The sequence below is a fragment of the Alligator mississippiensis genome, chromosome 1, assembly GCF_030867095.1.
Source record: "Alligator mississippiensis isolate rAllMis1 chromosome 1, rAllMis1, whole genome shotgun sequence".
NCBI lineage: Eukaryota > Metazoa > Chordata > Crocodylia > Alligatoridae > Alligator > Alligator mississippiensis.
In genome coordinates, this window is record NC_081824.1 from 188689186 (window position 1) to 188833364 (window position 144179).

At 42.2% G+C, this 144179-nt stretch overlaps 3 long non-coding RNA genes across 3 annotated transcripts; 1 reads left to right on the forward strand and 2 right to left on the reverse strand.

The window, feature by feature from the left end:
* Positions 1-4848: 4848 nt before the first annotated feature.
* On the forward strand, positions 4849-60019 carry LOC109282155 (uncharacterized). The gene is made up of 3 exons (XR_002089042.2): positions 4849-5226; positions 5314-5384; positions 56642-60019. It is a non-coding gene; the product is annotated as an uncharacterized LOC109282155 (long non-coding RNA).
* Positions 60020-100859: 40840 nt separating this feature from the next.
* On the reverse strand, positions 100860-114049 carry LOC109282156 (uncharacterized). Its single transcript, XR_002089045.2, has 2 exons — positions 105728-114049; positions 100860-101956 (listed from the first exon to the last, which is right to left on the reverse strand). It is a non-coding gene; the product is annotated as an uncharacterized LOC109282156 (long non-coding RNA).
* Positions 114050-117865: 3816 nt separating this feature from the next.
* LOC132245493 (uncharacterized) lies at positions 117866-120109 on the reverse strand. The gene is made up of 2 exons (XR_009457220.1): positions 119935-120109; positions 117866-118003 (listed from the first exon to the last, which is right to left on the reverse strand). It is a non-coding gene; the product is annotated as an uncharacterized LOC132245493 (long non-coding RNA).
* Between the last annotated feature and the right edge of the window lie 24070 nt (positions 120110-144179).

Below are 144179 nucleotides of genomic sequence, written 5' to 3' on the forward strand. Positions count from 1 at the left end.
GCCCAAGTAGATGTATATCAGCATTTTCAGGCACATAAATAAATTTTAAAATCCTTAAACACCTTGTTTTGGTAGTGTGGATGTTGCTGTAATGCTCCAGAAAAGCCAAGAATCCTTGTGGGTGCTATCTCTTATTGAACCAACTACATGGTGGGGCTAAGAGGAGACAAGCTTTCAGGTATCACAGAAAGAAAGTGATACCCAAAAGTTTGTCTTTGTCCATCCCAACCATGCAGCTGGCCCAATAAAAGATATCACCTACAAGAATTCTTGTCCTAAACACCTGAGTTCTTCCTGTCTTTAATAGGTACCTGTTAGGCCTGTGCAAAGCGGCTAGTATTTGCTTCGGATTCAGCCAATACAGGGGACAGAAATTCAATTTGGTGATTTGAATCACTGTCCCGAATTGATTTGACCAAATCTGATTCGAAGATTCAGCTGCCACTGAATTGGCGAAATCTCCAAATCAGACAGGTCCCATCCCCCGCCCGCTCTCCCAGCCCTGTCATGGCTGCCCTGCTTGCCCCAGCTCCCGGTTCTTTGAAAAAAAAAGCCCGGCACTCACAGGGTGCTGCCGGGGAGGGGGGAATCCCCATTGCCCTCCACTGTCCCACACTGCATGGAAGGCTCTGTCATGAGCCCCCATTCCCTGCCCGTTCTCTTGGCCTCAGCTCCCAAATCTTTAAAAAAAAAAAAAAGACTTTGCTAACTGGCTGCTGACAGGCAGAGGGATGATCCCTGCTACCCCCAACTACCCCACACCATATGGGGGGCTCTGCCATGAGCCCCCCAACCCCTGCCCATTCTTCCAGTGCCCCCATGGCTGCCCTGCCTAGCCCCAGCTCTCAGCTCTTAAAAAAAAAAAAAGCCCACACTCACTGGCTCCTGCCAGGCAGGGAGGGGTTGATTCCTGCTGCCCCCCAGTGCACCATGCTGCATGGGGGGCTCTGTTACGAGTCCCCAGAAGCCCCGAGGTCACTGCAGCAGTCAGTGAGTGGGGGTTTTTTTGTTGTTTTTTTTTTAAAGCCGGGAGCTGGGCCAGGCAGCCATGGGGGGGGGGGGAGGTGGTGCTGAGACAGTGGGTGAGGGTCAGGTGGCACTTAGAGGGGCTAAGGGAGCAGGCAGGGGATGGGGCCTGGCAGGGGTCCCCCCCATGGTCCCCTCCCCCCTCCCCCACCCCCTACTTACCAGCAGGGTCCAGCTCCCTGCTGCAGCGGGCGGGGACTGCCCAAATCGCCGAAGCTCTCCAAATCTTTTCCGAATTGATTCGGAGAGCTTCAAAGCGATTCTGAACTTTTAATTGGTCTCCTGATTTGATTAGGATTTGGAGATTTGGCCACCAAATTGGGCTGAATCTCCTCTGAATCAAATCAGCACCTGAAGCTTCGCACAGCCCTAGTGCCTGTACTGAAGATGAATCTTATCTCTTTAGTGCAGGGTTGTTCCCTCTGTCCTTCAACAGGACAAACTACTTGGTCTATGCAATTGTAGATCATATAGCTTCTTGCTTGGATACCAGTCAGGCTATTTTGCTGCTTAAAAGCACTTTTATAACAATACTGTTGGCCTCCACAGTACCTATACACACCACCTCTTCAGCAGGTTTCTCTGTAGTCCTGGCATTTTTACCAGGGTCTCCTCAGAATCTGATCACATTCATGAAAGAATTTAAAACTCCATCCACTCAGCTTTTTTTGTTTATGATGCTACCTTAACTTCAGGCTGGTGGGTAGAACCATGGTTAACTAGACATTGGCTCATGGACATGCAGAACCTGATTCCTGTCTCTCTCATACTGGTTCTGGGTTTGTGTAATTCTACTGAAGTCCAAATTTCCAGAAAAGCATTATGTTGGAAAATGTTGACCACCTCTCTAAAAATCTTTGAGGAAAATATGTATTTTGTTCACTTTTTTATGTACTCAGTATTTTGTTTAGCCAGACTATAGGGAACACTTGGTTCACAAATACTTGTTAAAAAAGGAGAGGTTAGTTCCCCCCATTAAATCCATTGGCACCTTTTATTTCCTGAGCATCTTGGAGAATGTATCACTCAGTTACTTCACAGACAGCCTTATTGTAACCTCTGAAAAGTGATCTGTAAATGGTGAATTAAAATGTATTTCTTTGATTAATGTATTTTACCCACTGAAAAGTGGAGACAGTCTGCACTTATTTTGGAGCACCACTCAGTTTCATAGTTCACCTTTAAATGGATGCAAGGTTTTAGGGGGAAACTTGGATGAGGTGGTTAGACACCTATGGCAGCTGAGTCCATTATCTCTTTCTTCTATGTTTCAAGGAACCTGAGCCTTTGACTCTCTGTCTCTCTCTCCCCCCACCCCCATTTAAATTTAGGAGTCTGGGGAAAGATGCAGAAAGGATGAAGAGGGATGTCTCTCACCTACCAGAGAGCTGAGAGTATTATACTTTATATAGAGAAGTCATGCTGGTGCTGTTTGACCAGTATGGGAACCTACAATAGCTTTGGTATCCTAGGAAGGTAGATGAACAGTGAAACCCACTCTTACAGTAGTAGGCATTTTATTATAGTCTTAATATCATGAACCATAACTGCAGTGCTTGGAAGAATCATGGAATTTAAAAGTCTAAGCACAGGAGAGAAATAATGATCTCCTGTACAATTATCATGTATTTGATTTTAGTTATACCACTGTCAAGTACTAGTTAAGTTAATGGAATCACGCTAGTGCAAAACTAATATTAGGACAACCAGATACAAAAGTCATGGCAGTTAAAATTCCTAGACTTCTGCTTTCCTTTGGAGAACAGATCATATGAATTTCCCCAATTTTGTTTGCTACAACTGGCCTGAGCTAGGATTTAGGAAGTGGGAGTTAGGGCTAAAATTATGTGGTGGATTAGTTTTAAAAAGTTTTGCAGATGTGTCAAAAAGGATTTTGAATTAGGAAGCCACATAAGATTGTAACCCAGGCGGTACTCCAAGAGGTACCGCCTCTCCAATTGAAGGGATCAAAGCAGGTGCACAAGCGCTGTGGGGACTCTCCTCCACCTATAGAGCAGAGCCAGACCACCAATGGGGACTTAACTATATACCTTTTAATGAGGGAACAATACTGGGAACATAACCAGTGTAAACCAGTGGGGTATAGGGGACACTACAATGCCCCGAAGGGGCAGGATTCAACAAAGGTTAGACACTTACAATCATAGACATATTCATCCAGTTGACAAAAGACAGGGTTAACCAAAATGTAAAACACAAACAGCAGAACAAACAATACTGGTTGGTATTACTGGAAATACAAAAGGTGCAAAATACAAAATGTCAAATTACAAGGAATATAGGGCCTAGGTACCTGGAGGGGGAGAAAAGGGGGAAAACACAGTGGCCCCTTTCCACTGCAAGAGGAATTTCTCCTTGTTAACTCACTCACCCCAAGTCACCAAAACTGGGATTTGAACTCAGATCTCCCACAGGGTAGGCAGAAACTCTTCCATAGCCACCAGTGCTGGCACTACTCCAAGCTGCTAGGGGTCTTGACATTCCTGCATCCCCAGCCTCACATTGAGCTGCCTGGCCTCTGATTGGAGGAGCTGGAAGCAGAGCTGGGAACCTCTCAGGTCGTTGCTCAGATCTTGCAGGAGCTGGGGATCCTCTTCTGCCAGCAGCATGCCGTGCTGCTGAGGACCCCAGTGCTGCCTGCAGGTCCCACTCCTTCAGGCTCTTCTTGGGCAACTGCTCCCACCCCGCTGGCCCAGCTCTTGCAAGCTCCTTCCTTGTGGTCCCTTACTGGTCTCCTCCCTGAGTCAGCCAAGCTGCCCCTTTTGTCCCCCTCCAGGTGACCCACAGGGCCAATCAGGGGACATGGAGGTTGAGTCCCTGGGGCCTGATTGGTGAGGAAAGGGAATCCCAAGTCCTCCAATTATCTTTTACCCCTTCAAAACCCCTGGGCAAAATCATTACCAGATTGGTGAGGAAAGGGAATCCCAAGTCCTCCAATCATCTTTTGCCCTTTCAAAACCCCTGGGCTAAGTTACTACCAGCCAGCCTGTCACAGGATTATTCCACTGAAGGCGAAGACTATGAAAGAAACCATAGTCAAAAACAGGAGCTAGGGAGCAAAAGTCATGCCAAGTCAAGACAAAAAGAGGGTCTATAGACAGAGATTTGGATGGAGATAGAGGCAGGATTGACACTATGGAGAGCCCTGGAAACTGAGGACTGGCAGCTTGGCCTTGATACAGAAAGCAAGTAAACTTAGAGGCTAGGGACAGAAGCTACACATAAACCAGTATAAGTGATCAGAAACCAGTTCAGATCTGTAACAGAATAGAAGTTCACTGCACATAAACCATTTTTAACATGGATGAAACCAGTTTGAGATAAACCTGAATGGATATAGTATCAGACTTAACTGATTTAGTTTAAATTGGGTTATTAAACTTTTGTCCCAGATCACCTCCATATTCAAGTTAACTTACAGTCCCCCAGCATCCCAGGATGCTTTGTACCTTCCCAGCAACCCCCCACCTCCCAAGGTGGGTGGGCTAACCTGGGCTCAAGCTGTCTCTTTCAGCTGATCAGGGAGGCTTGCTCTAGTACCACCCCCCTTGCACTCTGGTTTCCAGTTTGAGTCACAGCAGGCATGTGGCTGCATTTCTCAAATCAAAAATGAATGTCTATTCAGTTGCTTATTGGTTCAATCTGTGCAATTTAGACTAATCTGTGAAGATTGAATCAATTCATCCCTGGGCTTTTTGACTTTCTGTATTTAGCCAGTGACATGGGCCAGATGGGAGATGAAGATGATTTTGGCACAGGCTTCTTAGCTTTCTTTTTGTATTGCTTTTCACTCACCTGCTGTGGTAGTAACAAATATCCTTGATGAGACGAGAGGGCAAGTGGATATTCAGGTAGTATGTTGCAGAGTCTTGATTTTAGGTGCATGTTTACATAGAATTCAAGCTAGCAGTTCTTGGTGGCAGTGTGTAATAAGTTGGATGTTTCAGTCCAATCCCCAGAGGGCAGACGTCCACATCACATGAGGAAATCACTACCCTGTCAGGTGTGCTCCTAGACTGCTTTAGCAGGGAAGCCAAGGGCTGAACAAGGGTATCCAAAGAAAGAACAATCCTAAGTATCTGTCTCTCACTGGAAAGCTGCCCCCTCTTCTAAGGCTGAGTACAGGATTCTTGTTTTCAGAGCTGCTAGTTCTGCACTCTTCAGAAGCTCAGCATTTACGTAAGCCCTGCATCTAGTTTGAGCAGGAGGCATGCTATTTGCTTCCTTGTTAACCATTTCTGACAGCTGTTTTTGTATCCTTGGTAGGTGGGGACAAACTTGTCTCAAGCCTCACTGTTGGCAGGGGAAGAGAAATGCTCTACTAAACAAAATCTCAAGTAAGTAATTATTACTTTTGCTGGCTTGCTGTCTCGTATATACAGTATGGCTCTTATCTTTCTATTCTCTTTACTCCGCATGTATAAATGCTTGATATTGTTTATTGATCTATGATTCATCTTTTGAAAACTCTTCCTTAAAACACAGGTTGGTATAGGCTATGTATAGCATACATTGGCTAACCAGGTTGTCTGAATCACCGGTTTTATTAAGGGCTGCCATGAACATTTTAATCACAATCCTGCAATGGATGCATGGTCATTGGCTTGTACTTCTCCAAGTAGAGTTCTATTGGCTTCAGTGGTGTTGAACTGCTTTTTCCAATACCTCTGCTACTTCTCATAAGCTGAAGCAGTAAATTGCTTTCATCTACCTCTCTGGTAATAAATATTTTGGAGGCCAATATCAACAATGATTTTTGTAGTTTATTAGTGAGAAATCTGTAATTCAATAGTAGTCATGGACTCCGGGTACCTAAACAGAGTGTATCTAAAATGAATATATTATAATAATGGTCGTAATATTGCCAAATAAACCACAAAGCAGAAGCAAGAAAAATACCAACCTTCAAATAACATGACTTAAATGCCTGTTTCAGCAGATGCCTTCATACTGATTTGTTTGCTGAAAACATGTGAATTATTTATTTTTCATTCATATTATCTCATTATTGCAGATTTCCTTTACAACATGGCTCGTTTGAAATGTATAAAAAAAAAAAGCCCAATGATTTTTATCTAGAGTTTGAGATTTTCCAGTAGCAACCGGTCACACACATACAGTGTTGGTGATAACCAATATAACATTGTTTTCATTGTATCTTTCACCAGGCTGGATGTCCAGCAGGTGAAATGTATTATGAGAACTTTTTTCTGTACTGTGAAGATAAATATTACTCACAGAGACAAACATCTAAACAAAACTACAGTGATTTGTTACAACTTAGTAGACGGCCACTATGTGTCAGATTGTGAACTCCCTTACTCTAGCTGGAAGAACTGTGAGTAATTGCTTGCTTACTGGGGCTAAGTACAGGCAGTGAAAAAACCTGAGGCTGAATCGATTCAATCTTTGCAGGTTAATCTAAACTGTTTAGGTTGAACTGATAAGCAAATGAACAGACATTCACTTTTGATTCCGGGAATGCAGCCACATGCTTGCATTGGCTCAGGCTAGAAGCCAGGGGTCTCTAAAGCATGTCTCCCAGCCTGCTGGCCACTGCCAAAGGGAAGGGAGGGAAGCTGGGAGGGAAGCTCTCAGAGGGTTTTCCCTCCCACCCTGCTCAAGAGAAGTGAGGGGCCCACTGAATATGATGGGGGCGGGTTAAACCCCCACCCTGGCCTGCACCGACCACAGCTGGGGTCTGCCTGGCCAGGGCAGGGAGGGTGAGAGGGAAGCCTTTAGAGGCTTCCCCCATTCCTCTGCTTGAGCGGGGGGGGGGGGGGGGGGAGGGTGTGGCCCATCCATCTGAGTATGATGGGGGGGCAGGTTTTAAACCCCCCACCCTGGTCCACACTGACCCCAGCCAGTGTCTGCCTAGCAGAGGTGGTGGGGAAGCCCTCCGAGGCTTTTCTCCCCACTTCCTGCTTGAGCAGAGATGGGGAGGCGTGACCAGGCCAACCAGGCTGGGGCCTGGCTACATCCCCTCCTCCGCTCAGGCAGGAAGGGGGGAGAAAAGCCTCTGAGAGCTTCCCTTCTCCCCTCCCCCAGCAGACCCTGGCTAGTGCCCTGTGCTAGGGTTTCTTCCCCCACCACCCTCTTCTCTCCCACCGAGAACAGTGATATTGCTACAGCTAGGGAGCAGAGGGGTGGGGCAGACACTGCTCTGCTGGAGCAGATAGCACAGCACAGCCCAGGGCTGCAAAGCTTCCTGGGATGCTGGGGGACTGTGAGTCAACTTGAACCAGGAGGGGATCTGGGACAGAAGTTCCATAAACTGGTTTGACCTAAATCAGTTAAGTCTGATACTACATACAACCAGGTTTATCTTAAACTGGTTTTGGCCATTTTGAAAGAAGTTTATATGCACTAGACTTCTGTTACAGGTTTAAACTGGTTTCTGATCACATAATCTGGTTTATGTGTAATTTCTGTCCCTAGCCTGGGAGTCAATTGATCAGAATTTGACCCTAAATAACTACTTACTAAGGCCCTAATTCTGCTAGTGCAATCCTACCTGCATAATTTTCCAGCTGGGACTGGTCCCACTGAACTCAGAGAGATTATTCACAAGTGCAAAGCTACTTTTAGCTGGGCTTGGGGAATTAAAAATCAATGGGTTTTGCGCTCTGAAGTTATTTAGGCACTTCCAAAGTCTCCACCTCCTAAAACAATATAAGAAATGTCCAAAACATTCCTTTCAAATCCCTGCCCATTTTTCCATTTAGCTATTTGCCATTCAGGCTGTGTCCACACAAGCAGGGACCTGTGTTTGCAGCAGCACAAATAGTAGCAGCACAAATTTCGGTTGTTACTTCGTGCTGCAGTGTATGCTCCTGCTTGGTTGCTTTGAGCGGGACCCATTGTCCTGCTGCTCCATGTGCTGCAGGGGTGGCTGGCTTGGGCATAGGGTGCCCCAATGTGGGGCTAGCTGGCAGGCTGCTGCTCCCTGTCTCGAGTCACACACTGCCCCAGCCAGCTGGGGAGTGGCTGGCTAGGGCTCAGGTTCCCAACTGTGTTTGAATCTATTCCTGGAGGTTTCTGGAACACCAATGTGCTCGCGAAGCACAAGAACATGCCCGCGTGCTTGTATATATATCAGTTACAGATTATGATGAGTAGACTTTACATGAGGATGGAAAATTCACATTACTATTACATTTTAAAAACCCACTGGACTACTGTATAAATTGGATTCAACATTTAATATTCATTTTAATGAATGCCCTATTATTTATCTCCTGGGTGACTCTCAGCAGGCTCTTGGGGATTTGTATATAAATCCTGGAGGCTCCAGGGAAACTCTGAAGGGTTAGCAGCCCTAGGCTTAGGATGGCTTGAGATGGAGCCCCCGCGCTGAGGCATGTGGAGACAGGCAAGCAACCAACCCCAGGAGCTGCCTGCTCCCCTGTTTTGAGGCACAGTGTACCCCAGCCATTTGGGGAGCAGCAGGTGCCCTCTGAAGGCAGAAATGGCGACGGGCCTAATTTTATTTTTTCCCCAGAGCTTGCCCACCTTTCCCGCAGCCCAGGTACGAGCTGATTAATAGCTACAACTCGTTATTCCAAACTAAACTACATCAGGGTGTAGTTTAGTTTGCAATGATGCAAACTCATTTAAAACTCCCCAAACTCCTGCATGCATACAGCATGATGCCATTGAGCCACACAAAGTGACATTTTCATCACGTATACATGGCAATGGCATCACATGTATAAGTGCCTTTAGATTCTTATTCTAGGAAGTGAGTGTTGCATCCCTGGTACATAGCACCTGCATAAAGTCTGCTAGTAGGTCTTAGCCTAGCCACCCATAGTAGCTAGACAGAGCATTGAACATTGTGCTAGCCTGGTTTTGGGGGCCTTTAGAAATGAGTCTGGTACGCTTCTCTTTTGTTGCCCATTTGTGCATGTCACAAAACCAGTGGTTTGTTGGTAGTCTCTGAATAGGAACAGGAATAACAGGGATGTTACAGGCACAGAGAAGGGGCACCATTCAGTGTCTTGGGGGAAAGGGGGGGCACAGGACTTGTGGCTTAAACAGATGGCTGCACGAAAGGCCAGATGATGGAGTTGGTAGAAGAGATGTGCTGGTGATGAGGGGTTGTTTCCTTACTTGCAGCCCTGAGAGCAGCCAGTGCACCTGCAATGCTCATAGGCTTTTGTTGTAACATAGTAAGTCAGCTATGCCAGAACAAATAGCAGTATCTGCTGCTGTGTAAATTGTGGGTGCTTGGCTACTGCACATCACATCATGAATCAAACATCTGGAGCCCAGAGGTCCATTATTATTGCTGAGCAACCTTATTTCAATTATATGACAAGATATATGTGAAGTGGTATCTTCCACTGAGGCTGGCACTGTTAGAGACTTTGTGAAAAGGTTGATTGTGGCCCCCTCTCTCCATCTAAGAGTGAAGTGCATGGAGAGGGAACTCTCTTTTTACCGCTAAAGTTGGTTCATACTGTATAACGTTGAGACACAATGGTATCAGGAATGAAGGAAGCTTGCGCTGCTCTATGTCATGCATAAATTGAAGTATTCCTTTTCTCAGACTGTTCATTCATGTTTCACAAGCAACAAATTCACTTAGAAATAAATTAACTGAAACGTTTTGAATCTGGGGGTTTATAAAGTTCAGGCTTAAGTAGTAATGTTTCCTAAAAGCGGTTTTCTGGTGTTAGGCATGTAAGAGTATGGCCTGATTTTCACAATTGTTGTGTATCTATAGGTCACATTGGCTTCAGATTTCCTTTCCCTGTTTCTCAGAGCCAGAAAGTAGATCAGCAAAAACAAGACCAATGAAACATTTGCAAAGAACAAGGATGCTGAGTTGGTCAAATTCCAAATAACCTTTGCTTATAGTTGCAGTTGGATAGGATTATCTTCACTTCCTGCCCTGACCTCCAATATTATGCTGCTGACTTCCTCTAAGACAGTTGAATTTCAGCATGATGGCTGAAATGTCTCCTCTGTATTCTTTATTTACTTTGCAGAAATGTGAAGTATAATAAGTTAATGTACGTAATGTATTTATAGTGCCTCAGATGCAATCTAAGTATCTTGATGTTATTGTTTTTGCAATTATGGGACAAAATAATATCTTAATAAGTCTACATTTGTTTTTGTTTATCTGTCATCCTTTTCCATGGATATGTGAGCAGTAACAAGTAACCAGAAGTTGTCAGTTCTAGCAGCTTGCTGGTTGCCCAGTGAGCAATGAAAAGCTTTAGTCCTATACATTTAAAATAACCAAATATTTTGCACTTCTCTTGTACCTTTCAGCCAAGAATCCCAAGGTGTTTAAGAACATTCCCATATGAACAAGCACTTAATTCATTAAGCCTCCACAAAAACTCAGGGAAGTACATAAGGCCAGTCATCCTCATTTTCTGGATGAGCAAATTGTGGCAGGTTGTGCTCAGCATCACATGGTATAAATAGCCATTTCCAAATAAAGCAGATCAGCTGTGCTGGGATGTCTCTCCACTTCACTGGGTGAAACATGTCACCCATTGTCCCACCAATTAATCCTTTGGAACAATGGGTGACATGTTGTCCGCTTGCAGAGACACACCCTGGGGGATCTCCAGGGTGTATTTCTGTAAACTCTGGTGTGGTCCAGAGGCTGAGACTGCCAATCAGCTGATTGTCAGTCTCAGCCCTGGAACCACACTGGAGTGAGTTCACCACTTGCCTGGGGACTACACCAGTGTGTGGATATGTGCATGGGGAATCCCAAATAGAAAACCTGGGCAGATGCTTCCAGGGTGTCTGAAGAACATGTGCACCTCTGGGCTGTTCGCACTCTCTGGCTTTAAAATAAATAGATATTAGCTGCAAAACAGGGGCACAACATTATAACACCTGTGTTGTAGCTACAAATCTGGAGCATTTGTGGCATGACAAGGGGCATGGACATGTGTTTGTTTGGACTTTGCTCTGCCATAAAAAAAAATTATGGTAGCATAAAGGTGATGTCTGTCTGTATACACAGGGTGAATCAGCAGTAGACACTGAAGTGATATAGACTCAAAGAGCAGTGTGTCCTGGTCCTCCACTGCACCTTGCATAAAGTATTTTCTAGATAAAATGAATGGAGAGCAGTAGAGAAGTTCATCTGACAGAGGCAAAAGTCCAACCTAGAACTCAGGGCCCCCTCTCTGCCAAAACAGCAGGCATCTCACTGAGCCACGTACCTTCTGGCTCAGTCTTTTCTTCGTGGGCCTACATATGTCCTTCTTTTGGCTGCCCAGGGGAGACCAACCTGTCACCAGCTACAAATTTGTGACTTTGGCTCAATCAGAGTGGGTGCATATGGAGCTCTCTGTCTGGATGGCCAGGGTACAGCCTACTGTACTTGCTCGGTAGCCATGTGAATGCTCACACATCCACCCTGAATATGGAATAGCCTTGCAAACTATATGTAAGTGCCCCAAAATGGCATTTATGCAGCTGTATAAAGCAAAAGAGGATTCTGTCCCAGTGTGTCTCAAGGTGACACCTATCTACCACCATATACCACGATGCAGCTGTTACAGGGTCTGCTGTGGGCATGGGGAGGGGAGTGCTTCCTGCCAATATGTAAGAAAGCTAATGACCAGAATCAGGTAATATGACCAAGTGCAGATCTAGTGGAAAACAGAGGTGGTGAGCCAATGCCTCTAACCTTTCCTGTGGTTCTAAGTAGTATGTGCTACTCGTCGAATGGCTACTTTAGTGCAGCACAGTGGGCAAGTTAATTAGCCTCACCAAGAGATAGAGCTAATTAGCTTGGGAACTGTGCTGCCCTAATGCAGTGGTAGCCCTTCCTGTTTAGCATGTGGCATGCACAGAGCTAGCTCAAGTAACACTGGTAGGCATTGTCTTATGATGACATCTGCTTCCTAGTAGAGCTAATTAGCTAGCCTGTAGCACAGCACCAAGGCAGGCAGCTGTGACATGACTCCTGGTTTGGTTAGACAGTGGTGCTCAATCTTTTGGTCCTGTAGGTAGGGCCATTCTATGGACTGGTTCAGGCTATGTGTGACAGGATTGGACCCTGCACTGTCTCTGCCTGGCTTCTCACTCCTGGATTGAGTCCCACATGCCAAGATCAGGTCCTAGCACCCTGTGCTGCCCCCACTCAGCTCCACAGGCCAGGATTGGGCCCTACATGCCTGGATCAGGCTAAATGCTACCCCTGTCTGGGCCTGTGTGCTGGGATCAGGCCCTGCACCACACTGCAGGGCTGATATAGCTCACAGAGCTGTGCTGTCTGGTCTGCAGGGCTCCCCATGGGTCCAGAAATTTGGCAGTAAGGGAGTAGCCACTGTTACCCCACTGCCAATTTTTTGGACCTGTGGGGACCTGATGACATAGTTTGTTGGGCTGGATCTGACCTATGGACTGGAAGTTGAGCACCCCTGGGATAGACGTATTTCATGTCCAAAAGGCTGAATGCTGCACACAAACCTCCAGAAATATTTGGATCCAGCTCTGAATCCAAGTAACCTCATTTAAGATTTCCTAACTGCTAGCTAGTGACAAACTTAGCCAGCCCATTAAAAAATGTAGCCACATCCTTTGATTTGGTTATAGGGCTGTGCGAAGTTTCAGCCCCTGATTTGATTTGATGGAGATTCGGCCCTATTTGGTGGCCGAATCTCTGAATCCAAATTGATTCAGAGGACCCTCTAATCTCTCCAAATCGAATTGGAACCTTTCGAACTGATTTGGAGAGATTTGGAAAGATTCGGGGATTTGGCCATAAACACAGTTTTAAATGTTTTTTCTACATACCTCAAGGTACCAGGCAGTTAATGAATGCTGCGATGGTGGGGTGGATGGAGCATCCCACAGGAGTGGGGGGGGGGTGAGGAGGGGGGTCCCCAGCATGCTCAGCAGCAGACCCAGAAGTGGACCAGAAGCACTTCCAGTCCATTTCCAAGTCTGCCAGGGAGCACGCAGGGGGGCCTCCCTGTGCTGGTGACTGGTGCCTCCTGGGTCTGGGGGGGCACCCAGGGTGCCCTTCTGGCCAACCACCAAGTGGATAGGGTGCAGGGGGGCCCCCCGGCGTGCTCCCCGGCAGACGCAGAAGTGGACCAGAAGTACTGCCAGTCTACTTCCAGGTTCACCACTGAGTATGTGGGGGGGGCCCTACACTCCTGTGGGACACTCCATCCACCCCACCATTGCAGCGTTCATGAGCCCCACCTGGTACCTCGAGGTATGTAGAAAAAACATTTAAAGCTGCATCTATGGCTGAATCTCTGATTCTCCAAATCAGCATCAAATCTTCAGATTTAGATTTGGCCTAACTGAATCGGGGACAGCGTTCCAAATCAATGAATTGAATCACTGTTCCCAATTGGGGCTGAATCCAAATTGAATATGGCCCATTTCACACACCCCATTTGGTTATTTCCTGCTGCAGTAAACACCACAGACTGCCTAACTGCAGCCTGTATGTTGTTCCCCAATCAATATATACTGGCTATTAATTGAATACTTCAGTCAAGTTCCCTCTGACTCATCTTGCTTGTAATATAAATGATCTTCATTTTAATAGTCTACACTCATATCTCATGTGAGTTACATGTGAGAATTAAAGGGCTACATGCAAAAGTGGTTTGAAGTTGGCTCCATGCACTGGGAAGTGGAAGTGGGGCAAGAAAGAATTCCTCAAAAGTGAATACCTCTGGGCAGAGTACACCCATTGCAGAGTACACCCTTGCAGAGTTCCCTTGCAAGCCAGTCACATGGGCAGAATGCAGGTTATAATGCAAAGAGGAGCTGCTCAGCAGCTGCTTTGTTTCAGTTGTCAAAAAAAAATCAAGCTGCAACAAGACACTTAATCATTATTTGGATAAGTAAGGGGAGAAGCTGAGGGTTGAGATAATGAAAGGAGGCAAAGTTAGTCTGAAGTCAAATAGAAAGCAGGAAAGATTTGCACCTGACAGACTAACCAAAGTGGGTATGTGTATGAAGTGAGCTTTATTAGAAGTTGTGAAATGAAATGCACAAAGCATGAAGGGGACAGTCAGCTTTTGGTGGGTCTGAATGAATTCCAGTCATCGAGGCCTGATGAACTTCACCCCAAAGAACTGGCTGAAGAGATCTTGGAGCCCTTGGCTATAATATTTACAAAGTTTTGAGAGACAGACAAAGTGCCAGAGGAAAAGGGCCAACACAATGCCACTCTTCAAAAAAGGCAGAAAGGAGGACCCAAGGAGGACCCGTGGAATTAGACTGGTTAGCCTGACCTCTACACCTGGGAAGTTACTGAAGCATATCATAAGGAAGCTCATTTGCAAGCATCCAGAGGATGAAAGACTGATCATAAGTAGCCATCATGCATTTGCTAAAAACAAACCATGACAAACAAACTTGATCTCCTTCTTTCACAAAATAACTAGCTGAGTGGATGAAAGGAATACAGTGGATATAGTGTAGCCTGACTTAAGCAAGGTGTTGACAAAATCCCACCTGACCTTCTCATAACTAAATTGGAGAAAGGTTGGCTAAATAAAACTACTAATGGTAGATAGATGACTGACTCAATAGCCACAAGCAAAGGGTAATTATAAATGGATCCATGTCCGAATGGCAGGAGGTTTTGAGTGGAGCGCCACAGGGGTCTGTACTGGATCAAATGCTGTTCAAAAAGAGCTTCTTGAGCAAATGAGCTGATAGCATGAAACTGGAAAGGACTGTGAACATGCTGGAGGACAGGAGCACAATTCAGAAAGACCTTGATAGACTGGAAAGCTGGGCTAGAGTCCACAGGATGAAGTTTAATACTGACGAATGCGAGGTGCTACACCTTAGGAAGATTAAAGAAAAAAACCCACAAATACAAAATGGGTGATGGCTGGATGGATGACACCACTGTGGAGAAGGATCTAAGAGTTTTGTTGAATAACAGACTCAGTATGAGTCTACAGCATGATGCATCAACAAAAAGACAAGTACGGTTTTGTACTGCATTAATACCAGCACTAGTTGGTCCCATCTAAAGTACTGTGTGAAGTTCAGGATTCCACATTTTAAAAAGGACATGGAAAAGTTACCATCCAGAGGTGGGTGACAAAAATGATAAAGTGCTTGGAAGACAAGCCATATAAAGAGAGGTTGAAAGAAATAGAAATGTTCAGCTTATGGAAAAGGCAATTAAGAAGGGATATGATAGTACCCCTCAAATATCTAGGACACAGACCAGTGGCTTGAAGTTGCAGTGAAGTAGGTTTAGACCCAGCATCAGGAAACAAAACTTGGGAGGAAGGACAGGGGATGGGGGACATGACCCTCTTTCTTGGATCTCTCCAGCTCATTTTAACAACCCTTGCAGTGATGGGACATTGACAGCCTTTGTCCCCCTGCCTTACCTGTGGCAGGCTAGGGTGCTTTTGGTGTCCTTGGGCATAATGCCTTGTAGTTGTGTAATAGGGTTTACTGCTGTTTTAGAAATAGGTTAGACAAGGACGTAATATGGGATCATTTGGATAGGGACGGTTCTGCCTGAAGCTGGGGCTTGGATTAGTGATCTGTGGAAGTCACTTACAGTCCTACTTTTCTATGAGTCTAGGATTGTATTATAGTACAAGCCAGTTATCATACTTCACCTAGGGTCCTTGATGCATTATATCATATTCAGTCATGAAGTCCTATACAGACAAGTGACTCCTTAGCACCTCAGTGGTTAGCATGGCCATTGTTTTTCCCATAAAGCCTTGCGGTGGTGGAAAGGGCCTCTTAGATCATCACATTCTTTTCTGTCTAGGATTGTTCCCTATTGCACATTTACTAGCTGTCTTCTGTAGTCTAGCTTTAAACATAGCAATGATGAGGCTTTTGTCACTTTTGAGAGAAATTAATCCACTCTAAAAGATCATGCACATCACACGTTCTCTGAACAGCTGTGTTACTTCTGTGAACATACCAGTTCAAGCCTCCTCTTAATTCTGGTTAAGGGACTAAAGCTGGAGAGAATACAATAGGAAGGATCTGTTTGAGGCAATGCCATTTTAACATTCTCCATCATCATATATCCTCTTTATTAATATAACCAAACATCCTATTTTCCACTTTTGCATACCAGACAGACAAATTTGTTCTTCTAACACTACTGTGTCATCCTTTTGAACCAAGTTAGATTTTCTGCACAGTAAATCACTGCTTAGTGGGTGCATCTACACATGGCCGGATGGTGCTTCTGTTACTACTCCATCATTTCGTACTTGCTTTTGGATGTACTAAAAGATGGCACAGTAATAGCCCATCCTGCACTGTGAGGGCCAAGCATGGTTATTTTTGGCTGCTATGTCATTGTAGCAATGTTATGACAAGGGAGCATGTTGCTATGGCGATGTAGTGGCAGCATCATGGTTTTTGCCAATCAATGCTATGGTGCCGTAGCATCTTGTGTAGTCATGCCCAGTGTGAATCGTGGTGGTGATTTTGAGCCCAGCATGATGTATCTGCAAAGCCTCCTGGGACTTTTTCTTGAAAGAGCCTATTGGTGTAAAAGATAGGCTGCCTTGATTATATGAATTGCCTTACACTTCCTCCAAATCGATTGAGTCTGCCATCATGTTGCCAGTTTATTACTGCATTTAAGTTCATCTAGAGCCCTTTCACAAGCTTGCAATTATTTTTAAGTAAAGGCCAACTTTTGCAAACAAGGTTAGTCACTTTTGCACACAGTCCACTTTGGCTCAGGAGGTTCTAAATACATGAATGACTGTTGCTAACATAAAGAAATCTGGTAGGATTGGGTCCACATACATGCAAAGTCATCACCCAGCATCCCTAACTCTGGGCACTTCCTCCTCTAATTCTTTCACAGTTATATTCAATGACATTGGTTCAGATACAGGCTCCAGGGGTCCCCTACTATTAACCTCTGTCCACTCTGACAAGCAGCTGTTCATTATGACCCTTTGTTTCCTATTGCTTAACCAGTTTTTAATCCTTAACAAAGACTTTGTCCCTAACCCCACTATTATTTATTTTCCTTAATAGTCTTTTATGAGAGGCCTTAACAAAAGCATTTTGAAAATTCAAGTAAATTAATGTCTCATGGGTCACCTTTTATCTACTATTTTATTAACTTTTTCAAAAACAATATGTTGTACTTTTCAGCATTATTAAATGGCCTGGAAAAAAAACCCTTCAGCCACATTCTGACAGCTACTGTAGTGGCTTAGCACAGCTGTGCTTGGATTAGCGCAGTTATTCTGCCTGTACTTAAGGACTCTATTTCATTTCCTGGCATCTCTCTGCTCAGGTCAACCACCAGTTCAAGGTGGAAGTGACAATTTTGCAGCATCTCAAGAGCACCGGTGTTTGCTGCTGGGAGGTTGAGAGGAAGGAAATAGCAGACCATAAAGTTTTGATTGTTTGGACGTTTGTTGAAAGTATAAGCAGGACCAGCTGCAGACAGAGTTCAGAAGTGAGGAGAGCTAGTCATGCACTGGCTGCATGCTTACATTAGCTATTTCTTGGTGGGCATTTCTGTTTGGCTATTAGGCAGAAGGATGCTTCATTGGTCTAATATGGAGCCATCGTGTACAACCGGTTATGAAGTTAACAGGGAGGTCTCTTTAAAAATGGATGGAACGGTATGATTCAGAATGGTGAGTGAGAGCAGGAAAGGTTTTGGCAAAAAGAGTGGCACTGAAGAAGTAAAGCAAACGTGCCATGCTCTTTTCCTCCCCCAATTTAAAATATCAGCATTTTGCAAGCAATGGGCCATATGCTCCCCAGGCTTGCACGCCAAAAAGTGTAGCAACTTACTACAAAGCCTCTCTCCAAATGTTACACGCAAGCCAAAACCTCCTACTTGGTATGCTGCCTTCATGCCAACTTACAGCACAGAGATGGGCCTGTGCAAGGAGCCCTGCAAAAGGATGGCAGACTCAGTACACAAAGGATGTGCAGTTAGAGTCAGGGTGGGTTAGGTTAGGGGAATGTCCTGCAAACCCTACCGTGGGAGGAAGTTGCTACCCTAACATGAGGAAGTGAAAGCAAACACGTTTTCAAGCTAAATTGTTACCTCCTGTGAAAAAAACCCACACAAGAGGCCCAGGGGGCCAGAAAGCCCACCTTGAGCTGCCCTTGTAAGGTTTTCTGTTCTCTCCATCTAGAAGTAGGAGAACCGAGTGTTGTAGAATTGTGGTGCTGTGTCCAGGCCCATCCCAAATAGCTGCAAGGAAAGAACATCACATCTTCTATGGAGACAAAGCAATGGCTGCTGCTTTTCTGGACTCCCTCTTCCTGATATCATGCCCCTGCAGTAAATGCTTAGGCGTTTGTAAGGTGTCAATCAGGAAAGGCACTCAGCAGGAAGAACATCATCACATTACGCTGGTACTTCTTCACCCCTAGCCTGGATTTACAAATGGAAGTTCAGGCCTAAAATAAGGAGCAGTGCTGCACAGATGAGTTGCTCCACACAGACCTTTCCATTGATGCTAAAAAAGTTTTTCTTCTACCTGGGGTGATAGGGAGGGGTTGCATGCCACTGGGCCAATGCTATGGCAAAACAGGGCTTGATCTGTGCACAGAACAATGACAGGTGGCCCAAGTAGTGTCAGTTTGCCACCTTACAAATGGCTAAGTATCTCCAATTCACAACTTGCTGTGGCAAAGCAGATATTTTGGTAGATATCCAAGTCTATATAGGCCATTTCCAAATGATGGATATATTGACTTAAGGAGTTGCACATGTCCATACACTGTGACCCACTGATACAGATTCTGCCATGTATTTTGTTCTCTGCAACTTCTACTACACATGCTCCTCAGGCTTTCTTGCATTTCCTCAGGCAGTCTTCCCCCTATGCATATGACTAGAATCATAGGATCATAGAATAGAAGTGCTGGAAGAGACCTGAGGAGGTCATCTAGTCCAACCCCCCTGCAAAGCAGAATCATCCCTGAGTAAACTATTCTAGTGAAGTGCTTAGTGTCTGTTATTGCAAAGCTAGTTTCTCTTTGCAGTCGGGTATGAGACACACTTTCCCCTGGAACTTAATTTCAGGGTAAGGATTTTGCTGATTCCAGTTCTTGCTGCAGTTTTATTGGTTCAATGTGATTAAACAGAATTAAATTTATACTGAGTTGGGGTCACATGCTTCACTATATAGAGTAGATATGTTAGAATGTATGGAAGTAAGTGAGCTGTAGCTCTACTACCTTCCTCTTCCTTTATCAATGATCAAAGACCAGAACTGGGGCCTGGTGAAGATGATACAGCAGGTTGCTTCTAGGCCACATGGATTTTCATGCATATATTACTGCTAATTTAATCAACAGTAATTTCCCTCCATGTTTTATTCTCATCCTTGGAGAATGTAAGGTCTAGGCACAAAGGGATACAACCATGGTTGCTAAGGGAATTGCACTGCCAATTGAGAGGGGAGTTTTGATAAATGAGTTGAGAAAGATGTGTCCTCTGGTCTGAAATATGGCACTATTTTATGCTGTCATCCTTTCAGACCTTATGAGCTAAGACATGTCAGGCCAGGAGAGGAAGAGAAGAAGCTTTTGATGAGAAGCTCACTAGAGTTACTTCAAGGTATAGTCTCATGCTTCAATAGGTATAAAATACCCCCTACTAATACAATTATCCCAAGTGCTAGTGTTTAGATGATGCTGAGGTGCCTTGAGAAGAGATATAAACTCTGTTAGTTTTAATGGGAATTACACTTGGGCTTCTAAAGAATATTGTGCAATAGCATGCATAGGTACTTTGCCACTGTGCATTCATTTCTTATGAAAGCAACCAGTTTAATGCTGCTATAATTGTACAGCAAACTGGGAATCTCTATCATTTTAAGTTCTAGTTGCACTCATGTGATCAGATCTAAAAGCAAATGACAAATTGTGTTAGTCTAAGTGTACAGTTGTAGCAATACCATCTTGCTGAAACAGCGTAGCTTCCCCTTCCCTTCTGCCTTTTGTTTCCCCTTCCTTTCTACCATTTCGCTCTCCTGCTTATCAACTGCTTTGTGCACATCCTTTTGCAGCATCTGATGAAGTGAGCTTCAGCCCACAAAACTTGTGATTGATACACACACACACATACTTTGGTTAGTCTACAAGGTACAAATCTACCCTGCCTTTAAAAGGGAACAGTCATCCCTGTTGAGAGAGCCCAGCTGCAGGGCATTTAGACAGGCAGGGAGTGTCCTTCTTTTAGAAGATCCCAGACAAGTAAGCAAGAGAGGAAGAAGCAACCTGGGAATGCAACTACTTGCTATAAGAATGGGGCCAGGCAGCTGAGTGCCCTGGACAAGGCAAAAGGGTTTATGCTTGCTTATTTAGTTGGCTTGTTTGTAACCTAAAGAGTAGACTGGCTGAGGGGCTCTGCAGTGAGCAAAAGGCAACCTGCATAAGCCAGCAGGCTCTTACACTTGCCAACTAGAACATGATCTTTTAAATCTGGGGTGAAATAAGCTTTAAAAACCGCCCCAGAGAGTATTTAGGACATTTTCTCACTCTTCAAGCTTAGGTCATACTATTTTCTGCAAATGGCGAGCAAAACTCTCACTGTAGAATTGCATGGCAACATTGTGGACTGTCTGATTTCCATCCACTTGTTACTGAGTCAGCCTGGACTACTGAGACCTCAAGTTAGGTGCTGAAGTAAAAGTATGTGAATGCTAATCACCCAAGACCCTGGAGCCAAGCAGCAGGAGAACAAGGCAGAAAACTGTTTCAGCTGAGTACTTTTTGGGGTGCTGCAACTTGTGAACCACTATTTGCTTAGGGTTTTGCCTACTGTCTCAGACGGCCGGAGCCGACTTGAGGAGGCTCGCTGATTACTCAGCCGTCAGGCGGGCTGGTGGATGGAGAGGTGGGACACAGCGTATTGGTTGCAAAATAACTTTTACTTTAACTTTACTCACACCGCCAATGGTCACGACGCAGGTGGTAAGGTTGCTTACGTAGTTACAGGTAACAAGTTGCTTGCGTGGTTACAGGTAACTGGCAACCAACACAAGCCAGCGAGTTTGTAGACAGTAACGAGCATGCAGGATGAAGGATACGTTGGGAATAGGCGGTGACGGGGAGATGTTGGAGGATGGCCAGTCCGCCAGCTTTTCTCTACCGCGTAGCAAAGTTCTTACTCTACCACATGCTCAGAGCTCTCCGACTTGGGCGGAAGCTGCATGGATTTTTATACATCTAGAGTAGCCAATAACAGACTGCCAGGTGGGAATAGCTAATGAGGCAGAACGTACCAAATTTGCAGTTATTCAGGGCAGTTCTGTTGTGACAGGGGCACTCAACTCATTTGGTTATGACATGCCCCCTTAACCATGTCACAATAGACAAGGGAATTAGGTTACAAGTAATTTTCGTCTAGAAACTCATCGTCTTTACAAGGTTCAAGTGGTAAACGGGTATATACATAAGCAGATAACTTAACAAATCGCTTTTTAACAAACTGTAAAATACAACAATCCATACATACAACAATGGCTATTACTATTAATGGTAAACACAAGGTAATGAGGGAAGTCAACAATTGAATTAATTAAGACGAAGCACCCCATCCTATTCAACCCCTGGGACTTTCTTCATTCCTTTCAAACACCCTTCTATTTCTTCTACTGTCACCTCTCTTCCCAGATCGTCCCTTTTCTTTTTCCTTTACTACTTGCCCCCTTCCATCATCATCTCCCTCATCTCTTTCCTCACGTTCCAAACCCTCCTTGTAAAATATCCACTCTACTCCTCTCCTTCCTCTACCCATGGTGTTCGTGCCAGAAATAGTCTGTGAAGTTACGGACTGAGTCATTACCTCTCGCCTCAAACCATGCGCTTACATTGAAGGGGTAGACCAAGGGTGTGAACACGGGGTTATTAACAAAAGGGGGAGCCGTAAGCACGTGGTGGGGTCATCTGCCTATGAGCCTTTAGTTATAGCTTTGGCTCGGAACAATAGAAAGTTCAGAACCGAGTTGGAGGTTTTGAAGTCAGCTCCGTTCGCCGAGGAACCTGTCTGTAACAGCAGGAATAGAGCGACGACTCTGCTTGCGACATATGAGTAGGCGGCCATTGTGGCGTCGACCCGAATGTGTTGCAGGTTGATGCTCAGTGATTCTCGTGATCAGGCAGTCACAGATTGCCACTTCATCACCAACGGGCCTGTAAGGGGACAAAACAAACGAACAGACAAACAAACAAAGAAAAGGGGGGCCATAATCGGTGAACAGCAGGGCGGCGAGTTAGCCAGTTGTGATGAGCTATGATGAGCAACCGGGTTTGATCGCCTTCTAGGAGCACAGAGTAGGTGCCAGGATACTGCTCGGGTTTGCAGATGACTTTCTTGTGCACTCGCGGATGTGGTTGACAAGGGTGTGGAATGGTGACCCAGACTAATTCGTCTAGGGGTGAGCTTCAGCTTCCATGTTTGGGGCTTTTGAAGCTCTGGTTCATCCCAGGGGGGCTTGTCTTTATATGAGGCGTTGTGTTGGTGACAGCATTGACTTGGGTACGCCATAGGACGTGGTTCCATCCCACCGGAGACTTTTAGTGTGGGATCCATCAGGGCCTGTAGCCGTGGCATCTGGCTTAGCAAGCTTTCAGCCAGCTGACTGGCCAGTGGCCCGAGGAGAAGCCTGAAAGTCACGGCCTCTCTTCCCCCGTAAACCTCTACACATGCCTCAATACTGTCCAGGGTGGTTGGAACATCCCCGGGGTGACCGAGATGACAATGGGGCCACGGCGCATTGCTCTGCGCCTGTGTCAGTCCCAACGGGTGTACCCTCGGGTTCCAGGATGTGTAGGATACTCCAATGATGGCCAGCAGCAGCTGCTCTGTGGACGGGTTCAGCGGTTGTCCATTATGCCACGCATGAGATTTGTGGCACACTTGACCTGCAACGAGAGCTGGGAGCGGGATGGGCCAGTAGGCATTGCCCGTTACCACGTTTAAGTCAGTGGCGTGCCCCCCACTCCATGAGGCTTGGCAGGTTAGGAAGCTAGCCTCTTCCAAGTCCAGCAGGTCTGACCCAAATTCTACTACTAGGCACCCCAGCCACATAGCTAGGGTTTCACCAGGTTTCACTTTTGATCCTCTGCACAACTCCTGCAATTTGGCCCGGGGTGCGGTATGTGGTGGTAGTACGAGTTGCGCCCTGTGCATCAGTAACTTGCTTGACCAAAGCTATCGGGTGAACCGTGGCCAGGAGAGGGTTAAACATGTCGGGCAGGAGCACTGGATACATCTTTCCTCCCTCATGGGGGGGCGGGTTTTCTTTCTCCGTCACTTCGAAGGGCGGGCTGTCTTTTGGCGTCACTCCAAGGGGCGGGGCCATGGGCGGTGACGCGGCCGGCCCATCTCCTGAGGGAACTTTCGCGCCCTTTTCACTTTCCTCGGCGCCATTTTCTGGCAGCGGCGCCACGCGGCTGGCGCCATTTTCGAACGTTGGCTCGGAGCCCCCCGCTGCCTGCTCCAGTGACTCCATGCTCGCTGTTCGCAATTGCATTTCTAGGTTGGCGTTTTCTCTCAATAACCCTGCTACCGTTCGAAATAATATGTTTATTATTTTTTCCTTGTTCCATTTTGGGCCTCCCCATTTTGCCGCGTGGCGGCCCTCGGTCTCTGGGTCTTCCCGGAGCTGGCCGAGGAGTTCGTAACCATGTGATGCAGACACTAAAGCTGGACAGTTAAACCAGTCCGGTGGGGTGGGTTCCCCTCCTTCCCTCAGGTACCGGGTGCACTGGGCAAACTCCTGAGCGGGGGTTGGATTTTCCGCCTTCTTCGCCTTCACCCCTGCTAGGGATACGGTCAGTGTTTCATCCAGGGGCCGATAGCAAACCCGGTCACTGCCCATTACACACCCGAACGCCCCAGGAAACAGCTTTGCTCTCCATTCCTTCATGACTGCTCCTTCCCCTTTCACCGAGAAGTAGCCATCAACATTCCTTCCATCCCCTCCTACCACCTGGTGGTAGGCGATATGCGCCCAGAGTTCGTCTGCGTTTTCCACACAGCGGGTCCCGGTGCGCCAGGGGCAGCACTCAATTAAATTCATCTCCACCACCGTGCCCTTAGATCCTGTTTGCGATGCCATGTCTCAGACGGCCGGAGCCGACTTGAGGAGGATCGCTGATTACTCGGCCATCAGGCGGGCTGGTGGATGGAGAGGTGGGACACAGCGTATTGGTTGCAAAATAACTTTTACTTTAACTTTACTTACGCAGCTGATGGTCGCGACACAGGTGGTAAGGTTGCTTACGTAGTTACAGGTAACAAGTTGCTTGCGTGGTTACAGGTAACTGGCGACCAACACGAGCCGGCGAGTTTGTAGACAGTAATGAGCATGCAGGATGAAGGATATGTCGGGAACAGGCGGTGACGGGGAGATGTTGGAGGATGGCCAGTCCGCCAACTTTTCTCTACCGCGTGGCAAAGTTCTTACTCTACCACATGCTCAGAGCTCTCCGACTTGGGCGGAAGCTGCACGGATTTTTATACATCTAGAGTAGCCAATAACAGACTGCCAGGTGGGAATAGCTAATGAGGCAGAACATACCAAATTTGCAGTTATTCAGGGCAGTTCTATTGTGACAGGGGCACTCAACTCATTTGGTTATGACACCTACAAGCACCAGCTGGCCTTTAAAGTAATAGTCAAAAACTGGACTTAGGGTTTCTTCAAGAATTTGCTGTTGTACTTCCTCACCACTGCAGCCCTCTTTGCAGACTTGGAGGGATGATGGAAGGGTGCTGTTGCAAAAGTTTGGTACAGTGGAAAGGTATGCAGGAGAAGGACCAATTTTGACCTTGTATATTTCCTGCCGTGTGCTGTTCACTTGTCGAGCCAGTCAGTACACCAGGTGGCACTGACACTAGAAAGCATCCAGTGCCAAAGAAGAGGGCTTACTGACGAATTCATTTTGAAATCACTGTTGTGCAGCAGCTTAGCAATTAATCAAGGAGAAAGATGGATTGAAAATACAGTGCAGTGGTTTGTAAGGTCCCGAAACTCAGGTCTGTGACTCACAGATATTAAAGACAGAAAATAATAATGATTGTTCTTTATTTTCTTGACAGCTTAAAGATAGTGGGTGCATATACACAAGACATTTACTGTGGAGCTACCTAATTAGCTCCGCAGTAAAACACTGTGTACACATGCAGTCCTATTAGGTTGCAGTAGACTAATAAATGCTGCCATAGGGTAGTCCAGCTAAACACAAGTAGTACCCTTCAGTGGCATTGTTTCATATACTGCAGCACAGTAGATGGTGACAGAGCTGGCTAGGGCATGAGGGTGCTTTAGTGCACGGGCTGCCTGCTGGCTAGCCCTGCACTGAAGCACACTCGTGTGCCAGCCAGCCCCTCTGCATCATGTAGAGCCCTGTCAGAGCAGCCCAGGCTGGCAAGAGACCCGGGGGATCAGCCTGCCAACCCTGGGCTGGCTGCTCTGTTGGGGCTCAATGTGCTGTGCAGCAGCTCGCTGGGGTATAGGGTGCTTCAGTATGGGGGGCTGCCTACCAGCTAGCCCCATGCTGAAGCACCCTCATGCTTCAGCCAGTACCTCTGCAGCATGTGGAGCCCGATAGGAGCAGCTTTGGGCTGGCAGGCTGACCCCCCAAGTCCTCTGCCAGCCAGGGCTGCTCTGACCAGGCTTCACATACTGCGCATGAATAAACTGTGGAGCAATGTGCTCTGGCATGTATTTGTGCACATGAATTGCATGTGTAGACCTGCCCAGTTACAAGAAAATCCTAGTTGTATGAAATAGGCAAGTAAGTTGAAATGATGCCTTTGCTGCAGTGTTTACTACATGCTGTTTAAGATTTCTTCTATGGCTGAGAACAGGTAAAAAGTATTTGTGCTAAAAATATTTAGGCATATGGGTTTGCCCAGTCCTCAGAGTTGGTCCTATGTACTGGATTCATGGAGCATTACAGCCACATTATAACACTGTATTTATAATACAGGTGCCTTGTTAGAAACCTACATAACCATTAAAAATGCACATATCTTACTAAAGAAATTGAATACTAAAGATAGGTTTAGATCGTTTTGAAAGACATAATGATGTGTATAGGGAACAAGTGGCCTAATGGGACTATAATGGCAAGTGGCCTAATGGGAATAATGCCATGGGATTATCCCTGGGTAATAGGGGAATAATAGGAATGAGAGGGTATTAAGGACAAGAGGTTCAAACCTGCAAGATGCTGAGCAGCCCCTGAGAAGTACTGAACATTATTTACGATAGATGGGAGCTGAGGGTATTGAGTATCTTGCAGGATCAGGCCCCAAGCAGGGTGTTCCAACATAAGGCAGACATTCTCAGCCTGGATTTTTATGAGATGCCAATTTAGACATCTTAGCAGGACTCTAGCTCGCTGAAAGCATTTTCAAGACTGTGACTAAATTTTCAGTATGGGCCCAATCCAACTGCCATTGAAATTGATGGTTAGGCTCCCGTTGACTTCATGGAAGTTGGATTGGTCCCCATAGCAGAAGACACTTTAAGTGTGCTGTGAATTGGCTTAGGAAGCTATGTAACTAGCACATCTATAAAATTCTGTGCTGCTGGCATTCAAGTTAGATGGCTCCAGCTTAAGTCAATTTTCAATTGTTTGACATCCAAGTCATACATACCCTTCTGCCCATTTAATTTCTTAGCATGTTAAAAGCCCCAGTTACGTGCCTAACACAGACGAGGTTAGAGAGCTACAGTAGATTGTCCTTCATGATAAACACATATTTTGATTTCAGGCAAACATTTTCCTGAAGTAGAAAAGCATCATTTCGACTTTTTAAGATTAACAAGCCTGCCGCTGCTAGCCCCTCATTCAGGGTTCAAGCGGGATTGTTTTAATAGCCATATTAATGAGATCTATGTGAAAACCCAGTGACTACGGCCTTGATCCTGCAAACATTTATGCATGTGCTTTAAGAGTCCCACTACACTTAATAGGACTATTTATGTGTATATAGTGAAGCATGTGTGAAGTGTCTGTTTTCAGGACTGGAGTTTAAAGCCTTGATCCTGCCCCCATTGAAATCAACTGGAGTTTTGCCATTGACAGGATTGGGAGCAGGATCACATCTGTAATCGGCAGCATCCTTTAAACATCAAATCACATTTTGCAGATGTTGAAAATTGTGCTTGTCTGTTTTAGGGGTCATGGGCTGCCCAGGAGTTTTGACTTTGGGATTTCAATTTAAATCTCTCTTATGTGCTTCCTGTTGCAAATCAGACTTTGACATTAGCAGAGCAGAAGGATTTGTGTTGACACCTATGTACCAGTTTGATGTGTCTGACTGGAATCTGAGAATTTTACCTCTGTACTGCACTGGTGAGGCTTTTCTATTTCCATAGGAAAAATTAAGAATGTGAGGGTCCACCTCTTTCTGAGTTTAATGCTGTTTGGTGTTCCAGTTTAGCATTCTCACCTTATTCAGCTGTATTTCCTGCCTATTTATTCACCTGTTTTGACTTCTTCAACAACAGCCCATAATGGGGAAGATACTCTGCCCAAAACCATTTTCATTGTTTCAAGCCAAATGTTTTCAGGGATACTGGGAGCTGCACTGCACAGTGCACTCCTATGAGAGGAGGCACCAAACCCTGTACCTCTGTTCTTCTGGCTGGAATAAGGACCTGGCCCTCTCCTTTTTGAGACAGTAACAGCTACTATTAGACCCAGTTGTAGCTGCTGGTGAGGAAATCTTGGGGGTGGGGGGAGCTCCTTGTTTCTACATTGCACATCAGCTGAGGGTCCAAAGGAATCCAACTCTCTACAATTATTGGATGAGTCCATCACTGTAGAGGTGTAAGTTACTTTTAGAAGACTTGTCATTTGGGTGTGATGTAACCTAAAGTTAGATATGCCCATAGAGGGGGGTCAGCGGAAGTAAGAACCCCCATTATGCCTATGCATGGGACATTCAGTCTTGAGCACAGACAGCCTACCCCACAACAGCACCAGCCAATGCAACTCAGCCAGTGTGTAGGAGTTAGAATTTGGTGTAGGCCATGTAAATTGTTATGCTAAGCTGGGGCAAGGATGAATGAAGATGGAAACTGTGGCTCAGACCAGTGTCTTTGGAGTTACTTCTATGTTGCAATCATAGCTGTGACTGTAAGGTAGTGTAGATGCCCCTGAGCTAGCTTTAAACTAGCTAGCTTGGGTATTGTAAGCAGTCTAGCTGTGGAAGCATAGAACTTGGCAAAGGCTGCAAAAGCTGCCCAAGATGGGTACATAAGTTGTTTTAGCCCTTGCTGAGCTCCATGCTGCTGCAATTGTACTGTTAGCAGTACTCAAGTGAGCTAGTTAAAATTACATGCCCCCAATCAAAGAGGCTTCTGGATCTAGCTCTAAGGGGATGGTGCTTACTCACTTATCTAGTTTGTGTTTAAAGACAAGATCTAGGCCCTCGATTCTTAACTACACCTTTAGCACTTTGACAACAGTCATAAACATCCTTGTTAAAACATCCACTTCATCATAATCACCAAAAGCAGAGCTGCTAAGTCCAGCCTTATAGGGAGGATGCAGCAGACTTCCTTAAACATATAATGCAGAGCATCCACATTCATATTTTTAGCAGCCTATACCAGTGGTCCAACCTTTAGTGTACTGTATGTACTTTTAATAATCTCCATAAAAGCCTGATTTTCAATCCCCAGGCTCAAGCTGACAGTGTAAATAAAATCACCCAAATCCACAGGGTAAGAGAAATGAAAATGACAAGGATTAAAATTTTGTCAAACCTCTTTCTTTTTAAAATTCTGCTTCCCTTCCAATTGGATCACGACCCTCTGTGTGCACAGCTTAAGACCAGACGGTATGCTTTCACTTTTATTCCGCTCTGCAGCAGGCTTACAGTATTTAGTGAAAGTCTGTAAAGAATGTGTGCTGTGTAGAGAGTTAATACCATAATCCCCTATCGTTGGGGTCAAATGCTGAATAGAGCAGAAGAATTAGAAAATATGTTACATACAATGGCAGAAAAAATGCATCAGCATGCTGTTCTGTTAACATAAGCATTCATTACCAACAAGTAAATGGCAATGAGGTAATAGAGTGTATAAAGAGATGTGTACTTCAAGTCTAGTGTGCACGTTGTTATGAGAACATAAGAGTTTGAGTGAAAATCTAAATACTTTATATATACACATCATAGCATTTTTTCATTGCATATAATTGCATTTTTCTGAGAAGCAGCTTAGATTATTTTTGAAATAACAAAATTCAGCCTTTTAAATTGTTTCATGGAGATGAAGTAGATACTCCTTTTATATTTTTCCCCCCTTAATTTTTTGTGAAGTGTGATATCTATATTTTGTAATCCAAGTGCTGAAGTAGTGGAGATTCCTGAGCACAAGCTGCCGTTACCTTAGCTAAGGCTATAATGAGAGGAGAATCTTAATATTGAAAATTCAGCCTGGTTTGGGTATATTACTAGCATGGGATCCTGATAAAACTACCTGTCATAAAAAAGAGGGGGGAAAACCAGGCACAGAATGTGTGTGTGTGTACAGATTACACGTGTTATTTGACACCAGGTAACATCTCATGATGTAAAAAAAAATCACAGTGTGTGATCAGTTGATGTTCAAATAAAGCAAAGATTTTTTAGCTAAGTGATAGTATAGAATAAGAAGGGGAATAAAAGCCCCCGCCCCTCTTTACACTAAGCCAGTGATTCTCACCAGGGTGCCAAGGAAAGCTGTGGTGCTGCCAGATGCTTTGAAAGGTGCCTTGATGTGTGTGCAGATAAGATAAACGAGTAAATCCAGGCTCATACTTGTCCCTGCCTGGCCCTGGCCCCAACACAACTGCCCAGTCATTCTGCAAAGAGGTAAGCACTAGGGCTGTGTGATGCTTCGGTCCCTGATTTGATTTGGCAGACATTCGGCTCAACTATTTAACATCTTCATCAGCGACTTGGACAAGGGGGTGGAAAGCACGCTGTCCAAGTTTGCTGATGACACTAAGATGTGGGGCGAGGTGGGCACACTTGAAGGGAGAGAGAGGCTGCAACTAGATTTAGACAGACTGCAAAAGTGGGCAGATGAGAATAGGATGGGGTTCAACGTAGACAAATGCAGGGTGCTGCACCTTGGGAGAAGGAATCCACAGCATACATACAGGCTGGGAAGTTCCCTTCTTGAAAGCACAGAGACGGAAAGGGATCTCGGAGTCATTATTGACACCAAGATGAACATGAGCCGCCAATGCCAGACCGCAGCCAGCAAGGCCAGCCATACCTTGTCATGCATCCAAAGATGCATCTCAAGCCAGTCCAGAGAAGTGATACTCCCCCTCCAAAAGACTTTGGTCAGGTTGCAGTTGGAGTACTGCATCCACTACTGGGCGCCGCACTTCAAAAGGGATGTGGCCAGCCTGGAGAGGGTTCAGAGGAGGGCCACTCGCTTGGTGAGAGGGCAGAAGGACAGGCCCTACGGGGAGAGACTGAAGGACCTGAACCTGTTCAGCCTCAGCAAGAGGAGGCTGAGGGAGGACCTGGTGGCTGCCTACAAGCTCATCAGGGGGGATCAACAGCAAATAGGTAGAGCCCTTTTCTCCCCAGCACCACCTGGGGTGACAAGGAACAATGGTAATAAACTGATGGAGAATAGGTTCAGGTTAGAGATCAGAAGGCAATATTTTACAGTTAGGGTGGCCAAAATCTGGAACCAACTTCCCAGGGAAGTGGTCCTCGCCCCTACCTTGGGCAAATTCAAGAGGAGGTTTGATGATCATCTGTCTGGGGTCTTGTGAACCCAGCATTCATTCCTGCCTGTGGCAGGGAGTCAGGCTAGATGATCTGTTCAGGTCCCTCCTGACCCTAGCTACTATGGAACTATGAAACTATGATTCAGTGGCCAAATCTCTGAATCAGAGTCCAATCAAAGGACCCTTTTATATCTCTGAATTGAATTGGAACCCTCCAAATTGATTCGGAGATTCGGACATAGACACAGCTTTCAATGTTTTCTCTACATACCTCTAGGTTGCAGGTGGCTCATGAATGCTGTGATGCTGGGGCGCATGGAGTGTCCCATAGAAGTGCGGGGAGCTCCCCAGCGCATGTGGCAGCAGACCCGGAAGTAGACCAGAAGCACATCTGGTCCACTTCCAGGTCTGCTGGGGAGCGTGTCAGGGGCCCCCCATGCCCACCCACCCCGGCTCAGCAACTCATGCCTCCTGGATATGGGGAGGGGGCACCTGGGGTCCCCCTATAGCCGATCTCTGAGCTGGGGGGGATGCGGGGGGCCCCTCCCCACACAATCCCTGGCAGACCCAGAAATGGACCAGAAGTACTTCCGGTCGACTTCACGGTTTGCCACCGAACATGCAGGGGTCCGGCCCGCACTCCTGTGGGACACTCCATCTGCCCCAGCATCACAGCATTCACAAGCTGTGCTGGTACCTCAAGGTATGTAGAAAAAACTTTTAAAGCTGTGTCCATGTCTGAGTCACTGATTCTCTGAATCAGCATTGAATCTTCAGATTCGGATTCGGTCGAATCAAATCAGGGACAGTGATGTAAGCACCATAATATATGAATTAGTTTTTACAATTAGGTGCCACTCAATTTACAAAAGTTATGAAGGGTGTCTCAAGTCCAGTGAGGGATGCCTTGAGACCAAAAAGATTGAGAATCACTGCACTAAGCAATATTTGATTCTATCTGTACTCCACTCAGTTCAACCTCAGTTTTAAGAAAGGCAGAATCAGGCCCATACAGTGTTGAACTAGAGTCAAGCTGGGGTACTTAAAAAGTCATGCAATAACAAGTTAATGATTAATGGTAGAATACATTACAATAACATGTTACCACAACATTTTGTCCGTTGTCACCCTTCTATTTTATTGCATTCAGGGACAATGGAAGGTACTAAAAGGGATTTTACCAAACTGGCTATATAAGTGTTGTATGCATTTATTACTAGATTGTTACTGTACACAGTCGCCTGCATGACAAATATGTTTATAAAAATTAATGATGTAAATGGAGCTTTTATAGTCTAGTTCTGGTCTGAAAAGTGACTGTGGTAATAGTACAATTGGGTCCCATTCCTGTTAGTGATTCAGTGACTGCCTTAGATGGTCTCAGTGGCTGCAGTTACACATGTACTTTACTCTTGAGTTGACTAATTAGCTCCACAGTAAAGCATCACTGTCTACATGTGCAACGCTATTAGGCTGCAGTAAACTAATTAACTCTGCTGTAGGATACTACTGCCTGACACAAGTACTATCCTACGGAGAAGTTTATTTACTCTTCTACAGCACACGTGTAAATGGTGACTGAGGCTGGCTGGGGCTGGAGGGTGCTATAGTATGGGGGCCGCCTGCCAGCTAGCCCTGCACTGGAGGACCCTTGTGCCTCAACTACCCCCTTGGCAGCACGTTGAGCCACATCAGAGCAGCGCCGGACTAGCAGGCTGGCCCTCTAACCCCCCTGCCAGCTGGGGTTGCATTGTCCCAGCTCAACGTGCTGTGGTCCCAGGCACATGTATAAAGACTGCACCCGTTAGCAATAAACTCTGGTACAAACCACACAGGAGTCTATTCAGGTGCATTAATATCATGTGTAGATGCATCCAGTTATAAATAAAAAGATTTTTTTCCTGACTAGCCTTGCAAACTCAGACTAAAGATTTAATGGGAGCTCAGCATTTAGTTTTTACTTATCTTCACTGCTAGGAGAATTTCTTGAAGCTAAATCGTGTCCAAAGAAGCACTTGTGAAACTTACTCCCTCATCCTCAGAAAGGCCCTATGAAAAAAGTTAGACTTGGTCAGGTAATTATATTTTCCTGTGAAAAAGATTACCTGTAGTTAAAAATAGATTTGCGTTGCTAAAAATTGCTAAGAAATGTAATCTTCACTTTTCAATTAAAAATGGAATTGTTTTTAAAAATATGTTTTCCACACAATTCATATTTTGTCAAAAATACCCATATGTTCTTCAAAAATGCTTTAGCAATTTTTTTTTAGTTCATTTGTATAAAGGTGAAGAGATTTCTGTTTTCAAGTTCTAGTTGTCTGAGGAAAAAATTACATTGACAGCTACAATTTCTCACGCTTTGAGCTTCAAAGTAGCTATATTTTAATTTGAACATATTTGTTGAAACGTTATTTGTACATTTTGGAGTTTTCTGCCTGTAAAAAAAGTGTACATCTGTGTTTTGTGTGTGCTAAGAAGGTGCTGAGTGTCTTTTACAAGCAGTTGTGACAAATACTCATCAGTTTGCAGAACCAAGCTCAAAGGTGTTGGCATCTTGTAGTATCTTGTGGCTATGTTTGTGTCTCATATTACTGTTATAATAAATAAAAATAATAATATAATAGTAATAATAATAAAAATATTATTCTTTTAATATTTTTTCAGAAGTTGCTTAATGCTTTGTTCATTTGAATTCTCATCCTGCAGTTTGTTGTTTGTCAAAATCATTGTGAAGAACTCAGACTTAAAGCAGAATATTTCTGAGTTCTTCCATCAAACTTAACAACACTAGTGAGAAGGGAAATTTAGCTAAAGGGATAAAAAATAGGTGTCACTGTTGAAACAATATTAGTATAGGGCCCTGCTCCATACATGAACATACTTTCCATTAATAGTTTCTACCAGCTGCTTGCCTCTGAAATACTTGTTTAACCTTATTGGGCACACCTACATGAGACATTTACTGCAAAGTTGAAAAATTAACTGAGCAGAAAATGTCTCAGAGTCTACACGTGTGCCACTATTAGGGCACATGAAACTAATAAACTCTGCAGCAGGGTAGTACTTGTGTAAAATACAAGTATTGTACTACCTTGCTGCAGAGTTTTTTCACGTGCAGCAGAGCACATGTAGACACTGCCCTGGCTGGCTGGGGCACAGGATGCTTCAGTGGAGGACTAGCCAACAGGCAACCCTCCACGCTGAAGCACCCATGTGCCTCAGTCAGCCCCTCTGCAGCACGTAGAGCTCAGTTGGAGCAGCCCTGGACAGGCAGGATAATCCCCAGATGCCCTGCCAGCCCAGGCTGGTCCGATCAGGCTGCACACAAATAAACTCTAGAGCAATATGCTCCAGAGTTTATTCATGAGGAGGGGAAACACATAGGGGGTGCATGCAGGTGCATGTGCACCCCCTGAGCGTGGCAATGTCGGCGGTGCCTGCAGGCGGTCACTGATCGCCACCCTGCAGCCGACATGTCCGGCAGTGTCTGCAGGCAGCCCACAATTGCTGCTGGCTGCTGCTGGCTGCTGCCACCACTACTGGTGGCGAGTGCAGGTGGTCATTGACCCCTGGTTGGTGCTCACCATCACCCCCGCCACCGACAGTGCCAGCAGCGCCTCCCCAGCCACCTGGGGCACGCGCCATTCATGTTCGTGAGCATTCATCGCACACGTAGACATGCCCATTAATGCTTTTCTTTTTCCCCCCCTAATGTGGCATGTCAGTGCCACTAGATAAATTCTGTGTGTTTGGTTCATGCACATAGTATAAAGGCATAATTGACCATCCCCATCAGGTTATTACATATATGTGAAAAATCAAACTGGTTTTGCTATATTACCAGCAAATTGAAGACTAGATGCAAATGATACCTGCAATTCCTGCTTCCCATTGACTTCAGTGGGAGTCTTGCATGTTCATTACAAGGAAACCACCTCTTACATTAGTGAGGAGGAGGTGTGAAAAACCAATAGCTTATACAATTTGGCTTTGGTAGTATTCAGTATTGAGGGGAGTTAGTAGGCTGGAATAATTAGAAATAGTAAATCTATCAAACATAATTTGATTAACTGATTTGAGAGGGGAAAGATTTCTGCAGTCACAGAAGATGCTTTTTCTATTATCATAAACAGAAAAAAGCATTACAGGCAGAGTTAAATTAGAATCAACAAAGCCTTCGCCATGATGTTGAATTTCCTTTTTAAATAGATGAGTTAAAATAGGTGAGATTATGCAACTAAAGATAAGTATAATTTAATGCTCATTGTTCAACCATCCAGCTAGAGAACTGAGTGAACTAACCAAAAATTAGATAGTCTAGTCATCAATAGGCTCAGAGCAAATGTTGAAGCTTAAAGGAAAGGAAGGAAGCCAGAGCTTTAATAATGACCTCGTTTGGAGATTAGGAATGAACAAAGGTGATATGTTGCAATAAGGTCCACATGGGAGCATGGACCTTATTGCAACATAAGGGATTTATGCACATTAAGGGACATTGCAACCTGAAGGGATACTCCACATAACAGATCTCTGAAAGAACACTTCCCTCCTGTATCCTAGTGTTCCTTCCATCCTCACTAGTGGTACTAGAACTCAGTGAGTGGGCTACTGTAGGAATCTGAAATAATGAGCATGGCAGGTTAAAAAAAAAATACAGTGGTTTTCTGCTTAAAACATGCAGACTTATTGAACTCAAAATACGTCACAGGACAAAAAGGAATTTGACAAAGCCTTGGAGAAAAGGTGCATCAGTAACTATTGAGCATGAGAGTTAGGGGCACAGTCTCTGAATCAGAGCTTCCTAAGCCTTAAATACTGAAGGCTGCAAGAGAGAGGAACAGTGGAAGAAACCCTGGTTATACCCTGTTCACTCTTCACCGCTTTGTAATACAGCATATTGGGCAAGGTGGACCTATGGTCTGACCTAGTTTCGTAGTTTCATAGCTGGTAGGGTTGGAAGGGACCTGAGCAGATCATCAAGTCCGGCCCCATGCCATGGCAGGAAAAAGTACTGGGGTCAAACGACCCCAGCAAGGTGTTCATCCAGCCTCCTCTTAAAGACTCCCAGGGTAGGAGCCAGCACCACTTCTCTTGGACGTTTATTCCAGATCCTAGCCATCCTGACAGTGAAGTAGTGCCTTCTGATAGTAAATAACAGTTATGTTCAAATGTCAGTGATGTTCTTATGTTCATTTCTTCAGTATTTTCACTGGAAAAAATCAAAGCAAATAACTTATTTTTCTTGTCGTGATTTGAAAATATAAAGTTTGTTAATATAAAGTTTTCTGTTTCAATGCAATTTGTTTGACTTTTTAATTGTATCAAAATATAACTTTTTATCTTATAGATATTATATTTAATCTTATAGATATGCAATGTTTTTATGATGTTTAATATTTTATTTCTTATCACAATCTTTTGATTCTACCTAAACAAAGCACTTCAATAATTCTGAATAAATTGTTTTGAATTTTTGTTTCAGGAAGATTTTTTTAAATTTTGACTTTTTTATTTGGGATAAAAACTAATTTTGCAACCTCAGAATCTCCTATATGATAGAAATTCCAGTTTTTGCTCCAGCTCTGGTCTAGATTCTCAGCTGCACTTTGTTTTCTGTGGGTGGATGTTAGGCCTGGCATTCTTTATATCAGTTTTGGGAACTACTTTCAAAGTACCATCCACCCATGGGAATTTGTTGGAGCTCAGAGCTTAGCCTCATATGTAACTTCTGATTTGACCTAGTAAAAATATTTGTAGTGATAATTTTTTATAGATACAAGAATATGAGTTGAATAATTCAGTGCTCAGCCATTATTAGTACCATATTAACTTGATTAAAAGATAAAATTTCCCCCCATGTGTAACATGGGGACAAAAGCCCCTCATCTTACATTTGAGTATGGGGAGGCATGGGCAGGAAGCTGCTGCAGCTCTGACCCCAGCCAGAGGTCAGGGCCAGAGCTGCAGCTGGTGCCTGCCCTACCTGTCACCTCTGTACCCTCCAATGCAGCCTTGGGCTCCTGCTTCCCTGTCTTCCCACCACACCACTTTTCCACCACACCCCTGCCTTACCGTTGCTGTAGTCTCTGTCTCCCCTGCAGCCTGGAACATGGAACATAGCCCAGCCCTGTAGCAGCAGTGCTGGTTTCACACTGCTGCTATGGGGCCAGGCCGGAGCCATGGTCCATGCCCCAAGCTGCAGCAGGGATGGAGCCTGCCAGTGCCAGTGCAAAGGTAAGGGGGAGGAGCAGGCAGGGAATGGATGGGACGAAGGAGGATCCAAGGGGCAGAAGTGGCACAGAGGGAGGAAAGAGGGGAGGGAGTCTGAGGCTGCAGGGGGCAGGCACAAGGGCTCTGTTGGAGGGGACACATGGCAGGGGGAAAGCTGCACGTCTTCCCCACCACCTGCCCCTGTATTGCCTCCCCGACTGCTCCCCACAACACTGCCTGCCCTATTACTTGTCCATCATTGCCTGTCCCTCCTACTGCCTGCAGTGATGGGGAGAGGTGGAGGACAAACTTAAGATGATCCCCCCAATAATTGGAATCCATACAGGAAAAATTTTAACAAATGTATACACTTTCCATTAATAGAATCTAATTACTGGGGGGTCATCTTAAATTCAGAGTCATCTTATATTTGGGTAAATATGGTATTTGTAATTGGAATAATACTTGGCGGGCTGTTGAGATAAAAAATACTAAACAAACTGTGAAGGTACCAACAGTGGCAGCTAACAACGGGTTAACTTCAGAAGAAAAACAGAGATCACTTGATCATAAGCACAATCTTTCTCTGTTTTACTTGGCTATGCAGATGAACTATGGTGGTTCTATTGTTCTCCAGACTTGGTATGACCGCAGAAGGCAAAATTTCCCTATAATGTATCTGCTTTATTTATATTTAAAGAAAAATATTTGTAGACAATGATATTAAGCCAATTGGACTCACAAAGTTACCTTCTTAATTGCAATTAGCTAGAAAACTTCTGATGTCCCAAGTCCCATCAGCTTACAATAGGATTCTGTTTTTCATAGGGCCACAGAGAAGGGGATAAAAAAGAAAGGAAAAACCAAAGAATATGGTCAGTGATGAATTACCTCTGATGTTACTGTGTCCTACTGCAACAACAAGCTAGAGCAGCGGCAGAAGAAGAAGAGTGGAAAGCAGCTGAAGAAGAGGGGAAAAGTAAAATAGCAAAGAAAGATAATCAAGCAGTTGAGAAAGGGTGGGCAGAAGAGAAATTATGGAATTCCTTCCCTTGTCTTCTCTTTGTGACATGGGCACATTCTTGACTGCAGTATTTCTGTTTGGGATAAAGTCTTTTGGATAAGATTAAACCAAAGCTCTTTCTGCCTATTTCTGATCCCTACCCTGGTTGAGAATCACTGGCTTAGCAGATCATCATAATGTTCATGCTTCCAAGAGTACAAAGGGATATTGTGATGGAGTGCAAAGCACCTTACAAGGGAGCAAACATGACACTTCCCCTAGTTTATCCTCATTCTACCTGTGGGTAAACCTATATACAGGGTGCGGTTTTACTTGTGCTCTGGAGGTGGTTGGGGTGCCTTAATTAGACTGGCTCTAAGATCCTCTGTAATTAAAGTGCCTGGAGCATCTCAGATATCAGCGTCCCTGTACTTCAAAATGGCAGTGGGGGCACTTTATTTAAAGCTCGTCAAATGAGCTTTAGTTAAAGTGCCTCTGACACCATTTTGAAGCACATGGACCTGATACACAAGATGTGGAAGCTGGCTGGAGTGTGCTAATTAACACATTCCAGCAGACTCAATTAATCAATTAATCAAGTCTTCTCTGATGCACTGTAATTACGAAGCATCAGAGCAGCCTCCCGGCACATGTACATGTACCCAGGAAGAATAAGTGCCTTGTTCCAGGTTGCATAAGTAGCAAAGGTTCTCAGACAAACATCTACATTGCTTGTCTTTCAAGTTCACCATGAACAAGGATCTAAAAGTGCATGTTTCAGTTTAATATGGAGAAATGCCATTCTTCAGAAAAAATCAAACTACAACATGTTTTTACAACAGTATTTATTCAGTTATATAGTAATATGGAATGCATATTTACTTCTTTCAGTACTTATAATAGTCTTTCTCACCACAGTATGAATCTCTCACAAATATTAAAAATAGGAATAACAACAGAGTGTCTTTATTTCTTTTTTAGCTTGTGGGAGAAACAGCTTGATTAGCAAGGCTTTTTGCTTATGTTTATGCAGGCAAGTGGATGTGCCTGTCACTGTGTGAAAAAACAAAGAGGGAAAAGCTAAGAGATGAGTTTTGCAATTAGTTCTGAATTAGAAATGTGGCAAGGCCTACCATTTTCTTTCCTCTTCCAAAAGTGAGTTGAGTAGTCCTGTGAAAGCTCTATCCCATTCATTCAAAGGCTTCCTGATATTTGTTGACAGTTCCATTGTTGTGATGGAAAATAGCTTCCACAGAAGGTTATATTTAACATATGTCATGCAAAAAGTGTCAATGAATGTGGAGTCTATGGCTGTGTGTAGACGAAACAAGGGGCATGTGTGCACAACACTTTAAAGTGGGTTAAGTGCTTTTGTACTGCTTTAATGGTGTTGGTGTTTGCATGTGTCAGCAGCATATTGTACAGTAATTCCAGCCTCTGTAGCAAATTTGGCAACGTAATGCACCTTAAATGACTTGGGGCACAGCAAACTAAAACTCCTCCGAGTTTTAGTTTGCTGCCCTACAGCTGAAGAGTGAAGCACCAGGCTCCATGCAGCTCAGGAGCTCTACTTGAAGCCTGTGCAGGCAGCCTGGCAGCAGCCCAGGAAGGCAGACTCCGCCCAAGAAAAAAAAGTCGCAATCTTTTTTTTTTTTCTTCCTGGAGCCTGCCTGAGCTATACAGGGTGCTGCCAGTGCTTCCCTCCATGGCTGTGGTGCCCCCTGGAACTGCCTGAGCCAGGTCGTGTGGGTGGGTGGGTGCCACCTAGGGGGGGCTGCCACTGCCGGGGAGGGAAGCACCGGCCCCGCTAAAGCCCAGGAACTGCTCTGCCTGCTGGCAGCTCAACTTCCCCTCCCCACTGCTGGAGAGGCAGGTAAGTAGGTGTGTGCATGACACAGAGGTTTAAAGGGCTCTAAATTGAAGCAGTTTTTTAAAAAACCCACTGCTTTAATTTAGGGCCCCTGTTTCATCTACAGACAGAGACAGCGGGTACATCTACACATGCAGTTAATTCAAAGCAATAAACTCGAGAGCTGTTTGAACTGGAAAAACTACTCCCAGTTGCAGCATCGACATGTGCACCCAGGAGAGCAGGGGTGGAGCAGTTTATGCCAGAGCCGTTCCTGCCCTGCTTTGCCCCAAGATCTGGGTGGCAGCATTGAATGGTGAAACGTCTGGCTGCGGCACGAGGATGCTGAAACTGTGGAGCCATGTGGCTAGGTGGCAGTCAGGATTCTGGCCTCCTGCTGGCTGGGCACAATTTATGCCTGCAGTCAGCATCTATAGGCATGTGTAATCACAGAAATTACCCCAGCCTATGATAGTACTGTCAGGGACAGTACTACCTTTCTACAGCATAAATTAGTTTACTATGGTCTAATACCATGGCATGAGTAGATGGCAATGCTTTACTCCACAGCTAATTGATCTACTCTGCAATAAAGTGCATGAGTAAACACGGCCAGCGTGAATGACTAAACATCCAGCTACTCCTCTTCCAGGAGAGCAGCTACAGACTAGCCACAAGTGGAAGAGGAGATGTGTCACTGTTTGTTACTATAAAGGGAATGATTTTTTATTCATTTTAAAAATAAAAAAGAGGAGAAACCACAATGTGTCACAACCCCTTGGTCATGCATAAATACAACACACAAACAGAGCAGTTATATCATAGAATTTCTGAGTGCCAATGTCACTAAAGACTAGGTTTTCAAAAGGGTGGATCTGTTGTACATGGGTGAAATTTACCCTGTGCAAAAGAAACGCATCAAGCACACACAGCAGCTAAGCCCAACTCTGCCCTTGGATGGTATGCTACCTACATATTTGTGATTATTGATAAATGACACAAAAATAGAAAATGGTGTCAGCACACCATATAGAAAGGTAGCATGCAAAAGCTGTTTATTTTTATTCCATTGGTGCCCACATTTTAACCTCTCTCAGATTTGCAGCTGGATTGTAACTGTATGCTAGAAAGATTTTTTTCTGTCCTGCTTTCTTGGAATTTGTGTTAAAAAGGTGGTGATGCTAAGTTTGCCTCTAAGTTTGTAGGAATCAATGCTGGAACTAGGTAAATAACAAATTCACCATAAAACTACAATTCAGGAAACCTCAAACCATTATTCAATTTGTGGTTGAATTTGGTTTCGTCCAACAATGGGAAGGAACATTAGAAAAAATAAAAACATTTTGTTTCAACCTTTTTTAAATAAAACATTTAACTTTTCATTTCAAAATGGTTTCAGTTTGTGATTTCCTTGAATTGTATATGAAAGCAAGTAAAAAAGTGAAAGAAGCCACAACAAAATGAAAGTGTTTTTGTTGTTCTTGAATTTAACTTCTTGGGTTATGTTGAATTTTTTCCCCCTGTTTGATCCTCAAGTACTAGTGCAGTACTTACTTGAATCGTATCAAGAATCAAAAGGCAAATTATGAATGTAAAAGTCCTTTTCCATGTAGTTGGGCTGATTCCAGGCTCCCCTACAATCACTTGACATCTTCAAGAGCTATCTTGATTTACACCAGAAAAGCAAAGAATCAGACCCTTTTTCTGTAGCCGCATTTACATGAGACACTGACTTCTCAGTCATTACTGTGCAGTCATTTAGTACTTATATAAACTAGTACTAACTGACTGCACAGTAACCAGAGTTACTGCACAGTAGCATCTCCAAATAGCTTTTTCGTGATGCTGACTGTGTAGTCAGCGTCCCTGAGACTACTGTGCAATAGCGTTTTCATGCTTCTTGCCACGCAACGCAACTGCGTAGTAATCATGGGCTACTGCACAGTAGGCATCTCATGTAGATTCAGCCAGTAAGTATAAATAATAACAGAGAGAATAGAGGATGGAAGTGTGTAAGTATTTGGGACCTGATTCTGCATATGCTTAACTGTAAGTACTTAAATCCAAGTGAAATCAATAGGACTTATGTACAAGCTTAAAGTTCAGCAAATCTTAAGAGTCTTAGCTGAATCACAGCCTGAAAAATTACAAGTGGATTCATAGGGAGCAAGTTTTTCCTCACAGTATATAACTCCCCTTGGGTGGTGTTCACCTAAGAACAAATGTTGACCCACAGACTCCAGGTTTATAATGTATTTAGAGTGAAAATATAATGTTGAAGTGCATTATAGTTCTTCCATTAACTCCTGAACTGAGTCAAAGAGATCCCAAACCACCTTGTTTTTTTTCAATGCCACCTGAGGAAAACTTTGAAAGATAATATTCATGGCAGCACTGTCTTTTGGAATATGTCCCTCATGAATCAGCATCTTCCAGAGTATTTTATGCTAGGCTTCATTTTTGTAAATGAAATCAATGTAAACTTAGATCCATCTTCTGGCAGTTCACATCAGGGTTACTTATTGCAAGCCAAACAAGTTGCTTACAAAATATCACCACATTCTTAGGTAATACATCCAGCCTGGTAGGAAATATCATTTTATCTTAACAATTTAGGAGATGAAGGGGAGAAACTTTAATGCTTTGCATATATTTACTTTTACAACATGCCATAAAGATTAAAAATACATTGTACACAAGTGCAGTATTTAATGTAGCACTTTAATTACATTCAAGTGTGTTACTAAATAGTCTTGAGAAAACCTTAATGACCAGCTGTTCTACCCTCTTCCCATATGTCAGAAATGGTTTCAGAAATCACATTCTGGGACAGTAAGGTTGTATAATTAGACAGCGTATAGTTAACACTTCTAGATTTTCCTCTTAAACTGTGGACCCTTTTCACTAACATATTGTGATTTGGTGCCAGCTTGGCACAATACAATTATGCCATGTGCCAAACTGCAACTGAGATGTACAAACTCTCTGAGACATGTTATGATTGCACCATTATCTTTTTATATCTTTTTCATCATTGGGACTGGATGCTTTTTATGTTATATAAGATTTGGCCTTTTATGGCTGACAAATAAACTTAGTAAATAGGACTATAAATTTTTAATACTCCTTTCATAATGCAATTTGTCTAATCAGAATTAGATGTTTCTGTAACCTTGCATCACTTTTTACCAAAAAAAGGGCATCTTTCCAACAACATCAAGTACAGACAAAAGGAGATACTTCTTGTTCCTAATTCAGGACTATGCTTAAATGCATGCCTAAGTTGAAGCATATGAAGAATCAGCAAAGCTGTTCCCATGCTTAAGTTTAGACACATGTTGAATTAATCACTTAAAATGCTGATGCAAAGCAAATACAAGAAATTTCGGCATAAGCAAGTGCGTGGACACTTTGTTCCTTCAAACAGTTATCATTCTCTTCCACCTAATACTGAGAAAAGAATGTTTGTCCTTCTAGGATGTTCATAATTTCACTAGACAAAACACAGTTTCCAAAGGGGATGAGCTTGTGTGAATATATTAAGATCAAACTACAACCAGAGCTGTTAGTATACATGGGCAGCATATTCATTTTTAGAAAAGTGGGGGGAGGGTGAAGCTCCACTCTTCTGATATGAGAGATTTACGACAGTTTTTCTCCTAAGCTTGAATTTCCAACGACTTATTTAGATGTAAGCAATGACAGCTGTAATCATGTTTTAAATCTTGCTTTGTATCCTTAGTTATAATGTTGTTCAATTAATATTCAGAATAATGGAAGTGATGTGCCCCTTTGAAAAAGACTTGAATGCAGGCCAAAGCTTTGGGAAACTGATTCTCAAGAGGATTAATCAGCATTTAAAACTTGCATTAATAAAAATCTGATCTTCTACTGTGTGGCATGCATAATACTTTTCATTTTTAAGCATTTTATTTTAATAGTGTGGTATCCTTTGTCCTGATTTTTAAAGGGATTTAAAAATCTAACTCCTTAAAATCAATCCTGCTTTGACCCCTGTACATTCTTTTGCTGAATATGAAAATGTTAAAGAAAACCTTACTTCTCTATAAAATAGTACCATTACTACAGATAAAGAAAGTACACTGTAGATGTACACTTGGCAATAGACATGATCTATTTGTGTTATGGTTTGACTTTACATGAAGTATTATTTAAAAAAAAACAAATCTAGACCACTTGTTTTTAAAAATGAGGTTAAAACATATCATGAAAATACATGAAACCATAACTGGAACATTTTTGCCAAGACCTTTTGCTATATTATAAGGAATATTATTGAATTCTCTACCCAGCAGGATTGATTCAATTACTGAAAGACAAACCTAATCTATGCTTTGTTTTGTTTTTCTGATCTTATTAATGGGCTAGAGAAACTAAAGGGTTCTGTATGCAGTTTTGCATATAAATTCAATTCCAGTACACCAGCTAATTTATCAAATTTATCATGCTAAAGAGTCAGTTATTAGTCAAATAGTTTTGTTTCATGTCAAATGCAGAAACTAAATGCATTTTTAAACTCTTGAATTTTTTTTTCTTGTAAAGAGTTTTTTTTGGGGGGGGGGGGATAGAAAAAGGCTCACTCAAGTCCTCCTATGAATGGAATAAATTTATTGGAGAAATTCTTGTAGCCTTACTTATTTTATAAAAAAGCAACAGCTTGCGCTTGGTGTATGCATCACCTGCTTTTACTTTATTCCAGACCCAATCTGATGCTTCACTTCATCGTAACAGTGACAAGTTCCCAAAGTGGTGCCAAAAGTTTTTGTAAGACATTTTTAAATCCTCACTGCCTTTTACTAAAATAAATACTTGGATTGTAGTAAACAATGACAGTGAAATACATATTATCAACTCGAATGTTGGGAATTTTAACTTTTTATACACAAAAAATCCTGAGTTGGAGATATCAGAAAGAAAAATGAATCACAAAAATATGTATCCTTCACATACATTGAACATGTACCCAAAATGAGGTCTGAAGCATAACTAATTAGGACCCTCTCATGTGTGTGTGTATGTTTGCACCAGAGTTTAGACCAGATCTCAGCTGTACTGGTTTAAATTGGGAATGGTTTCATTTAACTCAATATATAGTTTATATCAATGTGATTGTTCACTTGAGTAATGCTGACAGGATGCAGCACCAATTTTCAATGCTCATTAAATGAATGGGAGTAATAATCCTTACATCACTATACATGAAGCTGAAAAGTGCTTTTGTTGTAAAACCATTTTTCTGTGGAGACTTATTCTACCATACTTACATAAGGGCAAATTCTCAGCTGGTGTAAATTGTCAGAGGTTCACTGAAGTCAACAAAGTCCACTTATACCTCACCTGAGGAGTTGCTAAGTATTAACACACAGTGAATTGTTACAGGGAAATCAGTTGGACTGCTCCTTACAGTGTCAAGTGTTACTGCATGAGAGAAATCATGGTTTCATTGCCATCAACAGTGAAAAATGCATTGGCTTCAGTCAAGTGAAGATTTCACCCTTTGTGACCAAAGCTATGGCAAAATAAAGCCTGGAGTTTGTGGAACTCTGCTTTGAAAGCTAAGTCTGGAATGAACCTTAGCAATCAGTTAGTAAGCTGGAAGCAATTTTCTTTTATCAAACTATGGAAAAAAGATTAAGCTCCGTTGAGAGAGAGCTGTTTTCAAGCAACTGAAGCACGTGTTTTTTAGACTTTCAGGTTTATAAATATCCCTATAACTCAAAAACTTTTGGCCTTCTAAGATACTTTTTTTGGCACTGTAGTTTCTGAGCACTTCACAGTCCTCATTGTCTTTAATGCCCTCACACCAGGCCTCTGAGGCCAAAATTTGTCGGGAAGTTTGTGGCACAGCAGGAAATGGAACCCACTTCTCTCAAGTCCTAGGCAAGCTCTAGTGTCATGGGTTCACCCTCCCCTTCCTTAAGGACCCATGACCCTTATCATTTTGACAAGGTCTGTTGTCCAGCCTCAATAAATTTTAAACACAGGCGTTTTAACAAACCTGGTCTGGGCCCAGGGACAGAACTGATTCAGTCCCTCCTCCAGTTATTGAAAGCACCTGAGTGAATTGTTGCATTAGTGAGGTTCCATACAGACAAAGCTCTCCTTCTGGGTGCTTGCAGGATCCATAGCCTCAGACCCAAACCTTAGAGGTATTTATGTACCTAACTCCCACCTGTTTCAATTGCTTATTGACTCTCTCGAAACCAGAGAGATTGAGTCCATAGCACAGTGCTTCTTTATACAATGTATATGTCATTTATTGTATACGAAGTGGAGCATCTCCCACATGAGAGACTGAGAACCCAACAGCTGAAATCACTCAATAGCCTAGTGGTTAGTGTGCTGCTCTGGAATGAGTATCATCTTCCTGCTGAAGCTAGGCCACTGGGTAGGCAAAAGGCAAAGTTTAATGGTGCCAGAGGGATAACAGGCAAGGAGAAGCTTAACTCTATAGCCCAAGGAGGTGGTTGATACCCTGCCAGGAAAGGAACAATCCTTTGTTTCCAATGTTGGTTGTGCATTTTGTATTGCTTAGGCCCCAGGCAGATGTTACATTTGTTGTGTGATTCATTAACATTACACAGTAAATGGCAACATGTCACACATGCAAGATACTTAAGATACAATAACATGCCAGACCAGCCACAAAGCTGTTCCACATTCGGTGTGGAACAATTTTGTGGCTGATTTGTACCATGCTTAATTAAGACATGTGGCAAGTAGGCTTCCAGGAGTGGCACATGCAGACCAGATGCATGTGTACCTCTTGACCATGCCAGCCTATGGACAACCAGCATGTTCAAAGGGCAGTGGTGCCACTGGGCTGCACCAAGCCCTTTAAAAATCTCAGGCCTAGAGAGCTTGAGACTGGGGAACCTCTCCTTAATGTCTGGATCCCAGTGCCCCAGGACTCTAAAAGCAGATATGCAGCAGGATGTCAGGTTCAAGATGGAAGCTGTGGCTCACACTTCCCCAGGACCTTAAAAAAGCAAGTGTGCAGTGGAGTGGCACAAACCTGAGATCAGGGAAAGATTTCCCAATGTCAGACTCATGGCATCCCAGGACATTAACTGTCCAGGCTTCACCACTCTCCTTTCAAGTTGCCAGCAGGTGCAAAGCCTGGCACTGAGGACTGGGTCCTGATACTAGGCTCTCTGTGCCAGCAGTCATGCAATTGGGATAAGAAAAAATGTATCCCTGATCCTCAAAATTTCATGTCCTGCTGTGCGTGACTTTTGGGATTGGGCATACAGTTCCTCTGACCCCACTGCATGATAATATTAATGTCTGCCAGGGGGAAAGACTGCATAACAGCACAGAAAGTAGGAAGCAGGGTGCTCTACCAGTTTGAAACTAATCTCAGTGGAACTGGAAAGACCTTCTAGTGGGGAACTGCATTGCAAGCAGGAAAAACCTATTAGAAGACATTACCAAGAATCTTTAGTGGGAAAGGATCCTGATCCACACCTGCTTTGTAAAAGTCCTGGGGTACCAGGAGCCAGACATCAAGGAGAGGCTCCCCAAATTCATGATCTCCAGGCTTTAGACTTTTAAAAGGCTCTGTGCAGTCCAGTGGCATCACTGCCCTTTGCACATGCTGACAGGAGGAAGCCTAAATCCTATTCCAATGTGACTTAGGGTATGTCTACATTTCAATGAATACAGGTCAAGTAGACACACCCAAGCTAACTTTAAAGTAGGCAGCTCATGTCCTGCTAGCAATATAGTTACAGCAATATAGAGTTCAGTGTGAGCTGAAAAAACCCACCCAAGCAGCTAATTAAAAATTTGGGTAGTTAACCTGTGCTGAACCCTGGTTGCTGTGCCAAGCTAACTAGTTTAAATATAGATCATATATATCCTACATTACTAATGGCTGGAGTATAGACTAGTGGTCCCCATGCTATGGCTGATGGGCTATATAGTGCCTGTGATAGTTCTATGGTTATAGGAAATTTTGCTTTCCACAGACATATGTTCCTTCAGTGTGACAAGGAAAGTAGGATGTGAGGTTTACTGCAGCATGTTACTTCCTCAGAATTGTTGCCCAGGGACCACCAAAGGTTGGAGACTATTGGTACAGGTATACTGTTAGTCATGCAGCTAAGTTTTAGTGTCACTTAGGTGTTCCCCCTTAAATGATTTTGAAAATTTGCTTTATTTAAAAAAAAACATGCACATCTAATTATACATTATTATTACATATGATTTTAGAAGGCTTTTAGAGACTACTACATACTCAAGATTAGGCTTGGGAAAAGAAAAATAAATGAAACTATTTATTTGAATCCTTCAGCTGTTGAACATAAATAAAATGAAACCTAATCTGACCCTCTCCTGCCTTTGGTCTTGCAAAAAAACACAAGCAAAGGGATACAAAACCTAGATCACCTCAGCTTTTACTGGTGTCACTCAGGTGCTTTGGAAAAATGTAGCCCATATAATTCTTAGGTAATGTCCATATTTTTATTAGCAGCAAGCATGATACATCCAACTATTCATGTTTCACAAACGCATTTCAAACCACTACTCAGGCATTACTGATAAAAATGACAAAGTACAACTACACAATATATCTCCTCTTAAGCCTAAAGAGAATGTAGTTTTGACAGACAGACTATACAGTCACTACTCATATTTCCACAGTAAAAGCAGCTAATCATCACCTATTGAGTAAAAGATACTCATTATGATTCATTATGCAATGTTAACAATTAAACTGTATGTACGTCTATTCTGTTCTGTTCCAGGTAGGTCTTTATCCATCCACCCACCCACCTATCTATCCAATTTATTTTTGTGGATCTATATTCAACTTTTCCAAAGCTAGATTTCATACAAATGACTTCCATCTATTTATGTGGAAGACAGTGACTGTGAAAGAGAGTTTTAATAGTTCTGTCAAGGTGTCTTGCTACCAGCTTCAGACATACAAAGTCAGTGCTGAAGGCTGTTCCCAGTAAATGGGTATCTGGTCATTTGAATTAGGGGGCTGAGAGTAGACAGATGTAATGCCAGTCACAATCATACCCTTTTGTGCTATTAGCACAGAATCTGGTGTGCCTGAATTATGCTTGTCTGTTGGGCCAGTAGGCTTGGGTGGACCTCTGGTTAACCCTAGAGGCTGTTGGCAGTCAAAAAAGATTAGGAGCAAGTGCCCACAGGTGTGAAAGAGCACTTGACTACTGAAATTTTTAAGCTTAAAAAAAAACTTTTGGATCTTTAATCCTTCCCAAAGTTTCTTGTGCTTGTGATGCAGATATGGCACAGCCTTAATGAACAAGCTGTTCTGTTATTTGCTCTGAGTTACTAGGAGCACTGTTACCCTCTTGGTTGCTAGATTCTGCTCTTCCCTGGATTCTATTTTAACCAGACCAAGTCTAGCTCGGCTAGAGCTCATTGAAAGGTTATGATGTTCTTTATCATATTCTGTAGTGAGACTGTATTTTAAAGAAAGGAGATTTGCGAGTAGAGCAGCAACCAATGAAATTAAAAGTTATCTAGAAAGCGGGAATATCTAATCTGGTATTCACAGAGGCGGAGCACCTGTAGCTGCCATTAAAGTCTATGCTGATCAGTGTTTATTAATATTATTTATTTTTTGTATTATAGTAGCACTTAAAGACCCCACTGGAGATGAGGGCTTCATTGTGCTAGGCACTGTACAAACAGAGATAGCTCCTGCTCCAAAGAGCATTTGATTTAGATAGAGAAGAAAAATAAAGCATGAAAGAAAGGAAATGTTATTATCCCCATTTCACAAATTAGAAATGGATTATAGTCCTGATTCTACAAGGTACAGCAGCAGAACTGCTCACATGCTTACAATTAGGCATATGTTTTCACTATGCTTTCTCATCTAGTATGTCCATCCATCCAGTGAAGGTGTGACTTGTAAAGATCCAGTGACAGAAACTTCGTCGCAGGCCAGCAACCCAAGTACATATCCAAATTTCCTATTGGATTGTACAACCCATGACATACAGCACATTTTCTTTGCATTATTATTGTTGCTATGTATGTTAGCTAGATTTAAAATCGTTTGGGCATACCTACCTGCACTACAGTCACACCTTCGTGAGCTACATAGGCATACCTTAAGAGGATACCTGGCAATTTGTCAGGATTAATAAAAATTGAAAATGTTGGTGGTACCAGGTATTTTCAGTGAGTGAAATTCTGTTTGCTAAATTGAATTCTAAGGCTCCTAATGAACAATATAAAATGGAGATTGTAATAGGTATTAAAAATACTATAAATATTTATTCTTCTGGTTGTTTGGGAACACAGATGACTTTCTTCATAAAGCAGATTGTTAGAATTCAAACCCCACAATACATTTATTGTTAATTCTCTAATTAGTTGGGAACTGATCCTTTTGGGGATGACACGGTACTTTTATGCTGTACAGCTCTTCATTGTTCCTGGCTGGTTGGCTTCTCTTTAGGTTAACACTTTTGACTATATGGTGCTTATATGTGACAAGAAAGAGACTCTATAAATGCATTAACTAAATCAATAAATAAATCTGACTCAAAACCCCCACGGTGCCAGTAATATATACTTCACTTATACTCTGTGACTTACTGTATCTCTTAAGAACATCTGTATAGGTTAGATTTGTTGTAGTTACTTTGTCTCTCCCAAGTAACAGACTTTTAACATGTTACAATAATACCTTGAGGTATAGTTTGACATAAACTAGGTAAAATTGATGTCCTCTATTTTGGAAACACATTTATTTCATTATTTTCTTCCCCTTAGCATTTTTCTTTTGCTATTTTCAATTATCTTTATGTACGCATTCTAGAAAGAACACATCCACATTGAAATGATTAATCAAAGGAAACTAACAAAAATAATCACTTTCAAGTACTTCAAAATATTCTAATTTTTTAATGGAGAATATGCATTCTTAAATTAAATATGCATAATAAGTAACATCAATAATAAGAATAAAGTGGGATATGTGAGAATGAATGTACTGTTTTAAGCAAAATGCATTTGATTTGCAGGGTATAAAGGCTGGTTTGAATCCGTAAGAATCAGTGCGAAAAAAAAAGGAGAGAGAGAAAGCCTCATAATGCTTATAAATTGTCCATAATTGTATGGATTTTAAATATAAAAGTTGGCAGTGGCAAAAGCTAAAAGCCATTAGGAGAGATATTATTGTGCAATGCATCAGTAACAGTAACTCATAATCTTAGAGAAAAAAAACCTAACTAGAGTTTTCTAAAATTTTGATAACTATACTTGAGTCTTGTCTTCATGTTTACTACAATGATGGCATTGTTCAAAATGACATGGCCTAATGCATATATGAATCCTGTTTGAAAAGAGCTACTAATTAACATGAATAGTCTTCTTCTCTGAAGGTCGTTTATTACAAAGTTCATTTTTCAGCTGAGCATTGCTAAAGTAGTCACTCTTGGTAACAGCCATTAGATTAAGAGACTTAGGCCCATTCTTTTCCTGACATCAGGCCAGGGTTTTCACAGAAAGAGTCACTTCTATGCCAAGAAGCCCTTAAAAATACTATTTGAAGAGAAAAAGAACTGATGTAATTACATTGTAAATATTTCTGGAATTATTTATTTAATGAAGATAATTCTATTCATTTTAAAAGTAAGTTTTCCTTATCTGATGTTGTAGCTCAACTCATCCCTGTGGGATCTTGGATTTCTTCAGTAATAATGGTTAATTAAAATAGAGAGATACTGAATATTTAGCTTTAGACATGCTAGTAGGCCAACCTACTGCAAAGTATTAGATATGAAAGGCCATGGCAACACTACTTCCTCCTTCAGTGGCCCCAGGATCACCTTCATCATTTCAAGATCACACACATTTCAGAGAGCTGTGAAGAAATCTTTCTTAGGGAATAATCCTGCAAGATTCAACAAATCATGTCTGAGTATCAGTACTCATTTGCTCATATGTTTAAATGCTTTGCCAGAGCAAGCTCTGAGTGCATAGGCCTTGCAAAATTAATCCCATTTACTGACTACATAATTACCTCCCTTTTTGTCGCATTGGAATAATAAATCCAATGGTTGCCTGTCCAGTAAGAGCCAAAATAAGGAGAAGCTGTGCCTCTGTAGAAGGTTCACATCTGAGCAGGGGATGAGCTCATTTCCTGTCTTGTTGGACACCAACTCAGCTGTGTAGTACTACAGTTTTTGGACTTGGAAGGCGACCTTTCCAGAGCCACCTAGAATATGCTGCTAGCATCCACGCTATGCAGAATTCACTTAACGAATCTATTTACATTTATACATATTAGCAGATGAAAAAAATAAGTTAAGACACTTCAAGACAGGACAGGGTCATGTCTCCCTCTCTATGGACATGTCTACATAATGATGCTACATCGCCGTAACAATGTGATATAGCGATGTATTGTCCATGGGCATCTACGCGTGACCAGCAGCTATTTCGCCATAGCAACGCACTCCCCCAGTACAGTGCACCACTACGGCAAAGTAGCTGCTAAAAATACCAGTGTGCCATGTGTTCAGTGCAGTATGGACTGTTACTGCGCCATGATTTCGTACTTCCAAAAGGAAGTACGAAATCATGGCACAGTAACAACGTCGTCATAGCGACACATGTAGACTTACCCTATATGCATAGAAAATGGAGACTTAGTCTTATTAGGACCTCTATGTACCATGCTGAAGATAACAACAATAACAAGAATTAGTAGAAGAAGAGTATTCTTTCCTGGAAATGTATTGAATGTGTACAGCTCAATAACAGCGTTTTGGGGAGCAAAATCTGGAACCAATAAATGAATGTGGCTTCTACACTAAGAATATATGTTCACCCTTCACAATAGTAAGTTCCTGTGTAAGTGATACTTTAGATTATACCATTTCGTCTGTTTATATTAATCTTTATGGCCAGGTACAGACATTACACTTTTGCCAATACAAGTGATCGGAAACTGGTCTATACCCATAACAGAAGTTCAGTACACAAAACTGGTGTATACCTATACAGAACAGAAGTTCAGCACACACAGACTGGTTTAAAAATGGCAGATCACAGTCTAAGATTCTCCCCCACCCCCACCTCTCTTTAAAGGGCAAATTTATATTCTGTTCACTACCAATCTAACTTACAACACTTACAGAAAACAGTGTAACTTAGATCAATTCCACCTCAGATTACTTGAATGTTTCTAACTAGCCTATAATTGTCATTACTCTGGCAGTTACTTGATTCCAGGTGTAGCAGGATCAGTAACAAACATTTTCTTTTATAGTTATGATACCTTTTGCTATATATTTGTTCCACTTTTATTATTTCTGCCTAATGTTCAAGCATCCTAAGGATGCTAGGTAAATAGAATCAAAGAAGTTCCAAAATATTTTCTTCTTTGAAGCCTAATAAATGAAAAAAAATTCTCAAAAGGAGTTATGAAACTGAATCAATAGAGTTCCATTCAATTCATTCTCTTTGGAGGCAAAGATTTCCCCTTCTCTGCTGCTCAGTAAGCTTATAGAGAAACACAAGGAGATCAACCAAAACTCTTGATGTTCTACAAATCTAATCTCATAGATCTTGGGGCACCCACAAAGAACAGATGTATTTGTAAAGAGGCCCCACCCCTCTGGCAGGGTAGCTCCATCAGAGTCCTGTCCCCATGGGTTTTTTGCCCACCGCTGCCTGGATTTGGGTATATTTAAAAATGCTGAAGGGTTAGGGTTATCTCCTATAAACAAATCCTCCAGATCTGAAGAGAAGCTGGGCCCCTAAAAGTAGTAATTTTCCTATTTTCTCTTTCCTTCTCCCTTTCCCTTTATATCTGCACAGTCCAGTCCTAACACACTTGGACAAGAAGGTTTTCCACCAGGTTATGAAGAATGAGAGCATGTGCGGTGGAGCTGCCCCCTCCCTTTGCTGAGTTCCATTGGGTTTTTGCTCCTCTCCTCTTGCATTAGCAGAGGGGAGCATATGGGCCTTGGAGATTTAACGTTTCATGGCTTGCTTGGCTGTCAAAATGGTTTACATTTTTGTTCGCTGTAACATACATAGTGATCATCTTTAAGAAAAAAAATTGTACGGCAGGTCCCTAGATGCCTTTGCTGGGAGCAGATGTCTGAACAAGAGCATTGTTAAACCCCTCTTGGATTTTCATTTCCCACCCTTTGGTAAATTCTAAATTGTACAACTTCGCACACACTGAACCTTTCTCACTTCCCAGCAGAACTTATTAAGACAGTTTAGGGTGGTGAAAGGTTGAGACAGGGAAACTTAGAGATTTATAGGACACTGAGACGGATTCATAATCTGTATTGATGCCATCATCCCTGACCATGTGACAACCAAAGCAGATAAGCCTATGACTGAACTGAAAAGATTTCTTAAAGCTGGTAATCGATATTGAGCAGCTCAGTCTGTTGAGCTATCAAGTTCAGAGATATCCATGTGATGGTGCCGGGGGAGGGGAGATTCAGAAGGGAACCTAGAAAAGCTGACAGAAAGACTTGTAAAACTGGAGACACAAAATCATAAGTCAAGGCTTCAGCTTGCTTATGGCAGCCTTGTGTAGAATGGAGCAGTAGATGACACAGTGCAAGGGTAGCCAGCCTGAAGCACTTGTGCCACAAGAAGCATGGATAGCTTTTGCATGTGGTATGCAGCAAGTCAGTGAGGGGGCAGGCAGCACAGCAGCACATAGGGCAGGAAGAAGAAGGCAGAGCGGCACCAGCCAGGGAGCACAGAGGAGGAGGCAGAGCAGCAGACTGGGCAGAGGAAAGGGATCAGAGCGGCACTTGGGAAGGATGCAGGGCTAATTTGTGATATGCCTGCTAAAAAGTTTGGCCCCCACTGATGTAGTGGGTGGATGGACTCAGCTGAGGAAAGAACAGGCAAACCAAAAGTCATGAATTGATTTGGAAAGTATTAGAAGTAAAATGTGATGGTCCTTATCCTGAAAAGGATGAGTTAGTTTTTGAGCTTGAAGGGCTTGATTTTCAGCAAGGTGCTGAGCACTGACCTGTCCTCTGAAAATGAGGTCTGTTTCAGCTGTCTCACAGGGCATCCAAAATCAGTCCTCAGTATTGCAAATTTACATATTGAGCTTCTTGTCCAATCCCTCTTTTTTCAGTTAGGGTCAAATTCTAAAGTTCTTACTCAATCCCACCTTATCTTCTCTCTCTCTTTTCCCCCAGAGGCAGCCACCTTCTCACCTCTGCAGGGCTGAGGATCCCGGTGCAGGGAAAATACAGATCCTGGCTGGGGTTGGAGAGAATATTTTTCATTCTCCACCAACCTCATAGGTGCTCCATAGCAAAGTTAGTACTGAAAGAGTAAATGGTCGCTTTTTTTGCAGAACCTGTGTGTAACCCCTCCCCCATCTATTGTTTATGAATGTCTAAAAATCCATGGATTTCATAAGGGAGAGTTCCCCTATTTGTCCCAATCCTTGGTATAATAATGCAGCAGAAACTCTGTCAAATGGACTTTCTGAGTCTACCTGCTCTTGTGGGCTTCATCCATTAGTTTCTCCATTGATTTCTTTGGAAGTGGGGAGCGGGTATTTAAAATAAATAATACTGTCAAGCTTTTAGTAAAGGCTTAATGAGCCAAAGAGCTCTATGTAAGGACTTAGAAATATAGGACTGGAATAGGACTCTTTGGCTATTAAGTCCAATCCTCTGCATTCACAGGCAATCATTTACTCACGGGGTCCCCAAAATTGCCACTTGACACCTTCACATACAACTAGAAGGTACAAAACCAGAAACTTTAAGAACACACTAAGAACAGCATGCCATAGGTAAAAGCAGAAGGAAAAGGCCATTGGCAATGCCCTGCTGGTGCAACAACAGAGAAATAATAGTTAATGTGTGTTCAGAAGACCTTAGGCAGATGGCAATTCCCCGTGCTACAGGAGAAGGCAAAAACCCACCACAGTCCTTGCTAATCTGACCTAGGAAAAAAAATTCCTTCTTGACCCCAAATTTAATGATCATTATGAGCCCCAGTTAGAGAACATACTATATAAGTTACTATATTCTGTAGTTCAAAATAGAGCAGGTGAGGATAAATTTTCAGTCTGCCAAAGGACATGCAGCACAATCCTATGCCCAACCACATTTTTTTCTGATGATTTTAGTGTAGAAAGATTGAAAACTTTTGCTAGTCAAAATAAAGGTTGAAGTGTAATGACAATATTTCTTAAATAGCTGCATTGCTCAGAAAATGAAGAAACCACTTCCAGGAATAATCAACCAGTATGTTTGTTTCCACATGAGGACTGTGTTCAATGGAACTAACACTGCTCAGATGAAAACCTAATAATAAAGGTGAAAGTTAGGTTATATTTTTTGTCTTAGAGTGTTATGGTTCAAAAAAATTCTGCACTATGAATCTTCTGTTAAAATAGCCTTCCTGCTAAAGAATAGACTGTTTTTTTCTTTTTTTAAATGTTTAATTAATGGGTTGGGTGTTGTGTCTTCACTTCAATAAATTGTGAAAGATTTCTGGGCCACATGTGAATGAATACTTATCTTGAAAGACAGAGCAAAAAGATATTAATAATCATGTTTCCCTTGTCATATTTACTGTTTTGCTTCTGAAGGGAATATTAGTCCACTAAGAGGTTCATAATTAGGAGTATGCCAGATGGGTTATCAATGTGGTTTTAAATTTTTATACGTAGAGTGCTTGTTTTGCAAGAGATGCGTTGGTTCCATGTACAGTAGTTAAATATAAATATCTTTTAGGACAGGGTTACTAACTGCTCTATGATTTTGAATCTGCTGTTTGTTTATTCCTTTTCCTTTTTTTTTAAACAGGTCTGCAGGGATAGATGAACTGAATGGACATACCAGATGGAAGAATAAAACTTGAAAGCAGAATAGAGATCCAGAACTCTAAGCCTGGAAAGCTGAGAGCTTTAGCTAGTAATAGGAAAGGGAGGCAAATTAATTATTTTGGGATTTTAGACACCTTTCCTATAATGTTATGGAAGATGTGCTCTTATGCGGAGAAATGATTTTAAAAAGGAAACGTGTGTGTTCTCTAGTCACGTTATAGACAAACAGTGAAGTTGCCATGTCTTGGATCTCTCTGTAGTACAGATGCAATATGTGAAATTGCTAGAATGAAAGCAGAAATGTTAAAAAAAATACTTAGAGCTTTAAAGAGATTGTGGTATAATGCCTTTGCAAAGGAGAACAGAAAACTTCCATCCCTGAATTTTTAAGAGTGCAATTGATTTAAGAGGACAAAGCTCATTGGAGGTCATGTCACTTGTGCTCCTAAGTCACTAAGCACTCCTGCCTGGTCATCAATCTATATATGTGTGTGGTCCCCATTATTATATCTTCATGCCTCACACTCTTTTAATGTATTTATCTATACACTGTCCTGTGTGGCAGGGAAATATTGTCTTCATTTTGCACCTGAAACAGATATCTTCCAGGCCAGATGTGTAAAGGCATTTAGGTACCTGATTTTAGCGAGCAATACAATCCTAAACACCTTTAAAATATTGGACAAACTGACTTGGACAAGGCAACAGTGGAAGTGTGTGGCAGACTACAGACTTGAGTCTCCAGTGACTATACTGATCAGTTAATCGCAGGATCATCATTCTTTTCTGTCTGATGAGCACCAGGCAATATTTAAATGATAATAAGTAGTACAGTATCTAAAGAGCAACTTATGAGACTTCATTTAAATAGACTGGAAAAAGGTCATTTAAGGAAATAGGATAACATTGTTCAAATATTTGAGAGGTACTGGCTTGAAGAAGGGCAAGGGACTAGTTTTTGTAAATGTGTGTACTAATGGTGTAAAATTAAGCATGAAAATATTCATGTTAGCTATAAGAAAACAATGCTCAATGATAAGGGCAATTAGCCAGTGGAATAAACTGCTTACAGTGCTTACTGAGGTAGTTGAGTCATGATAATTAGTGGTGTTTAAAAATAGTTTTGATAAAAATGCAAGTGACTATGAAGTTCTTGCATGATAGAGAGGTTAGTCCAATTTCAGATTTTCTGTGGACAAAGGCAGAATTTAATGTGAGATATTAATTAGGGATTTATTTAGCTGAAATTCAAGATCCACAGCTGCTGGTCATGTAGCGCCCTACGACTTGCAACCAACAGAACCTGGACTCATATTTTCAAATTTCTCAACAGTGACCTCACAGAATTAGAGTAAGGGCTAATCCTTTGTATCTCTTCTTGGGAGAGATAAGAAGATTTTATTTATATCTGTAAAGGTTCTTTTTTTCATCATCATAGATAGAATGTCTGCTTTTGAAGATGTTTGCATTACAAGAGGGGTTGACCATTTTTTTAAGCCAACTAAGATGTCACGAGAACAAGCACTGGAGGGTTGCTCTAAAAACTCACATTTTTTATCATTTCAGGGGCAGTGTTCAAACTGCAGGTGAGGTAAGGTGAGATTGGTATATCCAGGAAAAAAAAGGTAGAAACATTAAGTGTAACATCCCCTTTTCATATTCTGAATGCTGCTTCAGGATGTTTTTCAGTGGTTTAATCAGAGATAATACAAATAAATAATACCCACCATACTTCTTATATAGCTCTTTACATCTGTAGATTTCAAAGTGATGGAGATGTGCCCAGCAGTGCAAGTCAATGATGAGTTTTCACCAGACATTTTTCATGAAATAATTCACCCCTCAACTTCTTTTCTAAGTATTCCCCCTCAGATCTTCTGGGAGAGTACCCTCCTAGGGAGAGCCCCATGACAAAGTTCAGTATGATCTTGACCTACAATGGCACCAGAACCATGAGGCTTTCAATAATGATGTTGGCAACCTTTGTAAAGAAACGAAGGTTTGTACAATAGAGTCTCATTTAACCTGGTAGAATGTAGCATATTGCATTAAGAAACATGAATGGTTTAATGCTACAGAATGGGAGATACAACCAAATGTCAGATAAAGTGAATGCCTGGTTGCTCTAGTTTGTTTTAAGGGCCATGCATCTTAAGCAAGCTTAGGCAGGACCCATCTGCCTTTACACCAGAGAAAAAGGAAACAGTTCATAGTCACATTTGCCTTTCTGTCCCCTCTGGTAGAAGTACCAGAGGACAGGCATATCACACTAGGCAAATCATATGGCTGAGCCTATTGAACAGTCTCATGCATTACAATAATGGACCTATGGCCTTAGTTTTCCTAAGGACTGATTAAAATCATTTTTAGCTTCAGGGTGTGGAAGAGAAGGGAGTATTGGGGGATATTTATAACCAAATAGGTATCTTACTGTACTAACATTGTCTAATGTGGTTCTATACTTAACAATGTCAGTCACCTTTGTTTAACCTGCGCGGTGAAAAAGTTTTCTGATGCCCCCAGAAGTGAAATACTGTTTCTGTCTTTGTATTCCTACTTGTGCTAATAACATCAGTTACAGTACTGATAAAAATATTCAGGGTACCGTGTTAAGTCTGTTTCTTAAACTGTGATCATTATGTGACTAATCATAATAATAATATGATATTAGGGGAAAAAATGTTGGATGATATTCCCTGGAGGGAAATGAATTTCTTTTTATCATCTACAGTAGTTTATTTCACATATTCATGACCCTCCTGGTATTTTTTTTATGATGAGCCATAAAAATGACAAAATACATTAGCAAAGTTCTCGGTTTATGCTAAAATGACCATATTCAAAAATAATAACAGAGACTTGTATCAGCAATGCAAAAGATGCATGAAGTAATTGGTGCTTAATTTGTACACAAACTGTCAAGGCAGTTTTCCTCACGGCCTGCATCTTCTGAATTCATTAGTCTCTAATTAAGGCCAGTTGGGACCAGCAGTTAGAAGGTTAAAGAGGTTCTGACAGCCCTAATCATTGCTCAGGAAGCTGAAAATGTATGCAAAGTCTCGGCAGATGGGGTGAGATCTGCCTCTGCCAAGTGATAACTGTTATTCCTTTGCACCTCCAAAGCTGTCATCCTAATAGGCACATTTTAAATTTATTAATGCTCTAGTTACAATGCATACACAGTCTCTAATGGTATGTCATTCAGAGTATATAAACTGAGCAATTAACACATATTACCTGGTAATGGTAAAATTATTTGTTGCCTGTTTGATTTTTTTTTGTTTCCTAATCCAGCAAGAATACTTATAAGCAAAGACTTTTTAATTTGTTCCAAAATAATAAAAAGGAAAAAAAAGGATTCTGAGCCACATGTTTATTTGACTGGCATTCATTCTTTGTTTTTACACATATAAAGCTTGAACTAACTTTACTTTGATTTCTTCCCAGAGTCTTAGAACCCAGTGACTTTATTTTTTTCTAATACAGTTTCTAAAAATGGATATTTTCAAGCATTCCTATAACACGTTGACATGCAAATGTTCCACATTGACATTATTTTTGGTGTATGAATTGATCTGAATTCCTCAGAAAAAAATATCCCTCTTTTTTCTTTCCCAGTCACTTCAATGGGATACCCATGTCTTGTTCCTCAGTGTGATGGTATCACCCTCTTTAATCCTATTTTGTTTAAAGCTCCCTAACCAACAGAAAGGCATTTTCTCAGGTCTCTCTTGTCTATGCTAAGGCTTCAGCCACAAGAGGTCTTTAATTAAATGTAGCATTTGTGCAACAATTGTTTGTGATACAGGAGCCCACAGAAATAGAATAATATACAATGAATGGTTTCTAAACTGCAGGCTTCATCAGGACTGCAGAATTCAAAACAGTCCTAATAATGTGATATGGTGTTAATCTAAGCAACAGAGCAATTATGTATTCAATGACTTATAGTCAGGCCAGGAACCTATTCCTCTGTTAGAACTAATTGATTTACACTCTGCAAAGCTAACATAAAAAAATATGAAAGAGAATTTAGGATAATTAAGCTATGGGCCTGATTCTTTTCTCACTGGTGTAAAACTTACAAGCACATCCATTTAAATTAATGGAATGACACGGGTGCAAAATCAGAGAAGGAAAAGACCTTTTGATTACTTTCCTCTGCTAAGATCTCAGTTGGAAACATTTCTTATCTTAGTGTTTCATAACAAGTAATTTAAGGTCAGAACCAAAACACCCCAGTTGCCTGGTAACCCAAAACTGCTGTCAAAATGTCCCAGGTGAGGGCACAATTTCTTCACCTACAATCTTGTGAATAGTTGCATTGAAGGTTAGGGAGCAGCTTGTCCAAGCAAAAAATTGTATGAATGGGCCCCACATTAGGTACTATGATTTGAAGAAGAGCTAAATACATATAATCTGAGGGTTTGCCAACAAAAGAAGCAGTGCACCCAAAAGAATTGCCTGAAGGACTTCACTATTGTTATGGCCATGTTACAGATGGGGAAACTGAAGGGCAGAGAATAAAAGTCACTTGCTCAAGGTCAACCGGCAGACCAAAAATGGGGGTGGGGGGATCCTATAATAGAGAACGGAGATTAAAGCAACGTACAGCATCAAGAAATTCAATGGGCTGAGGAACAGGGGTAGAAAGATGAGCACAATAGCTGACTCAAAATTTTTGTGTAAGAAAACATTATTTCAATGACCTTTACTGGCATTGCATGGATGTACAGTACCACTCCTCAGATAGCTCTACTATAGTGTCATTGACTCAGTAATTGTCATGCAATGGACAAATATAAGCAGTGAATAAAGCCTCAGGTACAGTGTGGGCCAGATGCTTGAATGGGGTAGGTTGTTGTCATTTCACTGAAGCTGTGCCAACCTACACCAGCTCAGGATTCTGCCATATCTACTACTACTACTGTTATCTACTACTCCTTTTTTGTACCAGCCTCCCTACTCCCTACATTAGTATGCTCCATCATCAATGTCTCTCACTCATTCAGAAGTCTGAGGCCTGTTCTTTCCAAGCTCTTTTTCAGAACTTTATTTTATTTGTTTCAGTGAATAAAAATGTACTTTTCCGGTTCTCCAAACACATGTACATATTAATTTCTTTTTCAAAATACCTATACATTTAAACTGAACCAACCACACACCAACACCATGATTCTTCCCATTTCCCTCTCACCCAGCTCTACTGAGAAAAAAGGAGTTCTGCAACATGGATGTAAGATCAAACTATATTTGGGCTCTGTCACACCAAGGAGGGTGCACATTCTACAGGTCTGGTGATTTAGAAAGTCCTACCCACAGCCCTCCTTCTATATCTTGAGGTTGTTCACTAGAGTGCCTCAGCTGATCTTAGTTGCTATATTATCACACATAGAAAGAGATTCTTTCACTCAGGAAGACTGGTATCTGAAACCTGCTTGCAGTTTACTACTTCAGTGCAAGATAATGATATTTAATTTATAGTTTGCTTATATAATCAATTGGAGAGAGAGAGAGAGAGAGAGAAATTAGTATATATACAACATGGCTGCTATATGCTTCTTATAAAAAGTTATAAGCAAAGCTTCATGGTTTGGCATTAAGTTATCTTTCCATATATTCAAGTAAGAGTATTAAATGCAGGACTTCGGGTAATGCTAAGCTGTGATGAAGCTAAGGCTCTGAAAAGGAGCTCCGGAAGAACAGGCCCTACTGACCTTTGAATGGCTTGATTTTTCTTGACTCCCATTACTCCTTTTTCATACCAGTCTCCTGATTCAGTGGCTGTGTCTACATGAGACACTGACTGTGCAGTAGTCAGAAACTACTGACCAGTAGCGTTGTGTGGCAGAATCAGTGATGTAACACTACTGCACAGTAATCTTGGGCTACTGCGCAGTCACTATCACAAAAAAGCTATTCATCGGCACTTGTCATTTAGTACTTGCCATTTAGTACTTGCTTATACAAGTACTAAATGACTATGCAGTAACAACTGTGCAGTCAGCATCTAATGTGGACGCAGCCAGTATGTTCCATTTTTCTATGTGTCTCAGTCATTCAGAGATCAGTGAGGCCTGTTTTTTCCAAGCTCCTCTTCAGATCCTCAGCATAACCACAAGTCCTACAACATCATGCAATGGGAAATACAGGTCTATGGTCTCAAAGGTAGACAGGATGCAAATCAGTTAGAAATGGAGTTAGAAAACCAAAAACCATTTAGTTGTGTTTGTGCTTCCCTTTCCTTTAATGTATTTTCTTCCTAACCAGTCTGGATGGAAGAAACCGGTATCATGTTCTACAGACAGACCAGTGATGGAAAACGTATAAGTTAGCCACATTTCTTATGGTATGACTTTTCTGGTAGTCCTGGCTATCCACCCAGTCAGCAGATAGACATTTGTGGAGTGAATCATTTCCATGTGCTTTGCAAAAAGATTAGTCCAACACTGCAAATTATAATTGTATGATAAAATATAATATATTTATTAACAAGTATGTTCAGAGTTTGAATCAGGGATACTGGTCGCAGTATAGAACTGTCTGCTATTCCCACCCATGATTCTGAATCCCTTTCACAGAAAATTCACTGTTGGAAAAATAGGTGCAGACTGTTTGCTTATTTTTATCTGCAGCTACTCTTGAGGCACAACTCAGCAGGTATGCAAAAGGCTATGGGAGTTACAGGTCAGGGGCAAAGCTTGGTTTAGGAACCTAGCTAGGAGCTAGAAAGTTTTGGAGCCAGAACTCTAGTCATCACATTTAAAGACCCTCTGATGACAGAATTACTCTTCTGCCAAGTGAAGTAAAGCTCCTACCAGGCCTGGCATCCAGGTCAAAGCACGTGAAGATACTTCTGCACCGTCAAATGGTGCCTTCCCAGAATGACTTCATGTTCTGGTGGCACAGCTTCAGAGTGGAGCTGCGGGGAGCTGCCACAAGTTTGAGGGTGTGCACACACACCCACACCCACACCCACACTGCTAGATAGTGGTGGCTGTTGTCTCTCACCAAAACTTCTGGTGACTGAAGCAACTGAATGTAGACATTGCCAAGTTAGTCAGAAAATGAATATAAATGACAAAGTAAGGTGACTTGTATGTACAGATGACTTGCAACACTAATAAGGTACCTCTCCATTTGTACAGGGCTGAATTAGAGAGCTAGGAATGATTCAGGGGAAAGTAAAAACAGTAGGAAAGACTGCTTCCCCTGGTATTCTGCCAGTAGAGTTAGGGACAGAAATTACACACCAACTGGTTTAAGTAATCAGAAACTGGCTTAAACCTGTAACAGAACAGAAGTTCAGTGCACACAAATCAGTTTCAAAATGGCTAAAACTGGTTTAAGATAAACCTGGTTGAATGTAGTATCAGACTTAAATGATTTGGGTCAAACCAGTTTATGAAACTTCTGTCCCAGACCCCTTCCTGGTTCAAGTTAAATCACAGTCCCCCAGCATCCCAGCATGCTTTCAAGCCATGGGTTGGGCTGTGCCATCTGCTCCAGCAGAGAAGGGGGGGAGAGGGGGGAGAGGCAGAAACTGCCTTCCCCCCTGGGCAAACCTCAGCTGGGGTCTGGGGCTGGAGAGGAGGGTTAAACTCCCCCTTTCCCCAGATAAATCCCTTTCCCCTAAGTACAGAGCTGCCCTGCTCTGCTAAACTTACTGAAAGTTACTGCTACTTCAACTATGAACTACAAATCCCAGATGCACCTGGAAGCAGGAAGACAAAGCAATGAGCAACCCTGCAGAGTTCTGCTTCTGTGATTCTGGACTGCAAATCTTACAGATCTCAGGGGCAGCAGGAAGAGGAAGCAAACACACAGCCTAGGCTAGCTACATGCCAGAGAGCCGTGCTCTAGTGCCCCCCTGGCTTCTGGCCTTAGCCACTGCAGGCATGTGGCTGCATTTCCTGAATCAAAAGTGAATGTGTGTCCAGTTGTTGCTCAGTTTAATCTCTGCAGTTTAGACTAGTTTGCAAAAATTGAATCGATTCAGCCTTTTTGACTGTCTGTACTTAGACTAGTTGTTCCCCCTGATAAGTTCTCCTTATCAGGTGGGATATAGATCTCACCTGTTCTGCATACACTCTGTGCAATGTGATGCACCTTACCACTGAGAGATTCTAACCATAAGAAAGGTGTCTCCAGCATTGGACAGCCTCTGTCCAGGAACAAAAATATCCTCCTATGTCATAGAATCAAGGCAGAAAGTCTTATATTTCTCTCTAGCTTCCAAGTCCCTATACAGGGGTGGCTTGAGTGGAAAGAAAAAGGCTGTGCAAGAGATGGCATCATGCTCTGTTGATCCCTGAGTGCAGCTTTGGCCCATTGGCAGGCAGTGTGATTTTGAGCTACTAGGAGTATGCAGAAGCTATAGGTGGTTCTATTATGTAGTGCAGCCGTATTTTGATTCATCTCTGAGGGTGTTGACAGACACGCAGCTCCCTGATGCAACTCATGGGGCTTCACAAAAAGTGCCATGAGTTACAGTGACCCCCCTTGATCCAACAGATGTTTGCTGTTTGGTCGAGGGAGTGTGGGGGGTGGAAATCAAGTTCCACTTCAGAGCCAATCCAGTAGAGAGAGGCTGCCTATCTGCTTGTCTCTCCCCTAGTCCCATCCCACCTCACCTAGCTCCAGGGTTGTCTTCAGGATGGCAGAGAGGCAGGAGGTACAGACTCCACTTATTCTGGGGTTTGCCCTGCCAGCACTGGATGGGGGCAGGGGATCAGGTGGATTAGAGCCCCCCATCTTGGGAAATATAAAAGGAAATATAAATGGAGGAAAAAGAAGGTGAAGGAAAAGAAAAATAATGAACAGCTCTATACTATTTCTTAGGTTGTTGGAGAGCTACAGTGTACTTGCAGTGACATAGTACAGCTTTTTTATTATCTAGAACATGAAATCATAGAGGTACATGGTAGCACAACAAATTTAAAGAAGTGCATGTGACCTCTCCTCAAAATAATTTGAGCACCACTGCTTTTGAATATGTCTACATCAAGAATTTCCAGGGTGAACAAGAGTAATTTTTATGATAGAAAAGATAAAACTCAGGAAACAATGAAAGATTCTGCACAGAGCAGAAGAGGTCGACTTTAAAGCCAAAGGGTTCAAGTGGTCCATCTCGAGATGTACCAAGGACTTTAAAACATCAGCTGTTTATAAATGACTTCTTCTGAGGGGTCTCAAAATATTTTTGTCTGCTTGTTCAGTTTCAAGATTTAGGAAATATATTAATTTAATATGGGAAGCTGGACTAAGGTATAGCATATGCAATAAGCTCCTTAGCTCTGCTTGTATCTGTAACGTCTCTTCTCAGTGTTGTATTTGATACAGCGCAAGAGGAAGAGACAAGCTGTCAGTGCCACAAATGGTAATGTCCAATACTTTGACTGTTTTCTCAGGTCCACCACCACTGATGCCACAGAGCTGTGGTAAAATGGTATTGTTTTCATAGAGGTTCTACTTTACTCAGGCATAGGCAACATATGCATGGGGCTAAATGGGTGCTGTTATTCCAGAAAGTGCTAAGAGTTGGTGATCAGATTGCAGCATTAAGGTGAATTAATTACTAGATTTACATATGGTGCTCACTGTGAGGTTTGAAGTGAAACACACGTATTATAACTGGACTTGAAAATGTTGCAAAATAAAAGTATGGAGCTGTGATTCTGTAGAAAGGATTTGAATCATGTTATGGGAATAAGAATGATCCTTTGTGAGCTTGGATCATTCTTATGTGCTCTAGCAAGTTCTTTTCTGACTGGGAGGGTCTGCACTGAAATCTAGTAACATCCTCTAAGGTGTGTGCCTTCTTCACCTCACAGTCAACTAGTTTTTATTTCAATATTGCCCTAATCTTTTACAGCTAGGGGAATCTGGGGGAACGTGGGTATTATACTAACTTCTCTTTGGTGGTGGAATTTTTCTTCGATCCAACATGATGCTGAGAATTCCTATGATGCGTTGAGCCCTATCCATAGCTATCAATCCCTATATTCATTAAATACTTCATTTTAATTAGAGTTTACAGACTATATACCTGCACACAAGAACCGTGTCCAGCAGATATGAACTGGAAACCCCAGAGAGAATTTTTTCTGAACTTCGGGCTCCTACTATGTTTCTCTCTTTGGCCCTATCACAACATGAAGGTTAATTTATGCATCTAGTTCCAAATGTTTCAGAATTAACAGTGATGCAAATATTTGCATACATTTATAGCCATTCTTCCTGTTTATATAGTGGTTTTCCCCTGCTGAGCTGAAAGTGCTTTACAGTGATGGGTAGGCACCATTTTTTCCATTTTACAGATCTGAGATTCAGAGAAGCTATTGTCCATAGCAGAAATTGTCCATAGTTTCACAGCAAGTACTGAAAGAAATAGGAATAGAAACTATGAGTTTGACTAATACAGAATTCATACCAGGATAACTTCATTGGCCTCAACAGTGCATCCTGGTTTTGTGTCAGTAAGTGACTTCTCCGTATTCTCAATCCCATGCCTATTTGCTCATATACAGCTAGTCTTTTTGAGGGGTGTAGGTTGTAGCCGTGTTGGTCTAAGGACATAGGCAGACAAGGTTCCTTGGGTGAATCTGATATCTTTTATTAGACCAACCCAAATGGTTGGAGAATAGTCTTTTTGAAGTACTTACTTGGTTCTCAGTCTAGCTCTGGCCTAGGATATCAGAACTCCAAAAGACCATGAACTATTTGAACACAGTTAAGGGGACAGAAGAGGGCACTGAATTTGACTCATTATTTTGCTATTAGAAGCCCTGATTCTACACCACTGTTCAATAAGGGTCTGTTCGTACTGCATTCCCAGTGTTTTCTAGGTGTTTTCACCCACTTGCTCCTGCTAGCACAAACTAAATCTAGAAATGTGGTGGTGATGCCTTGAAACCACAAAAGAGGCCCTAAGTGTGTTGCCATTCACCTTAGTGGGAGTAGTCCAGATTTTCTGCTGGTTTAAGTGAGGGGAAAATCCGTGTCTCTTCACCTGGGGCAAATCAGGACAAATTAATGGTTTTTCTTAAGGAGACAAGGATTGGTGAGAAAAAATTCTAGCATTTTCACAGCTATAAGCTGTTGTCATTGGACATGACAAAATTTTGCCCTGGGTCAAATGAGTGAATACTCTCAAAAGTCACAAAAGATTTTTTTTTTTACCTGCAGAGACATTCCTTCTAAGTTAGTCTCATGTGTTTGCTACATAAGCTAGAAGTGATGCTAAGCATGAAATGAAAAATCTATGCTTTGGTTTCACAAACAGCTAAATGGACACACACAAAGAATGGAGGTTTTTTGTTGAATGATAATTATAATTAGACTTCTACCCTGCGATCAGGGGTGTCAAGCTCATCAGGTACTGAAGGTCAGAGTGTGTGGGGCCAGCCTGCAGGCTGGAAGAGTGGCGCCAGGCCGGATCAGGCCCACGGACCACCCTGTGTCCCCATGTACTGTGAGCAGCACACATGCCAGATTCAGCTCTGCATACCAGACTGAACCCCATGTGCCAAATGCAGCACACAGGACTGGTTTGGCATTGGTCACATGGAGTGTGTGGATACAATTTGAGACCCATGGGCAGCCCCATGGGGCAGATGATAGGGTTCTGCAAACTGGATCTGGCCTGCAGGCCCTATCTTGGAAACCCCTGTTCTAATGGATAAATAGAAGGCCAGGATCACATTACCAACCTCCTTAGATTATCCAGACTTTTTGGTACACTTTGGAATAGTATTTGTTTCTTTTGGCTCCGAAGATATTTTCTGTCTCCAGATCTAAACTTGAATCTTGTTCAACAGGAGAAGTATTGGAGCTGACATCAAATAGCTAAACATTCATCTGATGCTGTGGCATTTGCACCTGCCAGTCAGAATATGAAAGCCATGCCATGTATACTGTGGTGTGACTCTCAGCTGTATTCAGATTGCAAATTAAGAATTTTCCTAAAATTTAAATTTTGAAAAAATGTGAAGAAATCTTCTGAAATATATTAGGGTATCATAAAGACTTTAAGGTATATACTGTAAGTTTCTTTGTCTAATTCCAGCACTAGGTTAGTGACCTCTCTGCCTTTGATTCTGATCTGACTTACACACACTAATTTTTAAACAGCAGTGTGATTCCAATGAACTTCAGCAGACTTGATTACATGGGAGCAAGTAAAGTCAAGATCAAGCTCATCAATCACAATGTCATAGTTCCCTTCTAGTCTGTTCTATTCTAGTCCAGTCTAGTCTGTCTATTCTATTTGATACAGATTCTTACCCTCTACTCATTACAATAGTATCTGAGCTCCTTCAATACATGCTTAACATCTGTCACATGTGGTCTGTTCTTTAAGAACTGTATGTGCACTGCAGTGAATGGGGGTTTTTTTGGGGGTAGACTTTTGGTATAGGGGAATTTTTCAATGTTCATTCAGGTTTTTTTATTTATGTTAGAGAAGGCAAGGTTGAAGTAAAGAACTTCGTACTTGGTGAAGAAAGTACTAGGGTTTAAAATAAGCCTCTGATCCTGTTGGGGTTTATTCCAGTCTCATATTGGACCCAAGAAAGGTTGGTTTCATGCACTTACAAGGATTATCCTTGCAGTGGAATATTCTAAAGTGGCAGAGGAATAGACCACTGTGTTCATCCCAAACCATTACAAGGTTTTTCTGATATTCTAGGCTCATCCCAATAAGTGTTGTGTAGATAAGGATGGAGACTTTGGGAAATGTGTGTGCACAGTAGGGCAAAAATTGAACAATTTTTTGTACAATTTTTAATAACAAAAGCCATAGTTGCCTGAATGCTTGGGCTGCTCTTAGCTGTTCTGTGGTACAATGTATCCCAAAGTTGGTTAATCAGCTAGTTGAGTATTCCTCCAGATGAGGGACTTCTAGAAATAGTAAAGCTGCTGAGTGGCTCCTAATCCTATTCCTGCTGGTGCACAGGGATTATGCTCAGAGGGAAGGGGACACAGATGAAACAGTTACATATGCTGGAGATCCCTGAATGCTAAGCCAGACATCAAAGGGTAAGTGCATTCCTTTCATTTCTCAGTAGTGGAAGTGATAGAGTTACTATGGGATACATCTTCCATTAGAGAGGACAAGTTGTGTTGAGCTCCCCATTCTTCCCCCATTGAGTGGTTGCATCTGCAGTGTCATACACTGCAAGGAATTCCTCACTTTATTTTCCTATTTCCACTAGAGAGTCCCTGCTTGATTAGATCTTGTTTCTTTAGCCAAAGAGTAGAACAAGTTTCAGAAAAGCAAGAGTCCTACACATGAGGGGGGAAGAAAAAAGTGAGTGGTGTTCTTGTGGGCTTCTTATGGGTTTGTCCATTAGTGTTTCAGATCATCAAAGCTACAAACTTAATGCCCACATAACTACTCTTGCGGAAGACAGGGAGAGTCTCAAGACAGAGGAAGGATCATTATGTTTCAGGTTCAGGTTTTGGGAACCCCCACTCTCAAGGCATTTAAATGCATAAGTCATGGTTAAGAAATTCAATTATCAGTTAAAATAATTGGTGGGAGCATACAATAAGTGCCTCTAGCAGTGGTAATTACCCATACCGCCATGTCTGAGTGGTCAAAGTCTATTTCTATTTATGCTATAAAACCCTAATTATAATACAAACAGCTTCCCTCTAGCAGTGTAAAAGAGACTTGGGCCTGCATCAGTCTTCTCAAGAGAGACTTTTAAAACTTACTACATGTTTGCATAGCTCAAAGTACATCTTAATACTTTTTTTTTTAATTAGTTTGATAGTTTGACAATTCCCCAGCATCATGCTAGAGATAGTTTATGTTCTCCATATGTAAAAATGCAAAGTGATGACTGATTAAATACCAATGTCTTTAAAACCATTAAATATATAGTGTTTCACTCTGCTTTTAGTTTACATGAACACAGCTTACCTCTGGCATCAGTTTTTCCTGCTAATATTTCTGCCAGCATTTTAGAGATTCAAAAATGCTATTCCTGAAAGGGGAAAAAAAATAAAAAAGAAAAAGAAAACCGACCATCCTTGACTTTGGCCTAGTAACTCCTTTGCATCTATGAAAGTGAGCTCAGAACCAGGTCCAGAATTTGTCTTAATAAGCCCAAATGCCAGGTTCTTTGCCCTATACCAGCAAAGTAGCTGCACTGCCCAGGGAACCTGTCCGTGTAAGAGCAGGGGAATCATTGGTCACCACAGAAATTCCTATACCAACCTCTTTGGTCCCCAGCCTGGAAGATGTGACCTGAACATCTATGGTCAGGTGTATAGAGTAGGCCTGTGTGAATAGGGAAGTAGTTGATTCGGATTCAGATTCGACCGATTTGGAGGACAGCGATTCGATTTGGTGATTTGAATCACTGTCCCCATTAAATTCGGCCAAATCAGAAATTCGGTGCTGATTCGGAGATTTGGATTGACCAGGGAGAGGCAGACACAGCTGGGGAGCTGCAGGTCCTTCTGTGGCTCCTCCAGGTGTGCCTGCCTCTCCCTGGGTGGGGGCAGCTGCGGGAGAAGCCCCTAGGGCTGTCCTGCCTGGCCCCAGTCCCCACCTGGCCCCCACCTCCCGGCACTTAAAAAAAGAAAAGAAAAGAAAAAAGAGAAAGACCTGCACTCACCGGCTGCAGGAGCAGTGATCAGAGCCTCTGAGGGTTCATGGCAGAGCGCCCCCCCCCGAATGCAACGTGGGGCAGTGGGGGGCAGCGGGGATTACCCCCCTGCTTGGCATCTGCATGGCAGCTACCCCATGGCATGGGTGCAGTACGGCTCAGTAGGGTGCCGTGCACTGTCTGGGAGCACACATATGCAGCTAGAGAAAGGCAGGAGAGAGAGAGAGAGAGGAAGAATTGTCCCAGTGTCTGGGAACTTCTCTTTCCTTCTTTTCTTCCCCCTTTTCTGAGGTTTTAAGGGATTAATACTGGGGTGGTGGGTATTGGTTCCTTGGGTTGATTGGCTAGGAATTAGGCCTGGCAGTTTTAAACAGGGTTGAAACTTGGGAGTTTCTAATCCTGCCAGCTTTGGGCCAGGGCTGAGGTTTGCAATTTTCTGCTCCCAGTGGAGCTGTATGACCCAAACTACCTGCAGCCCAGACCTTGAGGGTAGGCCTGGCTTTTCCCTTTTGTTTCTTTTGATGGTTCTTTACTCCAGTCAAGCTGTGTGGTTGGGCCAGCTGTAGCCAGTAATCAACCTGGCTTCCTTTTGAGTTTGTCCTGCAATTTTCATTTCAGCAGACCATATAATCCAGCCCAGAAGTTTTGGGGTGCATACATGCTGGCTGGACCTGCAAATCCTCTCCCCCACCCACACAGCCAGTTGCAGATTGGTGGGATCGGCCATGGGAGGACCCTCCCTACCACCCCCCCCTCCCCTGTGGCTGAATGTCCACAGGGGGGTGGGGAAGGGGGAAAGTGCTTCCCTGACTCAGGAGGCACTGGTCACCCATGACTCTATTACTTCTCCAGGAGCAACACAGCCCCTTGCAATGCAGAAGGGCCCATGCTCTTGAGCAGCTCCCCACAGTGGAGTGAACCCAAGGACCAGCTCATGCAACTCTCCAGTGTGGGCCCCCTCTCCAGCCTATTGCTGAAGAGCAGGTATAGGTGTGTAGGCCCCCAAACTACCCATTGGGGAGCCCCAAGCTCCAGACTGTGGTGAAGCTTCCCCCAAGAAGGTTCCACCTATAGACTTTGTTTTGTAGTTAATAGCATTTTAAAATTATATTTAGTGTTTTGTTTTTTATTCTATGTAATACATTTGGGTGTTTGTGTTTACACTGCTTGTGAGGAGGGGATTTGTTTATGTGGGACGTCCCACAAATTTAGTGTTTTCAGATTTCTGAGTGGGGGTTTGAGCCACTGAAACGTGGCTCAAAGCCTTTGAGCTTGAGCCTGAAGCTCATTATGGGGTACCCTGAAAGGTGAACCTGGCCCTTCTTGCTGCCGACCAGTGCCTGACAGAAGGGTTAAATAAAGATAACTTAAAATTAAATTTGCTTATTTATCTCATCTGGTCATGCCTTAAGGATAGCTTTATGCAACAAAAAGGGATCTGGTTCCATTGGCTAAAAAAGGATATTGTATAAAATAAACATCCCATGATAAGTAAAATAAAAATAGAATAATATGGCATATTTATTAAAAAATACATATACAGCCAGTGGTGAGATGATTTGCTGAAATTCTTCTGGATGCTGAATGTTCATACAGAGATCCTTGTATATTGATTGCAAACAGATTATATCAAACAGATGTTTTAAGCTACAGGCTCCGACATACACTTATTATAGCTGATGCTGTATGTCATCAAAGCAAGATGTGACTCGTCTACTATGCCATGGAAAGGTGAACAGCTTCATAAAAGAAGACTCAAGCAGCATAATCCATTAGAGTCCATTTACAAACTAACAGATATTTTACAGACATCCAACAGACGTTCAATCAAATCATAATCTCAGAAACCTGCCAACAATAAAACCCATAAATTAAAATCAAGTTATATAAGCATGACTTGATGAACCTGATGCAATGTGATGGCATGAGATGCATATCCCACATTAAGTCACAAATTCTCCTTCCTTTCTCTTATCTGTCAATAGTGGGGCAGAAAATGAATAATGAATGCTTTGTAGGCTACGTGTTTATCTACTTACAGCTCAGTAAACTCAAAAACCTGAACATAGTGAAATTATTTTGTCATTAATTTCTTCTTAAAGTGTCATCTTTTTATTAACACATTGGTGGTGGGGCAGACTTCTTACTAATGGCCAGATAAATGCTTCTAATACAGCACCATGTTCAGTATGTGGCCTGGGTTTAAGGCTGAATGTAGTAACCTTAGTTCCTTTATGGAGTTTCTTATGAAGGTTTGTGGACCTGAGTTTTGGGTCCAATATAAGAATTTATTTCTTAATATTTCTTTTGATCCCCGAACTAAAATCTGAGTTTTCTATGTGTGATAATCACCAAGTCCAATAAACACAGACACATGTCTATGAGAAGAACTGAACAATGAACTTTATTATGGACCAGCAGGCAAACTCTGCAGACCCTTTGCCTGACTCTAACTAACTAGCTACTTAACTGAGGGACCATCTCCCAATACCCAGCTCACTCAGTCTCTTGTTAGTGAGCATCTCTAAAGTATAACTTTAATCATGACGCACTGTGGGTACAGACATTTGCTGCACAATCGGCTCCTTGAAACCACTCTAGAGCCATGCCCTTACAGAAGGGCATGGCCACAGAGCACTTTAAAAGTACCTGATCAGGTGACAATCTGAAACCTCATTAAATGAGGGTTCAGATGAATGCACTCTTAAGTGGAGCACCTTCATTAATGTCTGTCAGCACATGTGGGAAGCAGGGCAGAGGTGATCCACCCCAGCCCCACCCCTGGTGATGTCTTCAGAATGGGAGGGGGAGAAGGGAGGCAAGGGAGTTTTGTCTGTGCTGGAGTGTGGGGCAGGTGGATTGGAGCCCCCTAAGGTGGAAGGGCTCCAATCTACTTACCCCATCCTCCAGTACAGGCTGGGCAAACCCCAGGCCAAGCTCCCTGCCTTCCCTTCCCACCCCTCCCATTCTGAAGACAGCACCAGAGCTGGGAGGGGATGGGGCTAAGGGAGAGCAGCTGCAGACATACAGCTAACCCCCTAACCCCCTGGACCCAAGAGCAAAGTCTTTTGGGTCAGGGAAACACTGTAACTCATGGTGCTTCCTGCAAAGCACAATGAAGTACAGAGGGGAGCTGAACATCTCTCAGAACCCTATGTTTTACTCTAGTGGTCCTGGCTCCTCACAGCAAAGCATCTGGCTGATTTTACTGTGACTGCTCACTCTGAATAGAGACATCTCACATGAATCAGAGTTTGCAGGAGCAGGCCCTAAGATATTTTGTGACACAAATAATGTCACAAAATATAATGTTTTTCATTTATACTTATTACAGAGATATTGTATGATTAATGCTTTTCTTCATATTTGGGGAAGTGGGCATTTACTTAAGCCCTTCAGTAAGACTCTGTGTATATATGCATGTGTCCATGGAGGGGGAATTATGAAAGAAAGAAATCCCTATAAAATTCTGTGAAGGGCAGTTTTGGAAGCATTTGGATTCATTTAAATTTCTTGCCAATGAAGAAAAGTGAATATAATACATTGGTCCCAGGCTTCAGGCTTACCTCTAGATCTACTTGGATAGACTTTTATATCCATGTGGAGTCTAGAAGAAGTAAAGAATCAATCTACATAGACTTCATTGTAGGGTTGGGGCCTTTGTTATGACCAGACTTTGCTTTGCTGGCCTAATTTTCTACCACAGATGCAAACTTGAAAAGATCCACGGAAGTTAATGGAGCCTTGGCTCAAAAGGCTTTATAACTTTAGGCCTGAGACTTTCCATGGAGCGTAAAGGATGTACTGAACACAGAGTGAGTACACCATGCTTCACTACAGTGCTCTCAAGTGGGCCTTTGATGGTTCAGATATGATTTTTTTTCATGATACCTTTCCATTACAGAGAATATTTACTAGTGGAAAGATAAGAAATAATTTAGGAGAGAGATGGAAAAAACCCTCATCATTTTATTTTTATTTAAGATTAAAATGGTCAGTGTTGAACCTTGGAAGTGGAAGGGTACTTCTATCTTTCTTCAGCTCCTGCTCTCACTTTAGAAATGGTAAATTCTCAGGTAAACTATGAGTTGGTTTACCTTTGAAGTGAAAGGAAAACTTCAAAGCTGCTTCTAAACCACAGTGGCTGAGGGGAAAGAAAATGTGGGATGACTCATGGACAAAAGGACTGCCTTCTTTCACCTCCCTGAAGCCAGAAGGCAATCTACCCATCACTCTGGTAAGGTCCTGGCTCCACTGATCCATGTTCTGTAACACTGAGTCTGAATTAATGCAACATACTTTATCTTAACCTGGCCCGGCAGAGCACTGGCAAGCTTGATTTGGTTCAACATGAAGCAGCTGGTCTGCTAAGTGAAGTGGACAAACAAAAGTGCATAATAATACCATTACTTTGCCAACTCTGTTGGCTACTATTTAAGGCTCTGGTCACCGGTCTATCCTTATTTCCAAATCCTTCTATACTCTGTTTCAAAGATCCTCACTCTGCTTTTCTCCATGACAGTTGAAATCCCCCAGGACCCTATGACAATGTCATAGAGCGTACCTTGTAACTCAAGTGGACAGGCAGCAGGACATCCTTTTTAGAAGGCTTTCTAGGCCAGCTGTAGAACTTGCACTTATTAGAGAATGGGCTGAGCCCAATATATGCAACCTTGAGGTTATGGTGAAAGATGTATTTCTTTCAGCTAGCATTACCAGGACAGCTGTGCTGTATACAGGCATGGCAAAGCATTCTGGGAACAATCCAGTGAATCCTAGCTATTTATCATAAATATTATAAAACTGGAAAAAGAAAATCCCTGTTCGAAAAGATCTTTCTGGCATATTTTACCAGTGGATTGCTCTACCTTCCAGCCTCTCCCAAACTGCCTCTGAGCTATCTACAGCACAAAGCTGAACCCCTTCCCCACCTATTTCTGCTTCTCCTATACTAGGAGAATTACCCTTTAGGTCATTACACACATCTTACACACCTCATATATGGCCACAGAGGTTGGAGCATTGACAAAAATCTGTCCCATTCACTTGAATTTAATGAGAATGACATGTCTTAGGCAAATATTCTGGTGATGTAGTTTACCTACAGGACAGGTGCGGCATCAGTTTGGTTGTGACATTTTCCTCATACTAGCCTGCTTCAACCCTAACCCTGGAAAGACCATCACTACATGAGGGGATTTTGTTCAGTCTCCAAGGCAATGTAGTCTTTATCCCAGCATTTCTCAGACTTTTTAGACTCAAGGCACCCTTCTTAGATTCAAGGTACGTCTCAACAGATTCAAAGTATAACTTGGAAAAAGCCAGTTTTAGTTTATTTGGGGGAAGGGGTTGGGGGGTTGACCACAGAAAAATACTAGAGCAATTCTTCTGTTGCAAAAACTCAGGAAGACCACAAAAGGTCAGAATGGTTTTAACACTATGGATTCCTATATGAAATCTCTGGGTTTATCTTGTGAATCATGTTTGCGCACCTGACAGTGCTAATATTGCGTGGCACACTGTAACAACCTTAAAAGGATCTTAAAGCACCCCAGGGTACTGTGTCACCCTAGTTGAGAATCACTGGTTTAGGCTCTCACTGTTGAAATGCAAACTATTTTCATGTATGTGGAATGGAAAATGGTCCAGTGAAGGTACAAAAGATGCTCCAGCCCACCCACATAGAGAGACCTTCTTTGCACAGATACATTTTATTAGTCTATGGATCCTGTAGCCCTTATGCCATTTAACTGGAATAGACCCTCATATTTGTAGCTAATTCTTTTGTATTAAAGACAAGCAAAATAACAGGAGTTTTTATCATGCCCTGATGGACACTGTAAATTTCTCTAAAAATATATATAAAAGCTTCTATCAGTCCTTATGGTTTTCCGTATTTGGTAGCAGCCTTTGGATATATTCAAAGGGCTGTGTGCTGAAGGGCTCTTAGCTTAGGATTGGGAATTAAGAGTGCCTGTACACGAGCCTGGAGGCTGCTCCAATGCACTGTAATTACAGCATGTCGGAGCAGACTTGATTAACTGAGTCTGCTAGGGAGTGGTAATTAGCAGGCTTCAGCCAGCCTCCCCACCTCGTGTATCAGTGTCTCCATGCTTCAAAATGGTGGCGGGGGCACTTTATCTAAAACTTGTTCAATGAGCTTTAGATAAAGTGCCCCCACTGCCATTTTGAAGCACGGGGACGCTGATGCACAAGATGCTCTGGGCGCTTTAATTAGAGTGGCTCTCAGAGCTACTCCAATTAAAGTGCCCCACCCCCTCAGAGCACATGTAAAAATGCCCTAAGAGCACTCAAGCTCTAGCTTTGGTTCTGGCTGCCTTGTAACATCAGGGATGTCACTTAGGGCAATTTAAAAATGCCCCTGAACTCGGTGGTTCAAAGTCTTGGGTACCAGCTTCAGGTACTTGCAATCTTTTCTTTCAATACTGTGGATCATCTACAGCTGCAAATGAATACAGTGCAAGCTACAGGTGTTCTATACCTGTGAAAATGAGTTTCGATGTATAACAATTAAGGTATATAAAACCTGAAGCAATCATTATCTTAGAACATCTTCAAAAATACGAATACAATTTTTGCCTCAGTTTGCATTAAAAAGCTGGGTGATAATACTGGCTTTCATCACTGGGATGTCATGGAGAATAATTAGCTATAAATAAGTCAAATTATAACGTGCTTTCAAGGTAAAAAGTGTCATGCATATGTTGAAGGCAAAACTTGTTAAATATTTTTTAAAGCTGGTTTTCCCTGGGAACCTCTTGTTAAAAAACTACCCCTTTTTTAAAATGAGCTGCCCCTATAAGATGGAGCGAGACCGGCTTCTTCATTTCAATGCCATAACCAAATAAAGTGAGGGCTTGGACTGGTGAAGTAACGAATGCCTTTAGCTTCCACAGTATCTCACAGTATATGACCTTATGCTGGTTACGCATGAAGAAGATAATTTTGGTTCATAGCCTCTAAATGTGCCTGGCTACAGTAATGTGGTGAAAGAAGATGTCTTCCAAGAAGTTCACATTACTAGCTATAGTAAAATAAAATAGCTATATTGTTTCAGCAGCCAGTTTCTTCCCATTGTCTTCATTTTAAAAACCATGCACACTCAAAGGCAAAGGGATGTGTTTCACTACAATTTGAGAACTGTACTGTAACCAAATATTATCTTCATTTTACTTCTTGTTTCATGTTACTTTTAGGTCCTTGAGTTCTCCAAAGTTCATCATTGCCTGTGACATTACCGTGACTTGCTAACTTTCTCATTATTTCCACAATCAATAGGAGAACAATATATTGTGTTATTCTGTATTTCAGTTACCTGTCACTCAGTGTTTTATCTCCATTGATACTCCAGGTACCATGCATAGAAACTAAAGTAGGCTGTCTTGTCTTCTGCTAATCTTGAATGCCTTTTGTTCACGAGGTGTTTTGTATTCATCAGTCAACTAAGGACTCATCCCGAAGAAGCCCTCAGTCAGCACATAGATCTCAGTGAAAAAGGGATATGCAGCTTGTAAAATATTCATAGCAAAAGGTACCTCAATCATTTTCACCTTTTGACCCTTCAAGCCTGAAAGGATTATCAGCAGTAAGTGGCAAATCTTATGATTGTGAAATGTTCATAGATGAAATACCTTGCCATCTCTGTTATCCACTTTTGATATTAAACCTATTCTGAAGGTACATTTATCTTCCCACTCTATCTGCCACTACAGTTCTGTTAAATTCAAAACTGTTTTAATAAGATTCCAAAGTTGGAGTGATAGTGATCAAAGTTTGGAGTTAACTACACTTTAAAAAAAAAAAAGAAAAGAAAAGAAAAGTGGCTATTTTTTCTCCAGATGGTAAAGAATAAACCTTTGGAATAGCTGCAATACATACAATTAAATTCCTTCTATAGCTAAAATGGTATTTCTGTGGAATCAAGTGACCAATAATCTCCATTTGTGAAGGTTAGAGTCCATAGCAATCACTGAGATTTCCCAACATACAGTAAGTTAAAAGAAAATGATGGATGTTGACTATATGCAATTAGTTATTTCACTACATATTAAATGATGCTTCCTCATGTAAAATATAATACATTAGGGAGTATAATATCCTATAAAATAACAATACTTTTAGAAACTAATGCAAACTTGAGAAAATGTAATAATTCTACATTATTTTTATAAAAGTTGATACAAAATTGACTAAGGCTGCCAAATTAATTTCATATATATTAGTAAAAGAAATCTAGCTATGGGACCAAGTCAGGAAGTGAGATCCACAAACTATATATATGAATTGCAGAATGTGCATTCAGGCAGCTGAGTAACAGGAACTCTGCTGCAATCTGTAGGCTTTCTCCATCCAGATTTGAGGATGTGCAGAATCACCAGTACTGTGCGCCAGCAAATGTGGGCATGCTGCAAAAGAAAAGCATATTCAGGCAGATAATGGGATGTCAAATGGAATCCAGATACATTCCATGGTACCTCAGACAGAAGTTAAATATGGATGTGGAATAATCAACAGAACTTGACATTTCAAGGCACTATTACATCTGACAGGGCCACTGCTGTGTGCACAGGGGGTCCCCTGGAACCAAAGATATTGGATGACCCTAATATTCTTACCAAAACTGAGGTTGCTTGGCAACCTACCAGCTGCACTGGTGGCTGCCTCCATTTGCATGTGTCAGCAATTAAAGTTTTAATGAGATGAATACTCATTTCTCAATAATGAAACATTGAGATACCAAGTGTAAAGAAAAATGGCATGGTAGCCAAAACTAAGGGCTATAATTCTAAGAAAGCTCTGGGTCATTTTTAAAGGGCTGGACAGCTACAATTGGAACTACATTTTCAGAAGATCTTAAGCACCCATGTAAGCATTTCAGTAAAGGCGAGATTTTACAAGCAATCTGACTAGCTCCCATTGTGACACTTTTGGACAGCTTTTTGAAAGGACCCATCGCACCAAATTCTTCTGAAAATATAGCTAGTTATTTTGGTGTCTAACTGAGAGTTGAGCTTTCAGAAATATCATCTTAGTTATGGCTGTTGAGTTTTTGACAAATTCTGAAATTAGTAGACGGGAATTTTCATGAGACTTAACCTGCGAAGTCACTTACGTGCTTCACGTCAGTACGTATGGGATTGAATCATAATCTTTTAGAATTTATTAGAATAGGAGGGCACAGAAGGTAATGTATCAATATATCCAAGTCAATTTACTACTTATTCCTGAGAAGTATTTACTACCGAGATGAATGAGGTATAAATACCTAGCAAGACAGAATTGGATGGACTATACACACCATTATGCCCCCAGGCCAATATAGTTCCATCAGCCACCACGGTACATTTAATGTTGCTGGTTTTTTCCACCCCTTTCTCAAGAAAACTGTCATCCATTTTTTCCACTACATGGCACAATTTCAGCCTCAGGTTATGTTTACCCATGAAGCTTTCCCCAATATTTAATGTGAGAAAACCATTGCCCTAGTTATCATACAATAGGAATATAGTTTCATCCTGGATCAAAGAATTCCAAACAATTGATGTAGTATACTTGAAAAGAATACAGACCGATAAAGCAAATTAAAGGATGAAGGCTGGGCAGATCCTCAAGGACAGGATGGGGACATATCCATCTATCAGGAAAAAGGTTAGGCAGATTTATGAATGAATTAAGGGAAAGTTGGCATACTCACTCTGTAACCACTAAACAAGTTATTTTAGGTACAGAAAGCAATATAACCATGTTAGTGCAACACTCCATTCAAGCACATATTCCTACTTTGCCTCCACAAAGCTCATTAGCCAAGGTGAAGAAGCATGTTCATGTAGCTAAAGTACCAGAAACAGTATAGCTATCTCATTCAGAGGTAACTCTGGTGTTGCTGCATACCACTGCATATACCACTGAGGCATAGCACTCCAGGTAATGATATTTATTCACTTTTGTAAAGTGCTTACTTCATTTCACCAGTATGTGGCCAGATTTACACATGTGACACTTAATAGAATTTGGCCCAAAGTGCTGATCCATATATATTCTAAAATTAAGAAAACATATGGCAATGTTTCTTTCCCAAATCTGTTACATCTAAGAGTCATAACCCTGGACCATGGGCAGACAGACATGTGCTATTTAAGTTGGTGGTGTCCTAAAAATGAGGAGACTACAATGATTTGTACAGAAAGCTTCTAGTCATTATTCTTTACATTTACATATATGTATGTATGTTTTCCCTCTCCCCCCTGGAATAAAACAGTTATTTGTTATTTAGGACAGTTGTTTTCCTGTACTGTTAAAAGACTCAGGTGTAGATTTTCAAAAGCAAGAAGACAGATTTTCCAAGGTATTTAGCCAGAGCTGGCTAATTAGTTCTGCAGTAAACATCTCAGCATCTACACGTGCAGCCCTATTAGGCTGCAGTAATATAATGAATTCCACAGTAGGATAGTATTTGTAAATACAAGTACTACCATGCTGCAGTTTTTTACTGTGCAAAAATTCACATGTAGACACTGGCCCAGCTGCCTGGGGGCACAAGGATACTTCAATGCAGGGACTGCCTGCTGGCTAGCCCTGCGTCAAAGCTCCCTGTGCCCCAGCCAGCTACTTAGCAGCAAGTTGAGCTGGGGGGAAGCAACCGCAGGCTGGCAGGCTGACCTCCAGGACTCCCTGCCAGCCAGAGCTGCTCCAACGCAGCTCAGTGTATTGCAGTCTCGGGCATATGCTCAAATGGCACATCTGGGAGCAATAGACTCCAGCGCAACAAGTGCCAGAGTTTCATAGTAGGTAGGGTCGGAAGTGACCTGAGCAGATCATCAAGTCCGACCCCCTGCCATGGCAGGAAAAAGTACTGGGGTCAAACGACCCCGGCTAGGTGTTCATCTAACCTCCTCTTAAAGACCCCCAGTGTAGGAGCCAGCACCACTTCTCTTAGAAGTTGGTGCCAGATCCTAGCTGCCCTGACAGTGAAGTAGTGCCTCCTGATGTCTAATCTAAATCTACCCTCTGCCAGCTTGTGACCATTATTTCTAGTCACTCCTGGTAGTGCTCGGGGGAACAGGGACTCCCCCATTGCCTGCTGGTCCCCCCTGACTAGTTTGTAACAGGCCACTAGATTCCCCCTCAGCCTTCTCTTGTGGAGGCTGAACAGGTTCAGGTTCCTTAGCCTCTCCTCGTAGGGCCTGTCCTGCTGACCCCTGATCATGCGGGTGGCCCTCCTCTGGACCGTCTCCATGTTGTCAACATCCCTCCTGAAGTGCGGTGCCCAGAACTGGATGCAGTACTCCAACTGCGGCCTGACCAGTGCTGCACAGAGGGGGAGGATCACCTCCTTGGACCTGCCTGAGATGCATCTGTGGATGCATGACAAGGTGCGGTTGGCCTTCCTGACCGTGTCCCCACACTGTCGGCCCACGTCCATTTTGGCATCAATAATGACTCCAAGATCCTTTTCTGCCTCTGCACTGACAAGAAGGGAGTTCCCCAGCCTGTAGGTATGCTGCTGGTTCTTCCTCCCCAGGTGCAGCACCTTGCACTTGTCAGTGTTGAAACCCATCCTGTTCTCATCTGCCCACCCCTGTAACCTGTCTAGATCCAATTGCAGCTTATTCCTCCCTTCTAGCATGCCCACATCCCCCCGTATCTTAGTGTCATCAGCAAATTTGAATAGGGTGCTTTTTACCCCCTCGTCCAAGTCACTGATGAAGATGTTGAACAGTGCGGGTCCGAGGACTGAGCCCTGGGGGACCCCACTGCCCACATCCCTCCAGGTCGAAAATGACCCATCCACCACCACTCTCTGGGTGCGGCCCTCCAGCCAGTTAGCGACCCATTTGACTGTGTAGGTGTCAATGCCACAGTCCCCTAGTTTTTTAATGAGAATGAGTTGATTGCTTTGAATTAATTGCACATGTGGATATACCCAATATGAACATTTATGTTCCTGTGGGTACTTAGGAGAAATCATACACTCTATTATGTGGCAGATTTTCAAACACAGAAGGGAGAGAAGTACCCAGGCTGGTTTTTCAAAGTGAATGGGTGTGCAGTACCAAACTCCCTTAGGCAGACAAGGTTCTTTGGGTGAATCTGATATCTTTTATTAGACCAACTTAAATAGTTGGGAATAAATTTTCTTAGCAAGCTTTTGGGTTTAAAAAAACCCTTCGTCAGGCTGAGGAAGCATCTGCAGTTGTTGTGTGCTCTTCCTGGATGAAATGAATAGTAAATTTTATTATTATATAGTAAATCTTTACTATTCATTCCATCCAGGAAGAGCACACACCAACTGCAGATGCTTCCTCAGCCTGACGAAGGGTTTTTAAACCCAAAACCTTGCTAAGACAATTTTTTCCCAACTATTTAAGTTGGTCTAATAAAAGATATCAGAGTCACCCAAAGAACTTTGTCTGCCTATGTCCTTAGACCAACATGGCTACAACCTACACCCCTGTAACTCCCTTAGGCACTTTTGAAAATTTGTGCCCTGACTTTCAGTGGGAATTAGGCAGCCATGTTAGTAAGGTGCAGTGTTAGGTAGACTGACTTATTTCTGAAGTACACTTCGATAACATGAATAGAGAAACCTTTAGCAGCAAATGGATATTTTCCCAAGATGGATTGTAGGGATAAAGTCTGCATAAAATATCAAACACAACTTGGAACACAACCTAGAACTGCTTAATTAATGAAATAATCAGGCTTTTGCAATAGCAAATCTAGCTGCATTTCCCTCCCTTGCCTCTCAAAATATTCAACAAATAATTATGAAGCCTATAAAAACACGGACGTGGAGCTACATCCTGCCATTAACTTCAAAAGAAAATTAATAAGCAAGTGTGTTTGGAGGGGAACTCCAAGGCTCAGGGGATTGGTAATGCGATCTGGAGCCTTTCACTGCTAGATTGTTGGTGCAAAGCCAGCCAGGTTGGTAGGAATTGGCAGTCTTTATCATCTCATGGCTGCTTGTGGCCTATGCAAAATGCATTGGTAGTCTCAGTCCAGTTTCTAATGGACGCTTGGCTGCAAAACAATTGCCACTAATTAGTAACCTTATACAGAGAGTCAGCCAAGGATTTATATGGGTTTGAAAACTGAACCTCCTTGCCACACTTTCTAACAATGTACCCACAGTTCATAGATGGCCAGCTCCACAAAGGGACTTTGGTGTTGTTATGTTGCAGCAAAATCCACGGTTCTGAGCTAGATGCCTTGGCTGCCCATACAATGCATGGGGAGGATTAGGCACTTCAGACTGTGATTCATGACACTGAGCAGGAGCTGCCTAAGCTAGATGGCAGGTAACACAGAAGACAGAGGTGTATCTCAAATAGTGCCCTTGTCTAGAGCTGACACTCCTCCCTCCACTCACATTTCACAGCCATGAACTGTTATCTCTTCTTTCAAAAACCAAAACCTGGGAACAGGAAGTGCCCCCGACCTTTTATTCAGTCTCCTCAGAGGTAGAACAGTCACTCACCTTGTGACAGAAATGGGCCTAATGCCTTACCTCATCTGAGGGGATCCAAATGAACATCTCCTACTAGAGATGACCACTAGTCTATAGTCTACTTTGTGGTGTGCAGGCTGTTGAAGCTCTTTATTCCCCATGCGATGGATACTTAAAGACTCATTGGACCAGAGAAAGCAAAACAAGAGAAAGAAAGGGAATAATAGCCAACGTGACTATCATAATGCCTCTCTACCCCAGGGTATTCAATGAGGGGCATCTGGGTTCCACACCCTGCTTGCAGCAGTGCCTTTTAAAATTTACATTATACGGTCACTCAATAAAATACAAGTGACCAGAATACAGGTATCTCTTTCCCCTCATAAGTGCCCTAGCTACTAAGCTAGGGTGTCATGTTTAGTCTGTGCTCCCTTTTGGCCCACTCTTGCTAAGGCTTCACAAAAGTTCAACAGGGCTTCAGCTTCCAGGAGTCCTCCTTCCACCTTCACTCCTCTTCCCCTTTGCTTCATGATGTCTCAGCTTTCAACCCAGTTTCCCTTCTTCCCTCTCCCTTCCTGGAAGCTGCTACCAGGCTCAGTTGGGCTGCTAAAAATGTAATGAGCAAGCATATTTAAGGGACCTAGCAGGTCATGCCTGGAAGGTGATAAGTCAAGTGACTTGGCAGGAGTTCAGCAATAAGGGGACAACTACTTGGTGCATATACCAAAGTAGGGTACACCTGCACAGGTATCTATGTCATGGCAAGGGATTGCTTTTCCTATATAATCATTAGATCTGATAGGTTTCTATGGTTATTCAATGCATAACAAAGGTTTAAAAGATGTATCTATTCTATCATACTGGGGACATATAACCCTTGTGCACATCCCTTTTGTCAGCCAATTTAATCAGTTGGCCAACAGTGATTAAAACTGTTGGCCCTCTAGTTATACTCACTGTGTGCATCTACATATGCAGTTAGCATGCAGCAATAAATTCCAGTGCAGTTTGCCCAGAAGCTGGGGCAGAGCAGCTCCGAGCTAGCAGCAGGGTTGGGGTGGGTCAGTCTGGGCTCCAGGTGATGGTGTCAGGCAGCAGAGAAGCTGGCTGGGGCATGAGGGTGCTGCAGTGCTAGCCTAGCTGGCGGGCAGCCCCCACATTGTAGTACCCTCATGCCCAAGCCAGCCCCAATCATTGGCTACATGTGCATTGAGGTGGCATAGATTACTCTGCTATAGGATAGTACTTATCCTAGACATACTATCCTATGGCAGAGTTAATTAATTTACTGCAGCCTAATAGTGCTACATATGTAGATGGTGGCACTTTACTGCAGAGCTAATTAGTCAACTGCAGTAATGCACACATGTAGTTGCTCACACTATGTCATTTCTTTACACCATTCAAAATGGAACTATTTCATCAGGAAGGAAGGGTACCATTTCCCACCAGCTCCATCCCTCAAGTAGGCTGTACCTTGGCAGTTAGGTCTTCTCTAGGGAAGTGGGAGCTGTAGATTTGAATACCCTCCGGCCTCTTAAATACTGCTGCCAGAGCTAATCTAGCAGATACATTGTTGGGTCCATCTCTGGCAGTCTTTTGCAGCACCTGTACTTCTCAGCACTACACTTTGCATGGAACCCAACCTGGTAGGCATTGCAGCCGGCATGGTCTGAGATCTCTTCCCAGCTTCAGCCACTCAGACAAGACAGGCAGGAGATGCCCTAAACCAAACCCGGCTGTTATGGTCTGCTGCAAATGGAAGGATTTAGGACTTATTCCTGCTCCTATTTCAGGTCAGTTTGAGTTTGGCCATTGATATAGTTGTAGAAGCCTCATAATCTATAACTTTTAGAAATAGGCCCACTAGCTCAGAGTGGGGAAGGCTGTGTCACTGCTCTCTGTGCTTTATCTCTTTGGTGGAGAAGCAGGTTATTGGCCTTGTGGTGGACCAGTAGGGGGCACTCCTGCACTGAGCCACCCACCTCACTGCACCCAACCACCTACCAAGCGCCGAGTGCCTCCCTAGGGGCGCCTCACATCTGGCTGACCCCTTTCCCAGAGCACACCCACAAGCCTGGGGTAACTGGCACCACCACCCAGGGGTCTGGTCTGGATTTGGGCACTGTGCTGAATACAGACCAGCTTAAAGGCATGCCCTAATCCCTCTCCCAGCAAGTCCACCATGCTTGTTATAGTGGAGAGCTTTATTGCTTAAAGAAGATAGGCTTGGGAAAGGATACAGGATAAAGAAGTATCAAAGAATAACCAGAGCAAACAGTGTCAGCTTAGTAGCTGGTTGACACACTTCTACATTACAGTAAATTATATATCTAGGTAAGTTCCAGGTAGTTAACTCACTTCAACATCCTGAGAGAGAGACAGATAGTTGCTGTATGTGACTTAATATGGCTGCTGCCCCACCTCCTGGAGGATCTTAGCTTATATCGCCCTTTTGACATTACCTTTGAGACCCAATCAAGGCCAGGTGTTGTTTGATGTGGACCAATCAATTTAAAAAGCATCTCCGGTCACCTAAGAGAGTGACATGGGCTCAAGCCCCTGCCCCCATGCCATGAGGCCGGGGCTAACACAATAGAGAGGTGGAGTTCCCACCCTCTACCTGAAATTCCTCATGTCCGCAGTAACCTGGGGCAACCAAATTGGCAGATGGGTGAGAAAACAATGGCAAAGAAAAGACCTAATAGTAGTGACTGGGAAGAAACTGGGATGGAATTCTTCCACAGGCCTTTATCCTATCAACACTTACAAAGATGCTTAACTTTATGTACATAACCAACCTCATTCATATAACTGGGAATGTTGCTGTATGTAAAGTTACTCACATGTATACGTTTTACAGAACTGCAGATTTATTCTGTAGATTGGGAACCTGTCATCACCAAGCTAATTTGAAATAATGTCAATCTGAAAATTTAAAACAAGAACTGGAATTGATATAAACAGTGCAGATACTGACTGCTGGCAGGTGCAGAGAGAAGGTGTGGAAATGATAATCAAGGCATTCTATCTGCAAATTTTAGGTGCTTCGTGACTGAAGAGGACAGTCATACAAATGAAGAACAGAATTCTCTAAACAAAACAGCTCTTACAGTGTGCAGAACGATCATTCTTAGAAACTGTAACTATCACATAGTGTAAAAAAAAATAAAATAAAAGCAACACCTCTCCATCATGCACAAACCTTTATTAAAGCACAGTATTAGCTAGAAACAAATCACTGATATTCCAAGTGCCCCCTTTGCAAATGGGCTGAATGTTTTCATTTTACATGTAAATGCATTTGTATCGTTACATCATGAAGGAAGGAGCACTGAGATTTTAATTTCATATAGTAGGTCCGCACCCCAGAATTTATTTACCAAGAATCACATTTATTTAATGTAATTTAGTTCTAAATATTTAAAAGCTCACTTTGTTTAATATGTTTTCATGCACAAGATGTTAAATAATTATGCATGACGGTGGTTGTCTTTTATTAGATAGTTAATGACCATCTGGGAATTCAGGCCCTGAAGCACTGCTGAGGGCTTCCTAAGTACTAGCTGGCTATTAACATATATTGGTAATGCACTCTTACACTATATATGATTACAATTATAAACTAAACATAAAAATTACATTAAAACAATATTACAACTAGGAAATTAAGTTTTAAGGCTGCCCTAACACCCTTCATTCAATCTGGTCATTTCACTACATGTGGTCCTCTACCAGGTAACCCACCCAATCACAGCTGGAAGACAATGGGTCCTTTTGCCTATTATCTCAGTTACTATAGGTCATCCTATGCCATCTGCCAGACACCTAAGGGCCAGGTCTACCTATTTGGCACATAAGCTGACTTAGGTCCTTAAGTGCAATTCTGCTCAAATCCCTGAAAAACAGTTAATTCAAAAGCCAGGTGGGTCACCCTCCTCACCACCACTATTTATGACTTAATCTTGAAGCCAAGGTAGATAAAAGTAGGTACTTTATTTTTTTCAGGGCCTTGACCAGGGTGGGATATGATTATTTTGAAATGCCTAGACACCTATGTACCACACATCTTAGTAGAAATAATATGATTTGGCCTCCAATAGCTACAGCACTCACCTCAGACATGGAAGGTCCAGATTCAATTTTTGCTTTTGCCTGAAAGATACTGAACCCACATCTCCTGTAATTATCAGTTTCCCACACTCAGCACCATAACAGGTAAGTGCCCTAAGCACTAGACTCTAGCATGTTTACTGTCCCTGCTTTTTTGGGGACAGTGAATGTTTAAATATGCCTTACAAATGGCAAGAGTGACTAAATCAGTCCACCTAGGTGGGTATAGCACTTTCAATGGAAATGTAGGTTGATTCCAAATCTTTCTGGCTTTGAAATAATGGTCCCAGTTATTTAGAGAAAAGACTTAAACATGTAACTCCAACAGAGGGTTAGGGATTGTTAATCCTAATCAAAGAGAGACAGGTTCTGATAGCCTGGAGTTAGGTGTCCAAATCCCTGACAATGGCGGGAATTAAGACACACCCTTCTCCTTGGCATTGCCTGCTGTCTACCTTAGGCAACTCACAGTTCAGGCTGCTGGCTGTTATGGATCCTGCTTTTAGGTTTGTAACACTCCCCATGCATTGTTTAGGGGGTCTTAGGTGTTTTACTTGGTTGTCATATTTTCTGGTAGCATTGCAGCATCTTCATGTCTCAATGTGAATCTAGCCCAAAGAGCTTGCAACTGTTGGGCACTGAGAGATGAAGTGACTTATCCAAATAAAAAAAATCAGTATAGCTACAGTAACTACAGAGCAGAGTTGAAGAGTAAGGTTATGTTAAATTTTTGTGTTACTTTCTATAATAATGTCATTTCCATGTTGACTGTCTATTTCAACTTTACAGTCAATGTATTTTCCTGTGTTCTGTTTGCTTTGCTGCTTTAATAATATAGGTTATATTAGAAGATAAAAATATTCTTGGAAACAAATGTATGATAAAAAGACACATGGCATATTAATATGCCCATGCAGTATTACAGTTCATCCACAAAATCTTTAGAGAGAAGGTAGCAGAACATACACTGACATAATTTTGCTGTTGCTTCAGTGTTGTACTTTTGTTCACGTATGCAGGTATCAACATTGCTTTCATAGAAGTTAGAGACAGAAAAAGACTTATTAGGTTTTACCATTCTTTTGACATGATAATGTGCTCTGCATAGACTTGTATTGAGTTTGTTTTGCCATCATTTGTCATATAGTCTCTATAGACTTGAATTGCCATCATTTTGCCATCAGAATGACATCTTAATAGGGTCTTGTTCTCCACAGAGTTGCCATGACATTGTCATGAGATCATTAGACTATGCTAAGTCCTATTCATGAGGAAAAAATTGGCGTTGTTATAAAAATGACTATTGGGATTTGGTAATTTTGTTTCTATTTCTTTGTACACAGCTAGCCAGTAAAGGATGAGCATGAAGAAAAGCAGCAGGTTTACTGGGAGTTCACTGGACCTTACTAGTTGGGCACTTCTAAAAGCCTTTTCAGGATTCTGATTAAAGCTGAATGTAAACCCATTTAAATGGATTTTTTTAATATTAAAAACTAAGCCTATCCATGCTAAATGGCTTTTCTTCATGCAACCAAGAAATGGCAATGTGTCTAAGATTTAGTTCTAAACATAGGGCCAGATTCCATTCTAAATATTAGGAGCGGAAGTGGATTTAGGCAGTAATTAGGATTCTATTTTGATCTGCTGGAGTCCCTGAAAAATGATTAACACAAAAGGTGAATGGGCCCTCCTCCTCCTCACTGCTTCTTTTTTTTTTTTTTTGGCTAAATCTTAAAGGTAAGGTGATGGTGTGTTATAAAGGCAGATGCATTGGTGGATTTTTGGGACTTCAGCAGGGTGGAATTGAATCACACTTAGCACTCAAGTCCACTTAGAGGCTTAATAGGTGGAATGCAATTTAGCCCATATGGAATAACATAATTAAGATAGGATGACCATGGCAACCACCCCATGCACTGAGTTGACGGTGGGGGCAAAAACATAACAGCTGCTGCCACATAGGACTGGCACAGTGGCTGCTGGAAGTTGCTGCTGCCTCCATGTGTCACTGCTGCCCTGGGCTCCCAGTTGGTTGTTACACCTCTGACCATACTGTACATATTTTGTAAGGAACACAGGAGGTTTAGGTAATAATACCATACTTTTACACAGCACATTTCAGTCCAAAAGAACCCGATGAACTTTGCAAGGTTAACCACCCATATATCCAACAGATAATAATTGTATTCCATACTGAATGCAGCCACCTCTGGGCTATAAAGCAACAACTGTTTAACAGCACATAGAAACTCTATACAGTAGTTTTTGACAGGAGGTGGAGAAAAATAATTTATCCAACATATGTATATTCAGTTAATGCACAACATTTGCGCAGACATGTTTCTACAACCCACAAGATCCCTGTCAAATAAACTTTCAGAGGTTAAAAAGAGACAACTAAGCAAACAACAGAGCAGTGCCAAGTGAAAGTTCATAAGACAAATTAAAAACACATCAAATAGTTCACCCATTGATCTGTTCTAACAGCAAATGGACCCAGGATCAAAATACTCACCGCTGGCATAACCCACCAAAGAACTCATGAAAATATTTCCTTCCTGAATTAATTAAGCTTTATGGTTAGCTGGGAAATTTTAATCAGAGCTTCTAAATACCCTAAGAAAACACTTCAGTTTACATCATTTCTCCTTAGAAAAGATAAATCTTATTTTCCAGGAATAGAAGGAAGGTATGTTTCTTGATGCCAACACCCTAATTTTACCCTGTATGCTCACACACATTGCCTAACCCCGAAAATGATCTTGTCTTAAGTTTAATGTCCATTTTCCTTAATCACTTCACTCCACTGTGCAAAGGGGAACAAGAAGATAAAGATTTAATGGGGACTTTGGAGGCAAAGGGAGCATACTTTATAACAGCCCATACTGTGCTCATCTAGAGCAATTATTATTGCTCATTACACTTCTATGTAGGAATCATTACATTTTATATCACAATATACATTTTTATAAGTAAGCTTTCAGTGAATTAGAATACTTAATATGTTTTTTGAACTTTTGCCAGCCACAAGCGCCAAAGCCAGTTCCTTCTATTTACAGTGTAGCATTTATCCATTTCCAAATATTAGAAGATTTATCTATCAGATTCTGTGTAAATTCAGTACACAGATAATTTGTAAAAAGCTTCCTTTTTAAAAAATGTTCTGTGGTTTTTCTAATCTCATCTCTTTTCTAATTTCCTAATCATATAACCTTGAAGTCTAAAGACACAGCCTGTGATAATCTGTGTAAACTGTCTTTATTGTTATCACAGACATTTTAAAAAAAAATACACACACACGCACACATACATTCAAAGCTGCCTTTTAAGTAATACTTTAGTCACAGTTCAATCAGATCCACATTACTCCTCCTCATCAGATAGAAAATGTTCACAAGCAGAAGGGGGATATTGACTTTAAAAATTCACTGGCGAGGCGTACAGAGCCTGCAGGAATGTCAAAACTCCAACCTGCATTTTGATGTTTTCGCCTCAGGTTAGTCTTGACTGACATGCTTGGAGCACTCTTGTTTGTGCTCCAGCATCCATTAACTGTCCTTGACTCAATGTTATAAAGGCCTTTACGGTCAGCTCAGTGCCTAACGGTTACAGCAGATTAGGTGCCACGAGGTGTAAGAAAAGCATACGCCTCACTTTAAGGGATCACATTGGTTGTTCTCTGCTTCATTAGGGGGTATTGTTTGATCCCAAATTAATGAGAGCCTGTTAATTATTATTCTGATAATTGTGCCTCATGTGGGAGCATGCCAGGCAAGTGGTGTTTTAAAGAAATGGAGTTTTGCAAAGGAAAACAAAATGTCAAGGTTGAGATGTCTTTGAGTAGGTTTGGTTTATATGCAAGACAATTCACACAAGTGTGCAAGTACAGGCTTTTTAAGATGTAAAAAAGAAAAAGGAAAAAAGAGAAAGAATGTCTTACTACATGTACTTCAGCTTTTATACAGTGCTAAATAACACCTTTGTACAACCAGCTCAAAGAAAGCTTCTCAGTCCCATATACACACACAAACGCGCACACACACCGGTATTGTTGAGCCTTTGGTTCTCTCTTGACTTTGTCCTTCCCATGTCTCCACTGAAAGTTTTGAAGTCTTATCGAAATATGATCCAATTCCCACTTGCACCTGGGTTCAAGGAAAGGCTCCATTTTAAATAGGGGGAAAATGGGTACTAAAGTGGTATTAACATTAACAATCATTTTAATCATTTTGATGTCACTCACATTAATATATGAGAGAGAAGTCTAAAGTAAATGCTGACAGGTACAAATATGCCCATAGAAATGTTTTCTTTCCCTTTTACATCAAGCTTAGATAAGCTTCTGTGGTGCCTATATTCATTTAACAGGAAGTATTGAGATTAGACAGATGTCTCAATTTAAAAGGAAAGAGAGTCTCATGTAGATTTGACATTATTTCACCTGTGTTTTTCTGCCAGCCTATATAATGCTATCAGAACATAACTACAGTTTTGATTCATACATCCTCTTTGACATTGACTGACAGTTCTGCAGAGAACAAATGCAAAGATATGGTAATTTTAAAACATGGAGATATTACTAAGCCAAAATAGGGAAAAATAATTTTGCTGTACTTCTAGTAAAATCAAGCATGGACTAAAATGCCCAATCCCAGCATCACTGAACTCACAAATTCAGAACTGAACCTGGGATGAGGCTTAGAACATACAGGTGACTCTGATTTCTGTTACAGGTCAAACCAAGGACCTAAATCTGAAATCTCCTAATTTTTGAGATTGAAAGGACTTGAAATTTTGGTCTGAATTTTACAGTTCAAAACTATCTCTGCTTAAAAAAAATCAATCATCTCTAATTAGCCTAGACATTTTCCCCAAACCTGTAGCTGTTCCTATATGCTCTGAATCCTGCAGTTTCTCACCTGCAGTGCCAGAGAGCTGAAGGTCCAGCTGCTCCACATTTCTTCCAATCAGGTTAGATGCCATGGCTTTGGCTACGCATATTCAAGTCTGCAAATATTTGTCTTGGTTTTATAAAAGATAAACATCTCTATGTGAAATGGTCATTTGTCATGAAAACACCTCCTACTGGTAAGAGCCAGAAGGAATAAAACCAGCTGATTTAACTGGTAACAATTTAGGGATTTTTATAATGGAATGATCCAAACAAGAATGACTTTGCTGGGGTTTTTTTGTGTAATGGAAAGCCTGAATAAGTATGCTGCAAAGCTGAGACCCTGTAGGTATCAAAATAAAGACCACTTATATCCCTATAAACAGTATTCGAATTTTGGTCATAAAAAATCTTTAGGTCGTGTAGCTGCCTAGTTTACACAAGGCCCTGAACCTGATAGCCCCAGAAGAAGTAACAAGATTGTTTTGTTTGGTTGTTGTTTGATTTTAACAGAGAAGTTTACTTGAAATAAAATGCAATAAAAAACACTAAGGATGAAAACTCAGATATTCTCACTTGTGTGTGTCCTGCATTGCCTAATTCACTTGAGATGTCTTCCATTCTTATATTTATTTCCTTTTAAAGTTAATTTTAGTCCTTGTGAATGGTGCTCCACCAACAGCTCTTGAAACTAAAAGCTTACTTCGCAGCTGAAGAACAAGTGCAATAATGGGTAGTGGTATCATCTGGAGCTTCCTCACAATGCAGCCCTGACAAAGGTAAGTGGGTAATTTACGCTCTGCGTATTCGACCCAAGGTGCCTGTTGTCCAGCTAGCCAATTTGTGGTCACACTTGTGGTGTCAATTCACCTTGCCATTTAAATCCCCGTCATCTGTGAGCCGGTTGCACTAAGTTACCTGTTTTGGTTTTTCATTGCAAACTGAAAGCACAACCCAGGCATGTCTGAACTGCTATACATCACATTAATTTCAGACCAGTTTCAGGTGAGCCCTGGCCGGCTGATGAGTTTCTGGCTGCACCACTGGAAATGTCTGAGTTTCACAGCTGTCGAAGCTCAAAACAAAACCAATTGAAATGTGTGCTCAGCACCCAGATCATCTGGGATGTTCAAACATTTGGAATAGCGATTTATCACAGTCAGCATCCTAAACTGGGGGAAGGGATACACCCATGCTAAACAATAAGGATTACTGAAGGGTGTGCATGTCTGAACTAGTACATTTCTCCCTGGAGACCCAATTTAGGTGCTTCTATTAGTTTGAGATTCACAGCCTGAAACCCTTGCTTTGACTTAACTACTTAAGTCATGAGGTAAAGCGGCTCACCTTTGAGACTAAGGAAGTAGCTGCCTTTTATTCAGTCATCTAGGTGTTAAAGTACATGTTCAGGATTGAGGAGGCTTGGCTTCTATGTCCTCTTCAAGCTAGAAATCCCAGTCCCCAGGAAAGTGCCCTAACAACCACAGGATGAGTTGAGGGCACTCTCCATCCCTCCTCTTGAAGCTGTGTCAGTGATTCATGATAGCAGAAGAACACTTCCAGAATGGAGGGAGTCCTAGGTCCTGATCCCTGCTTTTGAGACTGCTGAAGACATTTTAAAGGCATATTAAGGGCACATGTTTACACATGCATGCCCTTAATGTGCTTTGAAAATGATGATTTAAGTCTATGTGAACCTAAATTTGATACCTGTTTTATGCAGGTATCAAATTTAGGTTCAAATAGCTAGGTCACATTTAAGTTCAAATAGCTAAGTTTAGGTTCAAATAGCTAAGTCACATTACTGAACTACTGCGTGTACACGCACTAATGAGCATAAGCGCGGTATCCATCAATGGATACGTACCATGTTAATGCACATTAGTGCATCTGCACATTACAGGTGTGTGAAACAGGCCTTATTTGATTTGGATTCAGCCCGAATCAGGGACAGTGATTCGATTAGTTGATTTGGATCACTATCCCCGATTCAATTCAGCTGAATCTGAATCTAAAGATTCAATGCTGATTTGGAGAATCAGTGATTCGGCCATAGACACAGCTTTAAATGCTTTTTCTACATACCTCGAGGTACCAGGTGCGGCTCATGAATGCTGTGATGAGGGGGTGGATGGAGCATCCTCCTGGAGCACAGAGGGGCTCTCTGTGTGCTTGGCAGCAAACCCAGAAGTGGACCAGAAGTACTTCCAGTCCACTTCCAGGTCCTCCAGGGAGCATGCTGGTCTGCCCCCTCCCTGCGTCCCCCAACTCAGCAATCAGACATGGAGGGACCCCAGGTGCCTCCCCCCCAGACCCAGGAGGTACCAGTCACTGAGTTGGGGGGATGCAGGGGGGGGTGGACCAGCATGCTCCCTGGCGCACCTGGAAGTGGACTGGAAGTGATTCCAAGCACACTGCCGAGTACGCTGGGCCCCCCTACGCTCCTGTGGGATGCTCCATCCACCCCAGCATCTCGGCATTCAAGAGCTGACTGGTACCTTGAGGTATATAGAAAAAACATTTAAAGCTGTGTCTATGTCTGAATTGCCTAATTCTTCCAAATCTCTCCGAATCGATTTGGAGGGTTCTGATTCGATTCAGAGGGATTAAAAGCTCTCCTGATTCAATTCAAATTTGGAGATTTGACCATTGAATTGGGCTGAATCTCTGCCAGATAGAATCAGCAATTGAAGCTTTGCACAGCCCTACTGCACATGTGCTAATGCAATTTAGATATTCACACATAAATCTAATGCACCTTAATGCATATTAGTGCATCCACATGTAGATGTGTGCCTAAATCACCTTAATGCACCTTAAGTAAAGGAGCATTAAGTTTAGGTGTGCATAAAGACACATCTATACATGCCTAGCGGGAGCATCCAGACAAATGGGAACATGTGTTTCCCTGGGGACAAATAGCAGTGGCGCATAGTTGTACCACTGCTACTTGTCCCCAGGGAACACGGCTGTATGCATGCTCTGGTACTCAGCAAATTGTCCCATGTGGGGTAGGGGTAGCAGCCTTACCTGGGAGTCCTAGGGGCCTACTGGGGATGCAACAGCTGGAGTGTAGCTCTAACTGGTGAGGCTCCGGCTTGGGGCATGCAATTTTTTAGGCCTTTTTTTAGATATTGGTATCTAATTTTGGCTCCATGCTGCACATATGCAGCACAGGGAATCTTTTCACGTGCACTGTGTGCATTTTGTGGTGCCTCAAAAGCCTTTGAGGTGCCACAAAGCGCAAGTTCCCACAAAGCGCAAGTTCCCACTCCTCTGGACACGCCCAGTGATGGCAGAAAGCTGGCCACTGCTGCTGCTGCCACCTATATATTTATGGCAGGCTCCTAGTTGTGGGCATGTCTGCTTTGTGGAGCTGAGATGGTCTTAGGTGGGGTTCATTGAATACAGCTGAACTTGCAGACATGCACAGTGGCTATCAATGGCTAGGAGGTGCATAGGGGTGCATGTACATCCCCTGAGAGTGCCGGTGCACCCCCTGACTGACTGCACTCACCACTTAGACAATGGGCGGAGGGGGCAGGCGGGAGTGCCAGTGCCCCCCCTGCAAGTGCCAGCTGGGGAGCGGAGCACCGTTGCACTCCCAGAAGCAGCCACAGCCACTCCTGGAAGTGGCTACAGTGATTGGCCACAGCGATCAGCCCTCTTGCGATCAGCCATGGGGGACACCCCCCACCCCAGTCAGCAAGGTAGTGGGACACCCCCTGCGGTCAGCAAGATCAGCCAAAGGGGACCCCCTTCCCCCGGTCACTGACTGGTCGCTGGGCGGTGGAAGGGCACATGTTGCCTCTGACAAAGGCAGCACCAGTTGCCCGAGGTGGCTATAACTTAGTTATCAAAATTGTTTTCTGAAACTGGGTCTTCCTAAGTGATCCCACTGACTTCCGTTGGAAACACCCATGAAGCAAGGCTCTACCTAATCTAAGAAAGGACTGAGATCCCCTTAACTTAGATCCATCTACTGTTCTGGTCAGGGTAGCAATATGGTATAATTAAAACAACCCCTCAAAATCCCTTCTCAGTACAGACATTTAAAAAGCATGAAGCAGAGTTGACCTACTTTATATGGTTTTCTGTAAGTGGTGTAGTTTAGATAAGTAGCAAACAAAATATACATTTGCCCCGGATGGGTGGGGGGGGGAATCTTAGATTGCATTCTGCCATTTTTAAACCAGTCTTTCTGTGCTGAACTTCTGTTCTGTTACAGGTATAGACCAGTTTCCAATTACTTATACCTGTAAAAGTGTAATGTCTGTACCTGGCCTGCAAGATCTAGTAGTAGCATTTTGCTTCTGTTGTAGAGGGGAGGTATATATGGAGACTTTAGATACTTAAATCAATTTTTTTTAATATCAGTCCTGGAGGCACATACCTGAACTTTAGTCAAGATAATTCTCTGCATTGCCTCACTACATTGGTTTTTGATTGTGTCCCTAAGTCTCTTCAATGAGAAGAATGGTAGTGGATTTTGGCCCTAAATAAATAGGATAAAGTACTGATCACACATGTTCCTGCTAGAGATAATGTGTGGCAGATTAATACTGTGAATTGTCACATCTTTACAAGTATGTATCTGTTTCAGGAAACAAAAGCACTACACCTAATTCTAGCAGAGAGCCAAATTCTGTACTCTGTTACCTTAATGCAACCCCGTGATGAAGAATATGGAATGTTTTATTTTGTAAGCTGACACACGTTTATCGCTTTGATTTAGAGAGGGCCAGTGTAATAGGCAATGAGTCAGTTTGATTAGTGAAAGGAATGTAGGCAGGGTTTTGTTTTGTAGTAGAAGGTTCTTGACATTTGCTATGTGCCAGTCAAGTGACAGGAACCGGGATCTCCAGAGCTTTGCATGCATTCGTCACTATCCTATTTATTTTGCCATGAAATTTCCTGTAGTTTTCATGTCTGTCAGAACTACTGTATTTGTCAGATAAGTGCATTTGGCAGAGGGTGGAGCTGAACTGAAAGGAGAATGGAATATTTGAGGTTTTGTTTGGAGTTATTTTTAACTCTAAGAGCAAACTCTGTACAAAAGGGTATTATACTGATGAAACACCACATTGGAGAGTATTGTAGATTTTACCTAGACATAATCTTAGTTATATGTAGTCTGTATTAACAAAAGCAAGAGGCATCATTAAGTTTTGGATCTAGCTACTGAAACTAGTTCTCCTAAGTAGCCTAATCAGATGCCATTGAAGTTAGTAAGAATTTAATCAATCTATAATTTAACTAAGCCAAAAATGAGATTTAAAAATAATTTTAAAATGAGATACCTGTAGTAGGTCAGTCATACTTATGCTATGAAAAAGGACAGGTTAGTTTTGGTACAATTGTTAAATAATGTCCATTGAAAAAATGCATGTGAAATAATATTCATTCCATCCAGGAAGAGTACATACCAACAATCCTTCCTCAGCCTGACAAAGGATTTTTAAACCCAAAAGCTTGCTAAGGAAAAAAAATTCTGACTATTTAGTTGGTCTAATAAAAGATATCAGATTTACCCAAAGAACCTTGTCTGCCTGTGAAATAATATTAACTTTTTCCTACATTGTATACGTACTGTACACTAAAATATACAAGAAGTGCAATACAGTAGAAACCTTGGTCCCTATTTTTCACATCCCAAAGATAAGCCTACTCAGGGTTCTTAAAGTCTCATTTGTTAATATAACAGGACACAGACATTTTTGCATCATACAGGGCTCAAGCATAGGTAATTTTGTCAGTAGTTTTTTTGTTCTGGTGGGAGGCAGGGGGTGCGTGGTTTTGGCAATGCAAGGATTTAGCAGTGGTTGTTCATGTTGCCTGCCGTTGAACAATACTTTCCCCCAAAACCTCAAATCATTCCCTCATTTTTTTAAACAAGTGTTCAGTATATGTCCATTTAAAATTAGTACAGATGACTGCTGTCAAAATTTCAAAATTAATAGATTATATAGACATAGAGGGCCCAGTTCTCCACTGCTTTATATCTTACATGTATAAGATTGTAAGTTGAAGTAAAATGTTACTATTCAGGTAAGTCACTGGAAAATTCTGATCTAGTGGAACTTTGCCCTCACTTTGCACTTGTGAAACAACTATAAAAGGTGCAAGGCTATGGCTACAATTCAAACCTAAGTAAAACTGGTGTCACTGTAAATAAGAATATGAGTTCATTATATTACTTAAATGGATCCAGGAATCTTTGACTTTCTTCAGTTAATTTTTGTTGTTTATAAAGTGAGTAAGGTATCTAAAATAAACTTTCATGATGAGATTCGTGATTGGAGGAGGGAAGATTGCAAAATGCATATAAATGTCACAAGTCTGTTTTAATTATTTTCAATGGGCTCTGAAAAGTTGCATTGGGTAACTTGGATGCTTACAGGTGTAAGAGGCATTTTAGTTTCTGTGTTGTTAGCTGAAGGGCAGTTTGAGTGCAGTAGAAGAAACTTGTATCCCAGTACAATGAGGAAAATGTTCTGAAGGAAACCAGTTAAGCAGCTTTGAGACTAGTGATCTTGTCCTAGTTACATTTGTGTTTAGGTCTCCCTCTAGTTCTCAATGTGAATTTGTACCCTAAAGTGCTCTGCTAGAATGTCAGTGAAATGAAACTGGTAATTATCACTGTATGTTTTACAAGTAGAGAACTCATGGTGTTCATGTGATACCAGCATTCATTGTGTGCAGAGCAGTTTAATGGAAGCCTTGGTTTGGTTTTGTTTTTCTTTAGTCCTGAGAACAAAAAGAAATGTCTCAAGGAAAGTGCAAAATGGAATTCAAAAAGAACAATGGAATTGGGTTTGATTTGTTTAATTCTGAAATCAAGGTCACTTAAAAGTACTACAGCTTTTATTTGTTTTATTTTCTTTTAGGGTTTTTTTTTTCTTTTGGCAACATCTTTCTTTTCATTTGATGGTCCTGTCATCCCCAGAACTGTATATGTTACTGATCCTGCCTGTATTCAAAGCTGTTATTAAGTGGAGTCTTTTAGATTTTAGAGAAATGATAATGGTTCCAAAGATGACAGAAAGTGGCAGCTGGTGACAAAAAACCCCCTTGATAAGACGACAACAGTAAATCAAACTACCGCCACTTTTTCGTTTCATGTTTGTTAATACCACCTCGCCTTTTGAAGTTTAAAGCAAGGTTCAAAAGAGCCAGGTGCTGAATCATAATATTAAAGCAAGTAAGGAGCTCCATGAAAGAGAGGAGATCTGAGAGGGGAAAGCAACAAACACGGCTTTCAACTGCCTTTTGTCGGCCTTTCTGCAGATGTCACCAGTTGTTATCCCCAGCAGAGGCTTCAAGCTTGTAGCAGTGCCTCTGGCTGATTCCAGCTCAACGTTTCAAGTGTCAATCAAAAAGGAAGGACGCAGCTTAGGTCCTGGTCATTGTCCTGTGAAAAGAGCCAAGCATTTAACATTGATTTAGCTCCCTCAATATACAAAGATAGAGCCAGCTTTGTGCAGCAAAAGGGCCTTTGGCAAGGTTGCTTGTAGAGCAATTCCATCGCATCCGATGCTCCTTGGTTTAGCTGTCACACTGCGGTGTCTGGAGTCCATGAAAAGTTATTCAGGAATGAGTGATCAAATTAAAAAGAAATAACATGCTTTCCTAAATAGCAATGCAAGCTATAGAAAATGCTTTTAGCGTCATTTAGTCTTGAAAGCTTTTTAAAATAAAACTATTTCAAGCTTTAAAGTAGCATTCAACAAGGAGAATTAGATGTTTTAGGACAAGACAGGGCCCTTGTGAAACCTGTCTTCATCAGCCTTTAAGAGCAGTTGTATCCAAAATAATTTTGTGGAAAAGTTTTGCTTAGTTTGTGTTAAAATTACTTATATTTTACTGCTGTCCATGCACTTCATTACCCTTTTCAGTGGAAAAAACATCCTGCATGAATTCCACTACTGTCTATCTCAGCCTCCTGGCTTACGACTCTGTGCCTTTTTTGTGTGTCAGATTGTTGCCTGCCTCTGTTTCTCATGATTTTTTCAAAATCCCTCCATAATTTTATTGCCAGCCAGTGCATTTCTAGTTTGGCTTTTACTCTGAATTTGAGGTGAGCAAAGCAAGTCACTTGGCATTATCATGGATATAGCAGGTTGTGGTACCTCTTGAAACATCTAGCAGTCTCTCTTGTGGAGGGGAATAACTCAGCGAATGTAGCAAGAAACCATGCCTTTGCTGCACACAAAAAAAAAGAAAAGAAAAGAAACTAAGTCAGTGTAAAGCAATTTCATCATCTGCAGCTTTAAATCATGTGGAATTCATATAAGGGAAGAGGAGCAAGTTATTTCATTATAGGATTTTCCCTTAAAACTCTGTGCTATGCGAGAAGGGACATGGGACTACATAGACTCCTGTATGATGGTTATTATTATGGTCTTTATTCACCAAAGTATTTATGCGTTTACCTAACTTGAAGCCTACAAATAAGCCTGATAGAGATATAGGGAAAAGGCTTTGTTGAAAAATCTTGATATTTTGAACTCATTTCTATTTTGCATGGTGGCATGCATTTTCTGGTTTTTTTCACCACCATTCTATTGACATCTTTATTCAAATCTTGTTTGGAAATCCTGGTAAAATATTGGTTAAGAAAGAGCATAGACAATATTATTTGGAATGGAAAACTTCAATAATGTCAATGGGTTTTCATTTAAAGAATTCACTTTAAGAAACAAGGTCATTTTTCATTAAAATCATTTTCTGTAAAATACATTGACCAAGCCATTCATGAGCAGTCCCTTTGAAGACAGGGGGAATACGAAAGCTAGGCATGTGCCTACATGCCTTGGTGAATCAAGGGCTAAATTGCTTTTCTCCCTTTTCCTGCCGCAAATATTGCATGGATCCTCTAGAGTGAGTTCTGTACCAACAATCTGCATCACAGGCTTAGGCACTTTATATTACCAACAAATACTGTTTAAAAAACCACAGTTTATTCAACTAGGTAATTAATGCAAGCTCTGCTTTATTTTTAAATGTCCATATATTGGCATGCACATATACTTAGATAATCCCAGCTGGTACTCATAATACTTTGTTGTAGTCAGTTAACAAACAAATTGATTAATTGAGAAGAGCATTTCTGTAAATTTTCACTTGGATTTCTAAGTATATTTGCATTGTTTGAATTCATGCATTCACTTTCCATCGAACATTCATGCAATCAACCTTCACTTGCAGAAAACAAGACCGAAACTTGCATATTCTAATACTCGTAGACAGACAATAGCACCAGAAACATGGTCATGACAGTTAGGGTCCTCAAGGGAAAGGATATAGCTCATTTTTCATGCTGACTCAGACAAGTATATAGGCATACAGCCTCAACTTTCTGCTTTGTGCTAGTACGCAACACCACTACTATGTGGGGAAGAGCAGGCTTCAAAGAGCTCCTGTGTAGCCATGACACCTACATGGGTGGAAGTTTGGCTCTGCCATCCCCAACGCACCTGGTGGGATAGCAATGCCAGCACTGTGCCAGGTCTCCACCTGACTCAGTGTCCTCCCTGCCCAGATCATCACTTGTTATTTATTTATATCCTGCTTTAAAAGTCTTGATTATTTAATCAAGGAGGAGAAGCAACCCCACATCACCAAGGCGACTAGTCATCAGGGATTTAGGTTTTCTGTTTGCCACAGAAAAATACGGTAAAACCCGAATTTTCTCATTTTAATGAGAAATACCAAGATTTTCTCATTTTGAGGGAAAAAACCCGGATTTCCTCCTTTAAAGGAGAAAAACACGGGAAATAGTGGATTTCACCTTGCAGGCTGGCAGAGTTCCAGCCTGCAAGGGGCTGGGGGGAGCAAAAAGAGGGTGGTCAAGAAGGGGGTGCCATGTGCATGTGCACACTCACATGTGCACATGCCTGCCAGGCAGCCTGGAGAGCAACTTCCACAGGTAAGTCTGGTTGTAGGGGTGGGGATTGAGGCCCCCATAGTGAGGGAGGGAGTTGGGCAGGGCTGAGGCTGGGGCTGCTGCTCAGCTAGGGCGGTGTATGGGGCTTGGGGCCCGGGGCTGGAATGCGCTGCTGCAGGGCCTGGGTGGGGAGCAGCATGCAGCTGCAGGCAGCTTGTCCGTGGGGCAGTGGGTTGGCTCCCTGCCACTGCGTGCATTCCCATGGTAGCAAGGGGGGGGGGGACATGTCTCCCAGACCTGCGCACATGTGGGTGTGGGCTGCCCTCTGTGGGTTCAGGGCTCCCCACCCTGCTCCCCTCCCTCTGGAGCCCATGTGGCTCAGCAGGTGGGACCCAGTTCTTCAGGGCAGAGTGGGGCAGGGAAGCTCAGTGCTGCTGCTGCATGCCCCACACTGCCATGGTGGCACCCCCTGCCTGTCCAACAGCAGCACAGAGTTGTGCCCCTTGCTGCTACTTGGAGGACAAGGGGAACCTTGCCATGTCAGCACAGAGCTCCCAGCAGTGGCAACAAGCTTCCCCATCCATCCCCACTCTGCCTTGCTGCACCAGGTCCCATCTCTGCTGGACCACTGAGGCCTCAGGGGGAGGGCAGAAGGGCAGGGAGCCCTGAGCCCACAGCTGGCATCCTGCATTTGCCCCCACTGTGGGCTCCACTCCAGCCATGCCTCCCATGGGCAGCAGCCAGGGCTCGGGCACTGCTGCGGGGGGCAAGAAGCTGTGGATCCAGGTCCCTGGCCCCATAGCTCTGACAGCGGGTGGTCCTCTCCAGCAGGGCTGGGAGGGGCGGAGGGCTGCAGGTGCACCAGTGAGGGGCACCAGCAGAGCCCAGAGGGCTTTGGGTCAGGAGTGAGGGGCAATGGTATGGGCAGGGCACTGGCATATCAGGGCTGCTCAGCACCACAAAGCATTTGGGGGGAAGAGCCACAACTGGACCTGCGTCCTGGTGAGCAAAGGGAGTAGTGGGAGCTCTGATTTTCCATGATAAAAAACCCAAAATCAAACACCAAAATTTATAGGTATATACTAGAATTAATTTTATTATAGTGATTGAGGCACTGGTAGGATTTCAAATTGTTTTAACATTGTAAATATAGCAATAAAACATTTTGCTCAACTGATACCTATATATACATATATATATAGAGAGAGAGAGAGAGAGAGAGAGAGAGAGAGAGAGAGAGAGTTTAGTATATATAGTATACTCTGTGTATGTATATGTGTGTGTATGTATATATATATATATATACACACATACACACACATACTACATATATACTATATGTATCTATATATATAGTATATACATATAGTATGGCATTTCATTTTAATCACAGAAAACACAGATTTGGGGGGGTTTAATCACAGAATTTGCAAAAATTATATTTTATCAGAGAATTTGTGGATTTTAAACAGAGAAAAATAGGATCCCAGGTAGTCATACTTCATGAACAAGTAACGTGAACAGTTTATGAAAAGACTATAGGCAGAAAATTATTCCTGCCAACCTTTTGGTGAATACTTATGACAGATAATGAGACCAGGAGGTCGACAAAGCAATTCACAAACAAAATTTAAAATTGACTGAATTTATCAGAAAATTTATTCTGAGCAAATAACTCCACCACCTCTGCCACTGGGTAACTGAATTCAAAAACCAGGAAAAATTCAATGGAAAAAAATCATTAGATAATTTGGAATAATTAATATATTTGCAAGAACCACAATCCATTTGCTATGAAAGAGAAGCAAAATTTCTCTCAAGAATTGCTTCTTGTATACTCTTTTGCCATCTCCGTTAAATCAGATAATTATCCCTAAAGGCAGATCATACCCATTTTGCAGATGGAGAAACTTCGGCACAGGGAGACTGAATTATTTGCCTATTGCATGGTAAATTTGCCCCCTTGTCCTTTCAAATCCCCAATCAACAGACTTCTCAAGTACTCTCAATCCCTTTCTCCTTCCTCTTTTCCATCTACCCCACTCACTTTAAGTCACTTGTTTTTCTCTCCCTCAAACTTGGCTTACCTTCATTGCCCACATCTTTGATCCTGCTGTTGCATTGCTGAGCTCTTCTGTAGAAAGTCCTGCCACCACCTGGATTCCCATCACAACAGATTTCTTCTTCTCTTCTTCAGTTGTATCATCTCCCTTGCTGAATAGTGTGACATCACTGACTCCCATACAGACAATCCAAACCACCCATTTACCTTTTCTGAGCCCTTGGTAAATGCACTAACTGAAGCTCATTTAACTGCTTTAAAGATATGTAAAGATTTGCCATTATCCTTCCTTCCTCCACTCCTTTCTGTTCCCCCTTTCCACTCCCTATTTTTATACCAATCCTGATATGTTTTGCTCTTACTTTTAACCAGTCCATCTAGCCCAGCAAACCCAGCCCCTCATGCCTCCTAACCTCTCCTGTCTCCACTCTCACTCCCTCCTTCACCTATCTTTGCAGACTCTAAGCCTTTCCAGCTTTGACTCAAAGTACAATCACACTATGGTCATCACTGTTATAAAAATCTAATTCTTGCCTTTACCTGCCTCTTCAATTACAGCCCAAAGTGCCTTCTGAATTCTAACTCATTGAATACACTTTCTACAACTGTTACCGTAAGTACCCCTCCACAGAGTGCACCCTAGAGTCTTTCCAATCCATCTTCCACTAGGCTCTCTCTTACTTCAGGCTCTCATTTAAGTCTCTGATAACCCCTCTTAACCCCTCTAACTTTTAGGCCATCTTCACTTGCCTTCACTTCCTGTCTTCCTTCAGCACCATCAATTGTATGCCGCTGCTTGAAATCGTGGCATCCTTTACCTTCTGGGAAGGGCATAATATGCATCCATCATCCTTTGATTCTCTTTTTACCTTTCTGATTGTTCTTGCAGCACCTCATCCAGGGAATCTTTTCCCATTTTCTACCCATTTCAGATCTATTCTTTGTCATCTCTTCCACTGACCGCCCATCTCTCCGTCCTTTTATCTACTTCCATCGCTTCAGCTATCACCTTTGCGTTGGTAGCAAACACATTAATCTTTCTAGCCTGGCCTGTCTCCATCCAATTTGGTCTGTCTTTCTGTCAGTTTCCCATAGATGCACTATCATGTATTTAAATGGAACCTTAACTCACCTCCCAACTCCTGCTTTCCTTTCTCTGTCACCACTGCTCTCTCAAACCTATAATTTGCACATCATATTTTACTCAGTCCCCCTCCTTCTTTAGTTCCACATGTGTAGGCCATACCCACATCCCTGCTGCTTCTTCCTCCACAACATCCAAAATCCAATCTTTTCCTTTGTCCACACTGATAATGCTTCCCCTCCTTATCTACTACAACCTCCTCTCTGACCTTTTTGTGCTGACCTTGCCTCATTCAAGTCCAATCAAAACCCTGCTGCTAAGATCCTCTCCCTGGCAGATTGTTTAATTAGGTCTGCCACAAAACAGACCATGGTTTACTTTAGGAATTGTATGAGCAAGAACTCTAAGAATTTAATTTAATTCCATAGTTCTGATCATGTCACACATCTGACTTGATGAAGAAGCTGATGCAGGATGGAGGGATTTCAACAGAGGATTGTTCATTCATCAGTGTGGATGGAAAGAATAAAGCACAACAAAGAGTTACTGGTTTGTCCCTTGATTAAAAACAATTATTTGTTATTAACAGGCTTTCCAGTGATTACCCAGTATAAAATTCTCATCTTTTGGATAGTGCTATAGCAAAACCCAATTGCACTTTGATTTCAAAATTTCTAATAGTCTGTATACAGTACCAAATCTGTATTATTCCATTCCATGGTTGATTTAGTTAACAGTGGACAGAGGTAAAACATCTATGACCATTTTATTAAGACTCTCTGGATTTCTTACCATTTATTGTGGTGTTATCTGGATTTTCCTGAAGCATCTGGCTGATAAGAACAGTGTTTATCTTCCTCTCTACAAGGTGTTGCATTGTGGTAATGCTACATTACTTAATCTTCCTTCTTAGGCTCTGTCTTCCATCTTCTGTTCAGTAAGTACACAGTTATTGGAGTAGCCTGTAGTTTGAAGGCTTAAAATGGACATCCTAATTCACTAAACTCAGGCATTCATTGCAGACCCTACCATTTAAGAACCTCACTTTTCAGGCTTGCAAAGAAGAAGCTTTGTCTCTGAAACTCTGCTCATTTCTGTATTTCGGTGGGTGCTAGTGTACTTGCTCAGATAATATAGAAGACAGAGAAGAGATGTTCTTCAGCAAGCACTGAGGAAAACAGAGAGCATCCAGTGGAAACAAATGCAAAATGTGGTAATTTGGAAGGACTAACTGAGACCGCTTGATGCGAGTTGCAATCTTCATTTTTAGCAGGGAACCAACTGCTTAATTTTGTGTATCCTACCCAAACTTACTATGCTTACTCCTTGAGTTGAGAATGAATTTTCTGAGAATTTGCAAGTAAAGCTGTTAATTAATTTAAGAATTAAAATTAATTCCAAATCAGGATATATAAGAAATCTATATCTGTGTTTTCTTTGTCCCACATAACCTTATGAACAGAACAACACAAACATCTCAGACTTTTCCCATACTTCAAATTAATTGAAAGCCTGTGCACTGAAATTTTTTAAAGAAATTGATTTGTAATTAAACCAAGTTTATATAGATTGCTGTGATTATATATATTACAGAGAGTTTCAAGTCAACTGCTCAGAAAACTCTTGAGAGTTGCCATATCAGTGACACCTCAGCCAATCACCTCCCTATTTCTACAACTAATTTGCTTGCAACAGTTCTTTGGTTGCAATGACTCATAGTACAAGGTCATATATGGCAAGAATTCTCTTTGGCAAAATTGTTGCTATTCTTTAAATATTGTGTGACTGCCAGCTAGCCTACACTTAGTACATGCATAGATCCCAATGGCTGTCCTGCCCCATCTACATCGCTGCTGGAGCACAGAAGAAAAACCTTAAAACACATTGATTATAGGACTCAGTGATTAGACTGTCCTGCTGTTTTTCCCTGCTATTCTTCAGATAACATATCTCTCATTATTATTAGTAAACTCTTTCAGGGGCGTAAAAACAGAAACCCTCTAATCAATAAATCAGTTACAAATTTAGGGCCAGATTCACATGTACGTCTGCCATTTTCTTTGGTAAATGCACCTTAATTTCCACTCTATCTTGAGCAGTTTAATACTTTGTGCCAAAAGTATGTGTTTAAAAAAATACATATGGCAAATCTTTCAGCATTGGGGGTGATCCCTCATGGTCAAGGATGATCACTCCCATGGGTCAAGTAAAGGGTTGTAAATGAGTTTGTTGACGGCTAAGAAGGCTGATCCTAGTGTCACAGACTCTCTGGCAAATGCCACAGGTGGTGGTTAAAGGAAGGGTCAGACCACAGATTTCTCAATCTTGTTTCCTTTCCTTCTGTTTCTGTCATTTTTCCATCTCTAGGACAAGATGATTTTTCTCAAAGATGTCCCTTCTCTCACAAGTTGTCACCATATAGCCATGTCCCAAACTTGTGGTGTCAGTGCCACACTTAATGTGTGCCTTGAGGGTGTCCTTAAAGCATTTCCTTTGGCCCCCGTGTGCCCTTTGTTCTTGGCTGAGTTGGGAGTATAGCAGTTGTTTTGGGAAGCAGACATCAGACATGCACACACAATGTCCTACCCACTGCAACTGATGATGAATTATTAATGCTTTCATACAGGTGGTGTTAGCATCAGTGAAGAGATTGGCATTTGTGCTACAATCCTCCTACTTTATGCGAACAATCTTCCAGAGGTAGCACTGGTGATGGCATTCAAGGCTTTTCAGGTGGTTCCTGTAGGCCACCCAAGGTTCACAGCCATAGAGAAGAGCTGGAATTAACACAGCCTTATATAGTAGGAGCTTTGTTTGAATCCTGATGTCGTGATCATTGAACACACAATGACTCAGTCTTCCAAAGGAAGAACTGGTACATTGCATCCTGTACTGAATCTCCTTGTCAACGTCGGCCTTCTTTGAGAGATGGCTGCCAAGGTATGCAACATATTCAACATTCTCCAGCTCCTGTCCATCAATGAGGATCTTTGCTAGCGGCAGAGATAAGGGGGAATGATTGGGCCATAGCAGGATGTTTTTCCAATATTAGGGGTCAGTCCCAGGCACTGGTATTCTTGAGAGAAGCAGTTAAGAGCCATTTGTCCTCCTCAGTATGTGCAACGACAGCACAATCATCAGCATGCTGAAGTTCCACAATCGAGGCCTGTCAGGATATCACCATGTATGGACGCGGACCTCTGCATCCCGTTGACATTCACTTGTTGTTCCTATGCCGGACAGAGGCCAGTCAGTCTATTAGGTCAGTGTTCCTCTCAGTTCTCTCCTGCCATGACTTGATGAATGAATTAAATTAGGGAGGGGTGATGACTTCCCCGACCTGGTACTAACCATCGCCCGTCAAATGCAAGGACAGGCAAATGAAAAGAAAAAACTTCCTGCAACAAAAAAACCATATAGGGACCCAATGTGTCTGCTTGCTCACTTTTCCCCACAGTGCCAGGGTTTTTAGTGGCTGTTGTCCCTCCTGTTCCCACTCAGTCCGCAAATTCCGATTGCTGCAGCTGCAATTGAATTTTTTTTTCTCGCTTCGATAATTGGCGTCTTGCTGGCTTAATTAGCCACCCACTATGGCGAATTAATGTGGAAACACGTTTTACAAGCTCCCTTGAGCTCTATAGACCCTGTGGGTCTGCTGCCCTGTTACTAGGGACTTCACTCCAGACCGGCAGCTGAGCAATTGCCCTGTTTGCTGGCCTTGTCTTCTCCTTTTCAGCTCCTGTTTCCTGGGTGGCACATAGCGCTGGAAATAGCTCCTAGAGCCCAGGTAGAGCCAATCCAGCTCAGCTGGTGAGTTGGTAAGGCTGACCCTAGGTGGATTGGAAGCTCCCTCCTGATCATGGCCACACTGCTACTGCCGGATGCACCCCTCTGACCGGGGAGTTCCCCTGGGCAGGTATCATCAATCTTCCCACAAGGCCAAAGTAACTCTGGTTTTGACATAGAAGTGGGAGAGACTGAAAAGGTTCCCATCCATCCTCTCCTACACTCAGTGCCGATGCCATGTGGCAGATAGTCACAGATCAGCATCTTGATGACCTCAAGAAAGATGGAAAACAAAATTGGTGCAATCATGCAGCCCATTTTGACACCAGTTTGAATAACAAAGAACTCTATAGCAGAGTCACTGCATAGGATGGAGGTAGTCAGGTAGTCATGAAGGAGTCTTAGGATGGTGATAAATTTCCCTGGGCAGCCAAATTTCAGTAAGATCTTCCATAGATCATCATGGTTAGAGTCAAAGGCTTTGGTTAAATCAATAAAAGCCATATACAGTTCCTGATGTTGTTCTCGGCATTTTTCCTGGATCTGCCTGGCTGCAAAAATCATGTCCATGGTGCCTATCAATGGTCTAAAGCCTCATTGAGACTTAGGAAGGATTTCTACAGCAAGAGGGAGCAGTCAATTCAGCAGAATTTGAGCAGGGATCTTCTCAGCAATGGAGAGGAGGGCAATACCTCAATAATTTCCACAGCCAGACTTATCTCCCTTTTTAAAAATGGTGACAATATTGGCATTCCTTAGCTCAGTGGGAATTTCTTCAGTGTTCTACATTTTGAGAAACAGATTTTGGCAAATCTTCATATCATTGATGAAATAACATGGTAGCATTCTCTTTCGGCTTCTTGTCTAGTGGCTCTATGACATTTTTAATATTTCTAAAAAGCTAAGGAAATTCCCAGATAAGAATAGTACCGTAACATGAATTTATAGCTGTATGTATAAGCAAGAAGGCTAAAAAAAAGGGGGGACATTGCAGGGATGGTATATTTATCCCCAAATTGAGCATTACAAAACCAGGAAACAGTTACAGCTAAAACATTCAAATAAAATTTAAATAGATGTTTAAATAGATCAAAGAAACCAGAGATCTTTAATCTTACCCTGTGGTGATAACTGGAGGGGAAATATATGGAAAAATGGAATTTGTCTTTTACAAAATCAGTTCAATTCAACACTAAAATGCCTTCATCATAATCCACATTTGTTATTGAAATATGAGCAAAGCAAAATTAATGTTTGGGTTCTCTGTTGTCTCGTTCACTGTACGGAGCTTGCCTCTGCTCCATCCCTGCCTTCCCATGTCTGTTTCTCTTTACCCTTCTAACATCTTATTTCTCTTCCTCTTTCTCCTAGCCCTCACAGGGCCAAACATAGTCATAATGCAAGCAAGCATAACTTACTACAGTCAGTGGGGTAGCCCCCTACTTACACAAGGGCTGGATTTGGCCTACTGCAGTAGGTGAATGGCCAGTGGAATTCTATTTCTATCCTTCTTCAACTAACTCTTTCTAACAAATATTTCCACTCAGGGAATTAAAGATCTCTCTGACAGTTTCACAGTATCATTTGCTCTCTTCCTGTGTGATTGTGTTTTCCTTTCATTTGAACACCCAGAAAAACGCATCACTCAGAGCCACTCTGATGGCCCAATGTCTTCAATCCCAACCTTCATGGTTCTGATATGGTTACCTCTATGAATATTATATCTGTGAACTCTTCATTTTCCTTGAAGGTCAAAGCAAGATAAATCCCAGAAGCAATTTTGTATAAGCAAGTACGCACAAGTATCTTGTAAATCAGTTTCAAAACTTTTTTGAACGGCAGATGCTGTACATTATCTCCTTAGAGGTCATAAGATTATGTATTTACATTCCTCAGTACTGTGGGAGTTAATGCTTCTGGTTGCCACTGTGTCCTATGGAAATAATGGCTTCTGGTCACCACGGGTTAGTAGATGCAAACAACAGAATATATGACAACTGCTTTGCTAATGCACAAACAATTGTGCATCCAGTGGCTCCTGCCTTATCCATAAAGAATCACGGCCTGAAAGTATCAGTGGAAAAGTTATACAATCCAGGGAGTGTCAGGGATACAACACTTAAGATGAAATTCATAATTTCATTTTACATAAGGACTTCCTTTTTTAACTATAATTACAATATATCATCTAACATAAGTGCCTCTCTACTATCAGCTTTGTTGAAAGCTGCAGAACAGAGAAATAAAGTTTAATTTACTTCTATTTCTGATTATAGTATTCAGTATTTGCACTGTTCTTTCATTACCAAATTTCACCATGAACACACTGTGGTGAAAATTTTGACTTATCTGCTACCCTATAAACATCCCACTGAGCTGTACAGTATTTTCAGTAAGTTTGTACACTACAGTTTATAACCCACCCCTACATCAAAAGATTACAATCATCATCACGTCCTATTGCTTATTGCTGTGTGAAGGTCTTGTGATGGTGCCTCCAGCCATCTTTTTTCAAAGTCAATATGACTGCAAAGGATAGCAGGTCATTAGTCTATTGTTATTGTTTGTGGCTGTAAAGTTAATAATTAGAGGTATTGTATGCATCCCTTTCATTGAAGAATTTTCAGGAACTACCTGAATTTTCAGGCAACTAATATTATACCTATTTTATAGTTGGAAAAAATGAGGCAGATAGGGTTTGGGACCCAGATTTTTATGACTGACAAATTGTTGCTGATGCTTCTGGTTTTGATTGCCCAATTTGAAGTACATGTGGGCAGGATTTTCAGACCAACTGAATACCCACAACCTCAGCTGAAGTCAAAGGAAGCTGGAAGTACTCAGCAGCTCTGGAAATAAAGATCTCAGGATTTCAAAAAGCTGAGGTAACACCAATTAGTGGACTCAACTGAAAACTGTGGCCTAAATTACTTGCCTGACACAACAAAGTTGTGCTCTGAAGTTGTGCTCAGAAACCAAGAATCTTGAGCTTTGGGCCTTTGTATTAAGCACTACACATTAGAACTATATCAATAATTGTTCTTTCAGGTCAGTGGTCAAACTGAAAAACTGCAGAGAAAAAAATTGTTCTGAGCTGCACTGAAAACATTTCTTTTCCTTTTTTGTTTGTTTTGTTTTAGAGAAATAGAAAAAGTAATTTCTAATTGAATAATGCTCTTCCTTTTGGACATTTTTTATTACAAAACACTGAAAATTTATAAAGAAACCTAAATTCACAAGGGAACTTGGATGATATTCACAAAATTGAGAAAGGTGTTGGCCTCTCTTGTACTCAGATGCCCACTGGTTAGGACACTAATGAGGAGACCCAGCAGGAGATCCAGATTCAAGATCGAGTTTGATTTAAAGAGGTTATTTGTCTTCAAGTATTGCAATAGAATGTAAGGTGGGAAAGGGGATGGGATTTCATAGATTTCATAGACATTAGGGGCTGGAAGGGACCTCACGAGATCATTGGGTCCAGCCCCCCTGCCATAGGCAGGAAGTCAGCTGGGATCAAGTGACCCCAGCAAGAAATATATCCACCTGTTTTTTGAAAGAATCCAGGTGCTTGCACCACCTCTGGGGAGAGTTTGTCCCAGCCCCTGGACACTCGCACCATAAAGAACTTTTTTCTTATGTCTAGTTTAAATCGGCCTTCCTAGAGTTTATGGCTGTTAGACCTTGTTATCCCTTTGGGAGCTTTGGTGAACAGATGTTCTCCCAAGTCCTGTTGTACCCCTCTTATGAAGTTGTAGGCTGCCACCTCATCCCCCCTGAGCCTTCTCTTCTCCAGACTGAAGAGTCCCAACTCCCTCAGCCTCTCCTCGTACGGCCTTCCCTCCAGGCCTTGGATCATATGAGTGGCTCTCCTCTGGACTCTCTCAAGCTTCCCCACATGCTTCCTGAAGTGGGGGGCCAACACTGGATGCCATACTCCAGCTGTGGTTTCACCAGGGCCAAGTAAAGCGGGAGGATGACTTCCCTGGTTTTGCTTGAGCTGCATTGGTGGATGCACGCCAGAGTTCAGTTTGCTTTGCCAGCCACAGCATTGTATCGGTGGCTCATATTCATCTTGTGCTCAATCAAGACACCCAAGTCTCTTTCAGTCATGGTGCTAGTGTAGCACTCCTGAGTCTCTAAGTGTGCTGAGGGTTCTTCCTACTGAGGTGCAGCACCTTACACTTTTCTTCATTGAAGGCCATCAGGTTTTGGTCGGCCTACCTTGAGAACATGTCCAAATCAGCCTGTATCCTTAGCCTGTCCTGTGGTGTGACCACCCTCCCCCATAATTTGGTATCATCCGCAAACTAGCCAAGTTCACATCTGACTCCTGAATCCAGATCATTGAAGATGTTAAAGAGTACCGACCCAAGTACCAAGCCCTGAGGGACTCCACTGGTCACCCTGTGCCACATTGATTTGCTCCCGTCAACTAGTACTCTTTGGGTCTGACCCCATAGCCAGTTGCTTAGCCATCAGACTGGGATCTTCTTCATCAGTTTTAGGGGTTGTCCCTAAGTTGTCCCTAAGTCCCTAAGTGCCCAAGTCCCTTAGTTAGTCTAGATCCAACATATCTAAATGGTCTGCTGCAGAAGTGTTGAAATGGTTCATATTTTCCTTTTCAAACAAAATGATTTACCAAATTGAAGCTGAATTCATAAATAGTTTTGGTTGCCCCAAACCTATATTTTTTATTGAATTGTTTATTTCTTCCTGTTCTATCAGACTTCTTCCAGATGGACTCCTTCCATTATCAGACTTTGCTCCCTGGTACATGAGGTCCACCAAAGTGCTTCATCTTTTTTTACACTGCGATACTGTCTTTTCAGTCTTGAAAATAACATCCATTTTTATTGTCTGTCCCTTTGATTCCAAGTATACATTTCCTACACATCCTTGTCCAGTTCTTTGCTTTTGTTTCATCATGTAGCTCCCCTTGTTTCTACATCATACTTTCATAGCTGATAGCACTTTGGATAAGCATGAAGGCTTATTCAAATACATCCCTTCATGGCAATTCCACGATGTTGCTAAATTTCCTATGGATCTCTATTAAGCCTTCAATCTTCATTCTCGTTGCATGGTTTCCTGAGTGTCATATTACATACATATTATATCCTTGTCAAACACTCAGAATTGCCAGTTCCAATATTCAACTATCATGAGGCTCCCTAAATAAAAACAAAGTCAACAACAGCAGCAGCAACATTAAGAATACATCTAGTATTTTTTCTATTTGCCTTCTCCATTTTTGCACCTTTAGCATTGATATTTTCCAGAATTTCTTTATGATTTCAAGGTCTAAAGACTCACCTTTAAAAAAAAAAAAATCAAAGCTGAGCGTCTAATGTATTCATATGACTCCAAGGCCAATGCTTTAAGAGATTTGCAATAAAACAGCCAGAGTTGGTAACACTGAAACTGAAAAAACAAGGGTTATCCACGAAAAAAAATGATGTACACATGTAGTTCCATTTATTCCAATGGGATCGTGTACATGAAGTTACTCATACATGTAAATGCTTGCAGAACAGGCCTTCACATAGTAACATGTCTTTTAAAATATTATTGAATGCCAGTAAAAGCTGATAACTAACCTGTGTTAACAAAATGCGTCAAAATATTTTCACTTTAATTTTGATCTTACCATTATGCCAGCAAGAAGTTTATTATAACTAAAAAGATTGTAATATTACTTTACTTTGATTACATTGATAGTTATTTTAAAAATATTCTGGGCCAGCTGGTCTGTCTTCTCAGCTGGTGCAAATTGGCATTCCTCCAATCTCTCATGAGATAATGCGACTAAAGTGAAGGAGGCTGCTGGTGACATTTGGATCCACATTTACGGCAAATCAAAACAGTACCACAGCCTAGTTTTCTCACTGATTTCAGTAGAGCTACACAAATTTACATCAGTTGAAGATCTAGCTTCTTGTGTATTTGCTAATTCATGGAAGTTACGAGCAGATATTACTTTTCCTCTGAACACTTTTAATCCAGCACCTTGTTTTCTCATTTCATGGCAGCCACTCTTCCCCATATTCCATCCAAAATTGGCTCTGAAGTTCACTGTCCTCCTTTTTTAGGTCTCACTTTAGTTTTAATTATGAAACCAACTAGATTTCACCTTTGCTTAAAGTGCTCTCTGGCTTGCTATCTGTAATCACGTTCATTGTGAAACTCAAAGCTAAGTCAAGAATCGTTGCTTTTTCATGGCTCCATCTTTTATATCTGTTGTGTTCGAAAGCAGTCCTTACTGCTTTTGTTGTCATTACTTCTGGGCTTCACTCCATTAGCTAGTGAACGGGACTTCTCTCATTGCTTCCTCTCAGTAAATACTGTAACATTCAGCCTCCTTTCATGCTTGTGCTTTTAAAGAAAGTCTTTGTACGATTAAAGATATGAAATTGCTAGATACAGGCCTGCATTCATTGTTCTCCTTTTAAATATTTAATCACACTTAATGGCTCTCTTGAAAACTTGAATTTTCCATTTTGATGTTTTTACCCCACTGAAAGAGTTTACTAATAATCTTTTCAAGTGTTTTCTCCTTAAATGAGCTATTCAATAAGTTTAATGCAGAAATGTAAGATTTAGGGGAAAAACAGAAAATAATTTAAAATATATTCTGGGGTATCTTTTCTTGGGTATTGATAGTTGGGGTAGTTCAGCTGTCAGCAGAAATGACAGGGAGGAAAAACATACCTATCTCAATTCCAGGAGGCTGCCTGGAGAGAGAAAAAGCCTTTGAGACCAACTCTTAGGTAGCTGTTTCTCCACTTTGAAAGCCCCAACCTGGAAAATCACCCAGTAGTTAATCCTGTCCCATATTATTCAATGTCTGTATATATTCACTGAAAGAGCCATTGAGACCCCAGAGGCCAAAGTCCCAGCACAATGTGCCTTCACATCAAATGCAGGCCACACCAGCAACCAGCTGTCTGAATACCTAATCAATTCAGCATCTGGGGATGCAGAGGAGCTATCCAAAGCTGAGGAGATGCTCATATAAAGAGAGAAGTAATTAAAAAAAAAAACCTCCTTTATAACATTCTGCATTATTGAATGTTGGCACTTTGCAGGCCGAGGGTTCCCACCAGACTCCTCTGTGCAGACAGGTAATCAGATAGCCATGGTAGCAAAATTCCCCTCTTTCATATATGACCAAAAACAGTACCCAGACCCATTAGATATGGACCTGGTAGAGGAGACCCATGCAATTGTGTCCCTGAAGCTTGATTACTACAATACACTGTTTCTAGGAATAAAGCCATACGCACTGTGATAGGAAATGTATCCTCCCATTTACCTAGTAACACAAGTTATTTTGCTCTTTTCAGTGTCTCCATGTTGATTTTTAAAGCCCTTCAAGTTATAGGACTTTCCTGTCTGAGATACCACCTTTCCTTCTTCTAACGTGACAATCTGGAACAATAAAAAGACGTGTGTGAGAGAAATTGAATTTTTGTAGCAGCTCAATATATGTAGCTGTACAACTTTCTCTTGCAAATTATGAGGGCTGGTGATCTCAGCATGTTCAGGACTAAGTGGAAACTTTGTTCCTTTGACTTGCCTTCCCAAAAAATATTTTTTTAATCAAAACATGGACAGATAGTCCGTACAAAACCATAAATAAGTGCATGAATACAAATATAAACCAAGATATACCTATACACTTACACGCTGGAAAAGGAGCAAAGCAATTGCTACTGTTATTTATTTATATGTTCAAATATTTGGCAATTGCTCAAAAAAATCAGTGGTGAGGGTCATGTAAGTCAGCAGGTACAGAGATAGTAAAATTAAGAGTATAAATTAAATGTAGCAGGGGTAATATTTCATCTAGCTGTCTCAGGGCTTATACCACAACAATAAATCCTGAAATACATTAGATTAGGTAGATTTGATATGCCAATCTTCACTTAAATATTTTGGGTCTGCTCCTAATAAAGTTAATGGAAGTAGGATCAGACCTTTATTGTTCCAATGTTACCAGTGAGACTTGACTGAAGCAAAGAAGCAATTCATTTTGTATACTAGTCTTCCAGGGTGGGATTTTTTTAAAGCACTTCATATTAGCTTAGTTCTTCTCCCACTGAAGTTAATGGACTTCAGATGACTTTTCAGGTTGAGTTTGTCCATTGCCTTCAATGAGAGCAGAATTAAGCCATTGTTAAGCATTTTTGATAATTCCAGATTTAGGGCCTTGTCACACCTTGCACTTAGCATGTGCTGATTTTAATTGGAGGTAAAATTAGCATGTGCTTTGACCAGTAGCATGTTAAGGTTAATACCCTCTGTCATGTGCATTGCACTGACCACTGACATGGTTTTAGACGGCTGGTGAGTAGGGGTGGGCCTAGGACCCAGTGGCTCTGCTTGCCCAACTCACCTGCTCTCAGGGAAGGGATAGGTGGCCCAGATTATGGACTAGGACCTAGCAAGGTCCCATCATGCCTGCCTGCCCCTGCCTGCCCTGACTGGGTTCCTGTTTCCCCCCCACCCTCAAATCTAGCCACCTCCTCATGACCCTCCCCACCACCCAGATTGAGCCGGCTGCTGTCCCCTCCCTACCCCCACAAGGCTCCCTCCCTTCACCTCAGGTCTATCCCTCTTCCCACTGGCCTTCATGCTTCACCCTCACACCCAGTGTCACTTGGTTTACCTGCACTGCCAGTGCTGTCCCAGGGAAGCAGGCAGGGAAGGAGAATCCAGCTGTCTGGCCACCACCACTGCCACTGCCACCACCGCTGGACTGTTACTGCTTTCCAGGCTGAACCCAGCCCAGAGAGTGGCAGCAGCAGGGGAGCGCTGCCCATTCCTCCCACCACTAGCCTGGATCTAGCCAGCACTCAAATCACCCCAAATCACTGCTTATCCCTTCCTGCTCCTCCCAGATTGGGCTTGCCACACCACCTGGCTCTCTTTCTGCATCAGGCCCTCTGTGTTGCCTACTCCTTCCCGCTAGCATGGATTAAACCCACTGCACCTAGCCCCTCTGCACTAGGCAGGAAAGACAACTGGGGATCAGGTGACCCCAGCAAGGTGACCATCCAGTCTCCTCTTGAAGTTTTCCAGGGTAAGTGATTGCACCACCTCTGGAGGGAGTTTATACCACAGTCTGGACACCCTAACTATGAAGAAATTTTTCCTAGTGTTAAGCCTGAAATGGTCTTCCAGGAGTTTGTGGCCATTACTCATGTTTTTCTCCAAGGGTGTCCTGGTGAACAGTTGTTCACCGAGCCCTTGATGTATTTCCCTGATATAGCAGTAAGCCCCTACCAAGTCCCCTCTTAGCCTTCTCTTTTTTAGGCTGAAGAGACCCAAGTCCCTCAGCTTTTCCTCATATGGCTTACCTTGCAAGTCTCTGATCATATGGGTGGCTCTTCTCTGGATTCTCTCAAGCTTTCCCATATCCTTGTTGAAGTGTGGTGTCCAGAACTTGATGCAGTACTCCAGCTGCAGTCTCACCAATGCTGAATAAAGCAGAAGAATCACCTCCTTGGTTTTGCTTGAGATGCATCAATTGATGCGTGCCAGAGTACTGTTTGCCCTGCTGGCTACAGCATTGCACTGCTGGCCCATGTTTATACATGTTCTATTATTACGCCTAGGTCCCTTTCATTGGTGGTGCTAGTCAGTATGGCGCTACTGAGCCTATAAGTATGTTGGGGACTCTTCATCCCCAGATGGAGCACTTTACACTTCTCAATGTTGAACTTCATCTGGTTCTGATCCGCCCAACTTGCCAGCCTGTCTAGGTCTGCCTGTATCTGCAGCCTATTTTCAAGCATAATCATGCTTCCCCATAACTTAGTGTCATCCACAAACTTGGCCAGTGTTTTATCCCCACATCCAAATGATTGATAAAGATGTTGAAAAGCACTGGAACAAGCATGGACCCCTGAGGGACACCACTAGCTGCTTCTCACCAGGATGACACAGATACGTTCATTAGAACTCTTTGGGTCCTACTCTGCAGCCAGCTTCCTACCCACCCAATTATCGAGCAGTTCATCCCGCAATCCGCCAATTTTCCTGTGAGAACATCATAGGATACCAGATCAAAGGCCTTTTGGAAGTCTAGTATACAATGTGAACCTCCTCTCTCTTATCCAGGTGGTGAGTTACCTGGTCATAGAAGGAGATGAGATTGGTAACATAAGACCTGTCCATGATGACACCACCAAGAATCCTACTTTCTGCAAGCTTTTCACACACAGACTCCTTGATGAATTTTTCCAGGATTTTCCCTGGGATAGAAGTTAGATTAATTGGCCTATAGTTGCCCAGGTCCTCTCTCCTCCCCTTCTTGAAGATGGGCACATTAGCCCTCTCACAGTGCCTCTTCAGGGACCTCCCCCGATCACCACAATTTTTTAAAGAGTTTCGCCAGAGGTCCTGCGATGACTTTGACCAGCTCCTTCAGCACACTCGGATGAAGTTCACCTGGCCCTGCTGACTTATAAATATCTAACTTTTCTAACTGATCATGCACCAGCTCAATGTCAACAGTAGGAAGGCAGTCATTCCTGCCATGCCCATTCTGAACATTATCTAGTATGATTTTCCCCTTAGGCCAGTGAAATACCGAAGCAAAGAAGTCATACAGGAGTTCAGTTTTCTCCTGAGTGTCAGTAACCAGTTGTCCTGACTTGTTAAGCATTAGCCCCATGCTTCCATTTGTTCTCCTCCTGTTCCCTATATACCTAAAGAAGGACTTCTTATTGTCTGAATCTCTCCGAATCAGCACCGAATCTTCTGAAGCTGATTTGGCTGAATTGATTTGGGACAGTGATCTGAATCTCTGAATTGAATCACTGTCCTCCAAATCAGCTGATTTTGATTTCTTGATTTCTGTTTCTAGTTTAAATTCAGTTGCCGCCTTAACCTTTCTAATCTACTCCCTACAAGTGTGGGACATTGTTGTATAGTCCTTCTTGGGGACTGTTCCAAGCTTCCATTGTTTGTATGCCTCTTTCTCCTTTTTCAAGAAGACCATGATATCCCTATTAACCCAAGAGGGCTTACCAGTCCTTCTGCTACCTTTCCTCCACATGAGCTGCCTAAAACCAGTTTGAGATAATCGTCAATGGAAGAGGATTATCTCTGAGCTGCTCAAAGGGCACATGTTTGCCTACCCTAATGTGTGGACACTCCTGGTTTAAGGGCCCTTAACACATATTTAATAGGGCTGTGAGAAGCTTCAGTAGCTGATTCAATTCAGAAATGTGGCCCAATTTGGGAACTGAATCTCTGAATCCAAATTGAATCGGGAGACCAATTAAAAGCTCTGAATAAATTTGAAGCATCCAAATTAATTTGGAAAAGCTTCAGAAAAGTTTCAGCCACTTTGGAGATTTGGCCATAGACTAAACAGGCAGCTAACACAGCTGTCTCCAGCTGGTAAGTCTGTTGAGATTGGGGGAGGGGGAAGAAAAGGGGCGTGGGGAAGGGAGGGGTTGGGGCTGGGGTTGGGGTTGGGACAAGCTGCCCAGCCAGGGCAGGGGGGTGCAGTACTCGGGGAGGGAGGTGAAGGGGATGCAGGATGCAGGTACGGCAGTGCTGGAAGCCCAGCTGGGGCAGGGGGGAGCGGGATGCAGGTGTGGCTCACTCCAGGTAGAAGGGGCAAGTGGCAGCAGGGCATAGCACCCACTCCCAACACTGCTACACCTGCATCCTGTGCCCCCCCCACTGGCTGGCAAGCGACAGCAGGGCAGAGCTCCCATTTCCAGTGCTGATGTGGGTGCAGCAGAGCTGGGAGCAGGGGCTATGCTCTGCTGCCACCTGGAGCAAGCCACACCTGCATCGCACCCCCACCTGAGCTAGCTGGGCAAGCAGCAGCAAAACATAGCCCCCACGGATCCCCCCTCTGGGACAGAGGCAGAGGCAGGCACAGATGGAGGAGCCATGGGAAAAGCTCCCATGGCTGCCCTGCCCAGTCCCATCCCTCACCCAGCCCCAGACCCAGCCCCCCGGCACTTAAAAAAAAAAAGCCCTGCACTCACTGGCTCTGGTGACAGCAATCGGGGCTACTCTGAGGTTTCATGGCAGAGCCCCCCTCTGCAGTGCAGGGCAGTGGGGGGTAGCAGGGGGCAGTGGGGATTGCCCCTCCCACTTGGCACCCATGCGGCAGCTGCACCATCGTGCGGGTATAGCATGGTTCAGCAGGGTGCCATGAGCTGTCTGGGAGCTGGCCACCACTCAGCCCCAGCAGCCCCAGCTCCCAGACAGCATGCAGCACCCTGCTGAGTCGCGCTGCACCTGCACCATGGGGCAGCTGCCACACAGGTGCTAGGAGTGAGGGGCGATGCCTGCTGCTCCCCACTGCCCCACGCTGTGTGGGAGGGCTCTGCCACTAGAGGCCAGAGGCCCCAGTCACTGCTGCTGCAGCCAGTGAGTGGGAGGCTTTTTTTTTTTTTAAGTGCCAGGACTAGGCTGGGGCAAGGCAGAGGATGGGGCCAGGCAGGGCAGCCATGGGGTCTTCTCCCATGGCTCCCCCTTGCTAGGGAGAGGTAGGCACAGCTGGAGGAGCTGCAAGAGAACCTGCAGCCACCTGGCAGTGCCTGCCTCTCCCCAGCTGATCCGAATCACCGAATCTCTCCGAATCAGCGCTGAATCTTCTGAAGCCAGTTTGGCCGAATCGATTTGGGACAGTGATCTGAATCTCTGAATTGAATCACTGTCCTCCAAATCAGCTGAAGTTGAATCTGAATTGAATACTTTCCTATTTGCATAGGCCTAGTATTTAAGTTAATGTGAAACAATAACCTTAGAGTACAAATCGTATTCTACTTTCCTGTAGTCTTACTAAATTATTCTTATTAGGCTCAGTCCTCAGGAGCCCTGAAGCACATCAGGGTAGGGAGACTATACCTCACCTTCCTATTCTCTTCCACCTTAGTCCTATGTTGACTGGAGGTCATTTAGAGCAGCCTCAAGTTTGCTATAAATTGGGCCAGTAACTGTCTGGGAATAGTGCCTCAAAGTCCCAGACCATATTTTATATCAGAGCATGAGAAAAGGCTTTGAATAACAAACTTTAAACACCAATATGTTATTTGAAACTGTTGTCAATCTGTTACATAAATCATCCAGTTTCGGAACAGAAATAACACCATGTAACATATGTAATAGACCAATACAGCACATATTTTCTATATTGGCAATGAAGTACCCCTGAAAGATTATTTTGCTGCTGTCACAAATACATTCAAAAACTTTAAGTTTGTATGATGAAAAAAAGAATTGATATTTCTAGATTAATTTATTTATTATGCACTAAATTCTACTAAGCTTACTTACCTTGTACATCACCTTATACCACAGATATTCCTATGAAATAAATGGGCTACTCAGAGAAGTCCCAGTTCAGAAATTACTCATATATAGACTTCACTTAAAGCACATGTGAAAGTTCCATTAAAGTCAAGCACGTGCTTCAAAATAATCATGCATTTAAGTGCTTTGTTGAATATGGATGGTCGCTGGATTCAAGATAGAGTATAGTAGTATTCAAGGTAAAAATAGAGGAATCCTGACCTATGTTTTTTCCCCCAACTCTAATTGTGAAGACATGATTAATGTGCATAATACATTACCAACTTTTTATGACTACAATAGCACTACACAGTTCATTTTGGTTGTATATGGTTTAATGGTATTATGCCCTACATTACATTTCAGTTTTTCTTATATGAATTGTGCTTGAAAATACTCTGTCCCTTATCATATCAAATCTGCCAGGAATGTCACATGGGGAAGTCTTTAAATGCCATGTGATGCCCATTCAGTTTGTTTTCTTGAATATAAGCATGTCTCCAAAGTTACTGATTAATTTCACACAGTACAAGAAGAGCTACTGATTTCTTGTTTCTGCCACTGGCCTTTCAAGATATGAAAATGCAAATATTTTTTGCACTTGTTTTAGGATAGAGTACTTAATTTCTTTTGTTGTTTTCCCGTTTATAATGAATAAGTATAACCTTTAACCTGATAAGCAATTTTTAATGAAAAAAATGGCACTAGTAAAAGGTCTTGTTTGGTGTGCCTTTGAAAAAAACACAGCAAGGTATTCATTTCTAGCCTCTTCTTCACAGCAAAATTGCCCTTCACTGCAGATGTTTCCATGCTTTCCCAGCACTGTCAGAGCACACTCACTAATGTAGTAAACCTGCAACTTCATTGGCAGTGTTTATTTTCGGAAGACAAATATTGTGCCAGTGTTAACTTCAATTAAAAGACTTATTTGACAATCTGACTGCTCCATCTGATGCCACAAGGGCTCATTTTAGCACTTTATGAGATGCTGACCAATAATTGATCTATATGAATAAAATAAAGAGCAGAGAAGTCTTACTGAAGATTGGAAAAGAAAACTATTAAGAATTAAGTTGCAAACATTTATAACAACAAAGGATTTGATTTATCCCAGAAAAGGCTAAAACATTCAAAATGAATGCTGCTACTCCATTCTTTTACTCACCCTGCTGTGACTCCATATTACAAGTGTCTCAAGCCGTGTATAATCTATAACACATGAGCTGCAATGCCTAGACACAACAGGAGGGCTGGTCCTACTGTCCTACTGAATGGGAGTTTGCCTGCAAAAGTGCAGCAGTGTCAAACTTACTCTGAGGCAAGGGTGCCTTGCATCCTTAAATCTAAATGTTTTGTCCTGAGGGGCAGGGGATAGTTAACTATTAGTGACATCAAACTGTTCTATAAATGTAGACTAATTTGTACCTATTTAATTGCTTCAGGGGTGATTTGCATTCAGAACATTTTTAAAAAATGCATTTTCGTATTTTTATGTTTCCTATTCTTGCAAGCCCCCCAGAGCCTTTGCTGGGAAGGGTGGCATATACATCTACAAGATAAATAAATAAATTATTTCTGTTTTGTTCTATAAAGAGATACTCCATTCAGGATGGAATTCATCTGGTACAGAGGCCTCGCACTTAAGAGTCAAAATGGAGTTACATTCCACTCTCATAAAGTCTTCATTTGCATAAAATTCCACATGGTTTCAACAACTAACCAGACTGTATTTTTAAAAGTCTGTGATGGGTCTTTAGAATCCAGTACCCATTAATTAAACAGACTGGGGCTTACTACTTAAAGGAAAACCTGAGCAGCAGCACCATTTCTAAGCCAGAATTTTAGTTGGGGAGACTTACAGAAGTACATAAAGGTGCAGGGCTGAATAAGAATCTAACTGGTGCCCTGCAAGTAATCTTCCATGCACCTATGCTCATTGCATAGTGAGTGCACATGCAACAATTCCACATGTTGGTTTAAATATTGTGGCACAGAGCCTCAACAGGTATAAATCAATGTCACCTATCACCCATCCTTGCAGAGGCATAACTGGCCAGGACTGTGCCTCCCCCTCTCTCCCTGAACCTTTCTGTAAGGCTTTGGCTCCAGAGGTTACACCATCAGGTGGTAGGCAGGAGCCACAACTAGAGTTTGCTGCTGAGGTGAGATGTCTCCTCATTTTTGTCTCCCTCGGCAGGCCCAAACGCCATTGCTGTTCCAGAACTGGACCTACATTTCCCAGTTCAATCATGCACATATGCTCCTGCACAACTGCTGCTGCCCTTGCTTGCTGCTGGAGCTGAAGCTGGGGGGGATGTGGGAGATGAGAGGGTGAGATGCCCTTTGCTCCATTCTGCATCCCCTCCCTCCCCTTAGGTAGTGCCAGGGGTTCCTCCCCTACATACCTACTCATCCGTAGGCTACCACATCCTTGTATCACAGCAGAAGGAAATTACCATTTGCCATGGACCCTATTTCAAGCTATAGGTGGTGGGAATTTTACACTGGACTGATTTGCTGGTAGAAAATGCCCTCTTTATAAAATCAAAAATTTACCATGGGAAAATTTCAATTCTGACAGAAAAAAAATTCTATTAGGGAAAATCAAAAATAATGGCTCCCTGGCTGCAAGGCTATTGTCAATTCCACTTGTCTGCAGAGAGAAAGCAAAATTGACAATAGTTTTCTAGGCAAGCGGCTGGAGAGCTGCAGTGGGTCTCGGGGATGAGGATGGGAAGACAAGAAGCCTGGCTCTCTGCCTACCCTGTATTCCAGCTGCCTCCCCAGCAGCCAGGCTGAGAGGGGAGATGAGGGGAGGAGGCAGGGAAGTGGAGAGCTGGGGTCCTAGGCCTCCAGCAGCCTTCAGGAAGGAGTCTGTCAATTTCACTTCCAAGGAGCTTGTCAATTTCACTTCCAGGCAGGCAGCTGGTAAGCTGAAAGAATTCCATTTTTTTCCTTTCTCAAAATGGAATTTTTTGAGGGGAATCTATTCCCAGGGAAAATGTCAGGGGTTTGATTCTGTTTCAGTGCAGGGTGAAAACAATGTTAAAAACCAAAATTTTTCCCGGGAAGGAATTTCCATTTTTTGAACAGCTCTACTTCAAGCCAAGACTGTCATTAGAAAAAATAATTTTGCACTTTTATTGGGCTGAGAACCCATCTAATCATTATTTTTTGCATTATCCATACTATGTACAAAGCATATAGGACGGATGAAATGCAGGCCCCTGGGGAGAGCCAGCAAAAGGCTAACCAACCTTTTCAGACCACATAAGAGCTTTTCTTGAGTGGCACACCCAAGCATTGCACTGGCCATCTGTATGGGGGAGACTGCCATCCTTTGTCTATAAACATGCATGAGCGGCAATTTGATTATGAACATCAACCACATATTGTGCCACTGAAAACAAATGGACAAACTCTACCTGAAAAGTCATCTGAAGTCCCCACAAATCATGTACCTTTGCTCATCTTTAGTTAATAAATGGAGATACCAATTTCCATCACATTTTGTAAAGCTAAAAAGGAAATACATTTGGTTTGACAAGCTTCAGCCAGATGCAATTTGAAATGGCTGACTTCTAAATCCCTAAATTTCAGTGTTTTTTTCTGCAATTGGACATAGGCCTTTAAGTGTAACACAATGAAGGGAACTTGCTGTAATATAGATCATGAACTAGAAGCTGAGTTCATTTTCAGGGCTGTGCTTTGTGATCTACAAAGTGTTTGCTTTTGTATGTGTGTAGTTTAAAACATTTTGAGGCTTGCAGTTATTTTCTATTTAATCCACACAGACTAACATGTCTATCTGCCTTCAGAATATACAGAAAACCTAGTTGTCGAGGACACCGTCTGATAACACACACACACACACACACACACACACACACACACTATTCATTATAGTTTTTTATATTAATCTATGGCAGATTTTTAGAAAAGAAAAATCTTAGGAGACTTTTGAATCATTACCTTTAATAAAAACAATATTGGCAAAACATGTTTGAATAGCTCTTGAAAGCAAGAAAATTATTTTAATTTGTACTCAAGCATATTCTAATATTCTGATAATCCGCCTATGATTATCCTACTAATACTGCACAATGCACGGTGCTAATATTGATAAAAAATATATATATTACAGCATCAGTGCATAACATCAGAATAAAAATGCCTTTAATTGTAGGCTCTCTATTACTATTTTGTATTAAAGACTTTTAAGATAATTTTTTAATACTCTCTTAACAAAGATAAGTAATTTGGTGGCTGCATATTTTTTATTTCTTAGGAGTTATTTTATTTGATAATGATATTAAATATTAGAAACTATAACAGCTGGTGTGTTTATCCTTACTTGAGTGTATTAACCTCTTTAGCCCTTTTTTCCAGAAGAAGGATTCAGCATTACAGATTTGACTGTCAGCTGCAGTGCCTGGCGGCCTGTTGGATTGGCATCCTGACAGAATCTAAAGTCCAGTGCTGCAAGTAAACATGGATGACATTGCAGATAGATAGAACTGGCTGACTTGAGGCACCTGCAGCTGCTTGCACCAGAATAAAAGCAAAGGTTGTGGCCACTGGAGTGGAAAAACACTGAATTTACCTCTAGTTATGTTGCCTAGAATTCTTTTCTTTTTTTTTCCTTTTTTTTTTTTTTTTGGTTATGGGTTTTGGAACATTTCCACTAAAAGCACATTACACTGAAATACCTAAGTGAAAAAATCCACCAGCTACCAGAAGATTTTATACTCTCTTTTTTTTTTTTAATTGAACAGTTTTGCTGCTAGTTTCTGACTGGTACCAACTGGTGTTTTACTGGTGTGCACATTAGGTTATAGAAGAAGCTGCTAATGCTGCAGGCACAGAAGCAATCCTTAGCAGTTATTGTTTTTTTTCTCCAAATGGAATTCATGAGTTGTGTTTTAAAGCTGAGTTACATCATGTTCCCCTCCTATTTTCCAGGGCAGGCCCAGAATCCCTTTTTGCCCTGGATCCCAGGAAAACAGTCCCCTTGAAATTAAGTAGACAGCTTACATGGACAGCTTACATGGACTTGTAATCAGTCATTAAGTTATAGTCATAATATTCATTCCTATAGCACTGGGGACCTCAACATGCCTCACAGACAGTTAATACTGATTGCAGCTGCAGTGCCTGTATCAGTTCATGATATATCTATTACATCTGGTTTACCAATAGGTAAACAGAGGCAAAAAATTTTTTAAGGGACATGCTCAAAGGCACATGCCAAATCAGCAGTGATCTGGTAATACAGTCTTCACTTTGAGTCCTTGCTCTGATCATTAGATAATGCTTCCAACTTTATATGGTAAGAGCTGTTCCTGCTCTACCTAGTCACTGCTGTTTATCCTGCCTCTCCTGAGTTTATACCAGCCATTGAATTTACAAATGCGTAGGAGAGGGAAGAGTAGATAAGTATGACAGAACTGAGAGTTTGATGGTTGGTCTTTTTCCCTTATGCCACCTGCATCCCTTTATAGCATCAGATCATTTACATTTTTAAAGAAAGTGTATTCTTTTTCATCGTGGGCCACCGGTGAGCCTAACACTATCTTTTGTGTGGAACCCCTGCTAACAGAGGTGGCAGAGTATCAATCACAGCTCTCCCTGGGGTGGTACCTTACTATGCTGGCTCTTGATCAGAAAGAAGCAGATGGTTATTTACAAATAAAATAATCAAGACCTCAAGAAGGTTTTTCCCCAAACCCTCCCACAGATGAGGCCAAAATAAGGTTGAGTGGCTTATATCCCTTTCTGCCACTTCTGAATGACACGGCTTCTCCCACCAGCACCTTTAAGCTTGTTATCTGTTCAATTTACCCAAGAAATGTGTGGCATAATACAGTTGCTTCAGATTTTTCTGTGGCATTCAAGAGACTCTGGCAGTCAAAACACAATGTGAATTAATGCTAAATTATTGTGCAAGAAAATTGTTTCTGCTTTACAGTATATATTTGCAGTCAGTCCTCTACAAGCAATGCACAGAGTGCTTTTGAATCTTTACAGTAGCCATGGTCACCCTCCTTTATTTTGTGTTAAGCGTTATTCATTTAGCAGTAAAACCTGAACAAAAGAAAAGAAAGCAGGTGCTCTAAGTTTACTCTGTAGCCAGCTGTCAGGAAGACATACTTTACTTATTTATTTATTTTTATGGAACACACACACATGGTATTTAATAAAAGCTTTTTTTTTTTATGAAACATACATTCATCTGTCTTCTACTTTTTTTTTTTCAAATCAATGAGGCTCTAGAATAGAAATTACTGAAATGAGTTGCCACAAAACGTTACTTTTCAGTTGTATTTAGCCAGAAAAGCACCAGTGAAATCCAAATATTGGAATTATGGCCTTGCTAACAGTCTTGGGTTTGCCATCCTTAGCAAAGTCCTGCAATTCCAGACATTACTAGCCAGCCCATGCCATGGCTGGCCACTAGTGTTAGTGCTAACTCCTACACAAGCCACAATTTGTAGTGATGTAATTGACTTTAATTTTGAGTGGGAGTGAATTGCATTGGTAAAAACTTTCCTGACCTTGTCTATCAAAGCAGTTACGTGAGAGAGGGCTTGTCTAAAATCTCTCCCAAATATATGGGTAAGATGATGATGACAATAATAAAAAACATCACCAAGAAAACCTTTACATCTTTCACAATTTCTGGATCATCACAGCCGCAGCAACGCTCCAACCCTACTGCTTGTCTCCTAAGGTGTTTGGACAGACAACATCCAGCCACCACTTGCTCAAATTGGGATAATTATACAATTCAGGAAGAATGAAGAGTTAGTTCAGGGCTAAACAAGAAAAAGAAAGAACTGGTTGTACAAAAGCTGACATAGTTATTGGAAATCTGTCCATTTGTCTGTTTGTTGGTCTGTCTTACAGTATCATATACACACAACATAGTACCTAAGTACCCTCCTGTCAAACCTAAATAAAGAGTCCAACATGCAGCTTACAAATGAAATACTCCCTAGAAGAGTTCAGATCACCTGAAAGGGATCAGATCCTAACCCCGGTGTTTATCATATTTGCCCCTCATCCCCAGCAAATTCCTTGAATTTCCAACCAGTCTGTGATCAAGAGTATGATCTTCTCCTGCTCCTCTCTTTTTGTCTAGTTATTGTGAAAAGCTAGGCTAAATGGAAGCATAACAATGGATGAGCAAGCAGGATGTGAGGCCCAGGCACTGTCTAAGAGTGAGGAGTGCCCGAATGGAGCCAGGGGGTGCCTTATATTCCTGTCCCCTATTCTGCTCCCTCCTACACCTTCCTTTTGGCAGCTCTGGCAGCAAGGAGGGCAGAGAAGCAGTGTGCGCTGCAAAATAGGGCTGTGCAAAGCTTTGGTCCCTAATTCGATTTGGCGGAGATTTGGCCCGATTAGGTGGCCGAATCTCCAAATCCCAGTGGAATCAGAGGACCCTTCATTCTCTCCGAATCAAATTGAAACCCTCCAAATCGATTCAGAGAGATTTAGAAAGATTCGGAGTTTCAGACATGGACATACCTTTAAATGTTTTTTCTACATACCTGTAGGTAGCAGGTGGTTCATGAATGCTGCAATGGTGGGCCACATGGAGCGTCCCACAGGAGCACAGGGGGACTCCCTAGCACACTTGGCAGCAGACCAGGAAGTGGACCAGAAGCTGGGGAGCCGGAAGAGGACCAAGTCCAGTGGGGAGTCCCCACCCCCCCATTCCCCTCCCTGGCTCAGCAGCTGGTGCCTCCTGGGTCTAGGGGGGCACCCAGGGTCCCCCCATGGCCAATTGCCGAGCTGGGGGGTCCCGGGGGGCCCCCTGGCATGCTCCCGGCAGACCTGGAAGTGGACCAGAAGTACTTCCAATCCATTTCCAGGTTCACTGTCGAGCACATGGAGGGCCTTCCCAGCACTCCTGTGGGATGCTCCACCTGCCCCAGCATCACAGCATTCATGAGCCACACCTGGTACCTCAAGGTATGTAGAGAAAACATTTAAAGCTGTGTCTATGTCCGAATCGCTGATTCTCCGAATCAGCATCGAACCTTCAGATTCGGATTTGCCCAAATCAAATCAGGGACATTAATCTGAATCAACGAATCAAAGCACTGTCCCTGATTCGGGCCTAACCCAAATCCAAATCGAATAGGGCCCGCTTCTCACACCCATCCTGCAAAAGCAGTAACCAGTGGTTCACTGCTGCTGAGGGTGATGTCACCTCCTTTTTTGCTACCAGAAATGGTGGGGTTTTTGGCTGCTTGACATGCATGCTGGTGGCAGAGAAAAGAGGTGATAACTCCCTTAGCAGAAGTGAACCTCTAGTTGCTGCTTGTACACTGTGCACCAATGCCACTTCTCTGCCCTCCCTGCTGCCGGAGCCAGGACTGGAGCAAAGAAGATGTACAGTGTGGGGGCATTCAGTACTGCCCAAGGTGCAGCAATAGCCAGTTGTGCCTCTTTTTGATCTTGTAATTTTATTTCTCACAGGCACCACAATGGTAGATCAAAGTATTCAATGAACTGCTTATAGAACTCCCCTGCTTATGTTTCATAAGCTTTTTACACAAAATGCCTGAATTGTGGCTCCTCAAGAGATTGTATACCTCAACACCCTTCTAATTTCACAAGGTATTTGTCTTGGGAGTTGCATTCTTCTCAAAATGGTGGTCTGTGTGTAAGAATTAAATCATAATAGAACTAGTTGGAAAACAGATTTTTCTGTGGAAAAATGTTTGGTTTAAAATCAGAAAGAAAATATTTTTGACCAGAATCTGAATATTTTGATCTGGAAATGTTGCCTCATGGCAGTTGTAATTCAGGTCCTCCAGTGGACAGCTGTCCCCCTAGTTGCTCTATATCTCCCATAACACAGCCTGATTCTGCTCTAGATGACTCACCACCCTCCATCCTAGAAGTCCCTTGCCCTCGTGTATTATGTCAGCTCTGGTTCACCTGGGGAATTCAGCTTACAGAGGAAAATGAGACTGTGAGATACCTGAACTGTCTCCCTGCCAGACACTACAGCAGCATTTTTAAATCTCAGTTTGGTGGGATGGCAGGGTTCATTCTAAATTAAACCTTTTCCTTTTTAGGCTAGTCATTATTTCAACAAGAAAAAGTTAAAATTGTCCAGGGAAAACAGATATTTTTTATGAAAAAAGAATTTATTAGTCAAAAACCCAATTGTCCATCAAAACTACTCCTGATGGAAAATTCTCCCATAGGTCTAGATATTTTTTAACTTCTGTCTCACCTTGAATAGAATTTTCTTCATTTTTATATGCAATAGCCCTTAATGATGGTTTTTAGATTTTAAATTAACCCAAATGATCAAGTCAGAGTCAGACTGCAACATACATGTTTGGTGAACAATTTGATTGCTCTCTCCCCTCTTTCCCCCCTGACATTCATTTTTATTAACTAGACAGCCACAAAATTGACATGGGGAAAATATAACACATTGCCAAAATCACATATATTTTAATGGCTTTCCTGTTCACTTAACCCTGCATCAACATTATGACCTCTCTAGCCTGAACCGTGACCCTGCAGGGTGTGGCTGCCAAGGGCTGGGTGGAACTGGCCCAGGTCCAGTACCTACTGAACAAAGGACAACTTAGGACACTTCTGAAAATACGGGGTGATTCTTTAAAGACATTTGGGCCCCATGTATGCTGAGTTAGTTATAAGGTTGGCTCTAAATAAATATAGTTTGGGCCCACATACAACATATCTAATCCTTGGTAAGTAAATTGGGAACTAACCTCTGCCTGTGCACTGTGGGTTATTGTGTGCTCTGTACTAGGCCACATTTTCTAAAAATGTATCAGAACTATCAAAGGCTCTTGTATAACCCTCATTAATGTGGTATTTGTGTGCCTCACAATCTTTAATATACCTATCACTTTGACACCTCTGTGAAGGAGAGAAGAACCATTATCCTTAAGAATAAGAATGGAAAGACTAAAGGCAAGTTTAATGATGCCGATTCATACATTAGAGGCCAGAAAGGCCAACTGTATTCATGTAGTCTGACCTCCCTTTATACCTCTGACCATAAGACTTCCCTGAATTAATCCTTGTTTGAATTAGATCATATCTTGCAGAAAAACATCCAAAACTTGATGTAAAATTTTGCTAAATTGTTCCAATGGGTAATTATCCTTAGTGGTAAAAATGTTCACCTCACTTCTACTCTGAATTTGTCTAGCTTCAGCTTCCAAGTCAAGTCACCCCTCACCTTTCTTAATCAAAATGTTATTCAGTATCCAGTCTAATGCCTTACAGAAGTTTATTACATTAACCCTGTTACTTTTATAACCCAAACATTATTACATTCATCAATCATGCTTGTTATCTCATCAAAATGATATCTAGTGAGTTTGATAAGATGAATTTTCCATACATTCATATTGATATGCATTAATTATATTACCCTTCTTTAATTCTTTATTAATAGAGTCTCATCTCAGCCACTCCATTATTTTGCCTGGGATCTATGTCAGGCTGACAGGCCTATAATTACTCAGGCTGTCCTGCTTAACCTTTTTTAAACATTGGTTCTACATTAGCTTTCTTCTAATCTTGTAGAGCTTCGCCAGGGTTCTAAAATCTATTGAAAAACCATGTTAATGATTCTCAGCCAGCTCTTTTAAATTTCTTGGCTAGATTTAGTAGCTGCTGTTTAATCTCCTCCTTAGTTGTTGATGCTATTAAACATTTTAGAAATCTGTTTAGATCTGAATCAGCATCCTTAGGCATCTAAATACCTTTAAAATCTGGTCCTTAATGATTTGCCTGAGGTAACATGGAAGCTGGTGGCAAAGCAGCAAATTGAACCTGGCTTTTCCAAGTCCCAGCCCAGTGCTCTAATAACAGAATCAACCTTTCACCCTAGCTTCAGAGTATTAATACACACACAAATCTTGTTGACACATGGTTGTGTTGTGAATAGAACTATTGTGTGGGCACAACTCATCAACACTTGTGGCATCCAGGTCAGGTAGGAGTGTCATCAACTGGTCAAACACCATGGTAGTAATCATAATGCAGGCTGGACATTACATTCTTTGATACATTCAAAGCCTTTATCTTTCAGTGATATCTACAAAGGTACAGAAGTCTACCTGCACAGATATCCTTGCTGTAAGGACTGGGTTATAGACAAAACCATAAGCTAGGTTGTGGCTGGGATACCAGGGGAGGGCAGAAGCTACAGGAAGAGTCCAAGGTACCCTAAACGAAGGAGCAATTCCAGGAGCAAAGTCCAAGTTGCAGGCTGAGTTAAGGTTCTGAAGTCAGAGACCAAGTTACCAAGGGAGAAATCCAAGGGCAGAGTCCAAGTCACAGGCTACATTGGGTTCTGGAGTCAGAGGTCAAGTTACGAAAGCCAAAGTGAAGTTCCATTCAGCCGAACTCTAGAAGCAGAGCCAGGCAGAGTTGGAAGTCAGGGACCAAGAGCACAGGATCCAGGAAGGCTTTCCAGAGAGGACCTTCAGAACCGTTGGCTGGTCTGCAGCTTGTGGCGACAGGTAGACTTAAATGGGGAACCTACTGGGAGGCCCTGGCAGTGGCCAGATGGTTCATCAGCCATGGTGGGACTACCATGTCCAGCCTCTAGCAGATTTATTCAGCTAGACAATTAGTTCTGGCTGGACTGCCTTTTAAGGCCCCTGACAGTACTTCCTCCCTCCATGGAGACATCTTCTAGGCAGCCCAAGTCCAGGCTTTTCTGGGTGCTCTTTATGACAAGCTTGCACCACATCATGAGCATGGATATGACTGCCCAGTTCCGAGAATTGTTCCTGAGTCCCATCTACATTCCAGTCCATGAGGTAGTGGATCCTCCTCTGGATTCATTTGAAGTCTAAAGTCTTTCTGATAATATATTCTCTATGCCCTTCAAATATTACAGGTCGGGGAGGCAGGGCCTCACTGTCAGGAAAAGGGCCTTCAATATAATGTTTGAACAGAGACATGTGAAAGATCAGGTATAACTTCAGGGTTTCTGGCAGACAGAGTTTAAAAGCATTGGGCATTTATCTTTTCCATGACTTCAAAAGGGCTCACGTCCCAGTGGTCTAGTTTGGCAGATGGCCTCAATGTCTTAATGTTTTTAGAAGAAAAACAAACCCTGCTTCCAGCAAAGATGCTGCCAGTGTTGGTCAGACTGAGTTTTATATACAGCTTTGGCAACATCTATGGCAGGTACTCAAGGGGAAACAGAAAGTGCCAGGTGAACCTGGGGTGGGACCCATAATTAGAAAAAATTGGGGTTTGGCAAGTAGAGGCATGGAAAATAGTATTATAAGCAAATTATGCCAAGAGTAGCAAAGCTACCCAGTTATCTTGAAGTTAGTGCAGGGAACACCTGAGGCACTAATCAAGGTTTTGATTCACACCTTCTGTCTTCCTATTGGTCTGGGGGTGGCATGCAGAAGTGTAAAGGGCTTCCATATCCAGGGCTTTGCAAAACTTGTGCCAGATAGGTTGGATGAACTGGAGGCCATGGGCTGAAATTAGCTGGCTTGGAAAGTAGTGATGTCAAACCCAAAAATAAGTTAACAGTTTCACTTGCTGTATGAGTGGCACAGAAAGGAATAAAATGGGCTATCTTTGTCAGTGGGTCAACTACCAACATGATTAATAAGCAACTTTCAGAGTATGGGCAATCCACAATAAAACCCACAGATACAGGTGACCATGGTACCAGAGCAGTGGGCAGGGGCTGGAGAAGACCAACTGGTTTGGTCCAGGGTTTCTTAGCCTGGGTGCACATGGCACATAGGAAGACATATTGCCTAATGTTCTGGCTCATCTATGGCCATCAGAATTGCTAAGAGACTAATGCCTATGTTTTACGGCATGCGCAATGGCCAGTGGGTGGAGGGTGCTATCCTCAACAGCCAGTCAGGAGGCCCTAACAGTGGTCATATGGTTCATCAATCAGGGTAGGGCTGCCAGTCAGAAACTCCAACATGTTTAGCCAGCTGGGCTATTAGTCCTGAGTGGGCTGCCCCTGACACCTGGGCTAGGGACAGACATTCAAAAAGCGTGAGCCTGAATTGATTCAATCTTTGCAGGTTAGTTTAACCTGGCTAGGCTAAATCACTTTGTAACTGCACTGACACCCCAGATACGCAGGCAAAAGCCTGCAGTGGCTCAGGCTAGAACACGGGGGGGGGAGTGCTAGAGCAGCCCTCCCTTCCTTTCACAGTGCTGAGTGGAGGGGGATGTGTGGCCAGGCCCCAGCAGGACACTTTGATTAGGGAGGGGTTCCCTCCCTTCCCCCGCCCGCCCCCCCCCTCAACAAGCCCAGCAGGGAATTGATAACAGTATTTATCAGCCCTAACTCAGTGTTTATCACCCCATTAAGAAAAAAACAGAGGGACATTACCAGCTACCTGTTGACTCTCCCTTTGTCCCATCTGCCACAGCACAGACCATAGCAAGCATGTCGTCTGCTAGCTAATGCTGAGAGGTGTTTGTAAGGCAGAGGGGATGGGGTGGGGAGAGAAGTAGGGAGCAGGGATGCCTGCAGTCTGTGCTGAGCTCCAGCCAGGGAACAGAGGGCCCTGCCCAGCCCAGAGAGCATGCCAGGATGCTGGGGGACTCTGATTTAACTTAAACCAGCAAGTGGTCTGGGACAGACATTGCATAAATTGGTTTGACCCAAATCAGTTATCTCAAACAAGTTTCAGCTATTTTCAAACTGGTTTATGTGCACTGAACATCTGTTCTGTTACAGGTTTAAATCAGTTTCTGGTCACTTAAACTGGTTTATATGTACTGTCTGTCCCTAGCCCTGCAGCCTAACTATGGACGTGCTATAAACCACGGGATTTTGAGAAATGCAATAGGAAATATCTGATTATGACTATGTTACCTTTAAAAAGACAATAAACTGGCTTATGTACCATGGTCATCAACAACTGGTGCTCTCGAGACTGGAGGGAGGCACCATTTGTAAGGGGCAGCGTCGGTGGCGAGCAGCAAGCGAGGACCACCTGCAGATGCTGGCAGTTGCATTGGCGGCAAGGGTGGGGGGGTGGCAACTGCCCACAGAAGTTGGCAGTGTCTTCAGGAGCAGCCAAACTCAGGGGAGGTACGTGCCCCCCCGTGTCCCTCCTATGTGTCGCCTATGACCATGATATGTATTATCTAAACTGCTAGTGCTATAAATTACATAGAGAAAGCTACTGCATTGGTCTTTATTATTACCTACTACACTATCCTACAGTAAGCTTGCATAACACGACAGCTTACAAAACTGCTATTACCTTGTTATGAGGACCACTGTAGTTCACCTTTTTGTGTGTCACATATATAAATACCATATTAGTATCATGTCCTGCATTTGAAAAGTTTAGGTTAAATCTAAATTTGACAATCAGAATATTTTATTCTGTGGATACCAGATCAATGTATCTCTTTACAGATAGGACTGCAGAAGTTACGATGTTCACATTCCCTGTAAACCATTGGTCCCTGTGTAGTACAGAGGGGTTTGTCTCATTCTAAATATGCATGCCTAATTTAACTCTGCTGGTAATTTAGCTAAGTTGTGTGCTGAGATTTTTTGTGAACAAGTAATAAAATGCATGGGCAATTTTCCACATTAAAAATTCCAGATTTATTTGCATATAATCTGACTTCTCTATAGATAAAGTCCCAAAGGTAGATGTACAGGAGCAAGGGAACTGAGATACCCTTGAAATTACTTTATGAATTATTATTTTCTATAATACAATAAAACTTACAGTCAGGAAACACTGTAAGATGCATTAGTTTATGGAACAGAATAAAGCAAGCTGCTCAAGTTCACATATATCCCTCAGCTATGATATAGCCAAAAAAAATTACCACAAATTTGCAGAGGAAAAGGTACTCTTTATTAATGTTTTTTTTTTCTTCTAGAAATATATTTTTTTTAATTCTTAAGTCTTAGAACCGTTCTTGAATTGCAAAAAATTCTTGTTATGTTATATTATGAAAACGATAAAAATAATGCTGAAATTACTGTAAGGTTTTCATATAAAAATCTGAAGGCAAGCTCTCATCTTGAATCATCTCACTAATGGTTGTTTCATCAAAAATTATGTAGCAGAAACAGAAATGTAACCAAGAAGGAAATAATAGTAATTAGATGCATGAAATGCCATCCATCTGAAGAGAATATAACTAGTTATTTTAGTGAGGACATGAATAAGAGGAACATGACAGTAAAGTACATAAAGTAATGAACAATTTAGAGCAGAGATTCTCAACCAGGGCGCTGTGATGAGGTGTACCTTGAGATCCTCTCAGAGGTGCCACAGAGTGCCAATGCAATATTAGCACTGTTAGACTTATTAACATGATTTGCAAGATAAGCCCAGAGATTTCAGATAGAAATCTAGTCTGTTTGCAGATGTTAAAAAAAAAATCACAATACACTTTACCAAAAGAAGCAGAGCGTTATTTCAACTCAGCTCCGCAGCATCTGTATAGATCGCGTGCTTCAGCAGGGCTTTTTGGCACTTTTATCTCAAATGGAGTCAATCAGCTATTAGATAAAAGCACCAAAAAAGCCCCACTAAAGTGCTCGACCTATACAGGCGTTGGGTGAGCCAGGTCCAACTAACACACTGCCTCTTCTGGGCGTGTGCTGGGCTCAGTACGGAGTTTTAAGTATAGCACTGTTTTTGTTTTTTCTTTTAACATCTGCAAGCAGCCCTATAGTGTTAAAAGCATTCTGACTTGTTGACGTCTTTCTGAGTTCTTTGAAACAGAAAAATTGCTCTATTATTTTTCTGTAGACAATAAATGAGTAAAAACTAAGAGCTGACCATTTCCGAGGTGTGCCTTACATCTAGTGAGGGGTGCCTGGAGTCTTGAAACCTTGAAAGCCTTGAAAACCATTGGTTTAGATTAAGTATATCAGAAGCTCTTAGTATATAATAAAACTATATATATATATATATATATATATATGTATATATATATGTGTGTGTGTGTGTGTGTGTGTGTGTGTGTGTGTGTATACACACACACACATAGATATATAATAAAAACTCCTGTTTTATATATTAAAAAAGAATATTGCACAGGAACCCAGTGCAATAAAGTTAAAACTGGCAACGCTTCTGTTTGAACACAGCAGGTAAATAACCCATGGAACTCACTGCCACAAGGTATTACTGGCAAATAACAAAACTAAAATTGAATGAAAAAATTGACTTTAATATGAATAATAACAATAAACATGCTTTTAATAGTGTTTCAATTGCCAGTCAGTAATTACTATGAGTTAAGAAATTCCTTCCTGCATGGCTAGTTTATGGCAAAATTGTCCATTTGGAGGTTTTATATCTTCCAAAGCCTCTCATACAGACTACTTTTGGAGACAAGATACCTGACTAGCTAAAGTATGGGCTGATCTAATAAGGCAATTTCTACGTTTCTGGAGCATATTCCTATTATTTGCCCAGCAATGCATTGTCAAAAGCATATAATTAAATCCTGCATACCTGCTAACTGAGCCAAAGCTACACAGCAATAAATCTCACTTTGCTAAAATTGCATTGTAAATGCAATTGGAGCAATTATCTAAATGCAGGCAGATTTACATGGGAAACAGTTGGTACCATGGACTAAAACAGACAGAATTTAAATGTTGGCACCTCTTTTTTGTTTACACAATGAAGCAATTACAAATAAAAGTTGCATTTTCGAGAGCTTTGTTTTGGAAATTGACACGTGATATAACAGTCACAGATCATAAATGTCATACCTTTGTCACCAGAAGCTGAAGAAATCTTCAGGGTTCCTGTTTGGATGCAAATCCCAGTAGTCCCACCTCCTGCGAATCACATCAAAAAAAACTTTGAAAAAGGGTTTGATTTTGTCAGCTGCTGTCAACATAAAACTTTCTTTCAACTTGCCATCCAATCCTGGGAAGGCTTTTCTTCTTCTGCACAGAGGTCTTGACTCCCATATTCCTCCAGCTTTCTTTTTTTTAAAACTGAGCAGGTAAATCAAAAGCTACTGATGAGAATTTTCACTGCGGCAAGCAGTTCCCTTATTGATTTCAAGCGACTGTTTAGTATCTTATGGCATATTGATGAAACTTTGCCTGTTCCCAAAAACGCTGAACAATGGTGAGATGTGTCAAAATAAACAACATTTGCCTTTTGTCAAATGCTTTTTTTTTTTTTTAATGTTTAATGTGTTTTAGTGCTCATGAGACATGCTAGATTGGCAGGACTGGTGAATAGAGTTCTCCCATTATGCACAGAACAAGTACATCAGGGCAGTGGCCAAATCAAGCTCCTCCACGTTGCCCTGTCAATCTGCCTTATCATGAGGATTGGGATGAGAATGTGGTTTATTCTCTGCTCCTTGGCCTCTCGCAGGCTGATGTTGTGCCAGTTAGTGCTAATTTGAGCAGCAATAACTCTGTTTTACACTAATGTAAATGAGGTGCTCTGCTGAGGCATATCCTCTCCATGACATGTTTAAACCTCTAGTCTGTGTTCACCCTAAGGTTGCTGAGTCTAACAAAGAGCCCTTGAGGGAGCCTTCACAAGAAAGGCTGCACTCATCCAAAATTTCTGTAAGCCACATTCCATTGGGATGCAGGCTTGTATGAGCTGCGATAAAATAGATAGCTAAGCTGAGGAACTAGTGCCTGACTCCATTGAAATTTAGTGCAATTTGGGCAACTACTTTTTTGAGGCTCCTCTGAAAGTCCCTAACTAAGTTCTGCAGTTATAAAAGAAAAAAAGGTGAAGGAAACCATTTTGCTTCACTTCTAGTTTCCCCCCTCTCCTATTTTGCTTATGTCCTTCATTTTGGACTTCTCAGCATTGGTATTGAAGTGCCACACATTTTTACTGATGCCTATATAATAAGTGCACTTCATAATTTAAGAGCAGACTTTACTTGTCTATCCTTAAGAACACAAAATATGCCTAGGAAAGAAAAGACAGTGACGATATGCTCATTAAAACACATTCAGCCCAGGGCAAGGATTTGATCAAAAGGATTCCTTCCAATGGAATGGCATGTAGGAAGGATTGTAAGAAGTTGTGTGTGTGAGAGCATGTGTTTCTTTCCTTTTCTTTCATTGTGCCCTGTCCCTTCCACTACCACCTCCAATCTCTTTTCTTCCAGCTGAGGGAACAGAAGACATTTTACTTCCTTGATAACTATTGTGTCCTTTGAGCAGCTAAAGCAAAAGGTACTTTGAGTTCAAATGAGACTATGACTTGAACCAATATTAGCCAAGGCCAACACATGTTTATTGAAATGTAAGTAACCTTCGTCCTAATCAGCAGGTTTTGCTCACCCTACTGCAATTGCACTCATTGCCTCTTTTATTCTTCTGAAATGAATAAGTGAAATGGCTGCACGTTTTTATTCACAGCAGTGGGTTTTAGAACTTCAAATCAGAGAGGCGTTTTGATTTTAGAAATAAACTCCAGAGGAAATAGTTTCAACCAGAACTTTTATATTTTTTAACCAGTTTAAGGCAACATCAAAACTTGCCCTTCCAAAAAACTGAAACCTCACAGTGGTCTTTTAATCCAAATTAAATCAAGTGTCATCCCTGTGTCCTTTTCCTTCCTATTTAGAGGAAAAGAAAAATATTCTGCTCCTACTTTAATGATTTTTGTCTGCAGAGCCTAAATGCTCTGCTGCTGCAGATTTCAAATGATCTTGTACAGCCCAAAGTCTCTTTGGTGTCAGCAGCTGCCCAGGTAGGAACACAACCATGAGAATGCTACTGATCAGAACAATGAAATGCCTGGCCTACAGATGTCATATCATGGTAGAAATTTTGATGCCCATTGTAGTGACATTACAAAGTGTACTGCACATACTGTATCTGGGTCAGAGTAGAAGTGATTTCACTAAGTCAACAAAGCACTTCTGGGCAAAGTTACAATTTGGGTTAGTAAAGCACAATTGTGTTTATTATTTTGCTGGCAACATTATTTGAATACTAAAAAGAAAATTCTTTGTAACTCTATATCGCTTTTTATAAAAAGCAGGATTATCTAGTGGTTAAAGCACTACCTTGGGATTTTGAAAACTAGGGATATGGCCACATGATACATACTCCAGAGTAAATTGACTGGACTCCTTAGCAAAAGTGGAGCTGGCACACAACATACAGTCTTACACCAGTGTAAAGTTACTCTTAAAGTATGAGAAGTAACTATATGCTTGAGTAAGTTTCACTGCTCCTCTAGCCAATTTTATCTTGGGGTAGCCCTCTATTTAATGCAACCAGCTCCCCTGACTTTGTGACAAAGCAGTGTACCAGCACCTACTCAGGACAGCTGCTGATGTAGAACTGATATCTGCTTTGGACTCTGGTATAATTCTATTCTGGAGTAAATTCAGAGGTAAATTATTTTACGAGGAACATGTCATGTGTCCACAGCCTAAGTTTAGTTCCATGCTGTGCCACACAATTGGCCAACTCTTCTAGGGTGGGGGTGTCAAACATATAGCCTGTGAGCCAGAATGGGCTGGCAGAGCTGTGATATCTGGCTCAAAGGGCTCCCAGGGGATGGGAATTTGGGGGCAGGGCTCCCCACCATTAATGCCAGAGGTATGGAGCCCAGTTAGGAATGCATGTGGGGTGGGGGGGTGATGGCTACATGAATCCTTCTCTGTTTAAGAGCTGGGAGAAATGCCCCAGTTAAAGCGGGATATTATAAAGCTTTCAAGTTTCTCACCTCAATCTAGAAGTCCTGGCATAGAAGAACTGCCCCAAATCCTTGGGATCCTAGGAGACCTGCCTATGACTCAGAGAGAATGCAGTAAACCCAAGGAGTTTTCGTAGATTATTTCAGGCAACATGGCTTCACTGGAAAATTTCTAATTAGTGACTTCTAAGGGATGAAAATATTTGAAAACTGTGAGCAGTGGTGGTCCAACAGTCCTCTTAGTCTCAGAATAACACTGCTAATTAAAAGTGCAAAATTTATTCCAGCTATGTAGCTAAGAGTATAGAAGGATGGTAGTATTAGAATGAGACCCTCTCATGCCCAGAACTAACAGAAATAGAGCAAGTCAGTCAAGAGACACAGATGTGTTCCCCAAATCAGATCTTAAATTCATACAATCCATAGAGGTGGGACAAACCTAAACCACTGAAAGAGAGCACTTGTCTGAATGCAAAAGAGAAAGATCCCAAATCTCCTCATTTCAGAGGGGAGAGTAAGAGCACCAGAAAATGGCACTGCAGGACAAGATTACTAGAGATCCAGGCTTTCCATTTCCTGTGGAAACG